Raw genomic sequence first — 144,179 nt, 5'->3', positions numbered from 1 at the left:
CATGCTTTTGAATGACTAATGTGTTGCTAAAGAAATGTAAAAGAAAATCAAGAAACTTCTTGAAGAAAATGATGCCACTATATGATCTATGAGTCATTGAAGGATTTAATGGGAAGAAAGTGTTTTGTAGATATGAAACTAACAACAACAACAAATCCAAATCCATGAGATATAATTTCCACTGATTTTTGTTGGTGAAATGAGTCTCCTGTAGGCAACAAATAGATGGGTTTTGTTTTTTAATCCAGTCTACTAATCTATGACATTTGATTGAGCTTAAGCCATTTACATTCAAGGTTAATATATATGAGTATTAACTTAGCAAAATTTACACAAGAATAGATAATTCAAATAGATCTACATCTTTTTGAAATTGAATCAATAATTAATAATATTCCAAAAGAGAACGCACTAAGCCAATGCAGTCAAATCAGGACTATAGTGGGTTATTCGGTAGATGTTGATGAATGGACACTGAAGTCCATATGAAGAGGCGTAAGACCCAGAAAAGCCCTCACAGTATTGACAAAGTAGAACAAAGGGATGGTACTGACAAGGATTGCTTCTGAGTTCTTTTTTGAACACATCAATGGAACAGACTAGAGAGCCCTGGAACAGATCCACACAAACAGCCAAGCGATATTTGATAAAGGAGCAAAAGCAACACAAGGCAGCAAAGCTGGTCCTGTCACAAACAGTGCCTGAACCAATGGACAGCCATATGTGAGAAATGACTCTAGATACATGTCTTTCTTCCTTCATAAACATCATCTACAAATGGGTCACTGACCCAAATACAAAACAAAAACTATAAAACAACTGGGGGATGACATACGTGAAAAAACACAGATGATTTGAAGGATAATTTAGGAGAAAAATGCAGATTGCAATGGTTTGGGTGATCACTTTAGATATATCTTAAGCATGATAAGTTGGACGTTATTAAAATTAAAAAATTTCAGGGGCTAGTGCAGCAGCTCAAAAGCTAATCTTCCAATAGTCTGTTCCCATAACGGTACCAGCATCCCACATGGGCACTAATTCATATCCTGGCTGCTCCCCTTCCAATTCAACTGCCTGCTTATCCACCTGGGAAAGCAGAGGCAGGTGGATCACTTGGGCCCCTGTTCAACATGGGAGACCCAGAAGAAGCTCCTGGTTACTGATTTCAGATCAGCACTAGCTCTAGCTGTTGTGGCCATTTGGGTAGTAAACCAGTGGATGGAAGATCTCTGTCTCTCTGTCTTTCCTTCTCTCTCTACACATACCTTTCAAATAAAAATACATACATACATATTTCTGATCTACAACATGCAAGCCACAATTTGCAAAAGATTGTCTGGTGAGACTATAATTCAGACTATACAAAACTTTTTCTATTCACCATTAAGGAAATAATCTGGTTTCAAAATGGCTAATGATCTTAACCAGAGAAGGTACACAGATAGAAAATAATCATGTGAGAATATATTCCACATCGTATGTCATCATGGAAAAGCAATTTTATAAAAAATGAAATACCAGCACAGGCATAACAGAAGCACTAAAACCTGAAGTGTTGGCAAAACTAAGTGTTGGTGAAAATGTAGACTAATATTAACTTCTGTTCATTGCTGGAGAGAACAAAATATGAGACATAGTTTTGGCAGATAATGTGGCTGTATCTTACAAAACCAAATCCCTTAGTGTATGACCCAGCTATTCAACTCCTTGGTATTTATTCAAATGAGCTGAAAATGTTTGTCCATTCTAGAGCCTGCACATGGGTATTCATAGCAGCTTTACTCCTAAGTGACAAAACTTGGAACTCATCCAGTTGGCCTTCAATGTTTTAAAAAGGAAATAATCTAGAGCCTATCCAGACAGTGGAATACTATTCAGTATTAAAAAGAAATGAGTTCTCAATCCATGAAAAGACACAAAGGAAATTTCAGTTCGCACTACTAGTGAAAGAAGCCAACGTGAAAAACTACATACTGTGTGATTCCAACTGTGTGTCATTCTGGGATTGCAGAAAGAGTAAAATGTCTGCTGATTTCCAGGTTTCCAGGATTAGGAAGCAAGAAAATGAAATAGGTGGAACAGAGAGGTTTTTGGTGACAGTGAAAACACTCTGAATGGCACTACAATGGTGCATGGATGCCTTCAGGCATTTGTCCAAACTCATGAGATGAACAACACAAGAAGTAAACCCACATGTGAACTATGGTCTGTGGGTGATAACGGTGTATCAGTTAGGACCATGGGATCAAATGACTCCCTGTGGAAGGTGAGGTTGACAGAGAGGAGTCTATCCTTACGTAAGGGGAGGGGATGTAGGCACATCCTCCGGAACTTCTTATTGCCGGTGACCTAAAACTGAAAACCAAAGTTTCAAAGAAAAACAAAAGCAACAAGAGAAAGTTTGTCATAAAACACTGCAGGCAAGAATGGAGAAAAGTATACTAACATGTTACAGCTTAGAGCCACTAGATGGTGGAATTTTAGGAGATTTCTATTTTATAATTGTTATCTTTGTCAAATTTTCTTTTTTACTTTCTATAGTATTGTTTGGCAGGCAGAGTGACAGAATGAGAGAGGCAGAGAGCTCATGTATCCATTGGTTCCTTTCCCAAACAGCTGCAATAGCCAGCTCTGAGCCAGATCAAAACCATGGGCCAGGGATTCCATCGAAGGCTTCCACATGGGTGGCAAGGACGCAAGCACCTGGTCCCTCTGCTGTTGCCTTCCCAGGCACACTAACCTGGAGGAGGATGGGCAGTGGAGCAACTAGGACTCAACCTTGCACTGATAGGGGATTTGCTAACTCCTCCAAATTCTATAAAGACTCTGTATTACTTAAGACATTCAGAACAACAACATTCATTTTTTTTTTTAAAGATTTATTTTTATTATTTTTTATTGGAAAGGTGGATATACAGAGAGGAGAGACAGAGAGGAAGATCTTCCATCCGATGATTCACTCCCCAAGTGAGCCGCAACGGGTCGATACTATGCCGATCCGAAGCCAGGAGCCTCTTCCGGGTCTCCCACGCGGGTGCAGGTTCCCAAAGCTTTGGGCCGTCCTCTGCTGCTTTCCCAGGCCACAGGCAGGGAGCTGGAAGGGAAGCGGGGCTGCCGGGATTAGAACCGGCGCCCATATGGGATCCCGGGCGTGCAAGGCGAGGACTTAACCACTTGCGCCACCGCGCCGGGCCCAACAACATTCATTTTTAAATAAGAGAGCACCACCGTTGGACAAGGCACCGTGATACTGCCTTGAGGCTCTCTGACCTGGAGGATATCACTGATTGCTAGCAGGTCCAGTCAAGCAGCTTCTCTTAATGTCGACTTCAGTGACAAAACTTTATTCTCTATTATTTCCAACTTCTGTTACTTATAACAGCAACTGAAAAAGAACACTAAGAAATGAGGCTGGCATCATGGCACAGCAGGTTAAACTCCAGACTGTGATGCCAGCATCCCTTACGATTGAGGCCTGGCTGGAGTGCCAACCACTCCACTTCTGATCCAGTCCCCTGCTAATGTGTCTGGGAAGGCAGCAGAGGAAAGCCTGAATACCTGTGCCCCTGTGCTCATGTGGGAGAACCAGATGGCGTTAGTGGCTCATGGCTGTTGCAACCATCTGGGATGAACCAGCAGATGGAAGATCTCTTTCTGTTTCTCCCTTCCTGTCACTCTGCGCTTCAACTTAAATAAGTAAGTATTTTTTAAAAAATAAAACTAAGACACTTTGCACTAAAACTACCAAAAACTCCCTTCAATGAGCTGATGGCCATTTCCCTGAAGTTGAGTGTGGTGAGAGCATAGCAATACATAACAGAATTCCCCAGGCACTTCACAGTGACTGATCTGCCTCCAACCCAACTGCTTTTGGACGCAAGCCTCTTCCTGGGGTGGAGATGAAGGATGTGGGCAATACCTATGCCTTCAGCATCACCTGTAGGCACTCATGACTCCCTCGAGGAAACGAGAAGTGGAGGTTCATTCCCTCTGTGCCATGACCTTGCACTGCACCTGCAGGAAATGTAAAGGTCTTTGGTGGTTGTGTGCATGGAACACCAGCTTGCAGAAGACAACAAAAACCAACTTATTTTGAAATGTCTGAGAGGCAAGGGGCTCATTTCTGAGCCTGGTGCATCATTCCATTGTGCATACACATCTGTCTCTCCCTCTCTCTCTGCCTTCCACTACCCCAGCTAGCAGCGAGCTTGCACCATCATCTGCTCTGCTCTAAATCCCTTCCTCTCGACCTCAGCATGGCTTACTCCCTTATCTTCACTACCTTCAGACCTTCCCTCAAATACCATCCTCACAGTGATGCCTTCTGCTGGGGAGTCCCACAAAGACATCTTGGATTTTCAATCCCCAATGCCTGTGAACGTGATCTGACCCAGAGAAGGGATCTCTACAGCTCACCATTTTAAAAAAATTGAGGTGATTCAGGGATCCACTTCCCAGCCCTCAGAAGGAGCAAAGCCTGTAAGCCAGTCCCTTCAGGCGACATTATACATTCCTGTGACTCAAGCCACCCAGCTTGTGAGGTTTGCTGCTGTCAGCTGCAGTGGACACTACCTTCCTTGGCCCATGCTGTTGACAACTTCCTGCTCTACTCTTTTCCTCCACAATGACCTATTGGACTATTTGATTAATGTTTCTCAAAGATCTATTTATAGTCTGGTACTGGCCACTGGAGCCCAAGCCTCAGGGTGGTGGAAATGAGTGTACGGTTTCTTCATGCATTCCCAGCACCTAGCATTGCCTCTGTGCCTAGTCAAGGTCCAAGGGGCCCTCTCTGGTCCCCCGCTCCTCCTGCCTCATCTCCCCAGGTGAGGCATCTCTGTGCCCAAGTGGGAGTGCAGAATGCTCCAGGAAGCCACACCTCGCATTTAGCTGCACAAATGCACCCACCCCACCCATTCCTGGTCCACTGCAGGTCTCCTAGGCTACTTCTCAGGCTCATTTTCCTTGGGATTTAGCTAAAGGGTGTAGACAGAGATAGGATGGTTGACTGGGTATTCATAGTCTGCACATGGTTCCTGTTGCTGCAGATTAAGTGGGGTCAGGGTTGAAAGAACTGGGGGTGGGGTGCAGATTTCTCTGGATCAGGGTCTCCTCCCCAACTTGTCTTCCTGCCCCATATTCCCCACCAATGCTAGGGACTTAACAGTGGACTGACCTGAACAATGCCTAAAGCATAGTAGGCCCTCAATGAAAAAGAGCAGATAAATGATTAAATGTGCCAGTGACTTTTGTAAGAATCACAGAGGGGCTGGCATGGTGGCTCAACAGGCTAATCCTCCCTCTACAAGTGCCAGCATCCCATATAGCTGCCAATGCATTTCCTGGCTGCTCTGCTTCTCATCCCAGCTCCCTGTTTGTAGCCTAAGAAAGCAGCAGAGAATCGGTCAAGTTTTGGGGCCCCTGTACCCAAGTGAGAGACCCTGGCTCCTGGTTTTGGATCAGCTCAGCTCTGGCATTGCAGATATTTAGGGAGTGAACCAGTAGATGGAAGATATTTTTATGTCTCTCCTTCTCTCTGTAAATCTCCCTTTCCAGTGGAGGCCCGAACATTAAAAAATCTTTAAAAAAATAATAAAATATGGCCCATGGGGGATAACACATTATATTTTCTGATCATTACATTACACTAAAGAGTGGAAAGTAGCACTCCACCTGTGCTGTATCTGCTATGGCTTGACATTGTATCCACAGGCCATGATCAGATATCTAATGCTTTGCAAAAAGTAACAAAGCCAGCTTTTAAAATGTTCACCAAAGTTTCATTTTAGTTGAGCATTATTCAAAACACAGACAAGAAAGAGAGCTTGGTTTTTCACATGCTGATACATCAAATGCCGTGCTTGAAAAACTTCACTTGCCCCTTATATTTCTCTAGGCAAATCCAATGGCATCATGCACGTGAACTCCTCCCAACAATCAAGTTTATTACGGGATTTCTTTCTTGTCCCATCAAAGCCAAATCCCAACCTGTCTGTATCTAGGTCTAAGGGACCTCCTGGTGGACCACCTAACTCTGCGTGAGCTCTAGACATGATAGGATGTGTTGTGGTTGTGTTTTCCTTGCATCAATGCTTCATAGTTCTACACCCATGCCATTCCTTTATTTCTCTGTTTTGACAACAAAGTCCATCTGACTCAACTGCAAAACCAGGCTCTCTTTCGCACGGGCTCTCCTGCCACTTGTTAAGAGCTGTAGAGCTGGTTTTGTTCTTCCTTTTCCTTTCTTTTTTTGGCCTTCCCGCCGGACTTTCAAAGTTTCATAAACTTCTGCTTCCTGTCTATGTCTGCCCTGAGTATGTCAGCTCCTCTTAAGATCTACAGAGCAGTGTCATCCTGGATAGCAACTGAGAGAAGCCAGTCTATTTCCTCCACAGCTTCTGCAATCTCAGGCCCAGCACCAATGTCGGAGGAGGCCACCATTTTTGCTCTTTCATGACTTCGCTTCCTCCCTCCCTGCTGGGGTCTGTGCAGTAGGTGTGGATGGCACGAAGGTGTGAAGAGAACAGCTCCCCTGTTTGGCAGGGCCCGGGGGCGCTTCCAGCTGTTTGGCAGGGCCCGGCGCATTTCTCTCTGACCACCCTGACGCTGTTTCACCCCCTGGCTGCATGGACACTCAAGCACCCCACTAAGAATTCTGTATTCTTTTGAGGCATTGTTGTTCACCTCTGTGAGACAGTTTTTGCAGGTTTTTGCAACCGATGTGAGCTTGAGAGTCAATGTCACTGATAATGTCTTGGTGAGTGGGCCTTTGACAACTTACACACAGGAGCACAATTAAGCCCATGCCAATTTTGGACACCTTATTGTGTGCTAATTATTGCTTCAGAATCTGGCCCAGACATACAGCACACCCTCTGGGAAGGGGCTTGATATATGTCTTAAATACCAATGCAAGCGATGGGAGTGAGAGCTGAAACTGCTATGGCAATAAATATAGTTATTGTTATCTCAAAGGCTAGCCTGTCTTTGCAATTTTTTTGGAACATAGAAAATGTAATTGTTTTAGCTGCTTTTATAATTTTTAGCTAGAGGAATTAAGGATGCTTTTATTAAAGAAAAATGCTTTTGATTATTGTCTTATTGTTTATGGGGTTGTAGGGGTCTATAGTTGTAGGGGGATTTAACATTTGAAGTTTCTATTTTAGATTTTAGGTTTTTTCCCTTATAACCTATTTTCCCATTAAATGATGGGTAAATTGTAGAAGTAAAAATGTGGTGGGAAAGTACTACTGATTAGTAGATAATCGCATGTGCCTTGGCCTTGGAGTCCTGGCTGTTGCTCCATGGCTACTGTTGTAGAATAAACAATAGCTTGCTTTGAAGAATATGAATACAGTATTTTACAAAATTATCTTTAGGAGCACCTGCTTAGCCTTGAAGTGCAGACGGAGTGACCAAATGTCTGTACATGCCCCCTTAATTTTGAAAAGAAAAAAATAGGATAGTTGCTTGTGCAGAAGCTTGAGAAGGGTTTTGAGTAAATAAAAAGGACAGTTTCTTTCTGAGCTGTTGTGAGAATGCACCAAATGCCTGTGTCTGTGTCTTTCTTTATCGCCGACTCCACGCACCCTTCCCGAGCTCCGAACTCGGCTGGAGCTGGACTCCGGCAAGTGGCGCCCAACGTGAGGGCTCGACGAAGGTAAGTCTTTTCTCTTTTTTTGCGGCGTGGATAGGACTTCACCCAGGGTGCTGCAGGCCCCCTGACAGAAGGTCAGGTTAGGAGGGGTGAATAGTCAGAACATTTCTTGAGAAGTTTTGTACCCTCTGTTTCTATAGAGTAAAAATGGGACAGAGTGCATCAAGTGACAGAAGCTTGTACGCTGATATTATTAAGCATACTTTACAAAAGAGAGGCATTAAGGTTAGTAAAAAAGAGCTCTCAGCATTTTTGCAGTTTATACGGACAATTAGTCCTTGGTTCCCAGAGGAAGGAACTTTAAATTTACAGACATGGGATCAGGTAGGGAATGATATAAAGAGGTGGTCTCACAGTCACAGGGGGGCTGACATGCCTTCCTCAGCCTATGCTATTTGGACAGTATTGAGACAAACACTGGATACGGGGACAGATGCTTATGCTCCGTCTTCCCCAACTACTCCACCTGGAGAACACACTCCCTTGATTAGTCATAAAAAGGGAGGCTCAGGCTCTACTTATGGCTCTATAAATAGTTTCCGTCCTGAAGATAAGGTAAACTATTCTAAAACTGAGCAGGAAGGCTTAGCAGGTGAAGAAGATCTTTCAAAACCAGAAAGACTTAGATTAGAAGTTAAGGATTGTGAAGAAGAGCGGACAGTTGAGTTATGTGATAGATGGTCGCTTGCTGTTGATGATAAGCCTCCAAGATATTCGGCTAAGCTTTGTGAGCCCTTTCCAGCTAGAACAGATCCAACAAAGATTGGCTTTAGAGGAGCAATGCAGCAGGCACATAAGGAAGGTGATTTTTTCTGCTTTCCTGTTGTTTATGAATGGGATGAACCTGAATGGGAGCCGTTGCCTTATAAGCTTATTAAAGAATTAAAGCATGCTGTCTCTGACTACGGGCCAAACTCCCCATTCACTATGACATTCGTGGAGGGACTAGCAGCAAAGTGGATGACTCCTTATGATTGGTTTCAGATTGCCAAGGCTTGCCTCACAGGAGGAAACTTCCTTTTGTGGAAGACGGAATATGAGGAGTTAGCTAAAGCAGAAGTAAAGTCTCATGGATCTGTGAGGCGTGGCAAGTCTCTTACCTTAGACATGCTTTTAGGACAGGGTACTCATCTTGGTGTTTCAGAACAACTTACTCTGCCTAAGGAGACATTACAGCTTATCTCCTCCCTGGCCCTAGGAGCATGGAAACGCCTGCCATCTGCAGATCAGAAGTCCTCGGGTTTTGTAAATGTTAAGCAGAAGCCTGAGGAGCCTTTTGAAGATTTTGTAGCTCGACTCACAGAAGCAGTGAGTCGGACAGTAATTAACAATACAGCTACAGATCTCATAGTTAAACAGCTAGCTTTTGAGAATGCTACTCCAACTTGCCAGACCTTAATTCAGCCAGTGAGAAGGACAGGAAACTTGTCAGACTATGTTCGAGCTTGTGCTGAAGTAACTCCATCTTACATGCAAGGGTTAACTATTGCTGCAGCTCTTCAAGGTCAAACTGCTACTCAAATTTTAAAGAACATTAGAGGCAATCAAAAAAATAAAAAAGGAAAGAATTGCTATTCTTGTGGTGGAGTAGGGCATTTCAGCCACAGCTGTCCTGCCAGAAACTCATCCCAAAATTTCAAACAGGAAAAAACTTATGTGGACACTCCTAAACCCAATTTAAATATTCCTCACACTGTCTGTCCACGGTGTGAGAAGGGATTTCATTGGCAAAAAGCTTGTAAGTCTAAATTCCACAAGAATGGAACACCTCTATTGCCTCTAAGTCGTCCTAAATTGAGTAATCAGCCTGTACAGGGTCAGATTCAGGGAAATGGGAGGCAGCCACAGTCCCAGGTCCACAAAACTATGAAGACATGTATGAATATCGGCGCTAAAGTGTACAAAACTAAATTGATGGCTGCTACTTTAAGCACTGATTTAAAGCAAAATAGACGTAAATGTTATAATTGTGGCAAATTGGGACATATGTGGAAAGACTGTAGGAAAGAAAATACCCAAAATTTTGGTAAACAAGCTATGGGTTATCTAAAGGCCTGCCGCAATATCAGGACTTTGAAACATCCTGCCCACCTAGCAGGACTTAAAACCCTTGCTGTCCAAAAGCAAGTGAATGCTAAATGTTTTAATTGTGATAAACTCAAATACCTTCAAAAGCAATGCCAAGCACCTCTTTTAGCTAAAAAATATGGCAGTAATACCACTAAGGATCACTGCCTTAAAATGTGTCCTAAATGTCATAGAGGTTTACACTGGGCAAAAGCATGTAAATGTAAATATAAATCTAAAATTGATTGTAATGGCCAACGCCTGTGGTCAGGAAACTCCAGGGGGGGCAGGTTCTGGGCTCTGAACAATCAGAGGTTTACAAAGCACCAATATCCAATCCAAGCTGTGCCTATAGAAGAGTAACAGACTTAAAACCTGATACTGATAATTGAAAGTTGGTATCTTCCTTGGCAATTAATTATACTACTTACTGTTCATGCCTCAATTGGATGCTTATGGCACCAAGGGCCTATAGAGTGGCTACAGCCTCCTTCCATGAATAAAAAGGCTATTACTCCCTATTGTGCTTTGGTCTCCACCTTAATTATCAAGAGATATCATAGGCATAAGAAGCCTTTTGATAAAGATGTAAATAAAATAATTATTTCTTATAGCTCTAAACAGCTTACTTATTTAATATATAAGGATGAGATAAGACAAATAACACTATTAACCCTTGTGGGTATAGGAGATGAGACTAAACTGGGCCCACAGAAAAATACTTAACCTCTTGTACTTCATAAACAATATTTGTACAAAATTAACATCTTTTTTAACTCTATTAAATTTTTATGTTGAATATTTGAACTTTATGAATATAACTTTTAAAGTATTATTTGAGGCATTGCTTTAAAGGTGTAACATTTACCCCAAATATGAACTGGTATAAAGGTAACATCTAATTCACTGTTAAATTTTTTCAAGGTATGAAACACACCCATGTACTTTTATTTACTAGTCTTTATATTTAGATAAAGAATAGATGCAAGTGCACAAATGTGTTCTTGATGAAAAAGGTTATAGAACAAAGTTCTTGGATAAAAGAAAAAAGGCATGCTTGTAAAATATTCCTTCCTATAGGAGAATGGCTATGTTAGACTGTAGCACTGAAGAGGACAAAATATTTACAGGATAAAGTTTGTTGAAGAAGGGATGGGAAAGTTATGGAAGATGTGAAAGGAACACATCCTTTATTATTTATATGCAATATAATTAATCATATTCTTTACACACTGTTTACAGTATTTTCTAAAATATTCATCCTTGATACATGGAATTAAAATTTGATCATCTGTTATAGCAACAAAGTTTTAAAATCACATGTTATAACATCTTCTCTTAAATTTCTCTACCTAATGATTAAATTTTTCTAGTTAGCGCCAACGAACTCCAGACCTGAATTTACTGAAGTGTCTCAGAATATGATAAGATTCTATATCGAGGTATCAAGGTGATATTTGTGTTTTCTGCCTTACAGTATGTTCACATTGCTTAAGTTTGATAAAAGTTATGTATTTATTTTATAGGTATTTAAGTGATCACTTAATGCCAATAATTAAATCTAATCCATATTGTGTTATATAAAGATATTCTATTTCAATTAAATATTATAAGTCTTGGCATCCTTGATAGGTATCTAAATAATTCAGAAATTTCATTTCATAGATACAATAACTGAATGGGCTTTTGGATTAAGGATACTGTCAGATGCCAAGTAGAGCAAAACTTTGTCATATCAAAATACTACTACAGATAAAAGCATTTTTTTTTTACAGAAGTTTAATTCAAATTTCTGTATTTCCAAAAGTCTAGGACAATAATGCTTGACAATAATGTAATACAGGCCAAAAAGCCAGAAAAATATAAATGTTTATAGTTCTATAAATATGTCCAGTCTGTTAACTGTGTATCTCTTTAGCCAATTTATATTGCTACTATAATTGAATCAGGGTCTTCAGTATGACCAATTTTTTCTTACAGGGTCTCTATTTGGATTGAATTATCATTGTTTACTTTCCACTTACTAAATTTTAATGGGTACTGCTATCACCAAGCTTGGTTTATAAAAATTCATTAATAAATCTTAAATTCATCTAATATGATCTTTCGTGCACGTTGTAACATTTTGGAGGCCTCAGTCAGAGGGTAGTAGCCATCCTGGGTTCTAGAGCCTGACTCAGTAGTCTGGGGAGGCCACCGTGATGTTTAACACGGCCCCAGCTGCCAGTCCTGGCTTCCTGGCTCGCAGGATTTGCACTGACCTCTGCCTGTATACAGGTATCTCATCATTCAAATTTGCTTGTTTTGAGTACTCATCTGGGACTCAAGAGGGCTGGGTGTAGCACAACTTCTTGAATCAGGGTCCATACAAAACATCATTATGGCCCGTTAGCTTTTAAAATTGAGTGAGTGTGGTGGCCACCTATGTCTGTGTTGATGTATGTCTTTTTGTTACAATTATTTGAAATTTTACTTTTACAGTCATCTAAAGTGTATTCTAAGAAAAAAAAAAAGAGGTTTGTGTGTGTGTACTTTATTGCTTAGTTTCAATGTTCCTTGAGTTCAAATGAGAAATGGACACATAATAGATCTTAGTTTTATGCCATTTTTTTCCAAGTAGAGTTATTATAGAAATTTTTATTTTAATTGTTATCATACTGTCTGTTTTTACTGATTAGGAAATGCTATACCTTTAATTGATTTTTGGAGTTTTTTGTTACAGAAATATTATTTGAAAGAACAGATGTATGTGACTGAAATATTCCCTAGTCATCTTGACAAAATCTTTATCATAATCCACCTTGTATTCTCCTCCATCTATATATGTGAACCATCTGAAAGACCATGGTAAACTTATGTTAATACAAACAACAGAAGAGAGTTTTGCTAACCTCAGTGCTACCCTTGCTGAGGCCAAACAGACACTTCCACCTGGAGATGTTTTAAGAGCCAAGTCTGTGCAGAGGATCAACACCTGCCATGAGGACACGTCACAAATACATCTACTGATCTACCCTCTACCACTGAAGACATTCCCGCACAGGATTCCAGCTACTTTCCAAAAGGACTTCTGATAAATAACTTACCTTTCCCTTACACAGGGACCCCAAGACTCCCTCTCCTTTTCCCAAAATGACTCTGTGAATATTGCAATTTGTATTGTGTATTGTTACTAATTGTCTTAATTTTTCCCTAATGCTTGATATTATTGTCAACTTAAAAAGACCCTCATATATATATTGTTACCTGTAAATTTGACTGAACTGTGGTATGATGATGCTGCTCTTTATGCTTTGGAATCAGTTTCTACAACTTTATCAGATCCTAAATGTTTTGTGATTTCCTTATTTTTAAGTCTCACTTCCTTTATTACCCTTATTGAATCTTTTGCAGCTTCAGTGACTGCCCTGACAGAGCAAGTTCATACAGACCATCATGTTAATACCCTTTCTCATAATGTTAGTCTTGCTTTGTTTACCCAGGAAGGTATTGATAAAAATTTAGAGACTAAGGTTAATGCATTAGAAGAGACAGTAATTTATATTAGCAATGAAATTCTATATTTAAAAATTAGATTAGGTGCCACTTGTCATAGTAATTATAAATGGATCTGTGTTACTTTGCTACCTTACACTTACTCAAATGTCTCCTGGATTGATGTTAAAGCTCATCTCCAGGGTGTATGGAATAACACATCTACTACATTAAGCATCCAGGAATTATATGCCCAAAATTCTACTACCTCTCACTCTCACCTTCAGGCCATTTCCATGGGAGGTGTTGCTAATCAATTTTTACAATCTTTTTCATCTTTTATTTCTAAGAAGAACTTTTCTTCTTTATTTATTAATTTGGGAATCACGCTAATTGTTCTCCTTTCTGTATTGTTTCTTGGCCCAGTCATCTTCCGACGTTTGAACTCCATGATTCAAGCCACTCGCAGAGAACTGCGCATCCTTCAACTTAATAATAGAAAAGGGGGAGATGCTGGGGTCCGTGCAGTAGGTGTGGATGGCACGAAGGTGTGAAGAGAACAGCTCCCCTGTTTGGCAGGGCCCGGGGGAGCTTCCAGCTGTTTGGCAGGGCCCGGCGCATTTCTCTCTGACCACCCTGACGCTGTTTCACCCCCTGGCTGCATGGACACTCAAGCACCCCACTAAGAATTCTGTATTCTTTTGAGGCATTGTTGTTTGCCCCTGTGGACAGTTTTGCAGTTTTTGCAACTGATGTGAGCTTGAGAGTAACGTCACTGATAATGTCTTGGTGAGTGGGCCTTTGACAACTTACACACAGGAGCACAATTAAGCCCATGCCAATTTTGGACACCTTATTGTGTGCTAATTATTGCTTCAGAATCTGGCCCAGACATACAGCACACCCTCTGGGAAGGGGCTTGATATATGTCTTAAATACCAATGCAAGTGATGGGAGTGAGAGCTGAAACTGCTATGGCAATAAATATAGTTATTGTTATCTCAAAGGCTAGCTTGCCTTTGCAATTTTTTTGGAACATAGAAAATGTAATTGTTTTAGCTGCTTTTATAATTTTTAGCTAGAGGAATTAAGGATGCTTTTATTAAAGAAAAATGCTTTTGATTATTGTCTTATTGTTTATGGGGTTGTAGGGGTCTATAGTTGTAGGGAGATTTAACATTTGAAGTTTCTATTTTAGATTTTAGGTTTTTTCCCTTATAACCTATTTTCCCATTAAATGATGGGTAAATTGTAGAAGTAAAAATGTGGTGGGAAAGTACTACTGATTAGTAGATAATCGCATGTGCCTTGGCCTTGGAGTCCTGGCTGTTGCTCCATGGCTACTGTTGAAGAATAAACAATAGCTTGCTTTGAAGAATATGAATACAGTATTTTGCAAAATTATCTTTAGGAGCACCTGCTTAGCCTTGAAGTGCAGACGGAGTGACCAAATGTCTGTACATGCCCCCTTAATTTTGAAAAGAAAAAAATAGAATAGTTGCTTGTGCAGAAGCTTGAGAAGGGTTTTGAGTAAATAAAAAGGACAGTTTCTTTCTGAGCTGTTGTGAGAATGCACCAAATGCCTGTGTCTGTGTCTTTCTTTATCGCCGACTCCACGCACCCTTCCCGAGCTCCGAACTCGGCTGGAGCTGGACTCCGGCACCTCCCTTTCCATCATGTTCTAAATTTTGTTTAGTTTTTAGTTGAAGGATTTGTATGATATTTTTCTAAATGTTTCTATGTCTTGGTCAGGTGTCTGTGAGAACAATAAATGATTCATTTGTGCTATCTTGACATACAGTGAGTTTTCTTAAAACAAGTGTTTTGAGATCTTTATCCGAGTATTTGAAGTTTCTCAGGTGGTTGGTGCCTTATCTCTTACTTTGTTCATTAGGTAATGTCAGGATGCTGTATTAATGTTTGTTTGGTATATGATGTTGTCACTACATTGAAGGACCAGCTGCAGTGAAATGACTTTGTTTATAGCTGTTCTTCCAGAACTCCTAGGCAGCCTGTTCACTTTCTCTGAGGACACACCTACCATGTTAGGACTGTCCTCTCAGTCAAGTGGGTCACAGGCCCACTGCTGATGTGCTTTACTGTCTCAGTCCTAAAACATGTCCCAAACTCAGATTTGTCACAGATCCAGATTTGTTTAAAATTAACTGGAGAAGCATCTAAAAAGTGACATTCTATCCCTATGAACCTGTTCTTGGGCACTTGACCACCAGGCCACAAGGTTAGGTGCTCCCTGGAGCCCACAGCCTATAGAAACCAGTGCAGCCTGGTGGGAAGACAGAAGCCCACTCTGCTGTAGTCTGTCACTGAGATGGACTCACACCTAACATCACTCCTACCAGTGTTGCTGGTTGGGAAGTAAGACTAACCCACGAGGCCACAGAACCCTAGCTGGCCTCAGAGCATGTCCATAGGCATGATCTACAGCCACTGGCCTAGGAAAAGGGCCACTGCTACCTGCTTGATGCATGCCTTCTTTCTTGTCAAGTGCTGCTCCTCCTCACCTTGGGAGTCTGACAAGAAAGACACTGTGATCACACACCTAACTAGTATGGCTGTCAGATCTTGAACTGTGAACCTCCAGAACATAGAGTCCAAATGAATCTTTTGTTTTGATACAGTCAGCTTCCCTCAGATATTTGACTGTAACCACAAATTCTGGTGAATGTGAACAGCATAGGCAAAGAAGGAATAATGTAAATAAACTGGAACTGTTATTGAAAGTATGACAGAATAAACACTGGTGAGTGGGATAGAATATGCATCTGTGACACAGCTTAATCTGCCTTGAGCACCAGGGCCAGGTCTGGATTTAATCTCTTATCAAGCACATAATCTCTAAAACCCAATGGCTTGTATGAGAATAGGGTCTGGGAGTCGATCAAGTGGAGGGACTTGGAAAACTCCCCTGGCGAGTCATAGCTCCTGCTTCTGAACATGTGGTCCAGACTTGGGGTCGGACAGGTGAGGGGCTGTGCCAAGCTGAGTCAGAGCAACCACTGGCATGCGCGTGATCTATGGCTGGGAACAGGCCTGGTTGGGGAGCTAAGAGGACACCCTAACTGGGTTGAGGTTCCCACCAAGGGGCGCATGGGCTGGAATGGGGGCTGTATTCTGGTCAGGAAACAGTTGTAGTCTCGCTTGGCACAAGTGTGAACTAGAAATCCCAAGCATTTGTTCATAGCTCATTGCTGCTAAAACTGTGACCTTGCAGGCTAAACAGCCTTTGTGACCTTTAGTGGCCTATGTGACCTTTAGCACTGATGGGCCCCAATTCTTATGAATCAAGGCCCACCTAAATCTGATTATCTCACAGGTGGCTCCAAGTAATTAAATGGGTGCTTCCCTTAGTTGGTGCAGGCATGGGCTGTCCAGCAGAGATAGGTAGGGAATGTGTGGTATTTCCCCTCACCTTGCAAGCTATTGTGAATTGCCCCTTTTCAAGCTACTGTGGACTGCCTCTATAAAAACCCTATGAATGTTTTGTTCAGGACCACACTCCTGTAAGAGGTGTTGGTCCCGACTGGCCAGCTGGCTGGTCGGTCAGCCACAAGAATCCAGGCTCAGACATGCCAAGCTTAAATAAACCATCCTTATGCACTTGGATCAACTTCAGACTCCTGGTGATTTCTGGGGATCTCAAGATCTAGGCACAACACTAGGTGCTGTTATTATCTAATGGCGGTAGCTTAAATAAACCTTTTTGGATTCCTGTAAATTCAGATCCAGTAACATGAATAAGTAGCTAAAATGTACTTCAGAAGATTAAAAAATTGAAAGGCCTTGAATAAATAGTACTGCCAAACTGCTTATTCATACATGTATGTAAAAAATGCTTACTGGAAATCTATGGACACACACACACACACACACACACACACACTCACACACGCACAGTCATCCCTTTCATCTGCAGCCCACAGCATCCATGCTATATGCTGTTGCTCCCTTTCTCATTAGCATTTAGTTCTTCCTGTGTTTTTCTGGAAGCTGATGATAACATTGGTGTGACCTGTTAAGATCAGGAGGGTACAAAGCATTCTTACATGCTTTGTGCCTGCCACCTTCCATACCTGTATCTTGCCTTGCATCAGTGCCGTCTGAACACATTCTGCCTGCAATGACGGAAAGGGTTTTCTAAATAACGAGAATAGAAAGCACTTTCGCTTAGACAATGGGAAGCTGACATGTCCAAAAGTTTACCAGGAGAGTCTGTGTGTAGCACAGTGGCAAAGGTGCCATTCGGGATGCCTGCATGTCATATTGGATTGCTTGGGTTCAAGTCCTGGCTCCTCTCCTTGGGATCCAGACTCCAAATATGCATTCTGGGAGGTAGCAGATGATAGCTCAAGTACTTGGGACCTTGCCTCTCACGTGGCAAGCCTGTGTAGAGTTCCTGGCTGTTGGCTGTGGCTTGACCCATCCCTGGCTTTTGTGAGCACTTAGGAAGTGAATGGAAGATCTCTGTCTCTGTATCTCTGCCTTTCAAATTAAAAAAAAAAATACAATTTAGCTTGGAGAAAGTTTACCTCCTTTTGTTTACTGACTTTTTTTCATAGCTAGTGGTACATATATATAATTTAATACAATAGTTTTAATATTTCAAAATATAGTTTCATAAAAACATTAAAGTCATTGAATACAATACTTTATTGCAAAAGCATAAATACAATATGCACGTGTAACTGATAGGCATGAATAAAAATAGTAGCTACATAGAATAAATGATTGTTTTTTTCATTTTAACATTTATTCATCTTAGGTTGGGTGCCTACTTTCTAGACAAGTAAAAACTCCCAGAGGCTATTCTTCAGTAGGGAAGCTGTGGCAGAGAAGGTCACGATTAATTTGACACAGCTGTTTATCAAATGAATGGGGCCGAAGGAGCAGGAGAGTTCTATATGAAAGGAAGTGTGAGCAGGGACAGCGCATATCTCCTCGCCTTTTCCCTGACCTTCCTGGCTGCAAGAAAAGCCGTAACTGTAATTACCTGAAGAGGCTGAGCTTTAATTCATTTAGGGACCCCAAAGTGTAATAGTCTACTAAATGCAGACAGAATTCAATTTCAAATTTAGACCTCCTTCTGAACTTGCTGACAAAGAGATTCTGTCTCCAGAATCTTGGGTCAATCAATAGACTGAATTTCCCCCACACCAAAGTGCTCGTGGAAGATGTTCTTCCCTGCTTTGATTTGCCAGTTCTCCCAGTTTTTTTTACCCAGAGTCTCCCTGTATGACCTGGTCTGGTCCTGGTTCCTTTTGCATTAGAAGCTCCGTCAAATTGGAGGTGCTCTGGAGTATAATTCCATCCCGTGTTCTCAAATAAGGGAGATGATGGCAGTGACCACAACCTCCGTTCTTGCAATTTACCTGCATTAGTTTTCACTGGCTACCCCATCAAGATTGGATGTTTTCTTTAGAGGCCAGAAGGCCAAATTTAAGGTGCTGGCAAGGGGTGGTTTCTGGGGAGGTCCCTCTTCCTGTCTTGGCACTGTCATCTCATTATGTCACCATACTGCTCTCTCACATATCATGTTATCACTGAGAATGCATTTCCTTTACTTACAAAGATGGAAGTTCCGTCAGATTGGGATTCTACCCTCCTGATCAAGCTCAGCTAATCTCTGTCAGTTCTTAAAAGGCCCTTTCTCCAAATACAGCCATGGTGAAGCATTTAGAGGTCCTTCAGAGGTATGTACTGACAAGTATGGAAAAGCAGGCTGTAATTCAGGACCATTGCCACAGGTACAGGGACCACTGCAATTGGATTTTGCTGGGGGTGGGTCTGGTGGGGGAAGAGGCTGGGCTCAGCTCAGAATATAGCATGTGTGGGTGGGAACTGACTCTTGAGCAGCCGGCTGAGGGTCAGTGCAGGGAAGATGACTGGAGGTAACACTAGGAGTCAGGTGGATGGATTCTGAACCCAGGCCAGAGGGCGTGGGGATGAAAAGCCTGAACAGACATGGAGGAGGATGGGGATCTTGGCTAGACTGATGTATCTGACTTCCTGTGCCAGCACTGAATTTTACAATGAAGTGCATAGATGGCAGAAGGTTCAGAAACTCCGTACTAAATTTTGGTCCGATAGACAGCCTTTGTCAGGGCTTAGGACTTCAAGATAGAAGGTTTTTTGTGGAGGGAGGGAGCGAGTACAGTTTAATTCATAACTCCTTGTAAGTCTAGTGTTCATGCTTTCTTGTACTGGATTCTTTGGTCTATCATTGCTCTGTAGTAACTACCCTGTTTTACACAGTGGCTCCAAACAGTGGTTACACATCAGCTCTCACATACCTGAGTCAGCTGGGGCCCGGCCGATCTTGGCTGGTTTGTTCCTCACTTGATGTCAAGTGCAGGTATCTGGGACCACTCTTCTGGGATTAGCAACCTGGCATGCTCTTCTGGTGAAGGCAGTTGGCAGTGCACAAGGCACAAGCCCCTGCCTGTGACTCATGTACCCCTTTGGTTCAAGTAAGACACATGGCAAAATCCCAAGCTGAGGGGTCAAGAAATGTGTTCTGTTTAGAGAGGATTGCAAGTCACCTAACAGAGGGGTCGAGAAATGTGTTCTGTTTAGAGAGGATTGCAAGTCACCTAACAAAGGGTATGTGTGTGTAAGGAGGGGCGAAGAACCAAGGCTGATCACAAACTCTGCCACAATCATTCCCACTCTTCCCATGCACAAATGTGCCCAACCCTCTCCCAGCTCCTCTCAAATAGGAAATGAGATGAGCAATCTACTCACTAAAAAGGGACATCCTAAGTTTTTACAGGAATGGTGGGAAAAGGAAGGACATTATGTGCGTGGAGGATGGTGGATAAGAAGGCACTCCAGGGAACAAGAACAAGTAGGGAACGTTCCCTGCCTTTGGAACAGGGACCAGAACATTTCAGTGTTTGTGGGCTAGTGACTGCACTGCGGCTACCATTCCTTGCTCTTTCTAAAGGAAGTGTGTATTGCAGTAGCTCTGCGGAGTACAGGGACTTGTAAGTCTCTGACTCAGGAGTCATCATATCCAAACCACATATGGAGCGTGTGATCTCAAACTTTCAGCCCCAAGCTTTGGAGTCATTATGGCAGGGGAAAGAAATTGGAGTGAAATGTCTTATTTAGTACAGCAGCAGGGAACTGGGGTTGGGTGTTTATTTTTTTGTATTATCTTAGCAGACAGAGTATCCTTCCCCTAGGAACCCATCCTTCTGTTATCTGCGTGAAGGAAATTATAAGCAATACTAACACTGCCCTCAATGTGTATTTGCTTGACATGTGAAGCAGTGTTTTAAAAACATTAAAGCATGTTTTATTTTTAAAATTTTTATTCACTTTATTTGAAAGGCAGAAAGAATGAGAGAAAGGGAGACAGAGATATAGAGAAACGAGCTTTCATCTGGTGGTTCACTTCTAATTTCCTCAACAGCCAGGGTTTTGCTGGCTGGAACCGGGAACCATATACTTCATTTAGATTTCCCATATGAGTGGCTCAAGTACAGAGGAAAATCTTGGTATTTTTATTTCAGGAATGGGGAACCTTTTTTTTTATGAGACCCATTTGGATATTTGCAATTCCATTTGTTGGCCATATATGATTATTAAAAATTATGATTAAAAAATTTAGCCTGCCTATGGTTGCCTTGGCAAGGGCTGAATGGCCTTGTCTTGGGCCTTATATGGCCTGTGGGATAGACATGCCTCACCCAAGATTGGGAGAAAGAAAGAGCACTTCCATCACTGGTTCATTCTGCAGTTGGCAGTGACAGCCAGGGCTGTGTCAGGCTGATGCCAGGGGCCAGGAACTCAATATGGGTTTCTCATATTGATGGCAGAAACTCAAGCACTTGAACAATCATTATGTTGCATTCTACTAACTCTAACAAGGAGTTGAATTGAAAGTGGAATAGCCAGGACTTAAACTGATACTTAAATTGCTGCACCACAACATTCACCCCTGTTAAAACTATTCTATTTTATTTTGGGTTACTTTTGCTAGTCTTTTGCCATGCCCAATCTATCGGTTAAACTTTCTCGATCTATTGGTTTAACAATTTATATGGTTGAACTTTCCATGCAAACATTCGTATGCATGGAAAAAGCATAAAGTATTTAGGAAGCAGTACCTCAGTAGTTTTAGGCTCTGGTACATTTGCAGTTTTCCGCTGCTACGCCACAGTGGCAGGCAGTCCTGAGTTTTAATTTTCTTATTGCAACTATTTGAATGGAGAGCGACAAGGGAAAAAAGCAAACAGGGATAGAATATGCAGTTTGGTGTTTGAAAAGATTGGCTGCTTAGGGTGGGAGAGCTGGTTAGCAGCAGGGGAACTTGAGATTGAAAGAGGACATGGTAAAGGGATGGGATCAAAAGACAGGCTGGAAATGCAGGCAAGGCTGAAATGGCCTTGCGGTCACATTCTCAGATGAGAATAGGTTTTAAGTTAAGAAGACATGTCTGAGTGACTCAATAGAGGAGTATCTCTCCTACCCCTGGTCTAGGAAGAAATGAGAACTAAGACACAAGAAAGAGAATTACCTGAAGTGGGTGTGTATTGAAGGAGCTTTTTGTGGATAGCATCAGTTTTCTTTTTATATTTTATTTTTGATGATGTTTACATACTTGAGAAAGATGCATGCCCATGTGGACCACTGATTAGGGAGAGAAGGATCGAGGAATAGGGGAGAATTGACCATTGTTTCCAATTATCTTTTTCTTCTTCCTTTATCTGGGGGAAGAGGGAAGAGAAGGGGAGAAGCCACACCCAGCATCTTAACCACATCAGTACCCAGGAATGGGGGACGGCCACCTGATGTTATCCAAGGGTTCCTGGTGTGGAGCATGTCCTGAGGATAGTGTTTAAGTGGTTTCAATAGTTCTGAGATGCTATTAATTTTATTGATCCAAGTGTGAGGAAATCCTTCAAAGGTCCATTGACTGACACAGACCACCTTAGAGTCTCTTTTCACCAAGATACTTGCTGTCAATACTTGGCTGGGAGAGTTGTCCAAATTGTTCTGCCATCTATCCTCTGGTTTGTACGTGATGTTCTCCGCAGGATGAAAAGAACTGCCATGTCCTCTATCTGTGCATGCCGTCTGCTGCACTGTGTTCAGCAACTGAGGAGATCCAACTCTGACATGAGCACTCTACGGTCAGACCACAGATCCTGTGATTCTCCCCATCGTTGGAGTTCTGAGTCCAGGGGTTCAGTTGTGTGGTGTCCCCAAAGAAACCTCATCTGAGGTGACCCCAGATCTGACTCTTGAGTGTTTTAGCCAGTGCAGGGTCTGGCTCAGTCTATCACCCACATCAGCCTACACAGACAGTGGTTGCTGCAGTTGCTGGGTCATTTCTGTCCTTAGCCCCAGCACCACCTCTTATGTAAACCAATGGATGCTGCAATAGTGGGGTTGGTTGGGCTGAGGTGGACTGCAGCACCCATTGGTGTGTACAAAAGCTGAATGGGATGTGAGACAGACTGGGCTAGTCTGTAGCACATACTGTCATGCACAGGAACAAGGCTGGGAGCGGGCCTGGTCGGGGCTATTGGAGCTTGCTCCAACTGGGCTGTAGTTCCCATTGGTGTACATGAGGGCCAAGTGGGGAAGAAGATGCTAGTTTATTTGTAACTTTGAACCAAGAACTCAGAACTTTGGCTCCTCTCCCTTGGTCTTTGTTTCTCATCCTGCCCCTGCCATTGCCCTAAAAATCACCATGTCCAAGGGGATGACCCAGCTGATGGTGTAGGTGCAAACTTCCTTGATCCCCTGACCTCAATGAGAGTTCCCCATTCTTACAGCTAAACCTTTGACCTTGTTAACATGAGAAAGTCAAGACCAAATGCCCAGTTTCAACCTGAGTAATTTTCTACTAGGCTGTCCAATCTACTCTTGTTATTACATCGCAGGAGTCCTGGAATGAGAGTACAGGCGGCCATCAAAGATGGTAGAACAGGGACACAGCAGTTTCAGTGGTTAGTATTAGGAGAAAAGTCTAACAGAGCCGTGAGGGGCAGGTGGAGGAAGGAAAAAGGCAGAATTGTGTGCCAAGCTGTGTGTGATGTAAAGAAAGAAGAGGCTGAGCTTATGTGGGTCTTGAAGTCAAGAATTCTCCAGCACTGGTCCAAAGTCTTGCTGGCAACCAGTGCAAGAATAAGGCTGTGTGAGCTCTGAGAAAAGCATCTGGGTGTGCAGATCATGGAGTGGCCGGCCAGCAAAGGGTATGCAAGACAGCACCAAGCTTCGGGTAGGCAGGGCAGTGCTTTATCCAGTTCCTCCAGAGCACCCTTTCTCATCTCTCCTCTATGTAAGTGATAGAGTGTATGTATATCAGTATGTGGGTGTGCAAATAGACATCATAAGTATGTGTGCAAATGTGTAAGGGTACATCCATTTGCACATACATGCCTATTCTCATTTGCGTTTCTAATTATCACATAACACATCTAAGTATGATATTCATTTTAGAGATATTAAAACCAGGCTTAATTAACCTAAATGTCTGGTGTGAAAATGAGGGGAATGGAAGGGCAGGATTTGAACTTAAGCCTTTTTTACTTAAAAGATTATTTATTTGAAAGGCAGAGTGATTGTATACACTCACACACACACACTCACACGCACACACAATCTCTTTTACCCATGTTGACTCACTCTTTAACTAGTTGCAACAGCTAGGTCTTGACCAGGCCAGTGCAAGCAGCTAGGAACTGCGTCTGTCTTTTGTGTGTTTGGCAGGGGCCCAGCAATTTAGGCCATCTTCTGCTGCTTTCCCAGACACTTTAACAGGAAGCTGGATTGGAAGCAGAGCCACTGGAACTCCAAATGAAACTTTTATATGAGGTGCTGGTATTATAAATGGCAGCCTAACCCGGTGCACCACAACACCAGTTTCAATCCTGGGCTTTCTGACTCATCCAATGTAAGGCATTAAAAATGTTGAGTGTATATATATATATATTACTTTAGTGGTCTGGTTTGTGTGTGTGTGTGTGTCTGTGTGTGGGCTGGGACTCTGATTTATTTTGGGCATGTACTATGGTATAAATTAGTCCTAAAATGGAAAACAGAAACAAATCAAAAGGAAATTGATCTGCTTGTATTTTTTCTGTTTCTGATATCTCTATATATTTGTGCTGAATCAGGAAGTGAGAGAAAACAGGTGATTTTTAAAAGCTTTATTCATTTATTTGAAAGTGAGAGTTATAGAGAGAAGGACACAGAGAGAGAGAGAGAGAGAGATAAACAGAGATATGTTTTACCTGCTGGTTCGTTCTCCAGATAGTCATGGCCAGGGCTGGGCCAGGCAGAAGCCAGGAACCAAGATCTTCATTCAGATTTTCCACATGGGTGCAAGGACCCAAGCTTTTGGACCATTTTCTGCTGCCTTTCTGTGGCCATTATCAGGGAACCAGATCAGAAGTGGAGCAGCTGGAACATGAACTGGCACTCATATGGGATGCTGGTGTCACAGGCAGCAACTCTACCCACCACAGCACAATGCAGGCCCGAAAAAAGTTTTTTTTTCCTTGCTCTTCCATAAATGTGCTGACCTGTGGAGGGGGAAAAAAATGGGGGGATCACCAAAGCCCTGTTGTGCATTATGACACATTAATGGGCTACTTTGCCCCCTGACATGCAAAAGTAGTGTGTTTGACTGAATCACAGTCACAGAGACCAAAGGGAAGGTGCTACCCGGGAGCCTCTTTTGAACACTTCTTTTGCAGATGGCTTCAGTTTCGAGGGAGATGGAATCTTGTACCCTGAGAGTGTGGCCATTTGCTTCTGAATATTTTGCGAGATGGTTTCCAAGCAGATGGAGCAGTGATGCCTACAGCCACAGCATAATCTCTTTCATTCTGATGCAACCCTGTCCTTGAATCTCCTGGAGATTTTATTACCACTTAGGAATACTGACATTCTGCACGTTTTGTAGTGTGCCCTTAATGATCTCTCAGACAAGAATGAGGTAATGGCACAGTAATTTCAGATATTTCTGGGGTCAAGGGAAACACTTATGGTTTCCTTTATCACAGACTGAATGGACTTTGTCAGTCAATCATTGAAGCCAAAAACGATGTGGGTCCTGCATATTATCACATAGGAGGCTGCATCGCTTGTTCCTTTTCCTAGGTGCTTTGGGTATTTGTCAGGAAGACTGGAAAGTCAGACGAGATGGCACAGACTATTGCAAGCAGATTGTTGATTCATGCCTGTCTTCTTTTTTCCTTCCTCTTCTCTGTCTTGAGTTCTGTCAGCACAAATGGCAATTGGCTATCTGGAATAAAAGAAGGGAAGTGGACCCTGTTGGGCTGGTTGAGTGCATGAAAAAGTGCACCTCCTCCTATCATTGACCAGATGTGCACTTTGTTAGAGGTTCATATTGAAAACATCAGCTCTGGTGGGTCATGTGGTGGGGTGCTGAGGACAAGCAGGGGGATGTGAAGCTAATTCAGGGGCTTGGAATTTACCCTTAAACCTCTGCAAGCGCAGGCTGACATGCGCTAGGATGGGATGGAGGAGGTAGATTTTTTTTTTGCCTTTCTCATAAACATTTTTGTGAACAGAAATGTGTTTATTAAGTAGGTCATTCAGGTCTCAGACGGCACCTTTTGTGAAGGTATGTGCTGGAGAGGCACGTTGTCTGGTTGCTTCTAAGTACTGGGTGCTTTTGGGCATCAGTACTAATGCTGTTAGAATAAACAGAGCTAAAGCCTTTTGGACGCTTGCATGGCTGCTGGAAGAACAGGATTTTTCAAGATTAACACTGAGATCAGGTAGTGAGTTTATGAGGCAGAGCAGTGCTGACCACCTGCACCAATTGGTGGCCGAAGTAGCAGCTTCGGGAGCTACTTTCAGAATCCCATTTTCAAATGCTTTTATGTATGAAATTGGTGTGTATTGGTCACAAGGGATGGGCGACAGAAAGTCCAACACAGCTCACAATTAGGGGCTCCAGCTTGCTTGTTGCTTTACAGAATCACTGTGGTGAGTAACTCTGTGCCAGGGCTTCTTGACTGGAGCCAGGAAAGAGGGCTGCCCTGCAAGTCCTGCGTTAACTGTGCTAAGCGTTTTCTAGGGATCCTTCTGCTTTCACCTCTCCCGGCAGGTGGAGTGGGAATTGTGAGAACACACATTCAGTTGATCCAGTCCCAAGTTCCTTGGGTAACTGAGGGAAAGGAGTTGAGGTGCGACTGAGTGTGGGCAGACACTAACCATAGGATGTCTCTGACATGACCCCACTTCCCTCCTCCATCTTGCTGTCTTCACAGAGAACGGACTTGTGAAGGCTGCCTGGGGGACCTGTCCCATTTGGATTCTCCTCTTCCACCCCCAGACTTGTGCGCTGTGAGCCATCTGTGCGTGTAGGAGCTACGGTGTCATCTCCAGTCGGTGGTGATAAACCACACTTCTCCCGCCTTTGATCAGAAGACATTTCGTATCTGAACAGCTCTGCAGGGCTTACGTGCTACTTTCCTGCCTGGCTGACACCATTTGCTATCCCGGGAGCACAAAGGCCGTGGCTGATCATGGCTGCTCTCAGTAGAAGCAGTGGTCTCTCCTACAGGAGACTAAGGTTGTGTCTCCCTAGGGAATCTGCTGCCGTGGGGCCAAGGCATGTGGGTGGTTTTGAACTGACAAGGCCTGAGCTACTCATTCAGATTTCTCTGATCTGGAAGCCAGCTTCTCTGAGTGGGTGGTGGCTGTAGGGGAGGAGGGAAATATTTGCATTTCTGACCTGCTGCATGCCTTTGCTGAATGAAATTCATATAATTACTACACACCATGACTTCCTCTAGATTTGTATCCATTCTGGTTTGCTTTTTCCCTTCCTCCACTTTATCAGCATCCAATTAATTAACTGTTGTCATAGTGACTGTTGCCATGACAGCATAAACTTCTCATTCATATTCTGATGCATCGCATGCACGGAGCTGTATTGGGTGGCTGGAAAAAGTGGTCAGGAAGAGTGAAGGAGCACGGAGAGGAAAGGGAAACGGGGCTGCCTTGTCCAGTGCCTCCCATTTCCGGCCATCCATAGCCTTGGTTGGCTGTGCCTGGAGAAGGCAGAGCCATGCTTCTAATAGAGAAGACCCACTGTTGCTGGGGCTTCTTCTAAGGTGGAATAAAGTGGGCCTTTTCTGCCTTGGGGCCATGCTCTCTGTCACTGTTTCTCTAGATCACAAGATGAGGGGCCACACTGATTTTCCTTTGTGTGGGAGGACAGGTCTGCTGGGGGAAGGGGGCAGTGGCAGGGGAGCGAGAGGGGCCTCTAACCAATTCTCTGTAGGTCAAATAAAGAAGTGGGGCTTTGTCATTTGTAGTCAGGGACAGCCTCCACCTCCGAAAAGAAGACTTCTTCTGTCACTCACTGACATGTAATATCCCAGAAAGCAATGGTTTGAATGGTTCTAATGAGATACATAACTACTGCTGCAAATCTGTGCGTGGATTACTTATCCTTTTCAGCATCTGATTGTCCTCATTCATGCTCTGTTCCTTCAGAAAGGACGAAAAATGCCCAGAACTCTGTTTTTACCTCCATTTCTGGTATTTGGGCTCCACTGTGGTGACCTGGATCTGTTACCTCCTTCTTATTGAAACGTGTGTGTCTGGGACCTTAACTTTCAGTCCAGGTTCTTAACTTACAGAAACCAGAATTCTTAGTGGAGGCATGTTATAATGTGCACTGTGGGAACAGGGACTTGTGCAAAGGCAAGAGACTGAATATACAGTCACGTGTGAGTGAGGGCTGCCCCACAGGGAGAAACACCTGTTACGAGTAAACTGGAGAGTTGCTGATAGAGAGGTAGGTGGAGGGAGGGAGAGAAAGAGAGAGAGGGAGAGAGAACCTCTCAATATCTTGAACTGTGATGAGAAGCCAAAAAGGGCTCTGCCACCTTCTCAGTCTCTTGTATTAAGGAGGGGACAATACTCTAACTGAATAAACAGGCCTGGTAGGGTCTCAGCATGTGTGAAGCCATCTGGGATTTTTATGGCACCTCCATGAGGACTTTACTGTCTGTGTGGTTATCATGATGTCTTGTCCTTCCTGGTCCCAGATGAGACATATACATCATGCCAACGTAGGCTTTTTAGTCTGACAGGTAAAGAGATAACTGCCAGTGCTGGCAAGAATTCACCTAGGCCTAACCAGCTGCCTGCCTATTTACATTATAACAAAATGCCTTCTGGCCCTGAGGCCTCTGCTGTAGTTCACCTGGTCCTCATTACCCTGTTCCCCATCCTGCTTCCATGCATCCTCAGGTCTTCCTATTTTTAAATTGCAGTTTTGATTAGAACCTTTCACTCCCTCAGTGGTTCAGAAGGTCCCTAGATTCTCTTAGCAATGATCTTCAAACTTCAGAATGTATATCACAGTCACTCCCCAGCTGGTGGAACAAATGGATGCCTGCGAGCAGTGCTTCTAGAAGTTGTTTCAGGGAGTTGGAGAGGAGCCAGGCACCTGCTGTTCTAACAGACACTCTAGTTTGTTCTGGTGTTGAGTAACTTGGACAAATCCTGTCCCAAGGGTGAAACCCGCATCAGTAGCATGGCAGGCAAATCTTGCTACAGTTTGATATCAATCTGTTTCTGCCTCTTTAGTGTCTCTTCTGGAAGTGAATCTTCCTCAGCATTTCCACTCCTGTGCCTTGGATTTTAATCGTATCACATTTTTTATTATTCATCTTGCATGCTGCATGCAACTTCTTTGCCCAAAGTCCTCCTTGGTCTGAATAACCTGTTTCTCTGACCCTGTCATATGCCTCAACCCAATGCCACCTCCTCCTTGAAGCCTCACAGTCTTTCACAGATAAAAACACTTCTTTGTATTTCATAGCACCTGATAAAGTGTATGCTTGTCACATTTTATTTTAATTCTCTTACTAAGGCTATCCAGTCCTCATTTCTTAAAGATTCGGTGCTAATGAGAAAAGAAGCATTATCTTGAATCTAGTGCCAAGTTAACTACACTTTTCCTCAGAAACTTCTTAACAAAACTTAATAAGAACAACAGACTCACTATCTTAATTCTTTTTTTCCAGTATGTATTCCAAGACAGACATGCACACGCACATTTATTTGCATTTCACAGTCACAGCAATCTCAGGAAACTGTCATTATGATACTTTATATTTTGTTGTTGTTGTTGTTTATGTGCAAGGCAGAGTTAGAGAGACATGAAGGTCTTCCATCCACTGGTTCGCTTGGTTGGCTCCAACCCCTGGGCCTGGGTCAGGATGAGTCATGCTGAAACCAGGAGCCCAGAACTCCTATGCGAGTGGCAGAATCCTGGGTGCTTGGGCCTTTCCCAGGCATCTTAGCAGGGACCTGGGTTAGAAGTGGAGCAGCCAGGACTTGAGCTAGCATTGTCATATAGGATGTCAGCATGTAGCCCCTGATACCATTTTTTTTTTTGAAACACATACGAGCAGGACAATAATATACTTGCAGTTGATAGCTAGTATGTGGCACAGCTAGGGTTTTTCCAGTGTTGTCAGCCTCTCAGTTCCTGGAGTGCCCAGTAAGGGAAGCATGAGGACGAGGGAATTCCAAAGCCTAGGGGAGAGATACCCTTTGAATTGAACCTGCACATCTGGGTGTATGGCCCTCTGGTTGACAGAGGCCTGTTGGGTATTTGCAGGATTTTTTTTTTTTAATATAGGAAAACATCTTCTTCAGCCAGGACTGTGGAAGTGGACAAACTCCAACTCAAGTGCAACTTCCACTTTGTCCCCAGAGCCTTGCTGATGGAACATTTTAGACGTGGGATCACAGTCGCCTTCTTCCGCAGTGATTTGAGGGAAAAGCATGCTTCCTGGGGCCGTGTTTAAGATCCATGGAGTGAGCGCCTGGACCTTGGGCCCCTTGGAGGCTCCTCCCCTCTCATAGCGTGATTCTATGGCCTCAGAATGAGACTGCTGCCAAATATTTGCTACTGAGTCTGAAAAAAAAAAAAAAAGGAAGTGAATTCAGGCCAACTGGGCGGCCTCTCATCTCATTTTCACCAAATAATTTCTGTCACCTCTCCTCCATACTTCTTGTTAGTCACAGCTCTGCCCGCACCCTCAGGAGAGCTGGAAAAAAAAATCACAGTTAACCCTGTAGCTTCTGTGCAGAAGGGCAGCTGGGTGTCAGCTCATAGCTGGAGCCTGTTGTACCAGGTGCTTGTTGGAGAGGCTCAGAGATTTTCTTTCCTCAGGAATTTAATAAGACAGCCATCCATCTGTCTGCCACGCACCTGAAGTCAGCAGGGCCCTCAGCGTTGGCACCCAATGCTGTTTTTCCCCCCTGAGCTCCACAGCAAAGCAACTTAAAACAACAGCCTGAGTTTCCCCCAGCATTTGCTCTGGCTGGGTTTCTGGGCAAGTGCAGGACCCAGGTCCCCAGGAGAGGGAAGCTCCCTGTGTGTAGGATGGAGCTTCATTGATTTCCACCTTGCCCAGCTGTGTGACTCAAGTGCACCTGCTCTTGGCTCCCACAGCCCCTGCTGAGGAGTGAGGGGAGGATGCTGTGAAAAATACATCTGAATGACTCATCAGGGCCAGGCTTCCTGCCCCCCTCCCCTGATCCCTCATCCTCCTTCCTATGGTCTCAGCAGGAATATCAAGGCTTCTGATTTTTGAGGTGGAAGTGAGAGGACTAATTTATTAACCCTCACATCAGTTCTAATTAATGCAGCGAGGCACCTGGCTATTTAGTGGCTGGAAATGAAATCAATTTGAGTTTTTAAGTTTAATCTACATACAGCTGGCACGATAAACCAACAACACATTGTAAGTAACTCGTTTTCTGTAGTTCAGGGCAAGAATTTCTGTGCCCTCTGCTACTTGGGTAGTTTTGCAGGTTCTTGGATGAACCTAGAGCCTTCCAAGAAAGGCTTGCAGGTGTTATGGCTTTGAAAGGTTTAACTCTCATCATAGCATGGATATGAAGAGGAAATGTCATGTCTATGTTTTGTTCATAGCTGTTTTAGTTTAATTCAAGATCTTATTCCTCTCCTTCATTCTAGTCCATTCTAGTTCACTCAGCCCCAGCTGGGGGCAGAGGGAGAGGGAGAAAAGGGGAGAGAGAGAGGGAGAGGGAGAGAGATAGGAGGGAGGGAGGGAGGGACAGAGAAATGGAAGACAGCAGGCTCGTGAGCCCAGTACTGTGGGGAAAAATATCAAAGATGTTGAACATCTTGGATTAAATTTACAGAGAGAACATTCGAGTTAAAACATTTAAGAGTATAAATAGGTTATATTGAGTCCTGGTGGTATCTTGTCTTTAACCACTATCCCTAACTCCCTTCTCCATCCTCCTTAACTCTTGTCAGTCACTAATCCAAGAGTGTGCTGAGCCCACCACCACTTGCAGGTGTGGCATCCCAGTGTGGAAGATTCCTGGTTCATTTCAATCTCTTCCAAAATGGTGCCTTCCTCCTGCAGATCTGGGTACTCCTTAGGGGAAATGGCAGGGGGAGGTGTGTGCTCCACCCCTGCTGTGACCCATGGAACCTCATGCCTCTATCTCAGCTCCCATCTGGACCTGAGGTCTTTGGTTCCTGTGGGTTTCCGGGTAAGCCACTATCTGCTGCTACTCCAGTCGTCATAGCCTGTCCCCAGCTTTGTGCTGGAGCATGTCAGTCACTGGCAGTAAACCTGCCGGCTCCCACGCAGCCACAGCATCTCCGGTACTCCATGATGCCTTCATCTCTTCCTCGGTGTAGTCACCACTGGATTCTCTGTAATGCTTCCGCAGGATGGCACCTCCTTTATCTCTTTCTCATTCTACCCTCTTCCTCTTCCACCCCCAGCCTAGATAAGCATGCCTGTGCCTTATTCAGCCATCATGGAAACACACTCATTGTGTAAAGGTGCAATCCTAGTGTCAGCACTGGGGCATAGAGTACAGCCACCACCACCTGTGAAACTCCAGCACCCCATAGAGACACCGACTGGTGTCCCAGCTAGTCCATTTTGGCTCCAACTCACTTCTAATGCTCTGGGAAAACGAGAAGATGGACCAAATGATTGGTCCCTGAGAACACATGTGGAAACCTGGCTGAAGCTCCAGCACTGCCCACTGTTTTTATTGTTTTCCACAACACATTTTGGTATGTTAGGGTCCCACCTAAGAAAGGGCCTGTAGCCCCAGACAACACATTCGCCCAAAAGATAAAGGTCAATTTCTTTTTTTAAAAATATTTAGGGCCCGGCAGTGTGGCCTAGCGGCTAAAGTCCTCACCTTAAATATGCCGGGATCCCATATGGGCGCTGGTTCTAATCCCAGCAGCTCCACTTCCCATCCAGCTCCCTGCTTGTGACCTGGGAAAGCATTCAAGGACAGCCCAAAGCTTTGGGATTCTGCACCCACGTGGGAGACCTAGAAGAGGTTCCTGGCTCCTGGCTTCAGATGAGCACAGCACCGGCCATTGCGCTCACTTGGGGACTGAATCATCAGACAGAAGATCTTCCTGTCTCTCCTCCTCTCTGTATATCTGACTTTGTAATTAAAATAAATAAATCTTTAAAAAATATATTTATTATTTTTTGACGATTTTTACATAGTTGATTAAGCAGATAAGGGTCAAGGGCCGCAGGCAGGTGGGTAACATCACCATTCCCACATTCTCTTTCTCCTTCCTGTATCTGGGGAAAGGACAGAGATAAGGGGAGAAGCCACACCCAGCCTTCCAAACGCCTCTGCATCCTAAGATGGAGGACAGCCATCTGACACCACCCAGGGTCCCCAACGTAGGGCATGCTCCAAGGGTCCTACTCAAAAGGATTTGGTAGTTCAACAGTTCTGAAATACTGCCAATCTCACCACTCCAGGCATGATAAAAATCTCTCCAGGATCCACCACTTGATATTGTCCACCTTAAAGTCTCCAATTTCCCAGAAACTCACTGCCAACATTTGGCTGGGGTAGTTGATCAGTTTGTTCTGTCCTCTGTCCTTTGCTATGTTACCAGATGTCCTCTGCAGGCTCCAATATACCCCCAAGCCCCACATGTGCACCTGGATATGCTGTCCACTGCTCTATCTAAGCCACTGAAGAGGCCCAGCTCTGACGCATTACTCCACGATTAGACCATGCAACTTGCGATTTTCTCCATGGTTGGGCTTTTGTGTCCAGCGATTCACTTGGGGGTATTCCCTAGAAGTTTCATCTGAGGTGATTTCAGACCTGATTCTTGTGTGTGCTTACCAATATGGGTCCAGAACAATCCATCACCCCAATCAGCTTATGCATATGCTGGTAGTTGCAACTGCAGGGTCAATTCTGACTCAAGTCCTGTCTTCTACACAAACCAATTGGTGTTGGAGCACAGTCTAATCCTGCCCATCACATTCAGGCCTCACGCAAACCAGTGGGAGCTGCAACCTAGTCAGAGTGACTCACCATAACAACACCAGTCCTGCCCCATCCACTCATTCCTGTGCCTGCCAGTATGTACAGCAGACTGGTCCAGGTCCAGGTTATGACACATCCCATTCAGGTCTCATGCATGTCAATGGACATTGAAGCCCAGTTAAACCCAACCAGCCCCACTAGCCAGCCCACACAAGTGCCGGTGGGTACCACTCTGTCTAGCCATGTCTGCCCCAGCCCTGGTTCTCATGATCACCATCGGAGCAGCATCCCAGAGAGGGAAACACCAACTACTTTCCTACTGGGCCCACTCCCACTCCCAGATCATGCACTCTCCAGGAGTTTTGCAGTCTGACTTGACACAATTAGCCCCTAGTGCCAGCCTCTGCCAGCTGATGCTGCAACAGAGCCCAACCAACACTCACCAACTCTGGTTTATGCTTGCACCAGTAGGAACAATCAGCCCAGCCTGGCTTTTCCCTCATCTAGCTCACATGAGGCCAGCAGATTTGGTAGCTCTGCCTGGATTGATCATGCTCTCCAGCAAGAGCAGTGGTCCAGCAGAGTAGCATTCCACATTCTCCCTACCAGCTTTGTCCCCTGTCCCCCATTTCTCATGTGTGCTAATTGAATGCTACAGCTCAGTATGGCATGGCCTGACTCACCTTGGCATTTGGCAGTAGCTGTTGTAGCCTGGCCCACCCCAATTCCAGTTCCCACTGGCAGGGTTTGCAGCCTAGCCCAGTCCAGCTGGTACCCAGTCCTAGCCCTTATGCATACTGGTATGTGTTGCAATTGAACCCAGTCCCACCCACACTCTATTCCAGTGCTCCAATTCACCCGTGGGTGATGTGAACTGGTTCAGTCTTGTCTGCCTCTAATGTATGCCGGTGGGTACCTTTCCCTGACTGCTCTGTGCTGCTCCCTGTAACAGTTCTTGCCCTCACTTGCAGGAACTCTGTTCTGACAGAGGAGTTTCCTAGGCTCCTCCATCAGAAGCTCTCCCACTGCCAGATCTCACACACACCAGTGGGTCCATGGGCCAGCCCTGCTTAGTCCACCTCCTGTCCTAGCATGAACAGTGGCCTTTCTTGACTGGTCTTCAATCCATTCTGGTTCTTACTGTTGAATGTTTTAGCCCAGCCAAGGCTCGTCCTCACTCAGACACGACTCACACATGGCTCAGTAGGGGCAGAGACCTAGCCTAGTCCATCCTACTCCTACTCTGGTCCTCCAGAGCATCAGTTGGTGCTCGAGTCTAGCCCAGCTCAGTGCAACAAGCCCCAGTCCACACTTGGGCCAAGGACACTGCAGCCATATCCAGACCAGAACATAGCCCCCACTCAGGCTCTGGCACACACCAATGGGAGCCTCAACCCAGCATGGGTGTCCTCTTAGCTTCCCAACAAGGCCTGTTCCCAGGCATAGATTGCGCTCATGTAAGCTGTTGCTCTGACCCAGCTTGGCATAGCCTCTCATCTGTCTTGGCCTTTGCCTTAGATGCTGTAGTCTGGCATCCCTGGATCATGCAAACCAGTCGATGTAAGAGTCTAGCTTGGCAGCTTGGCATGACCTGTGCTCCAACCTGACTTCTATTCTTGCTGGTGAGCAAAGGCTTGCTCGGCCCTGCCCAGACCATCCCTTTCCATAACCAATCCAAACACTAGCCAACAGTTGGAGCTACTTTGCCAGCTTGCCCGACCCCATGTCTGGACCATGTGATCATCAGTGGGAGTTACCACCCACTAGGAGAGTTTCCCAGGTTCTCCCACTCAGCCCACTTCAGAATTCATACAGCCTCCTCAATCAGATTAGAAGGATTTTCACAATTTCTTCTCCAACTCATCTCAAAGAAAATATATTACCGCTTAAAGTTTCAAACACTACACGAAGGGCCTCCCATTACCAGTTAACTCTTCTCCAACAGTCAATGAAGCCAAAACCCTTGGGGAGAATGGCTTATGGGCATTGATACCTGAGATTTGAGGTGTCTTGTTCTCTTCAGCCAATGATTCATCCTGGCACCTGCTTCTGGGGAAGTTTGGGTATCAGTGAGAGGAACGTCAGGTTCCACTTTTTCCTTAAGATCTCAATTAGGCATCTGCACACCATAAAAGACTAGAGCAAACAAACTTTCCTGAGAAAAATCAGGTTTGACAAACTTGGAGAACAACACATTCCCAATAAACCACTGAAAACTTCAGGAAACCATATGACAATTCCACTACTAATTCATCTACAGACAAAAGGCAATCCCTATCAAAATTTCAGAATTTTTTATTTGGTAGAAATTCAAACATCCTTCTAAACTTCACATGGAAACATAAATGGCTGGGAAATTTGGAAAAAAAAAAGAATTTCTAATACCAGATACCATAATTTCTTTAAAGCTACAGTGTTCGATAAAAAAAAAAAAAGAAAGAAAGCTACAGTCCTCAAAGTAGTGTGCTACTGAGATTTGCAAAGAAACATACAGTAGGACCACAATACAGACAGTAGGTATTCCAAGACCACCAATGAAGGTTTGAAGTAGAAGATAGTTGTTTTCTGCAAAAGTTTGATTTATACATTAGGTACAGTATGAGATTACAATGAAATGGAATAATCACAATAACATACTATGCTAAAAGTTAGGTGAATACAGCCAATTTCACTTTTCCTATGAGAGAAAACACTTTATGACTTCTCTTGAGCGTATTCAAATTGCCAACATCACTACTGTTGTATTTTGAGGGTCTGATGTGATGGTTCAGTGGCTAAATCCTCACTTTGCACGTGTCAGGAGCCCATGTGGGCACCAGTTTGTGTCCCATTTGCTTCACTTCTCATCCAGCTCCCTGTTTGCGACCTGACAAAGCCTTGGGACCTGCACTCATGTGGGAGACCCAGTGAGGCTCCTGCCTCTTGGCCTTGCATCACTTCAGCTGCAGCCATTGTGGCCACTTTGGAAGTGAACCCACAAACAAAAGATGTCCCTCTGTGTCTTCACTACTCTGCCTTTTCTATAAAAATAAAAACTAGAAAAAAAAAAAAGAGGAAAAGCATATCTAGTTATACCAGCATTGGAATGCCATGAGAGTCAGTCCGATAATTAAGATGGATATTAAACAGCTGCAAAAGCAAAAATCCCATTCCAGACAGGACGGAGGGCCACACAAGTAAGATTTTATCACACTATTCAGAATACCACACAACTAAAAACTTCCGAACCGCTTAATACTGGAATTTCCTATGCAATATTTTAATGCAATTGGCTGTAGGTAATCAAAACCACAGAACAATGTATGAAACCATGGGCTGATTTAGGATTGGGGATAGGAGAAGACCACTGCAATCAGTAATTGCAAAAACATGGAAGCAATCAAAATGCCCATCAGCAGAAGATTGGATAAGAAAGCTTTGGTTCATCTACTCCATGGAATACTACTCAGCTATTAAAAAAAACAAAATGCAGTTCTTTGTGGCTAAATGGGCCCAACTGGAAACTATAATGCTAAGGGAAATGAGCGAATCCCAAAAGGTTAGATACCACATGTTTGCCTTGATTTAACCTGTAATTTTTGTTGGTTGTTGGTTATTTTTTGAACCTGTCATTGATACTGTCTCAACACAGATGTTTTGAAGAATTGAGCTTGCATTATTTTTAACATATTGTTTACTCAATACTATGTCAATTAATTCCATAACATTGTATATTGATGCTGATGTTTTGTTGGGGCTTTGAACTGACCGGAACTTTACTCTGTTAGCTCTACCTTCAGACCAGAGAAGGTCTCCCCAAGAAGCCACTGAACTTATCTGGACAACAAGATGCTGGACTTTATGCTAGGTATATGCTTGCAATGAAGGAATCTCAACTGAGCTTGAACTCAGTTATGCAGCAAAGTGGAGGAATCCACTATGGGGGGAGGGTTGTGGAAGGGATGGGGGGAATCCCCAGTGCCTATAAAACTGTGTCACATAATACAATGTTAATAACAATAATAAAAAAAAAGCCAATAGTTACAACCCCACTTGTGAGACCCACATCCCACATGCCAGTGCCTGAGTTCAAGTCCCAGCACCATTCCTAACTCAGCTTCCCGCCTGGCAGACAACAGATGACTATGTAAGTACCTGAATCCCTCCCACCCACAAGAGAAATCTAGATTGAGTTCCTGGCTTTACCCTGGCTGGGAGTGAACCAGCACATGGAAGCTCTCTCGCCTTCTCTCTTTCAAATAAAATGAAAAGAAGGGAATAAGTGAACTCAAAAGGAAATGATCTGTAACAAAAGCCAAAATCACAGAACTTAACACATAGAAAAAAAAATGACTACAGCCACAGATAAGGAAAATACTTCCTAAATGATACTAAAACCGAAACTAAAATCCATTAAAGGAAAACAGGAATTAAACCATTCTTCAAGCAGATACTATCAGAAAAATGAAACCATCAATTACAGATGAGAATAAAGTTTTTGTAAATCGTGTGTCTGACTAAGGACTTGCATTTAGTATAACAAGCTCTTACGAGTATACAAAGCCATCCCAACAAACACTCCACTGAGGAAGATACACAAAGGGCTAACAGGAACAGAAAACAACGCAAATCATCAGTAGCCTTTAGGAAAATGCAAATGAGAACTACAAGGAAATACCAGTACATACCTAATAAAATGGCCAGAACCAAAACAAGAGACAACACGTGTTTGCCAGGACATGGAAAAACCGGAAGCTCTACATTAATGGGGGGAATGTAAAAAGGTTTAACCACTTTGAAAAACATTGACAGTTTTTTAAAATAAATATAAATGTAATACAACACCTAGCAATTTCACTCTTTATTAAGAGAAATGAACACATATGTCCATAGGAAGCGTTATACTTAAACAGGCATATTATTATTCCTAACGGCCAAAAGCTGCAACAATCCACTGTTCAACTAGTAAACAAGTCAAAAGGTACATAAACCCAATGGAGTATTTTCACCAATAAAAATAAATGAAGTGGGGCCCAGCACAGCAGTCTAGTGGTTACATCCTCAAGTGGCATGCTCCGGGATCCCATATGGGCACCATTCAGGCCCTAGCTGCTCCAGCTTCCCATCCAGCTCCCTGCTTGTGGCCTGGGAAAGCAGTCAAGGATGGCCCAAAGCCTTGGGACTCTGCACCCATGTGGGAGATCTTTAAGAAGCTGCTCCTAGCTTCAGAATGTCTCAATTCTGGCCATTTTAGCCACTTGGGGAGTGAACCAGCAGACAGAAGATTTTTCTGTCTCTCCTTCCCTCTCTATTCTGACTTTCCAAAAGAATAAATTAATTAAAAAATTGGGCCAAGTGGTCTGGCCTAGCGGCTAAAGTCCTCGCCTTGAACACGCTAGGATCCCATATGGGCACTGGTTCTAATCCCGGCAGCTCCACTTCCCATCCAGCTCCCTGCTTGTGGCCTGGGAAAGCAGTCGAGGACAGCCCAAAGCCTTGGCACCCTGCACCTGTTTGGGATACCTGGAGAAGTTCATGGATCCTGGCTTCGAATCGGCATAGCATCAGCCGTCGTGGTCACTTGGGGAATGAATCATCGGACAGAAGATCTTCCTCTCTGTCTCTCCTTACCACTGTATATCTGACTTTCCAAAACAATAAATTAAAAAATTATTTTTTTTGTTGGAAAGGCAGATCAGATTTACAGAGAAAGAGAGTCAATAAAGAGGCTCATCCACTGCTTCATTACCCAAATGGCCATAATGGCCACAGCTGAGGTGAGCCAGAAGTTTCTTCCAAGTCTCCCACAGCAGGATAAGGTCCCAAAGTTTTGAGCCACCCTCTTCCTCTTTGTCAGACCACAAGCAGGGAGCCATGTGGGAAGTGCCCTGGTACCAGGACACACACTCAACCACAAGGGATCCTGGCACTTCCAGGTGAGCATTTACTCATTGAGCCACCATGCTGGTCTCTCTCAAGGGGGTTTTGTTGTTGTTTCTTTGTTTGTTTGTTTGTTTAATGTTTATAGATTTTATGGCAAAGTCAGACATACAAAGAAAAGTGACAGAGAAGATCTTCCATCCATTGATTGACTGCCTGTCGCTGTCCTGCAGTGATGGACTTGGTGCACGGTGATAATAACACGCGTGAACGCTGACTGATGGTCAACAGCCAAAGCTTATTAACAGGACCAGACTTTTAAAGGAAGGTTGTCACACAGGCATCCAGGGAGGAGGGGCTTGAGCCATTTACATTTAACAACAAAGTGCCCTTCCCCAAATCTAGCAGGTTCTCTATCTAAACCTGTGAGCCAGGATGTATCCTGCTCATTCATCTCTATAGCAATTGTTCCTGGTGCCTTCAGGGGAGATTGACCTAGCTATTGTCTCCCACAACACCAAAGATTCTGAATGTCCTTCTACAACTCCCTAAGTGACCCCCAATGGCCAGTGCTGCACAGATCCAAAGCAAGGAGCCAAGAACTTCCTCCAGTTCTCCCACATGGGTGCAGGGTCACAAGCCTTTGGGCCGTCCTTGACTACTTTCCCAGGTCACAAGCAGGGAGCTGGATGGGAAGAGGGTCTGCCAGGACTGGAACTAGTGCCCATATGGCATCCCGGTGCATGCAAGATGAGGACTTTAGCCACTATGGTATGGTACTGTGACCTCTCCAGTAGTTTTCATACCACACTGAAGAACCATCTGAAAATGTGGCAGATTGGGGGAAAAACAGCAATACTTAACTAGACTTCAGTTGGGCCTGGCAGGATGGCTCAGTGCCTAAATCCTCGCCTCACAAGCACTGGGAAAAACATACTGGCATCAGCTAATATCCCTGCTGCTCCACTTCTCATCCAGCTCCCTGCTTGTGGCCTAGGAAATCAACCCTGGGCCCCTGCACCTGTGTGGGACACCTAGAAGAAGCTCCTGGTTCCTGACTTGGGTTTGACTCAGCTCCAGCAGTTGTGGCCATTTGGAGAGTGAACCAGCAGATGAAAGATACTTTCTCTTTCTGTGAATCTGCCTTTCCAGTAAAAATAAACAAATCTTTAAAAAACAAAAAACACTGACAAGTGAAATTTAAAAATTCTCTTTGTTATTGAATTTTTCAACCATGAAAAAAAGAGCTATATAGTTGTTAAAACATGCTAAGTACAAAAACCATAGCAACCACTTAAATAACTTGCAAAAACTCTGATACTTCCTCTGAACATGGAGCAACTAGTCCTACAACCTCAATTCACACAAATTCTAGGACCTGAGATACCAGCTGCTCAGGTTTTCAGCCTACAATCCTAACACCCAGAATAAATTTAGGCAAGAATGAGGAAGTAACACTCACCTCAAGTTCATTTAGGCTTGGACCTTTGGAGTGAAGTGAAAGCTTGTAACTTCATATGCAAACGGAGGCTGTCAATCCTAAATAAAAACAAATATTTTAAAACATAATGATGTTGTCATTCCCTTAGAATGAGTTCCCACAAGTCATGGTGCCAACAAAGTAACTTACAAATGTTTATTTTGGCAAGACAAAGAGTAGTATTTCAGAATTCCTTTACTTAAAAATATTAAAGAAACAATTCTGCATAAACCTCTCCAGTCCACTATCCGCACCCCACAATTATGCTTTTCCAAGTTCCTCAAGTGGGATGCCACGAGTCTATCTACCACAGAACGATCTCCAGTCACATGCTAAGTATATCAAATTTAAAAGGGAAAACGGGTGAGGAGTGGGAACAGACAATAGGGTAAAATTAAAGATCAAAAATTTAGGGAATTATAGGCAGCATGTTCATTTGTGTGTTGTACAGGGTACTTCACAGTCTATATTAACCAATGTTGTTCAAAATCCAGCTTCTAGGCATCCAAATCTTAAAAAACAAAATCCACAAAAGCATTTCCAGATTGTGGCATCAAAATGAAGTATATTTCAAACAGAGTTCTACAGAACAGATCCCAAGCCCAATCAAGGAAGTACACAGGGACCATGCTCGGGATTACCTGTCCTGGGTCAGCCGAGTCCAGGTGCCAGAGTGACGGGAGCACCTGACCAGAAAGAGAGTGAGCTCCATCTTCACGGGCCTTTTAAAGGGGCTTGTGAGGGGAGTGGTTACACAACCATGCAATACTATCCCTTCTCATTTGATACATGAGTCACAGGGGGGCAGGAGCGAATATCTACCTGTGGTGGGTTAAAGAGTTAACTGGCACTCATTGGGATGGAACACAAGCTGGGCTTGTAGCTAAAAAGACTAATCAGACTCATCTGCGTCCAACCTTCTGGCTGAATTAGGACGTGGGGGGAAGAGGATACAGGAGAGGAGAAGGAGCCATCACTGGCTGCACTCCACAACAGTTTGATGTGGCCTGGCAGTCAGAAACTGTTCCCATCTTGGATATTGAAGAAACAGCCAGACTAAAGTTCACTTATTTTGAGTACTGTCACAAAAAGTGTACCATTGGTCTTTTTAAAACAATAAAAACATGTAACTGAAGAACACTGAAGTGAACCTCTAACTGCATAAATGCAACACAGCAGATGAAACTACAGTTTAGGAAAAACCTCAGCGCTTCACACCTGGTCCACAGGAGCTGATTGGAGAGGAGGAGTGAAGGGATGGCTCCTAAGAGCATGCTAACCAGGTCCTCACAGACTTGCTCATCCTTTCCAACTCAAACTCAGCAAATAGGAAACAAAATCCCACAGAGGTGCTAAACCAGTTCCTCCTTGTCCTCTCTCTCTGCCTGTCTTGGACTCTGCTAATGCAGGGTACTGGCTAGAAAAGATTCCCAAATTCCTACAGCCAGAAGCTGACTGCACTCCTTTACAGAGGCCTAGGGGGTCTGAACGTGAATGAGCCTTCCCTGGCACAGCAGCATCATTTGCAAGCACTGGTATGGGGGCAAGAAAAACACTTCTGACCTTGAGCAAGTCACTCAACCTTGTTGACCATTAACAACCACCCCGACCCTACTCCCCAACAAAGAATAAAAGAATCTAATTCCCTAAGCTCAAGGATCTAGGGTTGTGTGTGTGTGTGTGTGTGTGTGTGTGTGTGTGTGTGTGTGTGTAAAAAGATTACAATTACAATTAACTTTGAAAACCCCAGTTACTCTGCAATCATTCCAATTCTGAACCCTGCCATCCTCTGTTTCTTATACAAGGAATTCAATGATGTGTTTTTTCATTTCATGTTTGAATAACACTTCCTAAACTATAATAAACTCATAGATAGATAAAACTTTAAAACTGGGGCTCCTTTTCTCGTCCCAGGGAAGAATTCTTCGGGTGGCAGCGGTGAGTGCAGACACCATCCTGAGGGGAAAAAGCTGCAGCTCAGCCTTCCACCGAAGCCTGGCCTGGGGGGATAGGCCAGCGCGTCCACCAGCTCGTGGTGCATACAAACACCACCCTGTACCCCACCAACACATACCAGCATTATGAGAGGAATGAAGGATGGAAGGACGGAAGGACGGAAGGAAGGAAGGAAGGAAGGAAGGAAGGAAGGAAGGAAGGAAGGAACGAAGGAACGAAGGCCACCAGCCCCGAGGACAGAAGTGGAACAGGCCTTGCAAGACAGCATGAACCCCAGGCACCTGTGCCCACTATACCCAGAGACCACACTGAGTGCCAGGCATCAGCCTTCCCTCTCGTCCCTGCACCAAGGACTCCAGCCCTCCCAGACAACACAAAGGACTAAGACACTGCCTGCCCTCGTGGCACCCACACCAAGGGCAAAGCCACCACCTGCACTTCCCTATCCCAAGCAGAGGACCAAGCCACAACCTGCACTCCTGGAACCCGTGCCTAGGGCCAAGCCACATCATGCCTTTCATGAACCGCGCCAATGACCAAGATGTCACCAGCCCTCCCAGACAACACACAAAGGGCCAAGGCACAGCATGCCCTCCAGGAACACTCACCAAGTACCAAGCCACCGCCTGCCTCCTGTACCCTGCACCTTGGGAAAAGCCCTAGGTGCAGGACAAGCCACTGCCTGCCCTCCTAGACCCCGTGCAGATGGCCAAGCCGCAACCTCCCCCCCTGCACCCCTACTGATTGCCAAGCTGCCGCTTCCCCAGCTGGACCCGCACCCAAGGACAAGGCACCACCTGCACTCCTGGACACATGCTAGGGCCAAGCCACCGCCTCCCCTTCCCGGAACCCTGTACCTTGGGGATCTTACCTTATAGATGTCCAGGGGGTCTGTGGACTCCTCCCAGCGAGGCCCAAAGACCAGACACTCTGGGGGTGGCACCAACTCCACCTCTTGCACAGCCAGCGCCACGTCCACCATGGCGCCCACCGCAAGGCCCTCCCCTGGCGGGGTGCAGGTGGACAGCACGGGCGACGTGGGCTAGCTGGAGTCCATGAGCCCTATCACGTCCACTCATGGGGCCCGCAGCACATCTTCCAGTAGAACTGTTCCCCACGGAGAGTCCAGCGATGTGTCCTCTTCCTCTGCTGCTTCTTTCCTGAGGGTGCAGGGCTGCAGCTCCTCACAGGAAGTGACCGTGTGGCCAATCCCTCCGTGTCAGCACCACGCAGGATTCCTCCACCATCGGGGACCCTTTTCTTCCTCCTCCTGGACTCCATGGCGGCTATGCTTGCTCTCCTTGTCCGGGTGAGTTCTCCTGGATGGGGACTGGGGCTCCTTGCAGCGCTGGGACCTGGGGGTGCAAGAGAGGAGAGAAGCACGTGCTTCTCCAGCAGGGAGGATGGTGGAGGGCTTCAGGGGGCAGAGGTGATGCTTCTGGAGAGGAGGGCTCCCCCTCACCACCACCAGCACCACCTCCCCTGCTCTCCTGATGCTGTAGGGTACTTGCATAGCTACGATGAAGACCCTAAGTGTTTCCCAGCATCCTTCCCATCCCCAGCAAAAATAAGCACAAAAATAAATACTGCAGAACCAGGAATTTACGGAATACTGCAGAGCTCTTGGGCATCTGGCAGTGATGCCGCCCCTGCCTGATAAAAAGCTACACTGCGGCAGACAGCGCAACAACACTGGTGCTCCCATTCTCTAGCTTTCTCCAGTTTCCAGTGCTGGGGCGTGGCCACCTGCCAAAGTCTCTAGAAAACACCAGATGTGCCCTCAGCCGCAGAGAGAACAGTATGGATGGAACCATTTGCATTGACTCTCAGACCCTTTCCTGGTGAACTGAGCCTTCTGCCCTTTTTATTTTTTAAAAAAGATTTATTTATCTTTATTGCAAAGTAAGACATATAGAGATGAGACAGAGAGGAAGATCTTCCGTCAGCCGATTCACTCCCCAAGTGATCACAATGGCCGGAGCTGAGCCAATCCGAAACCTGGAGCTTCTGCACCTCCCACATGGGTCCCAGGATCCCAAGGTTTTGAGCCGTCCTTGACTGCTTTCCCAGGCAACAAGCAGGGGGCTGGATGGGAAGTGGGGCTGCTGGGATTAGAGCCAGCATCCATATGGGATCCCGGCATGTTCAAGATGAGGACTTTACCTGATAGGCCACTGTTTTAGAGAGAGAGATGTTTTAGGAGGCAGTACATTCCCAATGTTCTGGGCCTTTGAGTCACTCCGTGGACACTGTGTTTGTGTGTACTCGATAGAGCTGCACCTCTCCATTGACCACATCAAAGACATCATCGGGATACTGCAGGACTTCACCCACTTGCTGGAGCACGGGATAATGGTGGCAACGATCTCAAAGCTCAAGATGGACCTCAACTTTGACAGCCTCTCCAGCAACCAGATTCACTGGGTCCTGTTTGGCTTCCAGAGTACAGTAAGTGCTGGCACCTGACCCTAGCACACATGTGATATCACAAGACGCAGGTCCTATCTTCTCCCAGGGTACCATCAGCTTCTTCTGTGTCCAAGCCTGAGCCCCAAGGCAGCAGTTCCTCCTACTCAGTAACTCACAAGGAAAGGCAGGTGTGCACTGGGCCCCGCAGAGCAGAAATGGGAATCAACATGGGACCTGAGCAGCTCAGCACTGCTCTCCCACTGGAGGTTTTGAGTCCCCAGCATGCCTTTGGGTTCATCTCAGAATAGATCAGGCAGAAATGCAGACGCAGGGGAAGCAGACTGGAGGCAGCCAGAGCCCATTAGCTCTGAGATACACTCTAAGACCAGAAATGCAGTTTTGTGATTTTTATTTGATTCTACTCTAGGTTGATAAAATGTTGAAGAAGCACTTAAAAGGGCCCCACTGGAAATTAGCAATGGACAAGATCATGTACCAGGTGGTGTGGGCTGCCATCACCACTCTCATGCCAGGTAGGGTCCTGCTGGTGTCAGAGTCAGCTCTGGGCTCGGGGAGAGCAGAAGGTGCCAGGTTTCGATGGTGCTGCTTTTTCTTTCTGACTGTGGCTCTATGCTCAGCGTGATTCAAGGGCTACTCAGAAAGCTCAGTGTCACGTGTCCTCGAGACTGGAGGCAGCTGAGTGCCCACAGACTAGGATCGTGACCTAGGAGAGAATGACTGTCTAGGCCAAGGGTCCTCCTTGGAATGGCTCCGTGCCCTCTGCCAGGTGCTAGGTGGAGAAGCTGTTGGATGCTACAGCCTAGAGGTCAGAGGAACCCGAGATGGCTCTGCTGACCTAGTAGGAGTGCTCCTGTTGGCACAGCTGGCTGTTCTGAGTATACACTGCCTCCCAGCCAGGGCTCAGCTGCTCCTTGCTTGGCTGACCCCAGGAGCCTGAGGCCTGTGCTCCCCAGAGGCACCTTTTGTAGGAATCTGTCCCAAACCTGATCTGAGGTCTGGCTGCATCTTGGTATACCTAGCTACCTAGCTTTCTTCACACCCATGTGTCATGCTGGCTGTCAGCTGGGAAGGTGACATTTGTACTGCACAGGGGCATGTGCTGGCTCCCCTGCCAGGCCCTGCAAGCTGTGGGCTGGGGGGTGGGGTCCAGTCCCCTCCCTGGCTTATTATGGTGTCATTCTAGTAACCCGTGGTTTCCTCAGTGACTTCATAGAATTCCAAAGCTGCTCTCGATCTGCCTCTGCGGGATCAGACCAGAACGTGAAGGAGATGGACAGGCTGCCAGGTGGTGGTCCTCAGGCTGATCTGATGAACGCTGCTGTTGGAGGCCATGGTGCCACATCTGCCCCAGTGGGCCAGCTGCATCCGAGTGTCCAGTTCAACCACGTCCCAGAGGAGACCACCAAGTGAGGCTTTTGTGGCTCTTTGGTCTGTGAGCGGGGTAGTAAACCTAAGGAACTGGGCAAGGGGGTATCCATGGCTTCAGCTGCCCCAGCCTAGAAGAGAAGGGCTCCAGAGTGCCCAGGGACCTGCCACAGGGTTAGGCTTATTTGGCACTCAGCCCTGTGCAAGGGCACAAGCACTCTGACTTGCTTCCCTGTCCCTTCATCCAGAAGTGGCTGGCAGCTGTTCACCCCTTAGTTAACAAGTTGGTTGACAGATGGGTCTCATACTACCCTCCCCCCCCAGGCAGAAATTAGTGGGGTATAGTCCCAGCCAGTGGGGAACCCTGGCACTGCCATGATTCTACACACTTACCTGATTCTTGCTCCCATCCATGGAACATAGCAGGTGTTCAGTAGATGTTCATGAACAAAGCAGACACAGCACCTGCAGCCCGCAGCCACAGCAAACAGGTGGGCCTCGCTCTCAGTCGCTGGTGGCTGTGTAACAGGGGAAGGGTGTCAGGATTACACAGGAGATGGAACTATGGACCTTGAAGTTTTGTCTAATGCAGAGTCATTCATTTCTGTTGAGGAGGGTCTGTAGCCTCTGGTGGTAAGCAGTTGAGCAGCAGCCAGTGTGTTTATGCACATAGCTGACAAACATGTTCCCATACAGCCTTATGGCGCCCAACACTGCAGCTGTGGCTCTGAGGCAGAGTGGCGTGCCTGAAGGTAACCCGTCTGGCCCTGTGGCAGAACCAAAAGCTTTTTCTTCCACGTGGGTACAGGTGCAAACTGGAACCAACTCCCCTGCCAGTGAGGAAAGAGGTAGCATGGGACAGGCTACAGGCTTGGTAAGGGAGGGTTTTTGCAGCCTCTCCCCACCCAGTGACCCCCGGGGTGCTCACCAGGGTAGTGACTACTTGGAGAACCTCAACCACTGAAAGCTTACTTCTGCGCACTCCTTTCTCCACCATGCATTAAAGAACCCGCCACTGGGAACAAAGGCCACGTGGCAGCCTGAGCTGACCTGAGGAGCATCAGCCTGTGCCACAGCCCTGCCTTTCCTGGCTCAGGGAGCCCAACTGTGTGGCTCTGAGGGATGGCATCACTACTCTGAGCCAGAGGTGCTGGAAGGCGTTCGGGCCGTGCATTGTCCTGCGGGAGGCCCCTTGGGCTAGCTCCACAGACTTGACAGTTCAGGGGGCCCACTGTGCACACTCCTCTCGGCTTACTGGGTTAGCTCTGAACACTCAACAGCTCCAAACTGTTGGAATCCACCGAGGCCGCTGTAAGTAGCAAAGGGCCTTTGCTGGGGCAGCCAGCCAAGGGCAGAACTGTCTCTGGCCCAGCTACAGAGCCTGGGAAATCCAGTTCTCTAGCGAGGATATTCTCTTTGGATCTTGCCAGCATCTCACCAGGTCCTTCCTGAAAAACATCTGGATCTTCTCCAAAGGAACATGACTCCCTGCCCCTCCCCCTTTTAATACCATCACCTTAGCAGTGCTCTGGGGAGGCACAAATTCAAGGCCATGATAAAAGCATGCTCTGCACCTCAGAAGGAAACCTGACGGGGCAGGTGTCCTGCAGTCAGGCCACGCTCTATCCTCTAACCTGGAGCCCACACTTAGGCATGCTAATACCACTCTAGGTTGCACCATTGGTGAGTTCAAGCTGTAGGCTGCTTGGAAAATGGCGTGTTTTCTCCCTCTTTTCCTTCCAACCAGACTTTTGGAACACCTAATTCAGAGAGAAAGAGACTACCAGAGCTTCCTCCAGCAAACTCTGGAGCAAAAAACTCAAGAGCTATATCAGCTGCAGCTCAGCACGCATGGTGAGTCCCATCCCATCGGAGACCATCATGTGAGCATAGTTAAGATCTGGCCAAAATCTTATTCTCAGATTAAGATTCTGGGCAGCCTTGAAGAAACAACTGGTCATGTCTATCCAGAACTTGTCATTGTAATGGGAAGCAGCCAGGGCTGCTCTGAGGCACTTGGAAGGGTTGGCTTACCCAAAGGAGGCTTAACAACAGTTTCGGGTGAAGGGAAGTGTGTGTGACCTCACTTCATAGCCCTGTGTACCTAAAGGCAGCACTTCACTGACTCAATTCTACCCGAGTCTGGTCTGAAGTTACAGCTACTTCTTTGCCATACAGAATTGAGTAGCTCTAATATAATCTTCTTCATGTGAAATCTATCTCGTTATTTGAGTTGCCTTCCAGAGCTATTCAAGCATTAGAGAAAAAGCATTTTCAACAAGGCAGAAGCACTCTGAATGGATAGTGAAGCTGCACATAGTAAGAGCACTTGTGTAGTCCCTAGTAGTGCAAGGCTGGGTCAGTTCATCATTTCCCATCATCTTTGACTTCTGGTCTTATTGTATCTACCTACTTACTTTGGAAGCATTGGATTTCACACACTAATGCACAAACATTTTCACTTTATCACAGCTCCTGCCAAGGATCCTGGGCTCTCTCAAGGTCAGAGGACACAAATGAGTCTGTTAGACTGGTTGAAGCTACAAGGAGCTGACGCAGGCATCATTGAAAAGGTACCTTCTAAGCGAGGGTACTGACACATGGTAGGGTAAAGACTGAAATATCTGTATGGGTCAGGTTGATACACCAGCCTACTTGTGAGTGCTGTGTATTTGTTATCACCAAACAATGCTGACCACCATAAGCCAGTCTATGTAAAAGCTAAGGCTGTGGGCCTGTCTAGCACGGCTATATCCTAGTATCTGTCAGAATGTTGGATCAGGGATGGGTCACATTAGGCAGGACCATGACACTAACCAGCACATGACATAACCAAGTCTGGGAGTAGATTCTGTGGGGGATGTGTGGGCCCAACCCTTTGGAAATACAAGTCCCACTGCTTAGCTCAATAGTTGGGGTGTTATGGGCTGAGTTAGGTGTGACCACGGAACCTGTCATCACTGATGGGTAAAGGGACCAAAAAAGGTCTGGACAGGTCAAGGCAGCAACACCGAATGTGCATCCTAAAACCGGGTGTGAGATGGAGCAGGCTGCAATGTTCACCAGCTCATACAAGGCCAAGATGGAAGGGCAGTCTATGCTGGGCACTGACTAATACCCGCAGGCATGTATGAGATCTGGGACTGGGAGTGGGTCAAGTGGAGGAACTTGGGGAAGCTCCTCTAATGGGTCATAACTCTCACTGATGATCACGTGGTCCAGGCCTGGGGGTTGGGCAAGCTGGGCAAAGTAGCTCCAATGACTGGCTAATGTGTGGCTTGGTTATGGAAGGGGGCGTTATGGACTGGGCAGGGCTGAGCAAACCTTTCCTCACCAGCAACAACAGAAGTCAGGCAGGAGCACAGGTCATGCTGAGCTAGATTTTGCAAGAGCCAGGGATGCTAGGCTACAGCATCAAAGGCAATGACCTAGACAAGTGAGGGGTTATGCCAAGCTGGGTCAGAGCAACCGCTGGCATGTACACAATCTATGGCTGGGAACAGGCCTGGTTGGGAAGCTAAGAGGACACCCAGGCTGGGTTGAGGCTCCCATTGATGTGTGCCAGAGCCAGAGTGGGGGCTAAGTTCTGGTCTGGATATGGCTGCAGTGTCCCTTGGCACAAGTGTGGACTGGGACTGGGCATGCTGAGACAGCCTAACCTCAAGCACTAAATAACTGGTGCTCTGGAGGACCAGGGTAGATATAGGATGGACTAGACTAGGTCTCTGCCCCTACTGAACCATGTATGAGCTGTGTCTGGGTATAAATGAGCTTTGGCTTGGCTGAAACATCCAACAGTAAGAACCAGAATGGGTTGAGAGCCAGTCGAAAAAGGCCATTGGAAGAGGTTCTGATGGAGGAGCTTGGGAAACTCCTCTGTCAGGACAGAGTCCCTGCAGCTAAGTGCAAGAACCACAATAGGGAGCAACGCAGACCAGGCCAAAGAAAGGTACTCACTGGCATACATTTGGAATAGGTCGGGGGCAGACAAGGCTGAACCAGTTCACATCACCCACTGGCGAATCCAAGCACCAGAACAGAGTGTGGGTCGGGCCAGGTTCGGTTGCAACATATACCAATACACTTTATGACTGGGACTGGGTGCCTGCTGGGCTGGGCTACACTGCAAGCCCCACCAACAGGAGCTAGAATTGGGGTGGGTCAGGCTGTGCCAGGCTACAGTACCCAATGCAAATGCTAAGGTGAGGCAGGCCATGTCAGACTAGGTCACAGCACCCAACTAGCACACGTGAGAAACAGTGAGGGAGGAGACAAAATGGTAGGAGGAATGTGGAGGGCTCCCTTGCTGGACCATCACTCCCACTGGAGAGCATGAGTTGGGATGTGGGCAGACCAGACCAGGCAGGGCTACAACACCTGTGGTTCTCATGTGGGCTAGATCAGGGAAAACCAGGCTGGGCTGACTGGTAAGCATAAATCTGAGAGGGTGAGGGTTGGTTGGGCTTTGCTGCAGCAGCAGCTGGCAGAGGCTGGCACAGGGACTGATTCTGTCAAGTCAAAATGCAGAGTCAAACTCCACTTGGAGAGTGTATGATCCTGGAGTGAGAGTGGCCCAGTTGGGAAATAGTGGGCACCTCCCTCTTGGTTATCACTCCCATTAGACAGCATGAAAAGCAGGACTGGGGCAGGAATGGCTAAGCAGAGAGTGGCACCCGCCAGCACATGTGTGTGGGCTGGATAGTGGGGCTGGTTGGAGTGAACTTGGCTTCAATGCCCACTGACATGTGTGAGGTCTGAATGGGATGTGGGTCAGCTTGGACAAGCCCGCTGCACATACTGGCAAGCACAGGAACCAGGGCAGGGGGAGAGCACGGTGCGGGTTATTGTGGGTTGCTCCGACTAGGCTGAAGCTCCCACTGATTTGTGTGAAGGTTGAGTGTATAATGGGCAGAATCAGGCTGGACTGCAATATCCATTACTTTGCATGGAATACAGAGCTGGAAACAGAACTTACCCAGTAATTGCAACCACCAGCAAATGTATAAGCTGATTGGGGTGACAGACTGTGCCAGACCCTGCAGTGCCATGAATACACAAGTCAGATATCATCTCAGAAAAAGTATCTCTGGGGATCACTCCAACTGAACTGCTGATCTCAGAATGCCAACCATGAAGAGAAGTGCAGGTCCCATGGTCTGATCATGCAGTGCAAGCGTCAAGGCTCAGCCTCCTCAGAGGCTCAGATGGAGCAGTGGACAGCATATCCAGGTGCACATGAAAGATATGGCAGTCCATCGGAACCTGCAGAGGACACCTGGTACTACAACAAAGCATGGAGGACAGAACAAATCAATCAAATACCCCAGCCATGTGTTGGCAGTGAAAATTGGGCAAATGGAGACACTAAGGTGGACTATTTCAGCCAGTGGATTCTGGAGTGATTTCATCGTGCTTGGAATGGCAAGATTTGCAGCAATTCAGAACTGTTGAACTATCAAGACTGCTTGAGCAGTGCCCTTGGAGCAGCGCCCACATTGGGCACCTTGGCATGGGGTGGGAGGCTGGATGGGGCTCCTGCCTTTATTTTTCTCCTTACTCTAGATGCAGGAAAAAAAAATGCAGAAACAGTGGTCTTACCCAATTTCCTGTAGCCCTCGGCCCTTTGTGCCCTAATCAACCATGTAAAGATTATCAAGATATAATAATAATTTTAAAAAGAAGGTACCTTCATTGCCAAAAGCTTGCTCCTGCTCTGCGGCTCACAAGTGCTCTTATGTGGCTGCTCTTTGTTTCAGATCGTTGAGGAAGGCTACTTGCTGTCTGCAATTCCTAGTGACATCACTAAGGAGGATCTGAGCCATCACCACCTCACACGGTAAGAGTCACAGGATGCCCCCCTTGCACAGGGACTGCGCCTTTGAGGCTTACAAAGCGCTGGCCAAGTTCCCTCCCTTTGTTGCCAGGGAGGCAAGGAAGGACGTGAAGGCAGACAGGCCACGGCCTGCATGTCATCTTTATGCAGTAACTCAAAGAAACAAAGGGCTAGGACCAGTCTGCTAAACCACTAGTTGTGACATCTTCTCTACTTGTAATTCAGTCTCAATGTGCCCAGGCCCCTGCTACCCACATGAGAAGGCTGCAGAGAGTTCTCTGGCCAGGGCCTGCTCTTGTGGAAACTTGGGGAGTGAAGCAATCCTTTGTGTCTGTATTTTATTTTTAAAGCTTTGAAGAGCTTTTTAAAAAATTCTGAAAGCAAGGGATAGATCTTGCACCCATTGGCTCATTCCCCAAATACCTAAAAAGGCCAGGGCAGGAATTCCATTGCAGTCTCCCCTGGGGTGGCAGCCTCCCTCATTGTGCAACACAGTATCCACCTTTAACATATTGGTGGTCTTCCACAAGCTTTTCTCAGGACTTTGCCAAAAGGCTTCTGCTGGTCTCTTTCTTTCCTAGGGGTGGCCTCCTCTGCCAGTTCTGGAATGCCCTCTCCTGGGATGGAAGCAGGCTTGGTGGGCCTCGCTAAACCAACCAGTAAGCCCATGGTGACATCGGATTTGTCTGTTATGTGCACACAATACATTAGCAAGATCTTACCATTGTAAAAAAGCAACAGAACCATCATGCCTTGGTTTTGGCAACCTTTATATACATAGATTCAGTGCCCTGGAAAAGGAGTCACCATGCATGCTATAGCACTGGGTGGTAAAGGATAGGTGTTTAAAAATAATAGCCTGGGAGTCGCTGTTTTTGCTCACACATAGGAGTCAGTCTAACACTTAACAATGTGCCTTGTAGCCGATGTGAATGGACAGACGAATTAAACTGTCAGATGGCTGTTAATTTCATTTGCATGTGGAGTTGTCTTCCTTCCCCTCTGCTGCTTACACTGTTCGCCTCAGGACCAGGACAACTGACAAACAGGCTGGGCTACTGTGAGTATACCTGCGAGGGCACAAGTCTCCCCTTCCCACGATGGCAGGGGAGCAGCATGCCCACAAGGCATTGTTCCTTTGACTGACTAGAGAGGATTTGCTGGAAGTGTAAAATAGCGGGGAATGGTTAATGTCTGCATTGCCCCATAGTCACGCTACACAACAATACACAAGCTGCATGCAACCACTCTCCCTTTAATCTACATACCATGTTGTGTCACTGAAAGCTCACAGGGATTTTCATTCCTCAAAGTTGAGAACATGCAGGGGGTCTCCACACCACTGCTGATGGCACAAGCCTCCCTTTGCTGTCTCTGGCCTCTTGTTAACCGACTTATTTAAACTTGATGCACTGACTGGCCCCGTGAACTTCAAAAGGGGGATTGCTGCTGTAGATGTGGTAGCCTAATTCCTCCAGAGGAGGCTCAGGGTCAGCTGTATCAAAGTGCGTGTTGTCCTCAATTTCCTTCCTCACCTTTACATCAATTACATCGTGCTGGAAAGGTCTGTGCTGGGGCCTGGCCCTGTTGACATGCTGTCCATGTCATTTTACCAAACTGCCCCTGGGTTCTGTTTTAGGGACCCATCCTAATGGAGCTGCAGACTTACTGTTATCACAGACACAGTATGAGTGATCCTGGAGTGAGGCATGCTCAGGGAAACGGAGAGGGTGTTCCAGCTTAGGTGGGCTTTGCATGCTACCGCAGTAGAGCAGTCCAACGTTGGCTTTTAAATCCACGCACCAGTTTGCTTCACTTGCCAAATTGGTGTGTTGACATTAAGTGTTAGTCTGAAAGCAATGCCACCTAAGAAATTGCTTCTAACACGGAAAGCATTGTGGAAATTCCTCCACTATAGAGTAATAAAAGCAAGCTTTAAGTCACTTGGTTCCATAAAGAAATGAGACGGGTGTAGCAGTATAGAGTAGTGGCTCTGGGGGCACTGAGCAAATGGCAGAAAGTCCTTCCGAAGGTGGTCAGGATTTGGGAACGCTCTAGGAGATACAAAGCAAAGTTAACTGGCACATGGGGACTTCTGAAATCCAAATAGGTCAATCCAAAAACCCAGGCTATACTGGGACAATGGGGGAAATGTCTGATCTGCCACCTCCAGTATGATAACAGTGGAAGTGAACAAGCCTCCTGTAGAGTGAACTCTATGGGAGAATGCACTGTGGACATTGTTGGGTACCATGGGGAAAGGCTCTAACAGTGTCACAGTGGAGAGCCTGGAATCCCCAGGTATGCTGGCACTGCTGCTTTGGAGTGGGAAGGGAGAAAAAGAGAGCAGGTGTGTCTTCCTGCTGATGCCTCAATCTATGAGGGCCATTGTTCACCACGCAGTTCCATGGCCCCTATGCATGTCTTACATCCACAGCAGATGCAGGCATGAACTTGACCCCTGCAGGAGTCATGGAAACTGCCAGCGTAGTTTGACATTGAAGCCTATAGCTCTACCGCTGCTTGGGTCTCTCAGAACAAAGTCTGCTATTGCCTTGAGGACCTAAGGAGAGACTTGAAAGCAACAGTTGGATATGCTGCAAAGCCAAAAAGTTTGAAATCTAGGCAGGTTTCTGTCTAATTTTCAGGCACCACAGTAAAATCCCAAGGCTCCTGTCATCTCGGATATATTTGTATTTTGCTAAGCTGTCTGCCTCTGTTTCCCTCTCACCATTTACCACACATGAAAATGGATTCCGGAAATCAGAAGTAAGAGTGACCCCATCATGCCTAAACTGGACTTTGTGCACACTGTAACTTGCAATTGCTGGGTCAGGTCTGTCTCAAGTCCGGTCTTCTATGCACACTAACGGGTATTGCAGTCCAGCCTGATCCTGCCCACCACACCCTCAGTCCCCACGCAAACCAGTGGGAGTTGCAGCCTAGTCTGAGCAACCCACAAAAGCCCCATCAGACCTGCCTCATTCCCTGGTTCCCCATGCTTACCAGTATGTACAACCAACTGGTCCTGTCAGTCCCACAGCCCAATCAGTTCTCATATGAGTCAATGGGTGTTGAAGCCCAGTTTAATCGAACCCACCCCACTCTCCAGCCCACAACTGTGCTGCTGGATGCTACTCTGTCTAGCCATGCCTGTCCCAGTCCTGGTTTTCATTCTTACCAGTCTGCATTACAAGCCAAGAGGAAGGTGCCCACTGTTTCCCTACTCCCAGATCTTGCATTCTCCAGGTGGTACTGCAGTTTAACTTCACAGACATGTCCTTCCATGCCAGGATCTGCTCACTGATACTGTGGCAAAGCCCAATAAACCCTCGTCCCATCCGGTTTGTGCTTGCACCAATAGGTATAGTCTACACAGCCTGGCTTGTCTCTGATCCAGTTTACATTCAGGCCAAAAGGTATTGTAACCCTGTCTGGCCTGGTCTGCTGTCAATCCCAGCTCTCATGCTCACCAGTGGGAATAGTGGTCCATCAGGGGATCTCCCTGCAGTCCCCCATCAGTTCACCTACTCTCCCCCAGGTCTCATGTGCTGGTTGAGTACTGTGGCCTAGTCTGTTATGTATTGCCTGCCTCACCTCGGCATTTGCCAGTGAGTGCTACAGCCTGGCCTGGCCTTGTCCACCCCCACTTCCAGCTCACACTGGTGGGGACTACAGCCTAGCCAGACCAGCCAGCCCCCAATCCCAGCCTTAGTGTGAACTGGCTGGTATTGCAGCCCAAACAGTGACACACAACTCATTCTGGCTCTCAGATTTGCCAGTGGCTGATATGAACTGGCCCAAAGGTAAGCCCATAGGTACTGTAACCTGGTCTGGGCTATTCTCTTTCTTGCTTCTTGCACTCCCCTGCAGGGACTGTGACCCAATAGGAGAGTTCCCCAATCTTCTCCATCAAAACCTCTCCTAATACCAGAACTTACAAACACCACTGGGTCCATGGGCCAGCCCTACTTATTGCACCTCCTGTCCTCATAGGAACAGTGGCCTTTCCTGAATGGCCCTCATTCATTCTGGTTCTTATTGTTGGGTGCTGCAGCCCAGCCTAGCCTAATCTGAACCCAGACATAGACCACACATAGCTCAGCAAGGATGGAGATCTGGCCCAACCCATCCTACACCCATCCTGTTTCTCACCAGCTCCGATAGGTGCTGGAATCCAGCCCAGTATTGCATACGCCAAAACCAGTCCACACCCATACAGAGGCATTATTTGTAGGGTTTATAGGGTGGTGAAAATTCTCTTCATTTCTGTTTGTTTTGGAAGTTCTTTCTTTGGACTTTCTCTATAAATGAGAGCTTTGCTGGTATAATGTTCTGGGTTGGCAATTTCTTTCTTTCAGTTCATGAATTATGCCTCTCCATTTCTCTTAGACTGTAAGGTTTCTGATGAGAATTCAACTGAAAGCTTGGTTGGAAATCCTCTGAAAGTAACATGTCTTCCTTTCTGCACATTTCAGTCTTTGTTTTACTGGAGAAAGATGACTATAATCTATCAGAGTTTTATATGATTACTCGACTTGAATACCCATTTCATTCTTCATAGTAGGGAAAGCGTTCATTATTATTTTGCTAAAGAGGTTTTCAAACTCATTCTTTCCACACCTTCAAGAACTCCTAATGCATGCATGTTAGGCCATTTGAAAGTACCCCATAGGTCTTGAGCACTATTTTTGATTTCTCTTATTTCTTCCCCCCCTGCAGTTGCAACTGCAGGGTCAATTCTGACTCAAGTCTTGTCTTCTACACAAACTAATTGGTGTTGGAGCACAGTCTAATCCTGCCCATCACATTCAGGCCTCACGCAAACCAGTGGGAGCTGCAACCTAGTCAGAGTGACTCACAATAACCCCACCAGTCCTGCCCCATCCACTCATTCCTGTGCCTGCCAGTATGTACAGCAGACTGGTCCAGGTCCAGGCTATGACACATCCCATTCAGGTCTCATGCATGTCAATGGACATTGAAGCCCAGTTAAACCCAACCAGCCCCACTATCCAGCCCACACAAGTGCCGGTGGGTACCACTCTGTCTAGCCATGTCTGCCCCAGCCCTGGTTCTCATGATCACCATCGGAGCAGCATCCCAGAGAGGGAAACACCAACTACTTTCCTACTGGGCCCACACCCACTCCCAGATCATGCACTCTCCAGGAGTTTTGCAGTCTGACTTGACACAATTAGCCCCTAGTGCCAGCCTCTGCCAGCTGATGCTGCAACAGAGCCCAACCAACACTCACCAACTCTGGTTTATGCTTGCACCAGTAGGAACAATCAGCCCAGCCTGGCTTTTCCCTCATCTAGCTCACATGAGGGCGGCAGATTTGGTAGCCCTGCCTGGTCTGATCATGCTCTCCAGCAAGAGCGGTGGTCCAGCAGAGTAGCATTCCACATTCTCCCTACCAGCTTTGTCCCCTGTCCCCCATTTCTCATGTGTGCTATTTGAATGCTACGGCTCAGTATGGCATGGCCTGCCTCACCTTGGCATTTGGCAGTAGCTGTTGTAGCCTGGCCCACCCCAATTCCAGTTCCCACTGGCAGGGTTTGCAGCCTAGCCCAGTCCAGCCGGTACCCAGTCCTAGCCCTTATGCATACTGGTATGTGTTGCAACTGAACCCAGTCCCACCCACACTCTATTCCAGTGCTCCAATTCACCAGTGGGTGATGTGAACTGGTTCAGTCTTGTCTGCCTCTAATGTATGCCGGTGGGTACCTTTCCCTGCCTGCTCTGTGCTGCTCCCTATCATGGTTCATGCCCTTACTTGCAGGAACTCTGTTCTGACAGAGGAGCTTCCTAGGCTCCTCCATCAGAAGCTCTCCCAGTGCCAGATCTCGCACACACCAGTGGGTCCATGGGCCAGCCCTGCTTAGTCCACCTCCTGTCCTAGCATGAACAGTGGCCTTTCTTGACTGGTCTTCACCTCATCCTGGTTCTTACTGTTGGATGTTTTAGCCCAGCCAAGGCTCGTCCTCACTCAGACACGACTCACACATGGCTCAGTAGGGGCAGAGACCTAGCCTAGTCCATCCTACTCCTACTCTGGTCTTCCAGAGCATCAGTTGGTGCTCGAGTCTAGCCCAGCTCAGTGCAACAAGCCCCAGTCCACACTTGGGCCAAGGACACTGCAGCCATATCCAGACCAGAACTTAGCCCCCACTCCGGCTCTGGCACACACCAATGGGAGCCTCAACCCAGCATGGGTGTCCTCTTAGCTTCCCAACAAGGCCTGTTCCCAGGCATAGATTGCGCTCATGTAAGCTGTTGCTCTGACCCATCTTGGCATAGCCTCTCATCTGTCTTGGCCTTTGCCTTAGATGCTGTAGCCTGGCATCCCTGGATCACGCAAATGAGTTGAGATAAGAGTCTAGCTTGGCAGCGTGGCATGACCTGTGCTCCTGCCTGACTTCTGTTCTTGCTGGTGAGCAAAGGCTTGCTCGGCTCTGCCCAGACCACCCCTTTCCATAACCAATCCACACACTAGCCAACAGTTGGAGCTACTTTGCCAGCTTGCCCGACCCCATGTCTGGACCATGTGATCATCAGTGAAGAGTTACCACCCACTAGGAGGGTTCCTCAGGTTCTCCCACTCAGCCCACTTCAGAATTGATACAGCCTCCTCAATCAGATTAGAAGGATTTTCACAATTTCTTCTCCAACTCATCTCAAAGAAAAGATATTATCGCTTAAAGCTTCAAACACTACACAAATGGCCTCCCATTACCAGTCAACTCTTCTCCAACAGTCAATGAAACCAAAACCCTTGGGGGGTCATCTACAGACAAAAGGCAATCCCTATCAAAATTTCAGAATTTGTTATTTGGTAGAAATTCAAACATCCTTCTAAACTTCACATGGAAACATAAATGGCTGGGAAATTCGAAAAAAAAAAAAAAGAACTTCTACTATCAGATACCATAGTTTCTTTAAAGCTACAGTACTCAATTAAAAAAAAATGTATTGTACCTAAGCTGATAACTGTATGGAAACAGGTTGAATACAAACCAAAATTGAAATGTCTATGAAGAAGTCACAGCATGTAGTTAAGAAACCACATCTTCCCCATCAACATACTATTAATCAATGTCATGTCGATTGATGCCATGAGGTTGTAAATGGCTATTGAGGGCATGTCAGGGCCTTTAATCATTTGGGATGAAGCTTAGTTGGACTTACCTTCAGACCAGAGATGGTCTCACCAAGAAATCGTTGAACCCACTAGGATAATAAGACACTGAACTTTATGCTTGGTAAATATTTCCAATGAAAGAACCACAACTGAATTTGAACTGTGGCAATGCAACAAGGTGGAGAAATCCACCATGGGGAAAGGGTTCAGGGAGGGGTTGGGGGAATCCCAGTGCAAATAACACTGTGTCACATAATGCAATACAATTAATAAAAAAAATAATAATAAACATTTTCTGTGCATTACAAAAAAATAAAAAAAAAGAAAGAAAGAAAGAAAGCTACAGTACTCAAAGCAGTGTGCTACTGAGATTTGCAAAGAAACATAGAGTAGAACCAGACACAGACAGAGTAGGTATTCCAAGACCACCAATGGAGGTTTGAAATAGAAGATACAGTTGTTTTCTGCAAAAGTTTGATTTATACATTAGGTACAGTATGAGATTACAATGAAATGGAATAATCACAATAACATACTATGCTAAGAGTTAGGTGAATATACCCATTGATCTTATTTTAATTTCACTTTTCCTATGAGAGAAAACACTTTATGACTTCTCTTGAGCATATTCAAATGGCTAACATTACTACTGTTGTATTTTGAGGGTCTGATGTGATGGTTCAGTAGCTAAATCCTCACTTTGCATGCGTCAGGAGCCCATGTGGGCACCAGTTTGTGTCCCATTTGCTTCACTTCCCATCCAGCTCCCTGTTTGCGACCTGACAAAGCCTTGGGACCTGCACTCATGTGGGAGACCCAGTGAGGCTCCTGCCTCTTGGCCTTGCATCACTTCAGCTGCAGCCATTGTGGCCACTTAGGAAGTGAACCCCCAAACAAAAGACGTCCCTCTGTGTCTCCACTACTCTGCCTTTCCTATAAAAATAAAAATCCTAAAAAAAAAGAGGAAAAGCATATCTAGTTATACCAGCATTGGAATGCAATGAGAGCCAGTCCGATAATTAAGATGGATATTAAACAGGGGCAAAAGCATAAATCCCATTCCAGACAGGACGAAGGGCCACACAAGTAAGATTTCATCACAGTATTCAGAATACCATACAACTAAAAACTTCCGAACCGCTTCATACTAAAATTTTCCATGCAATATTTTAATGCAATTGGCTGTAGGTAATCAAAACCACAGAGCAATGTATGAAACCATGGGCTGATTTAGGATTGGGGATAGGGGAAGACCATTGCAATCCAATATGACAAACCAGGTCAGAAATAACACTGTACATTAATGCTCAACTGATTCTCAATACAGGTAGCCTAGCTAAATCAGTTGAACAAAACCATTTCAAACAAACACTGCTCATCACAACTGAATATTCATAAGTCCTCCGTCCCAAATAACCTGCGTATGCACCTCATATGTTATACACACACAAAAATAAACAGTTCAAGATGCACCATGAACCTCAATGTAAAAGCCAATAGTTACAACCCCACTTGTGAGACCCACATCCCACACGCCAGTGCCTGAGTTCAAGTCCCAGCGCCATTCCTAACTCAGCTTCCTGCCTGGCAGACAACAGATGACTGTGTAAGTACCTGAATCCCTCCCACAGACAAGAGAAATCTGGATTGAGTTCCTGGTTTTACCCTGGCTGGGAGTGAACCAGCACATGGAAGCTTTCTCGCCTTCTCTCTTTCAATTAAAATGAAAAGAAGGGAAAAAGTGAACTCAAAAGGAAATGATCTGTAACAAAAGCCAAAACCACAGAACTTACACATGGAGAAAAAAAAATGACTACAGCCACAGATAAGGAAAATACTTCCTAAATGATACTAAAACCGAAACTAAAATCCATCAAAGGAAAACAGGAATCTGCAAACCATTCTTCAAGCAGATACTATCAGAAAAATGAAACCATCAATTACAGATGAGAATAAAGTTTTTGTAAATCGTGTGTCTAAGGACTTGCATTTAGTATAACAAACTCTTACGAGTATACAAAGCCATCCCAACAAACACTCCACTGAGGAAGATACACAAAGGGCTAAGGAACAGAAAACCATGCAAATCATCAGTAGCCTTTAGGAAAATGCAAATGAAAACTACAAGGAAATACCAGTACACACCTAATAAAATGGCCAGAACCAAAACAAGAGACAACACGTGTTTGCCAGGACATGGAAAAACTGCAAGCCTCTACATTACTGGGGGAATGTAAAAAGGTTTAACCACTTTGAAAAACATTGACAGTTTTTTAAAATAAATATAAATGTAATACAACACCTAGCAATTTCACTCTTTATTAAGAGAAATGAACACATATGTCCAACCGAAACGTTATACATAAACAGGCATATTATTTTTTTTGTTTTGTTTTGTTTTGTTTTTTTAAAGATTTATTTTTATTATTTTTTCATTGGAAAGGCGGATATACAGAGAGGAGAGACAGAGAGGAAGATCTTCCGTCCGATGATTCACTCCCCAAGTGAGCGCAACGGGCCGATGCTATGCCGATCCGAAGCCAGGAGCCTCTTCCGGGTCTCCCACGTGGGTGCAGGTTCCCAAAGCTTTGGGCCGTCCTCGACTGCTTTCCCAGGCCACAGGCAGGGAGCTGGAAGGGAAGCGGGGCTGCTGGGATTAGAACCGGCGCCCATATGGGATCCCGGGCGTGCTAGGCGAGGACCTTTAACCACTTGCGCCACCGCGCCGGGCCCGAAACAGGCATATTATTATTCCTAACGTCCAAAAGCTGCAACAATCCACTGTTCAACTAGTAAACAAGTCAAAAGGTACATAAACCCAATGGAGTATTTTCACCAATAAAAACAAATGAAGTGGGGCCCAGCACAGTAGTCTAGTGGTTAAATCCTCAATTGGCATGCTCCGGGATCCCATATGGGCACCATTCAGGCCCTAGCTGCTCCAGCTTCCCATCCAGCTCCCTGCTTGTGGCCCAAAGCCTTGGGACCCTACACTCACGTGCGAGTCCCAGAAGCTGCTCCTGGCTCCTGGCTTCAGGCTGCCTCAGCTCTGGCCATTGCAGCCACTTGGGGAGTGAACCAGTAGATGTAAGATCTTTTTCTGTCTCTCTAAACTTGCCTTTCCAATAAAAAAAAATTTTTTAAATATTCTCCCCCAAAAGTTTTATTTTTATTGGAAAGGCAGATTTACAGAGAGAAAGATTGTTTCATCCATTACTTCACCCCTCAAGTGGCCACAACAGCCGCAGCTGAGCTGCCAGAAAGCAGGAGTTCCTTCCTGGTCTCCCATGGGTTGTGGGTACCAAGGCTTTGAGTCGTCCTCCAATGCATTCCCAGGCCACAGGCACGGAGTTGGAAAGGAAGTGGAGCAGCCGGGATACAAACCACAGCCCAAATGGGATCCTGGCACATGCAAAGTGGGGATTTTGGCTAACAGGCTACCACACCAGGCCCAATTTATCCACTTCTAAGAAAAATGTTACAACTCACCATAATACTGACACCAGACTGGAACAGCTCATATGGGCAGAGAATTCTTTCATAGTGCGACTTCAAAAGAGACCCAGTTCCTTTCCTGGCAGATTTCCCAGTGCCTATCCACTTTAGACCACTTCTTTTCTTTTATGAACATTTTCAAATCTCCTTTGCTGCCAACAATCTGAGTTTTTAAAAAGTAAAAATTAGTATTTAAGTAGAGGCAAGCATTCTCTGTTGAATACATAAACTACTCTGTGGGCTGGGATTTTAGATTTCAACAAATAAATGACAACAGTGACATCTGTAATATTTACAGGCAAACAACAAAATCAAAAATTAAATTAAAAACAATTTAAAAATTAAAGCTTCTTTGTTGTTGTTAAGATTTATTTACTGGACCCAACATGGTGGCTTAGTGCCTAACGTCCTCACCTTGAACAAGCTGTGATGCCACAGGGGTGCATTTTCATGGCCTGGCAGCCTCGCTTCCCACCCAGCTCCCTGACTGTGGCCTGGGAAAGCAGTTGAGAATGGCCCAAAACCTTGGGATCTTGCACCCATGTGGGAGACCTGGAAGAGGCTCAAGGCTCCTGGCTCCTGGCTTCAGATCGCGCAGTACCACGCTTTCCAATTCACTTGGGGAGTGAATCATCAGACAGAAAATATTTCTCTCTTCTCCTCTGTGCATATTTGACTTTACAATAAAAATAAATACATCTAAAAAAAAAAAAGGATTTCTTTATTTTTGGAGCCAGTGCAATAGCATAGTCGCTAAAGTGCTAGACTTGCATACACCAGGATTCTATATGAGCACTGGGTTCATATCGCAGCTGCTCCACATCCCATCCAGCTCCCTGCCTGTGTCCTGGGAAAGCAGTCAAAGATGGCCCACACCCTTGGGACCCTGCACCCATGTGGGAGATCTTTAAGAATCTTCCTCCTGGCTTCAGAATGTCTCAATTCCAGCCGTTTTAGCCACTTGCGGAGTGAACCAGCAGACAGAAGATCTTTCTCTCTGTCTCTCCTTCCCGCTGTATATCTGACTTGAATAATACTTGAATAACACTTCCTAAACTATAATAAACACATAGATACATAGATAAAACTTCAAAACTGGGGCTCCTTTTCTCGTCCCAGGGAAGAATTGTTCAGGTAGCAGCGGTGGGGGGACAGGCCAGCACGTACACCAGCTCGCGCTGCATACAAACACCACCCTGTAGCCCACCAACACATACCAGCATTACGAGAGGAACGAAGGAAAGAAAGGAGAAAGGGAGGAAGGGAGGAAGGGAGGAAGGGAGGAAGGAAAAGAAAGGAAGGAAGACCAACAGCCCCGAGGACAGAAGTGGAGCAGGCCTTGCAAGACAGCATGAACCCGAGGCACCTGTGCCCACTATACCCAGAGACCACACTGAGTGCCAGGCATCAGCCTTCCCTCTCGTCCCTGCACCAAGGACTCCAGCCCTCCCAGACAACACAAAGGACTAAGACACTGCCTGCCCTCGTGGCACCCACACCAAGGGCAAAGCCACCACCTGCACTTCCCCATCCCAAACAGAGGACCAAGTCACAACCTGCGCTCCTGGAACCCGTGCCTAGGGCCAAGTCACATCATGCCTTTCATGGACCGCGTCCAACCAAGCTGCCACCAGCCCTCCCAAACAATGCACAAAGGGTCAAGACACGGCCTGCGCTCTGCTGGACCCTGCACCTTGGGACAAGACACCACCTGCCCACCTGGACCCTGCACCTTGGGACAAGACACCGCCTGCCCTCCTAAACCCTGCACGAAGGCAAGCGGTCACCTCCCCTCTTGCACTCACGCCATGGCCAAGCTACTGCTTACCTTTGGGACCTCAAGAACATGGCAAGCTGCCAGCTGCCCTTAACGACACCAATGGAGGCCCAAGGCGCGGCCTGCGCTCACAGACACTGCCGAGGATCTAGAGACCAACTGCCCTCAAGGACCCCACGCCAATGACCACGCCACTAGAGGCCTTCCCAGACCCCATGCCGAGGGCCAAGCCGAGGCCAGCCCTGCTGGACCATGCACAGAAAGCAAACCGCCACCTCCCCACCCGGACGGACCCCGTGCTGATGGCTAAGCCGATGCCTAACCTTCCAACACCTTGCTGAGGACCAAGCGCCCGCTTGGCTTCCAGGAACCCACACTCAGGGCTAAGCCGCGGCCCATCCTCGTAAACGCCGCACCAAGGCAAGCGGACACCTTCCCCACCGCCTCCCCACCCCCAGTGCAGGCCTGCTGAAGGCCAAGCCGCTGCTTCCCCAGCTGGACCCGCACCCAAGGACAAACCACCACCTCCCCAGCTGGACTCACATCCAAGGACAAGCCGCCGCCTCCCCTTCCCGGAACCCTGTACCTCGGGGGGTCTTACCTTGTAGATGTCCAGTGGGTCTGTGGACTCCTCCAGCGACGTCCAAAAACCAGGCACTATGGCGGCGGCACCAACTCCACCTAGTGCTTAGCCAGCCCCACGTCCACCATGGCGGCCACCGCAAGGCCCTCCCCCGGCAGGGTGCAGATGGACAGCACGTGGGACGTGGGCTAGCTGGAGTCCATGAGCCCCGTCACATCCACTCACGGGGCCCGCAGCGCGTCTTCCAGCAAGAGAACTGTTCCCCATGGAGAGTCCAGCGAAGTCCTCTTCCTCCTCTGCTTCTTCGCCAACTGAGGGTGCGGGGCCGCAGCTCCTCACAGGAAGTGACCGTGCGGCCAATCCCTCCGCGTCAGCACCATGCAGTATTCCTCCGCCAAAGGGGACCTTTTCTTCCTCCTCCTGGACCCTATGGCGGCTATGCCTGCTCTTCTTGCCCCGGTAAGTTCTGCAGGACTGGGCCTGGGGCTCCTTGCAGAGATGGGGCCTGGGGCTCCTTGCAGAGCTATGGCCTGGGGCTTCTTGCAGAGCTGGGGCCTGGGGCTCCTTGCAGAGATGGGGCCTGGGGCTTCTTGCAGAGCTGGGGCCTGGGGCTCCTTGCAGAGCTGGGGCCTGGGGCTCCTTGCAGAGCTGGGGCCTGGGGCTCCTTGCAGAGCTGGGGCCTGGGGCTCCTTGCAGAGATGGGGCCTGGGGCTCCTTGCAGAGATGGGGCCTGGGGCTCCTTGCAGAGCTGGGGCCTGGGGCTTCTTGCAGAGCTGGCCCCTCCTGTTTGTTCTTGATCTGGGATGATCCTGGCACTTGTGTTGGTCGCTTGGGGGCTTCAGCCTTGGTCTCTGTGGTCAGTGCCACCCTGGCTGCCTCTCTCAGCCCTGGACATTCCCAGGTCATATCCATGTCTGCCTAGTCTGTCACTCATGGTTTCAGCAGCACCTGAAGTCAGGGAGGTTACACATGCAACTTCAAGCTGGGTTGTTTCTCCTCCATTTTTTCTTCCTCTGCCCTAATTGGTAATTGGGTAACTGTTGGTTTTTTGGTCTGAATACAAAGAAGTCATGTCTGGTTTATCCCAATTCTTCAGATGAGTAGGGAGACTTCTTGGAAACAGAAGCAAGGAATTGTACTCCTTTTCCTTTCTTGGTGGAAGAGCAAGGAATTCCTTGCATTTCTGATCAGACTTCCCTTTAGTTTTTGTGGCAGAGCCTTCTGCTGTGCTTCTGTGGCTTCCACCAAGGTGCTTGTTACAGTGCGGGTCACTACCCTCCCGGTACTGTGAATACTGGAAGAGGGGCTGAAGCGTGTTCCCTGGTGGATGCAGAGCCACAGAACTGCCTCATCAAGCAGTGCTACACTTTCTTGCCCCACCCACAGTCCATGGGGTGATAAACCATGAAGCCACACAGGCCAGTCGCCTTGTTCCTTTTGCCTCTCCCAGGGCTGTGTATAACATCAACCCACCAGCACTGGCAGTTCTCTGATTTCTCTGTTGATGCCCCTGACTGCTCAAGTGCACCTCTGGACTGTTCCTGCTGCTGGCAGGCACCCTGCCTCCAGCAGGAACTCCTTGTCTTTGCCATGTAGCCTTCACTCCCTCTTCTACCTTGCTCCTTCTCTGGGTGTTGGAATCCATGTCGCAGGGTCCTAATGCCCACTGAGGCAAACACACTGGGCTTCCACTGTGGCTTACTCACCAGGATTGCTTTTTGCCACTTGCTGCTTCTTTGGGAGGCTCCCACAGGAATCTGCCTGCTCCAGTTCCCTTTGTGCTGGCTCTAAATCCACTTTGCTTTTGTCTGCAGGTTGGGTGTCTTCCTGTAGTGCTCGCCTTCCCCTTGGGCTACCGGCTGCAATCATGACGCTTTCAGCCCTGCTCATGTAGGATCGGCAGGTCACTCTTCCCAGCTGCAAGGAATGATATCTTGATACACACACACACACACACACACACACACACACACACACACACACACACACACACACACACACACACACACACATCACCACCACAGCACTCACGTTTTCCCCGTTGTGCCACAAATTCCTAGTTTTAATGGGGAAAACTCTCCAAGTGCTTAGGAAAACAGTCAAGGATGGCCCAAAGCCTTGGGAACCTGCACCTGCGTGGGAGACCTGGAAGAAGTTCCTGGCTCCTGGCTTTGGCTCAGCGCAGCACTGGCCATTGCAGTCACTTGGGGAGTGAATCATTGGAAAGAAGATCTTCCTCTCTGTCTCTCCTCTCTATATATCCACCATTCCAATACAAAAATAAAATAAATCTTTAAAACAAAGGCAACGGAAGGGGCCGGCGACGTGGCCTAGCGGCTAAAGTCCTCACCTTGAACACGCCCTGGGATCCCATATGGGCGCCGGTTCTAATCCCGGCAGCTGCACTTCCCATCCAGCTCCCTGCTTGTGGCCCGGGAAAGCAGTTGAGGATGGCCCAAAGCTTTGGGACCCTGCACCCACGTGGGAGACCTAGAAGAGGTTCCTGGTTCCTGGCTTCGGATCGGCACAGCACTGGCCATTGCACTCACTTGAGGAGTGACTCATCGGACAGAAGATCTTCCTCCCTGTCTCTCCTCCTCTCTGTATATCCACCTTGCCAATAAAAATAAATAAATCTTTTTTTTAAAAAAAAGCAATGGAATCTCACAAAAATGTCTCTGCGGAGCTGCCTGGGTGGGGTGCGTCAATATCCTCCCTCCAGTGGGAAAGTTCCATGCCTACGCGAGTGACACTTTCTTACATAGGCCAATTAGGGGAGGGATGGAGGAAGTGGTGTTTCAAACTCTCTCTCTAGTTTTATGGTACGATTCCATAGGATGTGAGATTTATTCCATAGGATCTGAGATTTCCCCACCCCTGTAACTTCCTTCTATTCTAGCACTGCTGGTATCTACACTGAAAGAAGATCTCTAGGCGGATTTTTGAAAGACGAGGCTCCACAGTCACTAGGACATCATCAGTGTTTCACCCAGTTCCAAGAACCCCGTCCCCGTAAAGTTCAAAACATTTCCATCACCTCACACCCCTCTTACCAACGGTCATTATGATTTCCAAAGGTACACTGGACGTCTTCCCAGGATACCTAAAGTGTGTAAATAAACAGATTTGAGTCAAGCATCCCCCTGAATATGTGGCACTGTAATTTGCCCACAACAACTCACAAACTTAGAGCATCTAGGTCACATATACAAAAGCACTTTAATATCTCCATTGCTTTGTGGAAACTTGGTTATGTTTGGGACAGATGTTCAGCCTATGTTGCTTTAAATGCCTGTGTCCCGTGTGGCAGTGCCTGGGTTTGAGTCCCAATTCCAGCTCCTAACTCCAGCTTCTTGCTAATAAACACACTGATGATGGCTCCAGGGACTGGGTCCCTAACACCAACATAAGGGCATTTTTTTTTTAAATTCTAAGTCAGAGTGACATGGAGAGACACAGACACTCCATCCACTACTTCAGCCTCCAAATGCCCATGACACCTGGGGCTGGACCACACCAAAGCCAGGAACCCAGCACTCTATCAAGTTCTCCCACAATGGTGGCAGGAACCCAAGCACTTGTGCCATCATACATTGGATCCCAGGATGCTGGGTCAGAAGCAGAGTTGCCAAGGTTTAAACCAGCACTCTACCATGGGGATGTGTGTATCAGTCTAAGAGGTGACTTAATCCAGTACGTCAAAATGCGAGCCCAAAGACATGGACTGAATTCCCAGCTCCCAGCATTGACTTGGAAACAGCCATGGCGGGCAGTCAAGATGTAAACAAGCAATTTGGAGCTCTCTCAATCTGACCCTCTCTTTCAAATAAGCAAAACACAGAAATACACTTGGTTATCCCTTTCCAAGAGTTCTTTTTAAAAAGATTTCATTTCTGTATTCAAAAGGAAAGATGGAGAGGAAGGAAAAGGAGTGGGAAAGAGAGAATGGGAGAGAGAGAGAGAAAGGAGAGAGAAACTTCATCTTCCATCTGCTGGCTTGTTCTCCAAGTGTTTACAGTAGCTGGGACTGGGTGAGGCTGGAGCCTGGAACTACAGGCTGCTCTTCCATGTAGATGGCAGGACTCAGGCCCATGAGCTGTGATCCACTCCTTTCTCAGAAGCATCAGCATAGAGCTGGACCAGAAGTGGGTAATCCAGGACTCTAACATGGGTTGGTGTGTCACAAGCCGTGGCTTGACCTGCTGTGCTTTGCCAGCCCTATTCCATGGTTCTGATGTACATATTTTTAACTATTCTTGCTTTACAGAGGTTTCAAGCATGAAGCCTCGGGACACTAAGCCTGTAGCACCATAAAATGTAGAAAACAAAGTAAGTGGACCATGCACAGAGCTGCCAAATAGGGCTTTCATGAGGAAAAGGTGCCAGAGAGCACAGCTAGTCTTGATCTGCAGGATTCTTGCCGTCCTGGGCTCAGAATTGGTTCCATAAGGCTAATCCAAGTAAAGAAGCAATTTAGACGATGTTTCTCACCCTGCAAACATTGGAGTCATTGAAGCAGAACCATTCTCCATCCACAGAGTTCTGAATATAGGCACAGTAATGACCAAAGTTTGCCATTCCCATGTGTGTGATCACGGCAAAGAGTTCATACTGTCCTCCAACCCGGAAGGGCAGAAGGCATGGGATGGTTAACCTGTCATCTTCCTTGTCATCACACATGTATTCACAGCCTGCTCTCTGCCAGGCATTGCTACTGCAGAGGCAATAAAGCACAGTCCTTGGCCTCAGGAATCTTCCTAGCTAACCGAGAAACAATGGCTAAACCAAAATTATAATGGTGTGTTTTGTACCAGATTCTGTAGAGGTTATCTGAGAAGTGTACATTTTTGCCCACAATAGGAAAAGAACAAGAAGGCAAGGAAGGGCTGAGGGGCTGGAGGGATCTCTCCAGAGAAGCAAAAGTTGGGCTGATCTGAAAAGACAGGTTATAGGAAGGGATATCATTTTTAATGTAGACTCAGAAACTGAAAGACTCAGTGGTGGAAAAGAACACAGCATACTGCAGACACAGAAGGCTGTGAGGGTGCTCAGAAGTCACAAGAAAGCAAAATACAAAGGCCAAGTTAAAAATTCAAACTTTATTCCTTGAGTAATGCAGGTGGGGGGACAGAGTGTTTAAAGAAGAGGAGTTAACATCATCATGATGTCTGTGTAAGAGAAACAAAGAACGCAGCTTGGAAACTGGGTGCTGGGAATGGTGTCAGCATTCCACATGGGTGCTGATTTGAGTACCTGCTGCTCTGTTTCTGATCCAGCCCCCTACTCATGCACTTGGGGGGAAAAGCACATGAGACCTTCCATCCATTGCAGCCATTTGGGGATCTGCGATTGGAAGATTTCTCTCTCTCATTCTCTCTCTCTCATTCTCTCTCTCTGTATAACTCTTTCAAATAAATAAATACCTCTCGGCTTTCTGCTTGTGGACACTACCAAAGGAAGCATCGCCCTCTCTTCTCTTCACACTGCTGTTAGGTCAGAGCTTCCCGAAGAGCCCAAACAGCCGCAGAATCTCTCCAGCAGAGGGCTGAGCTGTCAAATGAGCCACGAGAGTCCGTGGAGCCATTTTAAGCAGTGGGGAATGCTCACAGACTGCGTGGGATGAGCTCTGAACACCAAGCACTCCAGTGGCTGAAGGGGTGTCACCTACGCTATCGTGGAGGTGTGGACACAGACATGAATGCAAGGCCATGCTAGTGGATGGAAGAGTGCTGGAACCAAAGAGGGCTGTCTCAAGAGAAAACTCTCCAAGACCCAGTGCCAATCTACCTGTGAAAAAGACCTTTATTGAGGGCATTTCTTTAATTTTCCTAGACACTGAAGAGCATTACCTCCCATGTTATTTTAAGCAATATGGGAAAATCAAAATGCTCGACATCATGACTGATGAAGGCAGTGGCAAGAAGAGGGGCTTTGTGGTACTTTTGATGACCATGATTCCGTGGATAAGACTACCATTCAGAAATACCACGCTGTGAATGGTCACAATTGTGAAATAAGAAAGGCCCTGTTCAAGCAAGGAGATGGCTTGTTTCATCAACCCCAAGAGGTCAAAGTGGTTCTAGAAACATTGGTGGTGGGCGTGGTGGTAGATTTGGTGGCAATGATCATTTTGGTCCAGGAGGAAATTTGAGTGGTTGTGGTGGCTTTGATGGCAGCCAAGGTGGTGGTGGTTATGGTGGTAGTGGGGACAGTTGTGATGGATTGGTAATCCTGGTGGTTGTGGAGGAGGCAGCCCTGCTTGCTCTGGAGGGAGCAGACCGTGAAAGTGGTGGAGAGGGTTATGGAAAGCAGGGCAATAGCTATAGAGAGAATGGCAGCTGTAACGACAGCCAAGGTGGCTTGGGCGGTGACAGTGGGAGCAATTTCAGAGACCATGGAAGCAACAATGATTTTGGCAATGACAACAATCAATCTTCACAATTTAGATCCACGAAGGGAGTGAAACTTTGGAGGCAGAGGCTCCGCCCCTATGGTGGTGGCAGTCAATATTTTGCCTAACCATAAAAGTCAATGCGGCTGTCGCTTGCAAGCAGCAGTAGCTGTGGCAAGGAGAACAAGGTTTGAATGAGTGCCAGGAAACAAAGCTTAGCAGGAGAGGAGAGCCAGAGAAGTGACAGGGAAGCTCCAGGTTACAGCATACCTGTGAACCCAGCCAAGCACGGTGGAGGCGAGACCCAGCTGCTACAAGGGAGGCATTTTAGTCAACACTCATGAGTATGGGGGGAAAAAAAGCATCAAAGACCTTATTTGTGATTAATTGCATAAAAGGTTACTCTAATTTCTGCTCTGTGGAAAGTGTAAGGCATTCCAAGAAGGGGTTTTGGTGTAGTTTTGATGTAGTTTTTCTTTCTTTCCTTTTTTCATATCCATGCTATTGATTGCTAATCTGATCATGACCCTGAATAAATGTGTCTTTCTAAAAATGTGCTGTGTAAAGTTAGCCTACTCCAAGGCCATCTTGGTAACCTTTCCCAAAAGTGTAAAGGCAGAATTCATCAGGGTGATGCCAGGTCCCATTTGGAATTTCCTCACAAATGACTTGGATGGAGAAGCCACTGTCATCATCCTGACAATTTCTGTTGTGACCCGACACTCACCATTAAGAGCCACCCAAGGACAGTCCCAGGATTCTTTGGATATAAAAGTGACTGCTGATACATCCTTTGCAATGTATCAAAATTAAATAATGGTACCAGATAAATTATAGATTGGATGAAAGTGAGTATCATGCACTATCATGTGTAATCAATACATGATTTAATTATCCTGAAAGATAAGCTTACAGCACATCTTGTTTAAGAATCAAAAACAAAACTTATAAAGAGGCAAGATTTCAATCATGTCTAATTCTAAATTCATACTGAGGAGCAACTTCCGGCCCAGCAGTTACATAGTCCCATCCACATCCGAGCAGCTTGGTCCTCACTGTCACTTCCTGCTAGTGTAGATGCTGAGAACTGAGCTACAACTTGTGAGGACTGGGTTGTGTTCACAAAGCAAATCAGCAGATGAGAGTTCTCTAAATACTTCTCTCACATAATATTATCTAGGAAAATTTTTTAATCCCAAACAGAGGAAAGCGAGAGTAAAAGTTCATGGCAAATAAATAAATATTTTAAAAAATGAAATGAGGGGAAAGATTTGTATAAATTTTGGTTTAAAAATAACTAACTGAAAACTGATTTGAAAACTAGGAGGATGTTGACTGCTTAAACACAGGGCATGGCTCAGTAGCCTAGTGGCTGAGGCCTTGCATGTGCCAGGATCCCATATGGGCGCTGATTCATGTCTCAGCTGCTCCACTTCCCATCCAGCTCCCTGCCTGTGGTCTGGGAAAGCAGTCGAGGACGGCCCAAAGCCTTGGGACTCTGCACCTGCGTGGGAGACCCAGAAGAAGCTCCTGGCTCCAGATCGGCTCAGCTGTGGCCATTAGAGCCACTTGGGGAGTGAACCAGGAGATGGAAGATCTTTCTGTCTGTCCCTCTCTGTAAATCTGCCTTTCCCATAAAAGTAAATATTTAAAAAAAAATGCAAATACACAGGGTAGGAGTTGTGGCATAGGCACCTGTGATGCTAGCCTTCCCCACATGGGCACTGGTTCATGTCCTGATTGCTCTACTGCAAATCCAGGTTCTGCTTATGGTCTAAATGCATCAGATGTGTTGAGGCCCCTGCCACCCACACAGGACTCCTGATGAGTCTCCTGGCTCCTGGCTTCAGCATGATCCAGCCCCGGCAGATTGAGTCATCTAGGGAGTGAAGCAAAGCACAGAAGATCTCTCCTTCACTCTCTGTAACTCTGACTTTCAAATAAATAACTCCTTTTTAAAAAGCAAATATAAAATGGTGCCATGGGGAGGTAAAGATGATGAGTTTAAGACTTATGCTATTCACAAGAACATTCCGTTACGAGGTGCAAATACATGCGGGGAACGCAAGGACAAAAGGAACAGAAGGTGGAGACAGAAATCGTGAGCTTCCGATGATCCCTGAGAGCGTGAGAGTCACGGAGATGACATCCAACACTGAGAAGGAACATAATTTAAACTAAACACTAAGGAAACACTGGACAGAAGAAACGCTATTCGCAGATTTTTATAAAAGCACAAGGACAGAAACCCTGAGTAGACAGAATTTTAAGGAGAGTAATCATTAACATAGAAATCAGATCAAGGAGACAAACCATATATATTCCTTTGATTTAACAATCAGGCGTTACACTGCCTCAAAATCTTAGACAATGCAGATAAAAGATAATGCTTTGCTTAAAAGAACATAAGGACAGAAAAAAATGACAGTAAGTAGGATCGCAGATGAACCAAGAACTCTCCCCTCTCATTTAAAAAAAAAAAAAACAGTTGAGCTGAAAGAAGCCAACGGTGGCTGCCAGGGGCAGGGGTTGGGCAGGGGTGGGATGGGAAGATGTTGGTCGAAGAACAAAGAAACAAAGCTTTGGAGTAAGTTTTCAGAGATCTACTCCATGACACTGTAACTTTGTTAATGCCAATGAATTGCATACCTGAAAATTGTTTAAAAAAATAAGTATTTTACATCTTCTCACCGCAAAAGATATACGTGTTGTTACTCTGTACGCCATAAATATGTATAAGGATTGCATGCTAATTTTTAAATCATTTTTGAAAAGAATTAGTGTGTGAGGTGACAGATCACGTTGATTAACTTAAACTAGTCACCCCACAATATACACACACATTAAAATAGCACATCACACATGATAAATATATGCAAATTTGTGCATTACATTTTAGTTGGGAGGAATAACAAAGATAAAAAGAATATGAGTAAAAGAAAAATCAAGGAAGCTAGGTTTGGCTCATTGTTGCAGGAATCCCACCAGGCTGTGGTTGTTCTCCTGCCAGTGGCCAGCAGGGGACAGGATTTCCTAGCGGACAGGGTGGCAGAAACACACAGAACTGGGTAACTGAGCTGGTATTTTCAACTAGTGTTCACCCACTCATAGCTTAGTCTGGGATCCTGTGGCCTGGGGAAGACCTTCCAAGCTGAGCACTGACGCATCGAGGGATGCTTGGGGAAACAGGAAGTATGGCGTCTAATGAGACACAAGGCCAGAGCGGGGCCAGCTTCTCACCTGGTCCTTGACATCATCGCTGAGGTCTTGTTCACTCAGAAGCACCTGAGTGAAATCCAAGCTCTCTCGGGGAAAGAGACGGAGTGGCAGACCTTCTGTGTCTGTGAATTCCTGGCGGAGAAGCGCATGAGGTGGATGGTCAAAGCTGAGGGCAGATGGGTCAGCTTCAAGGCCTGGGAAGAACAAAGTTAAGCAGCAATGAAGCTCTCTGACATGACTCGGGGTCACTGACTCATGGACTCCTCCATGAGACGCACAACACGTGGCTTCCACTATCCATCTCCCACGGGCACCTGAACCCAGCAGAACTTTGATGTCTTCCCCAGGGAACTGGTCCAACCCTGACGGAGCTGCTCTTTCTCCTTAAACGGCTCAGTCCCTGTCAGGGGTGTGATCTGAGTAGCCCTATCTACAGCTCTGGAAATCAGAAGCCACAGGACCCATGGTGCTCGCCTGACCCTACTCTCTGTCATGCATCATAAGGTGCCCTCTGCTGGTGCAGCGTGCCCGGGAGCCCCCTGAGACCAGGGAGGCACTGTATTTTAGGGAAAGGAATACCTGTTTCCCATAGGTGTTCTTCCCACAGTTCTGAAGCCGGGAGCCTCTTCCAGGTCTCCCACGCGGGTGCAGGGTCCCAAAGCTTTGGGCCGCCCTCCACTGCCTTCCCGGGCCACAGGCTGGAATGGAAGCAGGGCCGCCAGGATTAGAACCGGTGCCCATATGGGATCCCGGGCGTGCAAGGCGAGGACCTTAACCACTGCATCATCACGCTGGACCCTTCCCACAGTTCTGACAGAAGCACTTGCTTTTGCTTGATAGCTCCTTGGGTTGCAAAAAGTACTGCAGGGCGTCTTCCTGTGACATGCAGGAAAGCACAGACAAAGCAGGTTGCTATTTCCTGTTCAGAGTCCAGCCTGCCACCCAGCTGGGGGAGGCACAAGCAAGTTCTCCCAATGCCCCCTGAGCCCGACAGCACCTTTTTTTTTCAATTAGTGTTATTTTATTTTTATAACCTTTACATAGTTGATTAGGGCACAAAGGGACAACAGTTATAGGAAAGTGGGTAAGACCAGCGTTCCCACATTCTTTTTTTTTTTTTTTCTGTATCTGGTCTAAGAGGGGAGGATAAAGGGAGAAGCACCACCCAGCCTCCCACCCATCCCAGGGTCCCCAACAACATGGGGGGCATGCTCCAAGGGCACTGCTCAAGTGCTTTGGTAGTTCAACAGTTCTGAATTGCTCATGCAGCGCCTTTAATGTCTGACCCACTGCGGGACACCTGGCAGGTCGCAGAAAGTGCTCCCTGCTTGGGGGAACTAAACAGGAGTGGCATCTATTAAGGAAGCAGCAAAGGAAAGTAGAAGTAAGGGTTAAAAATACTTTTTGCCAAATCCAGGTAGCCCTTGGCCACATCCTGGCAAATGAAATAGAAAGTGACACTGAACAGCCCAGGGCAGGTGAAAGAAGCAAGGGGACCAGAACACTGAGTCCTGTGGGAACAGTGATCCACCATGACAAATCTCTCACCAGTGTTCCCAGCGGCTTTAAGTTCAGGTCGAAAAGGCTGAGAGGGAGCGTCAGCGAGCTACTGTCTCTGCTACTCTCCGTGGTGCAGTCGAGGCAGACCAAGCACTCCTTTATCCGGATCTTATACAAGTCCTGGAGCCGCTGCACCTGCGTGAGAGACGAGGCGAGACATGAAAAGGCAAGAAGCAGGTGCCAGCCTGGGCCAACTCACAGAAACGGGAGCCACCAGCTAGGGGCTGCACAGTGACAGCCATTCAGAGGGCCTATTCACAAAAGCGACAATGAGTCACAGTGACTATGTGAGGGAATGGCAACAGGCATTTTCTGTGGATTAACTTTCGTTCCTCTCTGTGCAACATACAAACCACAGTTGATGAGTTCAGTCAGTAACCCTGGTGTGCCCCAATTCCAGGGCCTTACCAAGTCCACATCGGTGATCTGAGCCTTAATGAAGTTCCAAATCGTGAGGTAGAGCTGAGCAGCATCATGCTGAACAAACACTGACCAGAGAGAAAAACAATCGCCCGGTTAGTAAGGTCCTTGGAGAGCTTCTCATGCCATTGGGCCCTGGCACCTAGATGCCCATGGGTCCCTTGTCCTTTGGTGGCCCTCCTCTCTCCCAAAAAGCCCAAGTTGGCACTACCTACGGGATGTTCAATGAATGAAAACTCAGCACTATTTATATTTTTGAGAGCTCATCTTGAACTGAAGAGCCAGGAGCCAGCACTGGGAAGCAGAAGGTAGATCAGCTCAGACTATATGAGCACCAGTTCCAGTCGGGGATGCTCTGCTTCTGAGCCTGCTCCCTGCTAGCGTGCTTGGGCACCAGTTCCAGTCAGGGATGCTCTGCTTCTGAGCCTGCTCCCTGCTAGCGTGCTTGGGCACCAGTTCCAGTCGGGGATGCTCTGCTTCTGAGCCTGCTCCCTGCTAGCGTGCTTGGGCACCAGTTCCAGTCGGGGATGCTCTGCTTCTGAGCCTGCTCCCTGCTAGCGTGCTTGGGCACCAGTTCCAGTCAGGGATGCTCTGCTTCTGAGCCTGCTCCCTGCTACTGTGCTTGGGGAAGCGGCAGAAAATGGCCCAAATGATTAGAATCAGGCACCCATGTGGAAGACCTGGAAGGAGCTCCTGGCTGCTGGCTCCTGGCTTCCAAGCAGCCCAGGTACCAGTACTGTGGTCATTTTGGGTGTAAACCATAAGATTGAATACCTCTCTCTCTCTCTCTCTTTCTCTATCTCTCCCCTCTCACCCACCGTATAGCTTTGCCTTTCAAATAAATAAATAATCTTTTTTGAAAAGAGAAACAAGTGAGCCCGGCACTGTAGCCTAGCAGCTAAAGTCTTCGCCTTGCACACACCAGGATCCCATATGGGTGCTGGTTCTAATCCCACCAGCCTCGCTTCCCATCCAGCTCCCTGCTTGTGAAAGCCGTGGAGGACGGCCCAAAGCCTTGGGACCCTACACCTGCATGGGAGATCCAGAAGAGATTCAGATCACCTCAGCTCCGGCCGTTGAGGCCGCTCGGGGAGTGAATCAACAGACGGAAGATGTTCCTCTCTATTTCTCCTCCTCTTTGTATATCCACCTTTCCAATAATAAACAGATACATTAAATAAATAAATAAATAGAAGCAAGTACCACTTGGGACACGAGCATCACATGACAGGGTGATGGCTCAGGGAACTGAGTCCCGGCCATCCACATGACAGGTTATATTCCAAACTCCAGACTGCAGCCTTGCCCATCGACAGCGGATGTTCTCATCTGGGCAGTGATGCCTATTTCTCTATCTAGACAGATCTTCCCAACTGTTAAGGAGGGCTAAAGGAAAGTGGAAATACAACTGGAATGGGGCCTCCATAATGCCCAAGAGCAGTGTGAACACTGGCAAAACACAGAAAAGGTCACATATGACAAGCCGAGAGCTAACATCATATACGGCATGTGGAAAGTTGAACTCTTGGGCCCGGTGCAACAGTGTTATGGTTAAGGTCCTCACCTTGAATGCGCCGGGATTCCCATGGACACTGGTTCTAATTCCAGCTGCTCCATTTCCCATCCAGCTCCCTGCTTGTAATCTGGGAAAGCAGTCAAGGATGGCCCAAAGCCTTGGGACCCTGCACCGGCATGGAGGCCTGGAAATTCCTGGCTCCTAGCTTCAGATCAGCTCAGCTCCAACAATTGCAGCTACTTGGCAAGCAAACTAGCACATGGATAATCTTTCTGTCTTTCCTTCTCTCTGTATGTCTGCCTTTCCAATAAAAAATAAATAAATCTTAAAAAGAAAAAGGAAAATATAAGTGAAAATCACAATCAGTGATTGGTTTCAATTTTTCAATTCAGAGTGTCATCATCGAAAGACACAAAAAAAATACTAAATGCTGGAAAGGACATAAAGAAAGACAGGGAGACCTCACACACACTGTTAGTAAAGATGTAAAATAGTACAGATCGCCTCAGGAAACCTAGACACAGAATGACTATAGGATCTGCAGGTTCCTCTACTGGGTATAGAGTCAAAGGAAAAGGAAGAAGCACATCTAAGGGGTGCCCCACCATGCTTGTGGCAGTGCTATTCATACCAGCTAAGACACAGATGCACTCTATGTGTCCAGTAGTGGACAAATCAATAAAACAATGAGTTATGGGGGGCCAGGGGGAGGCCTGATGGTGTGGCACAGCGAGTATGCCCACTGCCTGTGACACCAGAATCCCATTGTGGATACCAGTTCACATTCCGGCAGCTCTACTTCAATCCTGCTCTCTGCTAATGACATGGGAAAACAAGCGGTAAAAGATCTAAGTACCTCAGTGTTTAGCCCCACCAGCCCCATGGGAGACCTAGAAGAAGCGCTTGGCTCAGCTCAGCCCAGCCCTGACAACTGTGGAAGAGCGCTCTCTCTCTACCTCTGCCTCTCTCTCCCCACCCTTTCCTCTCTCTGTCCCTCCTCCCCACCCATCTCAAGCTTCTGTCCCCTTCAGATCAGTAGCCAGGTGCCAGGAAGGAATGCCTTACTTGGTACATTGTACTTCTGGAGGCAGGAGACGAACTCCACGGGTCTCGCTGCCTTCTGCCGGCTGTCCTGCATCTTCTCTAGCAATAAAAGTAATTGAAAAGGGACATTTCTCTTCTGTTCTTCCACTTCTCTTGGAACTTTTATCCTGCCTAATAAAAGCAGCCAGGAACCTTCTTACCCACACAGTTCTCAATGGGGGTGTACATTGGAATCACTTGGGAAACATTTTTTTTTAATATCCAGATCACTACCACAGGAACTAAACACTTGCAGTGGGACTCATTTAACAAAAATTTTTAAGTTTCCCAGAAACTTTGCATGGGAAACCAATATTGAGAATCACCATGTCACTGAACTTGGTCGTACAGAGTCCCTCTCCAAAGAGGCATCAACAGCACAATGGCTCAGTGGCTAAATCCTCGCCCTGCATGTGCCAGCATCCCATATGGGCACCAGTTTGCATCCTGGCTGCTCCATTTCCCATCCAGCTCCCTGCTTGTGGCCTGGGAAAGCAATGGAGGATCGCCCAAAGCCTTGGGATCTTGCATTCAATTGGGAGACCCGAAAAAAACTCCTGGCTCCTGGCTTCACATTGGCTCAACTCTGACTGTTGCAGCCACTTGGGGAGTGAACCAGCAGACAGATGATCTTCCTCTCTCTCTGTAGACCTGCCTTTCCAATACAAATATATAGATATAGATATAGATATAGATACACACACACATATGTATGTATTTTAAAGAAGAGAGAGAGAGCAGCATCAACATGTCTGATGACTCAGCTCAAAAGCACAATAGAGAGAAGGACAGATACACTGAGTTCTAAGTCCATATCCAAGGCAGGCAGTGACAGGTCCAACCTGATACACTCCAAATAAAAACCAAACACTGGGCCTGGCGCGGTGGCGCAGTGGTTAAGGTCCTTGCCTTGCACGCCCGGGATTCCATATGGGCGCCGTTTCTATCCCAGCAGCCCCGCTTCCCTTCCAGCTCCCTGCATGTGGCCCGGGAAAGCAGTCGAGGACGGCCCAAAGCTTTGGGACCCTGCACCCGCGTGGGAGACCTGGAAGAGGCTCCTGGCTTTGGATCGGCATAGTGTCGGCCATTGCACTCACTTGGGGAGTGAATCATCGGATGGAAGATCTTCCTCTCTGTCTCTCCTCTCTGTATATCCGCCTTTCCAATAAAAAAATAAAATAAATCTTAAAAAAAAAACAAAACCCAAACACTGAGTCATGCCCAGTGCGGGCAACACGACAGCTGTCAGTGTCCTTCAGCACAGACTCAGTGGACTATAGACGTCTCTCAAAGGCCTGTGTCAATGGTGAGAAAAAGAAGAAAACTCAGGGCAAGAGAGAGTGTTTATGTGTGAGGATGCCCACTGACATTTTCTCTAAGACTGACCTAGTTCCCTTTTAACCAAATCAGTAACTGTCAATTCTGGATACGTTGCTAAAATCACCAAAAGAGCCTTTTTAGAAGTATCATAGCTGTGGGCCTTTAACCTGGGAACTGCAGTGCTTACATCTCATAACACAATGCCTGGCAACGAAATTCTCAGCTCCAGCTCCGGACTCTTGTTTCCTGTTAATGCAGACCCTGAAGGAATGTGATGATGACCCAAGTGATTAGGGTTCCTGTCACCCACAGGAGAGACCTGAATTAGGTTTCTGGCTCCTGGTTATGGCCCAAACTGTGGGACTGGAGCATGTAGGGAGTGAACCAGTGGATGGGAGCTCATTCTCTCTCTCTCTCTCTCTCTCTCTCTCTCTTTCTCTCTCTCTTGCTGCTCTCTGATTCCTTCCCCTTCCTTCTTGTCCCCTCCCCTTACCTCTTTCACAAATAAATTTAAGAAATATAAAAGTTCAAATACCTGGGCCCCACCCCAGGTCAACTGAAACCATAGATCTGAGGTTAGGACTAGGCACTTACATATTTTTAGACTTTCTTATGTGATTCTATAGGCAGAAAAGGATCTTTTTGCTAGTATCTTTTAAAGAAGACTTCTAAAAGTCCAATGCATTGTGAATAAGCGAATGCTCCATAATTAAAATACTATACATGTTTATCAGACTGAATAACAGACTTACCTCTTCATTATCTTGGTGAATTCCACATTCATTATGAATACCTGAATCAGGGAGTTAAGGCAGCAGGTCTGTCCAATGTTGTGTAAGCCAACTAGGCCTTTAAAGGGATGAGAAAAAAAAATACTGAAGGCAGGGTACAGCTTAAGAATTTTTTTTTTTTTTTTTTTTATTGTTGCTTACATTGTATTATGTAGTACAGTTTTATAGGCGCTGGGGATTCCCCCCACCCCTCCCATAACCCTCCCCCCATGGTGGATTCCTCCACCTTGTTGCATAACCATAGTTCAAGTTCAGTTGAGATTCATTGCTTGCAAACACATGCCTAGCATAAAGTTCAGCGTCTTATTGTCCAGATAAGTTCAGTGGCCTCTTGGGGAGACCTTCTATGGTCTGAAGATAGGTCTAACAGAGTAGAGATCCGGTCAGTTAAAAGCCCCAACAAGGCCTCAGTATCAATATACAACATTATGGAATTAATTGACATAGTAATGGGTAGACAATATGTTAAAAATAATGCAAGTTCCATTCTTCGAAACATCTGGGTTGAGACAGTATCAATGACAGGTTCAAAAAATAACCAACAACCAAACAAAAAATTACAGGTTAAATCAAGGCAAACATGTGGTATCTAATCTTTTGGGATTCACTCATTTCCCTTAGCATTATAGTTTCCAGTTGTGCCCATTTAGCCACAAAGAACTGCATTTTGTTTTTTTTAATAGCTGAGTAGTATTCCATGGAGTAGATGAACCAAAGCTTTCTTATCCAATCTTCTGCTGATGGGCATTTCGGTTGCTTCCATGTTTTTGCAATTACTGATTGTGCTGCAATGAACATAGGGATGCATGTTGGTTTGTCGTAAAACAGGTGTTTTGGATATATTCCTAGGAGTGCTATTGCTGGGTCATATGGTATGCAGATTTTGAGTTGTTTGAGTGTTCTCCAGACTGATTTCCATAAAGGCTGTACCAATTTGCAGCTCCACCAGCAGTGGAGTAGGGTTCCCTTTTCCCCGCATCCTCGCCAGCAAGCGTCGTTGGTGTTCTTGTTTATGTGGGCCAATCTTACTGGTGTTAGGTGGTACCTCATCGATGTTTTAATTTGGATTTCCCTTATTGCTAGGGAGCTGGAACATTTTTTCATATGTTTGTTTGCCATTTGGACTTGTTCCTTTGTGAAATGTTTGCCCATTTCCCGTGCCCATTTCTTGAGTGGTTTGTTTGTTTTGGTTTTTTGGTTGTTTTGAAGTTCTTTGTATATCCTGGAAATTAGCCCCCTATCGCCTATATCGTGTGCAAAGATCTTCTCCCAATCTGTGGGTTGCTTTTTTACTTTGTTGATTGTTTCCCTTGCTGTACAGAAGCTTCTTAGTTTGATGAGGTCCCATTTGTTTATTCTGTTCTCAACTGCTATTGCTTTTGGTGTCCTTCTTAGAAAGTCGGAACCTACTCCTAGGTCTTGCAGGGTATTTCCTACATTTTCCTGCAAGAGTTTGAAGGTTTCTGGATGTAGGTTTAGGTCTTTTATCCATGTAGATTGGATCTTAGTGTATGGTGATAGATGTGGGTCTATCTTTTTGTTTCTACAGGCTATCAGCCAGTTGTCCCAACAACATTTACTAAAGAGGCCTTCCCACTTGCTTGAGTTGTCATTGGTCTTTTTGTCAAAGATTAATTGGCTGTATTTGTGTGGGTTCCCTTTTGGTGCTTCTATTCTATTCCATTGATCTTCCTTTCTGTCTTTGTGCCAGTACCAGGCTGTTTTGATAACCACTGCTCTATAGTATGTCCAGAGGTCCGGGATTGTGATTCCCCCTGCTAACTTCTTATTTTTCAGGATGGTTCTAGCTATTCGTGGTTTTTTGTGTTTCCAGATGAACTCTTGAATCATTGTATCCAGTTCCGTGAAGAATGTTTTGGGCAATTTGATTGGAATTGCGTTGAAAATGTATATTGCTTGTGGTAGTATAGACATTTTAATGATATTGATTTTGCCTATCCAGGAGCACGGGATGTTATTCCATCTTTTGAGGTTTTGTTCAATTTCCTTTTTAAATAGTTTGTAGTTTTCTTCGAATAGGTCTCCTACGCTTTTGGTTAAATTTATTCCCAAATACTTCATACTTCTCTCTGCTATTTTGAATGGTATCCTGTTGGTTAGATCTTCTTCCATCTTGGTGTTATTTGCGTACACTATGGCTGTTGATTTTCGTTCGTTAATTTTGTACCCCGCCACTCTGCCAAACTCTCGTATAAGTTCTAGCAGTTTCTGTATTGAGTCTCCTGGTTTTTCTATGTACAGGATTATGTCATCTGCATATAGTGAAAGCTTGACTTCTTCGTTTCCTATACGTATGCCTTTGATTTCTTTTTCTTGTCTTATGGCCTCTGCAAGTACCTCTAGGACTATGTTGAATAGCAGTGGTGATAGCGGGCACCCTTGTCTTGTTCCAGATCGCAGTGGGAAGGGTTCTAGCTTTTCTCCATTCAGTATGATACTGGCATTGGGTTTTTCATAAATTGCTTTGATTATGTTGTGGATTTTCCCATCTATGCCTACTTTGGCTAGAGTTTTTAGCATGAAGAGGTGTTGGATTTTGTCGAAAGCTTTTTCTGCATCTATTGAAACTATTATGTGGTTCTTGTTTTGCAGTTTTTGGATGTGGTTTATAACATTTATGGATTTCCGAATGTTGAACCATCCCTGCATTCCAGGGATGAATCCTACTTGATCCGGATGAATGATCTGTCTGATGATTTTTTGAATTCTATTGGCTAGGATTTTGTTGAGAATTTTAGCATCAATGTTCATCAGAGAAATAGGTCTGTAGTTTTCCTTCTCTGATGGTTCTCTGTCCGGTTTTGGGATTAAGGTGATGTTAGCTTCATAGAATGAGTTTGGGAGGGTTGCTTCCTCCTCTATTGTTTTGAAGAGCTTGTAGAGGATTGGGGTTAGTTCTGTTCGGAATGTTTTGTAGAATTCTGTAGTGAAGCCGTCTGGGCCTGGGCTTTTTTTCGTTGGGAGATCTTTGATGACTGTTTCAATCTCTGCCTCGGTTATGGGTTTATTTAATTCTGCAGTTGCCTCCGGACTGAGTTTTGGTAAGTGGTGGGAGTCCAAGAACTTTTCTATTTCTTGGTGGTCCTCAAATTTGTGGGAGTACAGTTCTTTGTAGTAATTTCTAATTATTTTCTTAATGATTGCAGTGTCTGTTGTTATGTTGCCTTTTTCATCTTTAATGCTATTGATTCTCACTTTCTCTTGTTTTTTTTTGGTCAATCGGGCCAGTGGAGTGTCTATTTTGTTTATTTTCTCAAAAAACCAACTTTTTGATTTGTTGATTTTATGTATAGTTTTTTTGATTTCTATTTGGTTTATCTCCTCCCTTGTTTTGATGATTTCTTGTTTCCTATTGTGTGTGGGACTCTTCTGCTGCTGTTTTTCCAGATCCTGGAGGTGTGAGGTTAGTTCCTGTATTTGGCGTCTTTCTTGGGCCTTGACATGGGCTCCGATTGCGATGAATCTACCTCGTAGCACTGCTTTGGCGGTGTCCCACAAGTTTTGGAATGTTGTATCAGAGTTTTCATTGGTTTCCATAAATTTTTTGATCTCATCTTTAATTTCTTCTCTGACCCATTGTTCGTTTAATAGCATATTGTTCAATTTCCAAGAGTGCCTATACTTCCTGGGGAGTTTTGAGTTGTTGATTTCCAGTTTCATCCCATGGTGGTCTGAGAGGGTACATGGTATGATACTAATGTTTTGGAAGTTGTTTAGATTCGCTTTATGTCCTATCATGTGGTCGATTCTGGAGAAGGTGCCATGCACCGCTGAGAAGAAGGTATAGTCTGTGGCCTTAGGATAAAAAGTTCTATATATGTCTACTAAGTCCAGTTGTTCTATTGTTTGTGTGAGCTCTGTTGTTTCTTTGTTGAGTTTTTGTTTCGTAGACCGGTCCATTGTTGTTAGAGGTGTGTTGAGATCGCCTACAAGAATTGTGCGGGTGTCTATGTCTTCCCTTAAGTCTGTAAGTAATTGCTTTACGTAAGTAGGTGCATTAAGATTCGGTGCATAAACATTAATGATGGTGATTGCTTCTTGATGGATCATTCCTTTCACCAGTATAAAATGGCCTTCCCTGTCTCTTTTGATGTTGGTTAGAATGAAATCTATCTCGTCTGAAATTAGGATAGCTACCCCAGCTTTTTTTTCTCGTCTATTGGCGTGAAATATCTTTTTCCATCCCTTCACTTTCAGTTTCTTTGCATCCTTTCTGGTTAGATGCGTTTCTTGTAGGCAACAGATGGTTGGGTCTTGTTTGATGATCCATTCTATTAATCTCTGTCTTTTGATTGGTGAATTTAGACCATTTGTGTTGAGAGTTAAAATTGAGAGGTTGCAATTTTGCCCTGCCATGTGATTGTGTTGTGTGTGTGTTGTTGCCTATGTAATTGTCTTGTTGGTGCGGCCTTTAGTTTGGAGACCTTCTTATTTGCCAACTTTGTTTGTGATTTGCCTCCTTTTTGTCCGGGACTAGCGCATTTCTAAGGAGACTTTGCAGAGCTGGTTTTGTGTAGACATATTCTTCTAGTTTTTCTTTGCTATTGAAGTATCTGATTTCGTTCTCATATACAAATGAGATCTTTGCTGGGTAGATTATTTTTGGTTGACAGTTGTTTTGTTTCAGGACTTGGAAGATCTTTGTCCATTCTCTCCTTGCTTGTAGTGTCTCTTCGGAGAAGTCAGCAGTGATTCTGATGGGTTTTCCCCTGTATGTGATCTTTTCTCTACTTCGTACTTGTCTCAGGATTCCTTCTTTGTCTTCATTGGAGTAGAACTTGAGCACCGTGTGTCTGGGTGAAGATCTCTTTGGATCATGTCTGTTGGGAGTTCTCTGTCCATCCTGTATGCGGGGTGGATTCGTGTTCCAAGTGTTTTGGAAGTTTTCCTGTATAATTTCATCGAGCACTGCTTGCATCCCAGATTCTCTTTCTACTCCCTCGGGGAGGCCGATGATCCGAATATTCAATTTTCTAAGGTAATCCTTCATCTCTTGCATCATTTTATTAGTTTTGCTGAGGTTTGTCTCCAGCTGTTTAATTCGCTGGGCACTTTCATTTTGTGTGTCTTCTGTTTCAGAGATCCTTTCCTCTGCCGCATTTATTCTGTTGATGAGGCTTTCAATCTTATTATCTTGGGCATCCAGTTTGGTTTTGATTTGTTGTATTTCGGTGATTATGCGGTTCTGGAAGTCTTCCAGCTTTGTGTCCACGTCTCTGAGAGATTTTAGCATTATTTTCATCAATTCCTTTGTTGGTAACACTTCCATGTCTTCATCTCGTATCGTCGATATTGATAATGGCTTTTGGCCCTTGTTTGGTGGGGTGCTGGCTCTTTCATCTGGAGCACAACTCTTTCTGGTGGTTTTTCCCATTGCGTTGGTGTATTCTGGTGAGGCAAATGGACCCGTGTGTTGAGGGGCTGTCAGGTGCTTTCCTGTAGAGATTGGAGCCTGTAGGCGTGGTGTTGCCGGGCGTGGTAATTTTCAAGGCACCGTTGGTGCGTTCTCAGGGCCCGGGGCTGTAGAGCACCACCTTGGGGGCCCAGTGGATTCCAGGCACACTCTGGGCACCTCTTCTACAGGTGTGACACCCCAGGGCGTGGCGGGATGGAGGCACTCTCTGGGTGTGCTCCCTTCACGGGAATCCGCAGTGCGTAGAAGGTTTTATGTGCTTTCTCCCTGCGTTCTCCGTGTCAGGGGCTGCAGGGTTTTTCAGAGCCCACCTGGTGCGTCTCCCACACACGGGACTGTGGGTGAGGCACTTTGCAGGCGTGGCTCTTGTGCAGTGAATCCACCACTCGTGGTGTGTGGGTGTTCAGAGCCCCTGCTCCCGTGTGGCTCCCCCACTCAGGCCCTTAGCGGAGGAGTGGCCCGGGCGCCCTGTTATAATGACTTCACGGCGGCAGGTTCGCACCGTGTCAGTTTGTTGTAGGAGTTCCCCTGACACCTGACACCTGCGCTACGGAGGTGCTGCTGCTGCAGGCGGGGCGCCCAGCCCGCTCGGTGCGGCGATCAGAGTCCTGGTGGTTTCAAGCACTCACCAGGCAGGATGTGGGGGACTCCAGACCCTCGCCAGCTACCTCTGCGCACCGAGCCGCACTGGTCCCCTCAGCGCAGGGACATCCGATGCGCCTTCCCGGGGCCCCCTCAGCCACCAACACAACACCACTGTGCGTAGTTCCACACAGACCCAACAGTTTCGACCGTCTGCTCCGCGTTCTGAGGCTGGAGCCTCAGGGGGGCAAGAAATGCGGAGGCTGCCACGTCAACCCCCAGCTCACCAAAAGTCCGGCCGCTGCAGTCTGCCTCCACCGCTGCCGAAGGCCTCCCGCCGGTGACGATCCCCCTGATCTCCCCGCCTCCGAGCTGGCCGCGTCTCCCGTCAGGCCGTTTTCAAAAGTGACTCAGCAGGTCTGGAGTGGGATGTCGGTTTCTCTGCCTTTGCCCTGCTCCGTTCTCGTTGTTCTTCCGAGTTGTGTGGATCTTTTTGGCTCCACACTGTCCCAGGGAGCTTCACGGACCTCTCCCTGCGGTTCCCTGCTGTTCCTCTTTGCTGCTTCTGTAGCTTTCTATCCCTTTCTCACTAGACTCTCCCTCACAGCCCTCCTCCTACGTCGGCCATCTTCGCTCCTCCCAGCTTAAGAATTTAACAAAAAATACTTTTTCTGGAATTGACATGACACTCTGTGAAGTAATCTCAGAGGTGCAAAGAACTCACTAGGCGGCTGGCCAATAAACTGGAGAGCACGTCTCAAGGATGAACCTTGGCAAAGCATCAGGAAATGTTTTCATGATCTGTTGCAAGCGACCAATGTCTCCACAAGAAAGCATATTATTCACTGGCCAAGTGAGCCATGTCAGAAGTTGTTAGGGAGGCAAAGAATCAGAAATACCAGAGCAGGCATTTGGCACAGCAGCTAAGACGCCACTAGGAACACCCATACTGGAGCTCCGCTATCAAGTCCCAATTCTACTCCCAACTGCAGCTTCCTGCGCATGCGCACCCTTGGTGGTATCACTGGTCATTCTAGTAGCTGACTCACTTCCACACACTGGCAGACCTGAATTGGATTCCTAGCTACTGGCTTAAACTGGTCCAACTGCAATCAACTGGAAAACGAACAAGAGGACAGAAAATTCTTTCTCTCCCTCTGTCTCTCTTCTCTAAAGCTTTCAAATCAATTTTTAAAATGCTTAAAGAAATAAACATTTTAAAAGGAGTTGTGAGCTTCCTCCATTCAAGCTGTCCTCTACGGAGATTAACCAAAAGGCCATGGGGGCAGAGGCAGGAGCGACTCCCCAGCGAGTTTATATTAGATTCCAGGGAAGGAAGAAGCCCCGATGAGTCCCCACCGCAGCTTTGGGGAACATCCACCCCATCTAAAGAAACACCGAAAGCAAAAGGACATAGGAAGATATTTCTCTGACACTCTAGCAATGCACTTCTGCTTTCCCAACCCAAGCTTAGGCTCAGCTGACCCCTCAGGTGATCACTTTAGAAGGAAAGGAGAATGACAAAACTCAAAATTCCTTAGGGAAGAGCTTGACCCTTCCATCACCTGATCCCTCCCCCAAAATGTGCATGGGCAGGAAGCTGAAATCCGGAGCAGAGCCAGGACTCCCACCCAGGCACTCCAGTGTGGGACATGGGCATCTCACCTACTAGACCAACCACGTGCCCCAGATTTCGTTCCCATTTAGCTTTTCTAACAACTGTGTGTGCCCAGCATTGTCACCTTCCCCATTCTACAGATGCATAAAGGGAGGCACAATCAGTAAATTCTTCAGCTGTAGAGTACCATGAGTGAACAAAGCATTTCTATAAAATCAAAATAGAAAACAAAAATGGCAAGAATGTAATCACCATGATGGTAGTCCCAGGCGCCAAGAAGTACTCTTAGCCCATCTTTCTTCCTCTTCTCCACACACTCTGTTGTCCTACTTCTCCACACACTCTGCTTGGAACTGTAGAGACTCACTCAGGACAAACTGGCAAATTGTCCTCAGGAGCACAAACACTGTGCCCATCAGGGATCACTCCAGCACTGCCGGGCTGAGGCTGTCCATCTGGTGTTCAGGGCTGATGGCTCCACACTCGGGAGCGCTCCCATGAGCTGAGCACAAGGGAATCTGTGGGAACACACAGCAGGTGAGCAAAGATGAGAGGAGAGAGAAAAAATGAGAGCTACATCTTAAAGCAGACAGCGTAAACGAGGCACTGACCTGGCAAGAGATTCGGAAAGAGTTGAATCACCAGGGAATGGTCCAGGAAAGCTTATTGCAGCCCTGTACTCACAAAAGGCCAGGACACTGGTCAACACAGGCAAAGCTCCAGAAACAAATGTGCATCTGGATTCTAAGTCAGCAGTGTAGCAAGGTACCTGCTGCTTGGGCAGTGAGGGCTCTCCTACCCCTCCCTGTAGATCCTGGATGGTCCCTGCATATCACATTCCCCCCCACTGCTCCTGTTCTGCCCCTAAGTCCTGGATGACCCCAAGCCTTGCCCTGACAAACTGCTTCTTAGGGAGTCAGATTCTCTGGGGACCACATTTCTCTCTACCTCTGTTTTTGTCATGAGTAAATGAGGCCTTCTTTAGAGAAACTCCTTCTTGAAGCTGATTATTCTGCATTGGCAGATACTTGGGGCCGCCAATGACATCCAGATGGGGAAATGCATTCTAAAGCTCGAGGACCTGGTGACAACAGCACGCCCAGACATCACCTACTCTTGGCTGCGCACATTTCACTGTTCCTCAGAGACAACTGCCTGCTCATAAATTCTCTTTCTTCCAAGAGTGTCTACACCGATAGGAGGCATAGCATTCACCAAGGAACCCGGCCTGAAAGCTGAGTGTTTCCTGGCTCCCTTCTCTCATCCCAGGGCAGTTGCCTCTGGCCACCAATTCCACCGTTGAATGGCAGCTCAAACGCAAACTCCCTGATGCCCACACCTTTGAAGTCCCTTGACACTCCTAACAGACATTCAAGTCCCAATAAGAAGTCTCCTCATTTGGAAAATATTCCCCTGAGTCCTCAGGAAAGCCTGTACATACTGTAGAACACTGCTCACATCACTGACTCACTCTGATCCAAGCAGTTGTTTCTCCATTTGCAGGTGTGTGGTTTGCATGCAGCTGCCCCTCTCTGCACAGAAGCCCACTCCCCAGGCTGAGAGGGGGTATTGCTGATTGACAGCACCGCAGTCTCTGTATGCAAACCAAAGAAGTATAGCCATGACAACATCGCAGCTACAAAGGAGGCCATGCTACCTGCAGCACTCAAGTTCTTCTGTTCCTTTACTTCTTCCTGACCACTCAGACCTACACATCCTGCTAATTCTCCCCCAGACATGTTGTGGAATCCCAGGAGATATCTCCTCTCTGTCTGGAACAAACGTCATGTGTTAACGCTCCCACTCACCACTCTAAAATGTCCTCTGGGTAGCTAAAGGGCGCAGTCACACACAGCACTCAGTGTGCGAAGGTGTCGCCATCTCTCTAAGTGGGAACTCAGTTTGACACTAGGAGATGCATCTGAGACAGAAATGGGATCCACAAAATCAAGTCTCTTTCAATCTGACGTGTAGCTGTCTCCAACTCCAAAGCAATCAAGAGAAAAGATCACCCAGACTAACTACAAAAGACCCCTTCTATCCCATCAGGGACTGCCCCCACCTGTAACGCATCAACCAAGATATGATATTATTTCAGAGGCAACAGCGAGCAACACAACAATGCTGAGCTTGTTATGTGCAAAAGACACACCTGAATGTACAAACAGCTCTGGGCCAGGTGCAAACTCAAGTACTGAGGAGAAAGCACAGAGAGGCATGGTCACACCTCTTCCAGCCAATAAAACCCCCGGGCTGCTCCCACAGAGAGCCACTCGGTGGAACCTCTTCTTTCCATGCTGTCTGCTTTGTGTTCAGGCACAGGACCCCCAATAAACCATGTCTGAGTTGAACATTGGCCTCTTGTCAATTTCTATGTGTGAGCCAAAGAGGCCTGGGCCAGTGTCACATCATGTCTTCCCACCTCCCTGTCCCGATTCCACTGGTATGCCTCTTTGAAAGGATTTCAGCTTCTTCCTGAAGCTTCTTCCTTAACAGTTTCTTCAATCCTGTTCGCAATTCTAACTGGAAAACATAATCCATGCTCTGCTCTCTTTGCCTCCCTTCACTTGGCCCAGAGGCATGTATGTAACATTTCTTGTTGGGTTTCCTTTTCCCCATGCAAACTGCCCAGTGGCCCTACAGCTTACCTGGCTATTAGACACTAAATCACTTTTGATTTAGCTAGGATTCTAATGAGCCTAGGAGAGATTCTTAGAAAACACACTGCCAGCCAAAGTGATCAAAGATTTAAGTTCTTGCTACACGTCGAGAAATGCCTTGCACAGTTTATGTTTTGGCTGTAGGGCATGGGGAGACCATCAGCGTCCGTCCAAAGCACCCTAAGCCCACTGATACTAACAAGAGACAATTGCACAGAAATGGTGAATCTGGAATTCAGCTTGTTAAAAAGGGTCTTGTTTAAGATACGGGGTGTGTCCTGAAACACAGCAGCTATTTCCTGAGCAGGCTGTGGGAAATGAGTACAGAGGATGTAAGATTCAGGTACATAGATTCAATCCCAAAATAAAATAAAACATACATGCTTCAGAATTACAAATTTTTAAAAAGAGTAACTGGTCACCAATAGTCATAGAAACTTAGACCAAGATGATAATGAAGTACAATTTTACATTACTCAATTTGGAACAAGCAAGAATTCCGGTCAAAAGCTGCATCTGATATAATTTGATCATTATACATGATATACAGATATTAAAATATCATGCTGTGCCATATATGTGTACACTTTATGACAACAAAGAATCTGCTTAAATTTGAAAAAAAAATCTGATTAAACCAACTTTTAGAAGAGATACAGATCAGCAGAACATGCTAGTAGGGAAGGCAGATAAAAACAATAGAATCTCGGATATAAGACAACCATCATGTAAAACACAGGATCAATAACCCTTTCAATACTCTTTTTGCTACAACTCGTTGTTTTTGAGTGGTTTTCATTTTCATTTCTTCAAAACAGTTTGTTTTCTCTTACTAAATGCTTCACTGACTCAGAGGTCATACAGTAGTATCATTTTCTCCAAGAAGGCTTTTTGTTTTCTTTTTCATTTCTTAATTGACACATTGGTCATTCAGTAGCATGTTATTTAACTTCATGGTACTGTAAAATTTTTAACTTTATTCTTGTTGTTGATTTTGCTTTATGGCTGTTCATTTAAGGGGATATATAGCAATGATGTAATAGAGACTATCATATCCAGATGTGAAGATTCAATGCAGTATGCATCTCTGCTTCCAAACCAAAGATCGACTCTCAATGAAACTATTAAATATATCTTGACAATAGGATGCTGGACTATCTGTCATTGTCCATATCTGCTATGTCAGGATACACTTAGATAGCAGAATGATGGACTTATGACAGTTTATGAAGAAGCATACTATCATAAAAATATGGGAGAAATCAGTGGGGAGAAGGCAATCCAGGGAGGGGAAGGGAAATTCCAGGGCCTTTAAAATTGCATCATAAGATAAAAAATTGAATTAAAAAAATAAAACGTTAAAAAGAAAGTAAATTTGCATCATAAAATTAAACATTCACTCAACTTCAATACAAAAATTCCAAAAGAAATTCATATAAGTGTGTCCCTGCCAACCTACACAACAATGTTTCTAATTGCAAAGTCATAAATAGCCACCATTTCATTCAGCAATGAACATGAGTATCTATGTCACAGGAGAGCATATGTCACAACATGCTGAACTGTAGACATAATGTAGGCAGGAAGATAGCTGGCAAGGAGAAGGTGAGGTCTTGCCAGCTCCTTGCAGCCTCGCCCACACTGCAGCATTGCCACCACCACCAAATGCCTGCCCTGCCCTGAAGTGCCACTTAAAATAGATGCCAGCTAAAATAACCAACATGGCTCCCAGCTGCGTACCCATGACCATCTACGGCTCATAATGTCATTACAACAAAATTACATGCCTAACACTCCCACTTCCATTGTGCACCGGACACTATGACACTTCCAACATTTCTACAAAAGGACAAGGAAATGGCCAATACCCAAGCCCTTCCCCACTCCATTTCTTTGATTATTTCCTTAAGAGTTGTCTCAGATACCATCTCCCTTTTGCTTCCGGGTTATATAAAGCAACAATCCAAATCTCCGTGAGTGCAGCTCTCCTGAGCAAGTCCACACTTTGCATGTCAATAAATCGTGCGTTTTGCTAACCTTTGCCTCTATCTCATATTGAATCCTTTTCTTGCGTTGGAGACAGGAACACGGACTCAACCCCTCCACAAAACCTACACTATCTTGATCCCATACATTTCATAGAATATGTATCACTGTACCTTTTCATAGATTCAAACTTAAACAATGGAACATTATATTTCTTTTGCATTAATATGTGTGTATATGATAAAACTTTTGAGATAGATCCTGGAAATCTCAAGTTTCAGGCAATAAATACTTCGACAGGAAGGTAGAGAGATAAGAGAGAAATTATTATTGCTAATAATGCTCCATTTGGAAGAGAAGGGTTTGTGGTTATTTTATTGTTAATATCAGAGATGTTCTAACACAGGTATAGGCCACAATGCACCAGTCCTCTCACTGCACAGAACACACTGTTTAATCAATGACTGCAAAACGAACACCTCATATGAATGAAACATCTGAACTTCAATCACTTCAAGATCTGCCCCAACACTGAGTTTCGATTGACTATGGTGAGAAGCCCTTAAAAGTCACAAGAGCTTTAATCCCAGTTTCTCTTTCTGCACCTTCTGGGAATCCCATAACTCATACATTTGGCCTTTAAACAGTGCCTTTCAATTCTTGAATCATTTTTTTAGCTTGACCCTGTTCTGCTTCCAGCTTTTTCTTTGTTTTCCTCTAGTGACAGGAAATATCTTCCAGTTCTGAGACTCTTTCTTCTGCTTCCTTCATTCTATTTTGGAGACTCTCCACTTGTGCTTTTAATTTGCTCCACTGTATTCTTCATTTCTGATATATCAGAAATAAAGGATAAATAAAACTTTTTTCTGACAAACCAAAATCATGGAAGTTCACCAACACCAGATCAGCCTTAGAAGAAATGCATAAGAGAGACTTGTACCAAAACAATGTAACGATCCTAACAGCTGTCATGAACACATCCGGAAGAATTACATTCACTGTGAGGGTACATGCACAAACAAGAAGGGAAGAGGAACCCAACCTTCTCACTGCAAAATTAGGGAGTGATGAAGTTATTTACAAAGTTACATGAAGTTCTTTAATTCCATGTTGCTTCATCACAGGATGGAAAGTAAAACAGGTGGAACAATTCTCCTGACCGAACTCTCCAGCACGTTCCTAAGTCTATGGATGTACTAAGGTGGGCTTTGTTAACCAGTAAATCTTAGAAAGATTTTTTTTTTCTCAGCCCTGAAACGTGAAACCAACAACTTCTCAGAACTATCAAAACCACAAGTAACATCTTCTGAATAGTCTTCCCCCCATCAAGGTCCACCCCCAGTCCCTGGGTGCCCATGTGGTTTGACAGCAACAAGAGGCCTTCAGGGCCTCTCAGGGGAGAAGAAAACAATGAATGTATCATTTGTCTCACCCACCTTCCTCCACACCTGACCCTCCCCACCTTAACTATGGGCCCAGGTGAGGTGGATTCCTCTCAACTATGTAAACTATATTAAAAAGAAAATCTTAAAAAACAACAACAACAAAAAACTTTTTCTAAAATTATTCCAGAAAATTGAAAGGGAAACAATTTTACCAATCTCATTCTATGAGGTCAAGACAAACACAACAAAACAAAAATTACAGACCGATATCTAGGACAAATCTAGATACAAAATTTTTCATGATTAAAAGAGCAGTTCAGCACAGACAAGTCAATACACATAATAAATATCAATAGAATAAAAGACAAAAGCCATATGATTACCTCAATGGACAGGGGGAAAGCATTCAATGCAAAGAAAAGCAGCATTTTTCCACCGGGATGCATTGAACACAAAGAACAAAGCCCTTTCCCACCCCAAAGCTGAAGCAAAAGCAAAAGTTTGAAAGCCAAGACCGCCCCCCTTACCTCTGCAGAAAGGTTCACCCAATCACAAAACAATGCTCTATACTCACTCGCCCCCACCTTCTGGCAGCACCAGCAACTAAAGCTCCTGTGGCCGCTCAAAGATGCTCCAGGAGAAACAAGCTTAATCACTAGGCCATCACTTAGTGCCCTGGACCCCTGAGAAAGGAGACCACACATCGTATTCATTGCGCACGTCAAAGCTAACAAACACCAGCTCAAATAGAATGATGGAAAGAAGCAGTCCATTTGATGGGCTCCTGCCTGAGATCACCCACGCTGTGCCCAACAGGCTAATTCTAAATAATATATGCTCTTTCCACAACTGAATGACTCTACAGATTAGGTATCTTAATAGTAGACTAACTGAAATGAATTAAAACGGAAACGCCATGTGCCAAATACTCGTGACTCATTAAAACCAAGGAGGTGAAAGAACTCTACACTGAAAACTGGGAGACATCCAAACACCAAAAATGGAAAAGACACCTCACGTTCATGGATTGGAAGAATGAATATGAAAATGTCATGATTGTCCAAAGAGATTTTTTTTTATGTTAATGCAATGCCTATCAAAATACATATGGTCTTTTTCAGAGAAAGAGACAAAATACTCTTAGAATCATAAAACAGTTGGAAAAGCCAAACCAATCCTGAGAAAGAGCTGAAGATGTCCTTGGCTTCCATGCAGACCACAAACTGCAACAAAACAGCAGGGACTGCATGAAGAATCATAAATAGCAGTGCAACCGAGTAACACAGAAATGAACCTACAAGTTGACAACCAAGGAATCTGGGACAAAATCACACAGACTACACATTGGAAAAAGCACAGACTTTTATGAGCAATTCTGGGAAAAATACATTTGCGTATACAAGATAAAAAGCAGATTCTCATTCCCTTATCTCCTACCATGTACAAAGTCAATTCAAAAGGGATTAAATATATGACAAAAACTGGAAAGCTAGCCAGAAAAAAATGGGAAACTCTTGAGCACAGAGATCCAAGCGAAGATCTTTTTGAATACAATCTCAAAAGTGCCATGTCCCACGTGTATCTGTGATATCCTCAGCTTACAAATGAGCCTTAAATTTTTTAAAGAATGGATATTAGCAAAAATACAAAACATATTTAAACATCAAAAGACTTAAATATTATTGAAAATTTGCAGAATACAGTTTTTAGAGGGAAGGGAAATTTTTAACCGTATGTGTCAAAGCAAACGCTAGATCTAGCAAGCACAATGTTAGTCCTAGATTACTTATTGACTTAAAACAAAGCACAAAAAGTAAAAACGTAAAAACAAATCACTGTTTTATAGACACTGGAAAACATTTTCAGCAAAGTACAAAATTTAAAACATTCCTTGAATCATTTCCTGTAATTATTCACTGGGAGATTGCTGAGAATGTCAGCTCTGTTTATGGGGCAGAACTGATAACAGCAAGTAAACACAATTTGGATTATAAAATTCATGCCTTAATTTAAAAAAATAGTTTAAAAAAGACAAAACTAAGAATGGTGGGGAGGATGCAGAGGAAAGGAAATTCTTGGTGCAAATGTAAATCAGAATGACCATTAAGAAAAACTGTATGGAGAGTCTTCAAAATCACACGGCTGGGAAGGTTTCCAAAGGAACTCAGTACGCAGAAGAGACAGTCGTACTCCAATATTTATGGTGGCCAATAACCAACACACAGAATCAACAGCAAAATGGATCAATCAAATGCACCACATCATCACAAGAGGATCCTATTCAGCCTTGAATACTAACATTTGTCAACTACAGCCACATGCATGAGCTTAGAGGACATTTGTTAAGTGAACTAAGTCACAGAAAACTACTGCAGGTTTGCATTTATAAGTGGAAACTGAAAGAGAAAAAGAGAGAGAAGCTAATTTTAAGAAGTAGACGTCATAATGGCGGTTACCAGAGCCAAGAAGGATGAGAGAGGCAGGGGAAAGAACAGAACCAGGTTCAGAGGTACAGGGGCGGCTGACCAGAAAGATCAATTTCTAATGATCTATGGCATGCGGGATCTCTGCAGAAACCAATAATTGTACACTCCAAAAGAAGTTGAGAGGATTTGAATGTTCCCAGCAGGAGGAAACAATGACTGAGATGATATGCCAATTAGCTTGATCTGATCACCACATTTGACACACAGACACTGCATATCACACTGTATCCTATAAAAATGTACAAATTTTGTGTCGACGTTTTATTATTTAAGAAAACAGTTATAAATAGCTGGTTCTCTTATGAGGCTAAGCCAGGAGACAGGAAGCTGGAAGTTAAGTGATAACAGATTTCTGTCAGCTAAAAGTCAGTATTGGAGACCATCATTGAGGGAAAATGAATGAACCAGCCAGAGACGAGCCAGCCACATTTGCCAGACATGATCCTGCCAAGACCAAAGACGGCCTAAAACCCAGTGGGTATATCCTTGACATGGGCCTGCGGGACTGGTCCTAAAGAGGCAACGGGGGGGAAAAAAATGCAGCAAGCTTTGAGGGCTGATCACACAGGGAGACAAGTAGGTGGAGCAACCAGGGGGAAGGCAAGTGAAACTTAAAGGTCCGAGGAAGAAAAGAGAAAAGCAGAGGCAGTGGAGAGGATGCTAAAGGATGGCACAGATGAAACAGACATCCACCAGAGAAAGGGGCATAGAGGGTGAATGGCCAAACTCAGCCCATTAAAAAAAAAAAAAAAAGACATGTGTGCAAAGTACTACACTAACTTAAATCCTTACCTTCTTCAAAGTTTTATGATTAAAAGGAGAGAACAGGACTTGCCAGAGTCTAAGAAGCAGGATGAAGAGAATCCGATTAGTAGGTACGGGGGCACCTGAGTAAGAATAACTTGTAATGTTCTATGGCATACTGGGGTATCTATAGTTGAAATCAATTCATTCTATGGTTCAGTTAGTTGGCTCAATGGGTTAAGCTTCTACCTGCAGTGATGGTTGGAGACCCAGCTGCTCCACTTCTGATCCAGCTCCTGTTACTAGGCCTGGAAAAAAGAAGCAGACAAAAAAAAAAAAATGAAACATGTGCATGCGGCCCTGCTTCCCATGTGGGAGACCAGGATGGATTTCCTGGTTCCTGGTCCAGCCCAAGCACTTGGGCAATTTGGGAAATAAGCCAGTGGATGAAAGCTTCTCTGTTTCTTTCTCCTTTTCGCCTCCTGTCTCCACTCTCTCTCTGTAACTCTGCCTTTCAAATAAACTTTTTTTAATGAAAGTCAGATGTACATGGCAACAACAGTTAGTATAGGCCCACCACAACAACAGCCAGAGAATCATGCAGATGATTCAGAAAGACAGTGAAAAAGCCAGGACAGGACATAGAACATCCGTAGTAGTCTCTCACAGAACATCCGTAGTCGTCTCTACCTCTTTAACTCACAGCTAGACTGGTGGAAGAAAAACTGATTTCAACTTCAAATGCCCTGAGCGCAAAAAAATTTACATGTAGGCGATCATAAGAATAATTTAAGAAGGGCCCGGCATGATAGCATAATGGTTAAAGTCCTCGCCTTGAACGCACTGGGATCCCATATGAATGCCGGTTCTAATTCTGGCTGCCCCACTTCCCATCCAGCTCCCTGCTTGTGGCCTGGGAAAGTAGTTGAGGATGGCCCAACGCCTTGGGATCCTGCACCCGCATGGGAGACCCAGAAAGAAGTTCCTGGCTCCTGGCTTCGGATCAGCACAGCGCCAGCCGTTGCGGCCACTTGGGGAGTGAATCATCACTCTCTTCCATATTCACTTTACCATGGCAGTAACAAATTTAGATCTCGTTCTTAATAATTTCTCTACACACTGGTACTCTTTGAGTAATAATGGTAATATGTTGGACACAACAGCTGAAATTCAAAATAGTAGGAGTCCTTGGTCCTGCCATCCACAAACAGCCTCCTGGAAGGAGTGGAATTCACCTCCGTGCAGGCTATGCTTACATAGAAACACCTCCTCCATAAGCCCATCATCGTGCACAAGTGCAGAGACTGCTAAACACTTTTAGCCACGAATAAGAGAAGCCAGAAAAAAAGCCTTCTGTTTCATTCTCTGATTGAGTGCTTCCTAAATCAAGATGGAGCTAGGCAGTCAGTGCCATGGCTCAACCGGCTAATCCTCTGCCTGCAAACGCCAGGAGACCTTATGGATGCCAGTTCGTGTCCCAGCTGCTCCACTTCCCTTCCAGCTCCCTGCCTTGTGGCCTGGGAAAGTAGTCGAGGATGGCCCAGAGCCTTGGGACTCTGCACCCACACAGCAGGCCCAGAGGAAACTCCTGGCTCCTGAGGCTTGGGATAAGTTGAGCTCTGACCATTGCAGCCACTTGGGGAGTAAACCAGCAGACGGAAAATCTTTCGCTCTGTGTCTCCTTCTCTCTGTAAATCTGCTTTAAATAAAAATAAGTAAATCTTTAAGATGGAGCTGCACACTGATGCTACGCTCCTTTGTAGCTCCATCGTGCTAACACAGGACACCCAGACACTCAACTCAACACTCCACCTCACTGCACAATGTAACACCAACAAGCTTCTTAAGAATTTTTTTGAAAGAAAAAGATTTATTTTTATTGGAATGTAGATATGCACAGAGGAGGAGGGACAGAGAGGAAGATCTTTCATCTGCTGATTCATTCTCCAAGTGTCCGCAATGGCTGGAGCTGAGCTCTGAGTCAAAGCCAGGAGCCAGGCACTTGTTTCCAGGTGTCTCACACAGGTGCAGGGTCCCAAGGCTTTGGTGGCATCCTCCACTGCTTTCCCAGGCCACAAGCAGGGAGCTGGATGGGATGTGGGGCAGCTGGGATTAGAACTGGCACCCATATAGGATCCCAGCACATGTAAGGTGAGCACGTTAGCCACTAGGCTACTGCACCAGGACAGAAACATTTTTAAATGTTTTAAAATAAGGGGAGGGAACTGGGGTAGGGTAAGGGAGAGCCCAATGCCAACTAAATTGTATCAAAAAAAATAATTTTAAAAGTGAAAAGCAATTTTTAAAAATTTAAAAAGCAATTTTTAAAAATTTAAAAAGTTGCTTAACTTTCTAGAACAATTTCAAAGTATTCCACCCCAGCGTTGTGAAGTATAAAATTAAAGTCCCTGCATTAATTTTCAAATACACTGAACATGGAATTTCATAGGTCGGAGAATGATATTTTACATTTAAACTCCATCTGGCTCTCTTCCTAGGAAAAGTGGAAGGATGTGTAATAGAGGGATTAAAACTAAACTAAAATACTCTTGCTTCCAATAAAATAGTTCCTTAAAAAAAAAAGCAATCCTGAAAACCTCCTAGCACGAGGTCATGGGCACAGAGCACGGGGACAGGAGGAGGCTTGTATTCCAACCATGGAGATTTCCGGATCCTCACCAAGGACTATCAGTACGGGCACCAAGGACTACATCCCATCTGCCAAAGAGACCAGGGGGAAATGGAGTGCCTTCGGAGGCCAAGAACTCTGAGGTCATCCACCCCAGTCTGGATCTACCACATGGGATGGACAAAGCCCAAATCCTTCCTTGTAGGATCCAAGGACATCAGAACAACAGCCAGGAACCCTGAGCGGTCCACAGAAACAGAAGAACAGTTAACTTGCTTCAGGACTAGGGAGAGAAGCTTTCTCTGGTCCTTACTTAGTTCCAGCTTTGGATCCTCACCCTCTCTTGCAATGAACATCAGGGTAGCTCTGGAACCCACCCCCCCTAAACACACACACAGTAGAATAGACAGAAAACAACAAGGAAAGGTTAGAACGAGACAGGAAATGGTCAGCGTGGACTCACACATACCTTACTAGGTAGGACACAAAGATTAGTTACTCCTCACTAAGGCATGGAAGATTTCTCTGCACACCTCTCCTAAAACTGTTCTGCACTTCAACTGTTCTGCATATGTTGACATATGCCTTGTTAGACTCATAAGCCAGTCTAGACTATCCTGAAGTCTGCCAAGTTCAGCAAAATTATGCTTCAACACTATAATCTGCTAAGGAAAAAAATGAAAATAGACACGAGACAGCTGAATGTCTACCAAATAGCCATTTTAAGGTGTATAGAACCTGGTAGTATATAAACTAAAATTGAAATGTCAATGAAGTAATCACAGGATCTGGTTAAGAACTTGAATTTTTTTTTTTAACATACTGAGGACTCAATACCATGTCAATTAAATTCCATAATGTTGTAAATTGTTGTTGATGTTATGTTGTGGCTTTAACTTGATCTGGATGATAAACTGCTAGCTCTACCTTCAGACCGGAGATGGTCTGAACAAGAAACAACTGAATTTATCTGGACAATACGATTCTGGACTCTGTGCTTGTTATACACTTGCAATGAAAGAATCTCAACTGAATTTGAACTGTATTAATGCAACAAAGTGGAGGAACCCACCATGTGGGGAGGGCATAAACTCATAGATGAAAGAAATGTGGGTTTTACAAACACTTCACTTTTTTAATTATTATTAATTGCATTGCATTATGTGACACAGTGTTATGGGCACTGGGATTCAACCCACTCCTCCCCAAACCCTCTCCCCATGGTGGATTTCTCCACCTTGTTGCATTACCACAGTTCAAATTCAGTTGAAGTTCTTTCATTGGAAGTATTTAAAAGTCCAAAGTCCAGCGTTTTATTGTCCTAGTGGGTTTAACGGTTTCATGGTGAGACCATCTCTGGTCTGAAGGTAAAACCACCAAAGTATCATCCAAATAAATTAAAAGCCCCGACATAACATCCAGAAACCTCTCAAAACAAATGAACAAACATACAAACAAACAAAAAATCTACAATGGACAGAAAACAACAAGGAAACCTTAGAATCAGACAGGAAATGGCCAACGTGGATTCAATCATGCCTCACTAGGTGGGACACAAAGATTATTTACGCCTAACTGGGTATTTTTTTAGGATTTCTCTGCACATCAATCCTAAAAAAATATTCTGTACCTAAACTGAGGACACATGTCTTGCTAGAGTTATAAGCCAGTTCAGACCATCTGAAAAACAACTAAGTTCAGCAAAATCATGCTTCAACACTATAAACTGCTAAACACTAAAATGAAAATAGACGAGACTGCTGAAATGTAATCTAGAGCCATTTTGAGGTGTATGGAATCCGGTTGAATATAAACCAAAAATTGAAACGACTATGAAGAAGTCACAGAATGTAGTTAAGAACCTGCATTTTCCTATTAACATATTGTTAATCAATCCCATGTCAGTTAATGCCATAAGGTTGTAAATGGGTGTTGATGTTATGTCAGGGCTTTTAACTGATTGGGATGATACTTTGCTGGCTTTACCTTCAGACCAGAGATGGTCTCACCAAGAAATCACTGAATCCACTAGGATAATAAAACTTTACACTTGGTAAACACTTCCAATGAAAGAACCTCAACTGAATTTGAACTGTGGTAATGCAACAAGGTGGAGAGGTCCCATGGACAGAGGGTTTGGAAAGGGGTTGGGGGAATCCCAATGCCCATAACACTGTGTCACATAATGCAACGTAATTAATTATAACAATAATAAAGAAAAATTCGGTTGAGGCTCTTTCATTGGAAGTATTTACCAAGCATAAACTCCAGCATCTTATTATCCTAGTCAGCTCAACGATTTCTTCAACCACTTCACTTGTATGACATACACCATTCTTGTCTGGGGAGACAGTTAGACCTCAAAAGAAATCCCTAAAGGTTTCCCACAAAACACACCACCAATTCTAAAGGTGATTTCAACTACTTAGAAACTCTTCCTTGCCACACTTGCAACACCTAGCAGCCACAGATTCAACCTGCCAACTGTGCCCAACAACAACTCTGAACAAACCTATACTAACTAACCACGACCTCTGAACAAATGAATGCTGTTGGAGGATAACCCAGGGCACTGACTGCCTAACTTGGCAACCATCCCTGACAAACCTCCTAAATCCCCCTGGCTATTTTTTTTCTCTCTCCCTTATACAGCCAAGCCTACCTGCAGTGTGACAACAACTGCAGACCAGGCAGGTGCCAACAGCACAGCACGACCCACAGACCCTAGCACCTCACTGAGCCACTTCCCACAGCTTGCTCAGGCGCTGCTGCAGCCCACCCACCCACAAGCCCACACCCTGACCCGCAACGCCCTGGAGCCAGGCCCAGCAGAACCACCGTCCTCACAGCCGCTTCCAGAAGCTCACCTCCCTCCACCGTGGACGCCCGGGGGCTCCCTGAGCACCAGCCCGGCACTCCCGCCCCAGGGCTCCACCACCAGAAACACTCACCAAGGCCGCTCCTCCAGTGCTGCCGGGACTGCTCAGGTCGGACCGCGTCACGGGCTCCCGTCTGCCTGTCTGTCCTGTCTCAGCCGCCTGCAGGAGCACACGCCAGCACGTCCAGCCAGCTGGGCTCCACACACCTGACTGTGCTCGGGGCCACACCCCGCCGAGCACGCCCCGCCCTCCTGCCGCTCCTATTGGTCCTGGGCCATCCTGGCCCGCCCTCTCTGCTCCTTTAGTGGTGCTCTTCAAGCTAGGCCCGCCCTTTCCTTGCTCCTGTTGGGCCGTCACCGAAAACGTCCCACTCCGAACCATTCCTACTGGTCCGGGTCAGCAATGCCCGCCCCCACAAAGCTCCTATTGGTCCCGGACTAGCCAACCACGCCCCATCCCAGACACTGCCTGCAGCTGACTTTTTTTTTTTTTTTTTTTTTGGCCTGTGGGCAAGAAACTCTTTGACTTTTTCTTTTTTTTTTTTTAATAGAAAGAAAAATAAAAATGTAAATGAACAGTCACAATAGAAAATCAAGAGTAGAGGTCCCGGTGCTATGGTCCTTTCCTTGCACGCCCAGGATCCCATATGGGCGCAGGTTCTAATCCTGGCAGCCTTGCCTCCCATCCAGCTCCCTGCCTGTGGCCTGGGAAAGCAGTCCAGGATGGCCCAAAGCTTTGGGACCCCGCGATCGCAAAGGCTGGAGCTGAGCCCATCCCAAGCCAGGAACCAGGAGCTTCTTCTGGGTCTCCCACGTGGGTGCTGGGTCCTAAGGCTTTGGGCCGTCCTCAACTGCTTTCCCAGGCCACAAGCAGGGAGCTGGATGAGAAGCGATGCTGCCAGGATTAGAACCAGTACACATATGGGATCCTGGTGCATGAAAGGCGAGGCCTTTGCCACTAGGCTACTGTGCCAGGCCCCTTTTTTCTGGATTAGTTTAGCTAGTGAGTTTTCTTTTCTTTTCTTTTCTTTTCTTTTCTTTTCTTTTCTTTTCTTTTCTTTCTTTTCTTTTTTTTTTAACCAGGATTTATTTATTTATTTATATTTAATGATACAGTGTCATAGGCTCCTGGTATCATGAGCTTTGCTATTGCATTGTGAGCTGGGTTGGAAGTGGCACAGCCAGGACTGAACCACTGCTCATATGGGATAGTGGTGTTGTCACTTGTACACTACAGCGCTGGCCCCATCCTCTCCTCACTTTCAACTTAACTGTCCTGTAAGATCTAATGCAATCTTGTTTTCTCTGCCTTCCTCCAGAAACATGTCACTTACTCTGAGTTTCCTCTGTTGGGAAAGCCTCTGGCAAGTATTGTTTTTATAATTTACTGGACAATTAACCATTGGCTACTTTATATCTTTACTAAATGTCAACAATATTTATATAAGTCTTCAATGATACTTTTACATTTTGTTTCAGTTTTATTTATTTAGAAGGTGGAGTTAGAGATACAAAGAAGTGTAGACACAGAGAGATCTTCCACCATTTGGTAAACTTTCTGAAGAGCCACAATGAACTTGAACTTCATTGGGGTCTCCTAGGTGGGCAATGGTGCTTTGCGGCATCGTTTGCAGCTTTTCCTGGTACATTAACAGGTAACTGAATTATAAATAGAGGAGCTAGGACTTGAAATCGGACTCATATGGGATGCCAGTATAGCAGTTGGTGGATTTGCTTGCAGTGCTAACCACTGCCCTCCTCGTTGGTATTTCTGTTTGTGTGTGCCATCTCCTCAAGCACAAGCTGTTTTATTTTCCTTTTTTTCCTCAGATTTATTTTTAGTTGAAAGAGTTAGAGAAGGTAGAATTAGAAGAAGACAGAGAGCTTTTCCATTAACGCTATTTAACTCTCCAGATGGTCTCAATGGCTGTAGTTGGGGCAGTCTGAAGCCAGGAGGCAGGAGCTTCTTCCAGATCTCCCACTTGGGGGTAAGGTTCCAAGGCTTTGGGCTACCCTATGCCACTTTCCCAAGTCATTAACAAGGTGTCAGATTGAAGTGCAACAGCCAGGACTAGAACTTGCACCCATATGGAATGCAGGTGCTACAGGCAGAGGTTTCCTGTGCTATACCACGACACCGGTCCTTAGAGTAGTCTAAAAAATATTGACAGGCAGAGAGAGAGACAGAGAAAAATAGTGAGAGATCTTTCATCTGTTGGCTTTCTCCCCAAATGGCAGCAGCAGCCAGGCTGAAGCCAGGAACCTAAAAACTCATCCAGGTTTTCCATGTGAGTGACAGAGGGCAAACATTTTGGTCATTTTCTTCTGCCTTTCCAGATACATTAGCATAGAGCCGGATGAGAAGCAGAGCAGCCAGGCCTCTAACTGGCACCCCAACATAACATGCCAGTGTTACAGAATGCACATGAACCCAGGGCTCACTGTGCCAAGGTTCACAGAACTGGAATGTAATGCTCACCTGATCTGTGACCAGCCATCTCCAAATGGTTAAGGAGCATTATAAAATTCCAGCTAAAAAATAGCATGCAAATGAGTAGAAAATATCTTAAGATATTCTTATTTCAGAGGTAATCCCAACTATTACTCCTATCAAATAAAAACAACAGTGTTGTAGAAGAGAATGTAAAATGGGCCGATGTTGCACTCATGTACAGCACAATGTTAGAAACTTGGACAATGTTGCATGCTCTTTGGGGCCACAGAGCGGTCTGAGCTGGAAGGCCTTGTTAGAAGCAAGAGTGTCCTGCAGGTGGTCATTCTGGTGGGTCTTTGACTTTTTAATCCCGCTGTTTCTCACCCTATGCTTATGAGATCTCTGCAGTCATTCCTGGCAAATATTCATTCCAGAGCTTAAAAATCTTGCACAATTTGCCAGATCTCCTAGTACCATTGGGCACAGCATTTGTTGGCCCTGGAAGCAGAGGTGACAGTGATTGAAGCTCCTAGAAGCATATTGGGCTGTGGTTGACCCCACACGACTGAACACTGCAAGCACTTGAATGGCCCACTCTGTGACAGAAGTCACAACATAGGTGGCAGCTGAGGGGCTCCAGGGCCGATCAGCTCCTGGCAAGGCAGCCCTGTGCTGTAACAGAAACTGGAAACATCTGGGAGCAAGGATCCAAAGCCAAGTGAACAGAGGGAAGGTGGAGGTGGAGATGCTGCCTGCAGTTGAAAAGGCAAGCCATGTCTGGGTCTCTCCAGCGAGTCCTGGGCTCAGAACCAACCACATTCTGGATGCAGTGGTTTCCTGACTGACATCATGATTACCAAGCTTTTGGGCTGAAACCTGATTTCCATTACACATTTCAGAATTAAATATTTACCTCAAGTTGGGAAGAGCAAACATTGGCAGAGGTGATTGCTGGGAGGCAAGTTGATGAGATTTTCTTGTTTATTGTATTGATCAATGAATGTGCACTACTTTTATAACATTTTTAAGGCACTAAGTTGTTATTTTTTAAGGCTTGTAATTACTCCAAGATTAATTTAAACTTGTGGTTGAGACTCCAGAAAGATGATGCATACCTTGCGAAGCATGGAATTAGTGGACTAAAGTAAAAAGGAAGATAGTTCTGTCTGTTCAGACTGGAAAGATAGTGGTTGGAATGAACAGGTGGCCCAGTGATGTTAGCAGCAGGCTGATTTCTTTCTATCATTCTCCTGCTTCAATTTCGCCTTCACTTTTAACAAACTATTTTATTTTATTGGAACGGCAGATTTACAAAGAGAAGAGGCAACGATTTTCTGTCTGCTGATTCACTTCCCATGTGGCCACAATGGAACTGAGCTGATTCAAAGCTAGGAACCAGGAACATCTTCCAGGTAGCTCACACAGGTGCAGGGTCCCAAGGCTTAGGGCCGTCCTCTGCTGTTTCCCCAGGACACAAGAAGGGAGCTGTATGGGAAGAGAAGCAGTTGGGACATGAATCTGTGCCTATATGGGATCCGGCACATGTAAGGCATGCAAGGTGAGGACTTAGCCAATGAGCCTTCATGCTGGGCCCTTAAGCTTCATTCCAAACTTACTTTTCACACACCTGCCAAGGAAGGGGATGGAGGGAGAAATCGCCACGGTGGTTCCAGACCTCACATCCTCTCACTGTGTCATCTGGAACAGCGTGATCCCTTAGATAATTCCTGCAAGATGCTGTGGCCTGTTATATACTGCTCAAAGAAGATGCCACAGTGTAGGATGTTGGTAAACAAAGGTATTCTACTTTCTCTCATGGTCCCAAGACTGAGAAGCTAAGGTCCAGTTGCTAGCAGGTTCAGTTGTCTGATTAGAGTTGTATCCTTTGGAGGGAAAGAACACTGCATCCTCACAGTGCAGAAGGCAAAGGGAGTATGCTGGCAAGCCAGCAGTGCTGGAAGCCCGTGTGGGCATAGGTTTGAAACCAAGCTGCTCTATTTCCAGTCCAGTTCCCTGTTAATGTAACTGGGAAAGCAGCAGAGGATGACTGGAGTTCTTAGGCCCTTGAACCTACCTTAGGCCCTTTGAAGAAGCTCCCAGCTCCTGACTTCAGATTGGATCAGCTCTCTCCCTCCTTCCTTTCCTATAAAATTCAGATATTAAGCAATCTTTCTTGGAAAAATGAATCCTTAATTATGCCAAGAGTTCTTGTATTCTCTCAACATTTAAGGGCCCACCTCCTGTCACCATTCCACTGACAGCACATGGGTTTGGAAGTCAAGCTGGAGCAAAAGCCCTGTGTGATCTGAAAGTTCCTAGTAATACCATTTGTTAAGCAAGGGAGACGTTGGGTGTTCAGCATAGCAGGTTAAGCTGACACTTGAATTGCCTATATCCTACATCAGAGTAGCTGGCTCAGAATCCTACTTCCACTTGAATTTCAACTTCCTGCTAATGTGCACATTTGGAGACAGCAGATGGTAAGCATTTTATTAAAAAAAAAAATCAGATGGAAAATGGAGCACCCTGGAAGAGCATGCAAATACTGCAAAACTCTGAATCAACTCTGAAGGGTAAGGAGTTCTGGAAATTTGTGAAAAGGCCAAGGTGAGTCCTGAAATGATTGAAAGTGTATTGGTTTGAGAAGTCTGTCTCTTTGTGTCAGAGACAAAATTCCAGAAAAGTAAAGATGCCTTCATGGTGCATATGAATGCCATCATCTACAAAAATCTGCGTCTCTGAAGTTTGTAATACATGAATATTGGACACAACTGAAATCTCCATCCGTGCACACAGGAGGAGGACTGCTGTGACTTGCTGAGTGGACACTAATATTTCAAAGAGCACTCTTTTCTTCACCTCTGATAGTACTTTTGCTGATGACATGTAAGTCACTCCAACTTTGTTTTGATGGATGTTAGCATTTAGCATCCTTTTGTGTGAGATAGTAACAACAATATCAGTGTAACAATTTCCTTTGTAGACATTGTCTCAAACTTGCAGAGAAGTTGCAAGACGCATAAGAGGATCTCTCCTACACCTGCAACCAAGCCTCCCATGTGTACACCAGTTAGCATTCAGGAGAAAGCTAAAGGGAAACATCTACACATTTTGTTTCTCCTTTTGTGGCCTTTGCTCTGCAATTCTCTGCCCTGCAGATTCTGGCTGCCTTGGCTGCCCCCAAATCCTCAATTCTTGTCCCTACAACTAGGGAGTCTACCAGGTTGTATGTGGGCTCCTCTCTGTGCCCTATGGCTTAGACACCCCATGCAATTCTCTGTGCAGTACCAAAGCCTGCCCCACTGTTTCTGTTCTCTGACACCCCCGCTATGCTTTGCCTATGGTTCTATGCCTGACAATGGTTTGCTTTTCCTTTACATTTTTCTCTGTCTTTAATTATTTAATGTGGGGCAGCCACTATGACTTCTAGATTACACTTCCTCATCTAAAATGCTGTGCCCACGAAGTCACATGAATTTATCAAAGTAGGAAAATAATGAGAATAAAATAAAATAAAAATCACAATCTCCAGAGAAAATGATTGTATGTATCTAGATGTACCATATTATTCACATCTTTTCTCCAAGGACATCTATTTTTAAACTAAGGCAATTTTTCCATGTAACTTTCTATTTGCGGCCTTTTATTGTAGTAAAATATTTGACATAAATTTTACCATTTTAATATTTTCAGCATACTTTTAAAGGCATTTAGGATGTGGTCCATGCAAGGTTATGCAAACATCTCCTTATTGCCAGCACCTTTTCCTCATGCTGGAATGAAAGTCCTCTTCCACCAGGCAACTCCCATTCCACCCTCCCAAGACTCCAATAACCTCCACTCTACGCTATGCCTCTGTATATGGAGTCATATTCTATCTGTGCTCAGGCTTTGCCCACTTAGTTGAGGTTCTTAAGGTTTCCCCATCCTGTATCTCATGTCACAGCTTCATAACTTATGAAGACTGAAAGCTCCTTCCTCTTACATGAATAGACTGCGTCTTACTCATCCATGTGTCTGCTCTGAGCACTTGGGTTGCTCTCACATTTTGGTCAGCAGTTGTGAATGACACTGTTCAGAATATTAGCGTGCATCCATCTTTACATCTGGCATTTAGTTGTTCTGAGTATATACTCATGAACGGCACTGGCAACTCATATGTTTAGCTTTCTGAGGAACTCCCAACTTATTTCTACAGAAACTATATCATTTGACATTCCCTCCAGCCAGGAGCAAGCTCTCAATACTCTACGTCTTAACCATATGCCTGAGGCTGGGTAATGCTGTCAGGAAAAATAAAAATTGAAAGGTAACATAAATCTTCACCTGTACTTCAAATCAGAGATGACAATGAAATTGAAAGTGACTCTAAGTCTACACAGGAAAGCAAAACTACAATCTAACATAAAATCTCCTAGAGGAATCAGTAGCAAGAAAACTTCAGTTCCAGAATGTGCCACACTTTTAAACAGAAAACAAAATACAGAAATTATTGAAGAAATGATAATTACATGACATTTCATTAGAAAGTAACAACTCTGACACTATGAAACACATTAGGGGAGTTCAAAGGCAAGGTGCTGATCTAGCAGAGAGTTGCAAATAGACACAACTGGCAGAAGCCAGCACTACTGATCTTAACAATTCCAAACTTGACAGCACCACATTCTCTTTAGTCTTAAAAATGCAACAAGGCCCGGCGCCAAGACCTAACAGCTCAAATCCTCGCCCTGAACATGCCAAGATCCTATATGGGTGCTGGTTCTAATCCTGGCAACCCATCCTCCAATCCAGCTCCCAGCTTTTGACCTGGGAAAGCAGTCGAGGACAGCCCAAAGCCTTGGGACCCTGTACCTGTGTGGCAGAACTGGAAGAAATTCCTGGCTCCTGGCTTTGGGTTGGCGCAGCACCAGTTTGCCATCACTTGGGGAGTGATTCATAGGACAGAAAATTTTCTTCTCTGTCTCTCTTCCTGTCTGTATATCTGACATCCCCACCCCCCCGAAATAAATTTTTTTTAAATTATAAAAAGAATAAAACGAATAAATAAAACAGAACAAAAGTCAGGGTCGGCCAAGAGGCATAGTGAGTAAAGCCACCGCCTTCAGTGCCAACATCCCATTCGGGCCCTAAAGTCCCATTTGCTCTATTTTCAATGGAAATCAGTGGAGCATGGTCCAAGTGCTTGTGCCCCTAAACCCTTTTAGGAGACCTGCATAGTTCTAGCTATTGTAGCCATGTGGGGAGAAAGACAGCAAAGGGGATAAATCTTTCTCTGCTTTTCTCTCCCTCTCCTTTTCCTTTCTTTGTGACTCTGCCTTTCAAACTAATAAATCATCACAAAAGAAATAAAAGAAAGCATTCATCCCAATGTGCTTCAAACAGCATCTCATGATGTCAATTTGGATTCTGTGATGATGAACAATGCCGAACATCTTTTCACATGTTAATAACTACTTGTGCATCTTTGGAGAATTGTCTATTCAAATCCTTTGCCCTAGCTGTTTCAGCCATTTGGGGGTGAAGCAGCAGAAGGAAGATTGATCTCTGTGCCTCTCCCTCTCCCGCCTTCTGTCTGTAACTCTGCCTTTCAAATACATAAATACTACAAAAGAATGACAAGATGTGCAAAACAGCTCTTTCTGCTATAGGCTCCACTTAGAGATACCATTCTTCTTTTCTCACTGCACCACAGATCAGAATTTTCCACTTTCCTGCTCCTATTACATTAAGTTCTTTTTCGGCCCATTCATGTTGGGCATTTCTCTGCATGTGGATTTTCACATGTGCTGGTGAATGTGTGTTAGTTCTCTCACTGTTAAATATGTGCATGTAGTACTAGAGTCTGCTTTAGTATTTCTATCTTTTCAAGAGGTAAGAACCTGGATTAAAATTTTATGTATACAATGCCCATATCAGTGGCACCACAGCAATTATTCCAATTTTATAGAAAGTTGTGAAATCAGGAAATAAGAATCAGATATTATTGTACTTTTTCACAATTGTTTCTAACTAGTTGAGATTTTATATGAATCCCAAGTGCCTTGTGGTTCCATGTCCATTTAGAATAGATTTTTCTGTTTCAGGACAAAAAGAAAAGCAGGGGTGAAGGCTTTGGGATACTGATAGGAATTGCACTTAATGGGTAGATTGCTGTGGATAGCATTGTTATCCTAACAGCATTGTCTCGTGATCCATGAAGACGGATGTTATTTACATCTTACTTAGTTTCTTTCAGCAATGTTCTGAACTATTCAGTATTCAAGCCTTTAATTTTCTTGCCAATGTTTATTCCTAAATATTTCATTCTTTTTTGATTCTGGTGTAAGTGAAAATGTCAAGGAGTAACTTTCTTTTGGGATTATTTATTGCTAGCCTATAAAAATGCAATTGATTGAGTGTGTGTGTGTGTGTGTGTGTGTGTGTGTGTGTGTGTAGAATTTTATCTGGCCACTTTCCTGAATTTTTTATCCATTCTAACTGGTGTGTGTGTAATTTATAGCATTTTCTACATATAAGATCAAGTCATCTGAGATCATAGATCATTTTATTTCTTCCTTTCCAACCTCAATGCCTTGGTTTTCTTTTCTTGCCAAGCTGCTGTGCTTAGAACGTGCAGCACTGTACTGAATGAAAGTGGTGAAAACAAGCATTTTTGTTTTGCTGCTAATGTTAGGATAAACACTTCGAGGCTTTTGCCATTGAGTATGATGTGAGTTGTGGGTTTTCCATAAGTGGCATTTACCATATTCAGAAAGCTCTGCTGTCTTCCTATTTTATTCAATGCTTTTATCATGAAAGGATGTTGAATTTTGTCAAAAGCTTTTTCTGGATGGTTTGTGATGATTATGTGGGTGTTTTATCTTTATCCTGCTATTACGGTGTGTTACACTGACGGTTTTTCATGTGTTGAACCGTACTTTTTCACCCTGTTAAAATCTTACGTAGAGGCTGGTGCAAAGGCTCAGTTGGCTAAACCTTCAGCTGTAAGCACTGGCATCTGGAACATCTTCTAGGTCTTCCAGTGGGTGCAAGGTCTCAAGGCTTTGTGCCATCCTCTTTGTACTTCCCAGGCAAAAGTAGGTAGTTAGATTGCAAGTGCAGCAGCTTGGACTTGCACTGGCCCCCATGGGATGTCAGCAATGTAGGAGGTACCACAGTACCAGTCCCTAAAATGTTTTTCTTTAAATTTTTCAGATATTAAAGAAGTTGGCTCTTAACCTCATATTGCCCAGAAACAATATGCTAATTTCATCCTCCAGCTAACATGTTCACTCATTATTTTCAAAACTGTAGTTTTTGAGAGAAAGATTGACTGAGATCTCCCCTCTGCTGATTTAACAACAGCCAGTGCTGAGCCAAGTCGAGGTGGGAGGTTGGAATTCTACCCAGGTTTCCTACCTGGGTGGCAGGCTATCATATGCCTTTCCACGCACATTAGCAGAGAGCTGCTTACTCTAGTAAGAGATGTCAGTATCATAGGCAGCAGCTTAACCCACTACTCTGTAAAACTGGCCCCAGTATGCACCATTGAACTACAAAACAATACTGCTGAAGAATCACCTGATCACGTGAGTCACAGGACTTAATGATGTTCTACGGTGTCTGATTAATACACAGAGCAGGAGCTGTGGCAAATAGGCCTTGGAATAACTGCTTCTTCATCTATCCTCTCAACAAAGGCATTTTAAAACCTGGCTCAAGTGACAGAGCACGTTGTAGTTGCTAGATTACTATGCAAATTCTGAGTATGTGAAATATTGTCTGTGGAGAGGATCTATTGTTTTGTAAAATTTTCAAGGAGTGCAATCCCCCAGAATCCTATTTTTAAAAACAGATTAAACTAGGAACCACCAAAAGCAAAGAAACAAAAGAAATGTGTCTTGGGAAGCCAGAAAGGTTTATCTCCCTGCCTTCTCTACCTAGGACTTTTATAATAACTGGGATTATGGTTACAAAACACACTGCAGCCTCTGTGACATCCCCTGCCTTCCCAGATCCAGGAAGTCTCTAGGAATGTGTTGCATCAAAACACAGGATATGACTACGACAAGATGGCCATTAAGACACCTGCATGTCAGATTGCCTGGGTTATTAACAAGTCCAGTCTGTCTCCCAACGCTAGCTGCCTGATGATGTCCACACAGGGAGGCAGCCAGTGATGTTTTGAATAATTGGGTTCCTACCACACATATGTGAGACCTGGTTTCTAGGTTCATCCATCCCTAGTTCTGGATGAGGAGGGTGTTTCAGGAGTAAAGCAGTGGATGGGAGCTCTGCATGTGTCTGTCTGCTTCTCATTAAAAAAAAAAGAAAAATTGAACATACAAAATGAGAAGGCCTGAAGCAAACTGGGGACATTATTCTACCCAAACCTGTATATTTATATGGGAAGGTGATGACACCTAGGAGTGCAGCAGCAGTTCAAGGTGACAGGTGGAGCAGGTGACCTGGGACATGGGAATCCAGTCACTTATCAGGGATGGAAGTTTTTCTTTCTGTAACATCGGTGGTGGTGATTTTTAAATACCACTTATGTAAGTGAAAAAAAGAGATGACCAAGGGAGTTCTCCTTACTTTCCAGATGCCTACAATAGCTGGGGCTCAGCCAAGGTCAATGGCAGGAGCCCTGCACTCAATCCAAGTCTTCCACACGGGTGGCAGGAACCAAATTACTTGAGCCATCACTCACTCCCTCTTAGGTGCCCACTGGCAGGAAATTGGAATTGGAATTGGAGCCAAAACTCAATCCCAGGCACTGAAGCATGAATTCAGGTGTTTCCAAGCCAGCATCTTAACTGCCTTCCTCAAAAATGGGGCTGGATTGCCTGACTGACTAAACTCTCAGATTCTTTCTTAATGAAATTCTCCTAGTGTATTTCACATTTCCTGCCTAAATCCTACAAAACAGAAAATTTATTTTTTAAAACCTTTATTTATTTTGATTTGAAAGAGCAATTTACAGAGAGACAGAGATCTTCCATTCACTGGTTCACTCTCCAAATGATTGTAGTGTCTGAAGCTGAGCCAATTCATAGCCAGGAGATAGGAGCTTCTTCCAGATCTTCAACATGTGGGCAGGTTCCCAAGGCTTTGGGCTGTCCTTGACTGCTTTCCCAGGCCACAATAGGGACCTGGATGAGAACTGGGGTCGTCAGGACATGATCCAAGGCTCATATAAAATGCTGGTACTTGCAAAGTGATGATTTTAGCTGCTGAATCATGATACCAGACCTGGATGCCTTATTCTGATGGAGGACCTTGCTTGCACATGTGGCCACCATCCTTAACCTTCATTCTCCTTTCCTGGGCATTCTTTTTTCCAGGAAGATGAGCGGCCTCTCCCACAAATCTTGGGTCTCTGACACATCGGCAGCACAGCCAGCCTGCCAGCCATTTATACTCTCCAGACCTTGGGCCACATGGTCTCTGGTCAGCTGGCATGGGATTCTTGCAGGTCTCTTGGTTTCCAAGTCAGAGCCTCATGGGAGTCTGCCTTTTCTCCTCTGTGCTCACTATGGGTTTTTTTTTCCCCCTCTTAGTTTCTCACAGAGGAGAAATGATAGGTGTGCTCTGCTGTACCCCGAACAGCAACGGAACTGCCAGCCCCTTGGGCTACTAATGGATTCTCAGGATTCATTATGAAAGTAAGTTTGGGGGTGGAATTTATGAATACATGTATCTATGTAAATGTGTGTATACATTCAGAAAGAGAGTGTAGAGTAAAATGTACTAGTCTTTGATGAAACTTTAAAAATGCATATGTTTATATATATCATAGTCAAGGTCAAGCACATAGAAGAGTGTCAGCTTCCCCAACTACTTCCTCATGCCTCCCCCCACCACTCCCAACCCCCCAGTCAATGGCAAGACACTATCACCACCAATGTGTTTTTGCCTCTTTTGGAACCTGTACAAATGAACTCGTATGAATGAATACTACTGGATGTCAGGCTTCCTGATCTACAAGATTCATGCTTGCTATTGGGTTTTAGTCCACAATTTACCACTTCCCACTGGGACACAGAAAAGTACAAAAACAATGAAGTAATTAGAGCTGTAGATTTTAGACTGGACAACTAATATTTATGTTTACCATATTTGGTTCTAAATAAGCACCATGAAAGTATATGAAACAGAAAAATCACATAGAAATATAACCAGTGGCCAAAGAAGAAAATATTCAACCTCACTAGCAACCTAGGCAGCATCAGCTAAAAGAAAATGTCATGTATACTATTAAAATCATCAGCATTGTTTTTATCTTTGTGTTTATTACTATTATTATTATTTTATGATAAATTCCATAGACCCTGGGATTTCCCTTACCCTCTCCCCAAGTCACCTCCCTAGTCACTGAGTTCTCCTATATTATTACTATTGTATAGTTCTTCATAACTGTCTTAAGCCCATCACTGCAAGCATGGACAATGGCAGAGTCCAGCATCCTATTGTCAAGATATCGTTAACAGTCTCATTGGGGGTCCACCTTTGTCTGGAAGTAGAGATGTATGCTGCATTGTATCCTCACATCTGGATACAATAGTCTCCATTACACAGTTCCTATATCTCCCCTTAAGTGAAAAGCCACAGTACAAAATCAATCACAGGAAGAAAAATGGAAATTTACAAAACTGTGAAGTTAAATAACATGCTATCAGATATGATCGTCTCCATTACACAGTTACTATATATCCCCTTAAATGAAAACCCACAATACAACATCAACAACGGGAAGAAAAAAAGCAATTAACAACACCATGAAGTGAATAATATGCTACTGAATGACTAATATGTCACTGAGGAAATGAAAAATAAAATCAAGAACCTTCTTGAAGCAAATGATGCTACTGTATGATCTATGTGTCATTGAAGAATATAACGAGAAAAAAAAGTGTATTGAAGAAATGAAACTAAACACAAAACATCGAAATCCATGAGATACAGTTTTCAGTAATCTTCGTTGGTGAGATGTGTCTCCTATAGGCCACAAATAGATGTTTTTAAATCCAGTTTTTAAATCTGCAACACCTAATTAATAGGTTTAAGCCATTTACTTAAATTCAGAGATAATATACGTAGCTGGTAATTTGGTCCTGTCATTTAGCAATGGGTTGTTAATTGATTTAGTCTGCCATTGCTATTTTACTAGGATGTTCTTCAAATTTCCCTTTGGTTTTGTTGGGTGCTATTCCATTTTTCTGTTAGGAGAACATCTTTTTTTTTTTTTAAGATAAATGTCTATTTTTCCGTTGGAAAGTCAGATATACACAGAGGAGGAGAGACAGAGAGGAAGATCTTCCATCTGATGATTCACTCCCTAACTGGCCACAATGGACAGTACTGTGCTGATCCGAAGCCAGGACCAGGCACTTGTTTCCAGGTCTCCCACACAGGTGCAGGGTCCCAGTGCTCTGGGCCATCCTTGACTGCTTTCCCAGGCCACAAGCAGGTAGCTAGATGGGAAGTGGAGCTGCTGGGATTAGAACCAGCGCCTATATGGGATCCTGGCGCGTTCAAGGCAAGGACTTTTAGCCACTAGGCCATGGCACTAGGCCCTAAGAGAACATCTTGAAGTATCATTTGTAGGGCAGGTTTGGAAGATGACATATTCTTTAAGCTTTTCTTTACTGTGGAAGAATTTTATTTCATCTTCAAAGACAAAGCAAAGCTTTTCTGGGTGCATTATTCCAGGCTGACAATATTTTGCTGTTAGAATCTGAAATATGTTATTCCATTCTCTTCTGGCCTGTAGAGTTTCCTGTGAGAGGTTAGCTGCAAATTTAATTGGCATTCCTCTATACACCAATTTTGTTTTTCATGTGCACACTTATGGGTCTTTTCTTTATATTCAGTTGAAGAGAGCTTGACTATCATGTGTCATGATGAAGATAGCTTTTAGTCAACCCTGTTGGGAGTTCCCTGCCCCTCCTGGATGTTGTTTCCCAATTCTTCCTCCACCCTAGGGAATTTTTCCTCTATTATTTCATTAAATATATCTTTAAAACTGGCTTCTCTCTCTGCACTTCTGGAACTCCCATAAGTCTTATATTTTGGCCTTTTAATAATGTCCCTTAATTCTTGAATGCTTTTTTTTTAACTTGACTCAACTTTACTCCAAGCTTTTTGATTGTTTTCCCATACTGACTACAAATATTAATTCTGAGATCCTTTCCTCTGCCTCATTCATTCTATTGAGACTTTTCTCAGAATTTTAAAATTTGCTCTATTGCATCCTTCATTTCCCATAATTCAGCTTGATTTTGTTTCAGCGTTGCTATTTCCAGTGTGCCATACTTCGTAAATTCCTTGAACTCCTGTATGTGCTTCTTGTTGTTGATAAGAAGCTTTACAACAAGTTTTCTGAATTCTGTATCTTCCATTCCCTTGATGTATTTCTCAGTTAACTCTGAGGTTGCCAAGGGCTTTTGCTCCCTTGCAGGAAATTCTTCTGTATTCACTGAGCCTTTGTCTCCTCTTTTGCTTTTGGTCATTGTACTACTGATTAGCAGATTCTTCTTAGGACAGGTTCCTAAGCTGTGTCACACACAGGTCTACATTTCAGTTTTACTTTTTGCAGTTAGCATACTGTTCTTTCTTTGCAGTCACTTGTGCCACTCCCTCCAGGGTATTCTAGGTCTGGTTTTTACATTAGACTTCCACCACAGTCTCCAGTCTCCATTGCCCCAGCTCCTGACTTACCACTCTCCACCTCCTGTGATCCCATGCTGAGGCTGCATCATTGTCTGTGCAGCCTTTCTCCCACATCCAGTAGGAGCAGTCCCCAGGATTAGGGAGACACCACATATCCTAAATATCTAAGTTGTTATTGGTGTTTATGTTGCTGGAACCTGCTGGCCATTAGGTCTGAGGACCACGCAGACCTATTTTGAGTTGTAAAATGCCAAAGTCGGTATTATTTTTCCTGTGGGACCAGTGCAATGCACTGAGCTCAGTGAGTTCACTGACAGCTCAGTGCATGCACAGCTCACTGTTGTCCCTGTCTTAAAGTCTTTGCCACACCATACAGAATGGTGCTTGATGTGTCCCCTTGTGGAGTTCTGGATCTGCTGAGTGTCAGGTCTGGGGGCTACCCGGACCTATATTAGGTGGAACCTGTAGGATATCCTGTTGTTGCAATTCACTGAGCCAGAAATGAGTTTGCTGCCAGCTCAGTGCCTGTGCCATCCTGTCCCATAGCCTTTGCTGCTTCACTTCTGATTGAATTCTGTGCTAATGAGACTGGGGAGAACACTAGAAAAATGACTCCAGTACTTGCCCCCTGACATGCATCTGGATGAGGCTCCTGGCTTTTGCTAGGGCCAAACCCTGGCTGTTGCAACCAGCCCAGTTTCAGGGATTGGCTTAGTCAATATGATAGGATCCAGTTGCGGTATGCAGAGGTGGGATCTATTCCAACACTTCCACCCAATTTTTTGTGTATTTCTTGTAGCCTGTAGTCTGAGCACTAGAAGACATGTGCACAAAACTGTAGTGATGGAAGACAGGTGTCGGTTGCAAAGCACAGAGCAAGGACCTAAGCAAGTACTGTTTAATGCCAATGTTCTCTGAGGGCCTGGGATGAATGTTATCACAGGCTGAAATTGGGGTTTGAGAGGTTCGTATTGACTGGCTGTGCTCATAACTTTCCTCTGGTTGGTTGACCTTTAGGGGTAGTGTTCATGCTTCCGCAAAGTGGCCCTATGGGGTTTGCATGCAGGTGGAATTCCTGGACAAGAAACCCCTGGAGACAGAGCTTAACATCAAGATGTTATGTATCAAAAAAACAAATGACCTCATGAGTCAAGTGATTAGAACCCTGTGGGACCTATGATTAGGGACCTGGTCTGGCCAACAGCTGCACGGTGGGTTAATTTTAGCAACTTATTGATTTGCAATCATAAAGAGCAGTTTGAAGAAACTTTAAGCCAAGGGAGGGAAGCTAGGTGACTAGGACCTGATGGTCTCTAGAACTTAGCCATGCCCTCTGTTATGGGCTTGTTTTCATACCTATGACTCCCCCAGCCCCATACATTTCCTCCCATTCAGAATTTTGATTAAATTAACATTCAGCATTTCCCTAAATGAAGACCTTTGATTTCATTCACAGATGAACCCAGAGAACACTTCTGTGTTGTCGTCTGTTCATTTTTTTTTCCATGTCCGTTGCTTTGTTTCACCTTCCCAGCTTGTGGGTAGTCATCAGTTTCCTGTTTTCCCCAGAAGTCAGCCTCATCCTTCCACAGTCAGCTTCTCTCCTCCAGTGCCTTGACTTTCTCCCATTATCTGAGCCTTTGCACTTGGCTGCATTCCCTTCCCAAGAATACTTGTGTAATTGTGTTATCCAACAGTGGGTCATCAGAAACACCCAGGACCCATGCAAGAAGTTTGAGTACAATTTCAAGCTCTGGAAGGAGAAGTTTGGGGACAAGGACACACAGCCCCTCTTTTCTATTTGCCTTTTTGGGGAACCCTGAAGCCACAAAAGAGTTAAATGTCAGCTGGTGGGAAGGAAATGGAGGGTGGCAGCAATGAATTAAGACAAGAAATTCAGGGACTCTGAAGAGAGGCTAGCTGACTGGGAAGGGCCAGTCCCTCCCAGGCCTTGCAAACATTGAGTCAATCATGGCCCCAAGTCATTCTAATAGAAGAAACTGTGTGGGGAAATGAGTGCTGGGTTGCAGTTCCAGTTCAAAGGCATCTCAGAGAAAATATCCACAGACACCTACCACTACTACCACCCTTTCCCGTGCCTTCAGAGTCATTGCCATTTCCATGGTTCCCAGAAAGCTACATGTGAGTGCTCTGGTGCCCCACCATGATCCAGGTCCACCATGTCTGGGTATTTGGGTCAGGTGCCCACATTCCACCCAGCGTGGTATTGTGCCTACATTCCTGACTGAGGAGATAGTCCTGGGACAGGATCCCATCTTGGGCTAATGGGCACCTCCTGGGCTTTCTTGTAGGAGCAGATTCTGAGAACAAATTGCTTTGCAGAGTGGCTGGGGTAGAGCTGTTCCTTCTGTGTTGCCTGCCTCTTTCTCAGGGTGCAGTCACAGGCCTGGATCACAGCATCCTCTCACTGCTGTGCTTTAGCTTGAGTAACACGCAGTGAGGGAGCCAACACAGACTCTGTCAGCTGGAAAAGTGTGTTCCTTGTTGAAAAATCTTTCCACGGGGGAAGGGCAGGAGACATGAACAGCTGGATGTCAGCAGCTTATCTGCACATCACACCCAGAGACATATGAAGCCTTTACCTACTTTTGGAAATGGCACACCTGCCTGCCTTCATCTGTCTGCGTCCTCTCTGTTTAAAGATGGAGGGCTTTTGTTCCTCAAATGCATTTTCTTTTGCATTTTATTTTATTTATTTGAAAGGTAGCGTGACAATGAGGGAGAAACAGAGAATCACCACCCAAGTGAATATAATGGCAAATGCTGTGCCAGACCAAAGGCAGAGCCTGAAACTGCCCCTGTGTCTGCCATGTGATTGACAAGGGCCACTCCTGCTGCTTTTCCAGGTACATTAGCAGAGAACTGGATCAGAAGTAGGGCAACCACATCTCAAACCAATGAGCAAATGGGATGCCAGTGCTCGCAGGTGGCAGCCTAACCACTGTGCCACAAAACTAGCCCCATCAGATGATTCTTTAATAAAATTTTAATCACTTTTGTGCTGTCACAGTGATTCTGATGCAGTACAACTGGTTAGAGGGCAAATGAGCTGTAACTCTCGGATCCTTGCAAACTGCTGTCTCTGTAACTGTTGGCTTGATATGCACAAGTTCCCAGGTTGCACCTGCAGCAACCAGGACCAGGGAGCATGCTCAGATCCTACCCCACTTTTATATCCTGTTGGGGAACCACCACCTTCCTTTATACAAAGAGATAGAAGGCAAGAAGGAGGTCTTTTCCCATCAGTGAATGTACTTGGAAGCACCACACTAATTTTCTCTTTTTGCTCTTGACCAGTTTTGGACCGACCCCTCTCACTCTCACATGGAGGACCCATTTTCATTTTCTCCCTCATTTATCAGCTACTCATTTTCCTATTCATGTTGGGTATTTCTCTGAGAAAGGCAATCCACACTGTGTGCACGAATGTCTGTCTTTTCCCTCAGTGCTAAGAAAGTTTTGTTCCTGTTTGTATACACTAACCACTCCATTTTCTCAGAGAAATAAGAGCATCTACTGGAAATTACTACATTTAGTTTTGTTTGGGGAAGAGCTGATCTTTCTTGCGCCCATGCATGTTATTGGGAGATGTGCTCAATTACACACACACACCATGTACACACACACACCATGTACACAGGCAGTCATGGGTATGATGCACATTTAACCTGCCTGGGGAAACTGTAGGCTCTGACAGTCATGGTTTTCCCTGAAGTGTCACAGCTGCTGGTTCAGCATCTGCCTGCCTGTTTGTTTATAGTAATGGCCTCACCAGACAGGAACCAAGGAAATGCAGGGGGCGGTTAGCCTTGCACCTCCCTACCAGTCACTCCCCACCAGCATCGTAAGGGTGTGGGGTCCTTTCCTTTATCCACACCTCATACCTGCTATAACATTGTGCTGAGGCTGCCAAAGCTGCTTCTCAGCATGTCTTCTTAGCCTCCAGTGTACACACGGCTCACCTAGGCAGCTTCATATCTAAGCAGGTCCCCATTCAGAAGGCCAGAGAGGAGCTTTGGAGTCAGCCTCTCTAGCCTAAGCACATCAGCACTCAGCTGCAGACAACACTTGCAGTATCAAAGTCCTGGAGGAGTCCATCATAGAGATTCAGAACAAGTGCTCAAGTCAGACAGACACATCTCACAAAGTCAACTTCTCTCCCTCTGCTTAGGAATGTTCTAGTTTATATTGCTGGAGTTTGAATGTCTTTGTCCCCTCCAAAATCCATGTTGAAACATAACTCCTGATGCATCAGTAATGGAAGGCGTGGCATTTGAGAGGCACTGGAGTCATAGTAGGACTAAATGTCCTTAGAAAAGGGCTTGATGGAGAAGTTCAGTGCTTTTGCTTTTTGCCGTGTGAGAATACAGCCTCCTTCTCTTCCCAGCATTGAAGCCCTGACCTCCAGCCCCACTCCTCAGATGCAGAGAGCTGCAAGCTTGTCAGCACCTTGTCCTTGCATTTTTCAGCACTGGAATTTTGAGAAAATATACAGCTGTTCTTGATATGTCTCCCAGCCTATAACATCTTGTTACAGCAATGGATTGGACTGAGACATAGGAGGCTCTGTGGGAAAAAGAAGGCAGACAAGAAAGGGAAAGGGCAGGGAGAGAAGACAGAAATTGATGTTCTGGTTCTCACTGCTCATGTTCTTCCCTGTCTTCCCATGCAATGTTCAGTGGATAACCCATTGTGTCAGATTGTCTGTTTGGAGAAGCAAACAATGAATATAATAGGTAAGAGAGCGACCAGGGGAGGCCAGTCACCACTGCCATACTGATTTCTTTCCCTGCTTGGCTGCTGTATCTACTCAAATTTGCAACTCTTCTTCTTCTTCTTCTTCTTCTCTTTTTAAAGATTGATTTTATTTTATTGGAAAGACAGGTGTGCAAATAGGAGAGACAGAAAACTCCTCTGTGGAGAATTATTAATTGTGGAGGTTTGCCTCCTGAACCAGACCACCAAATGTCCAAGGGACCCCAAATCTCAAACTTTCTCAGCAGACTGAGAATGTAGCAGAAGGCAGGGATTGCAGATCACCTTGTTGACACACAGAATGCCTGGGGAGGTAGGAGATGTCTTCATTATCATCTTCCTCTTCTTCTTGTGTTCTAAAAGCGTCTGAGTAAAAATTTCTGTTAGATTCTTTTCTAGTTAGATCTGTTTGTTTATTGTGTCCATTCCTGCAACTCATGATTGCTCCTATGGTGGCTCAGAACCTGGGGATTGTTCCCCTAATCCCTTTTGAGTTATCATTAAAAGCAGCTTGTGTGCTACTATTTAGCTAAATTGGAACTTTTACAGCCTGTTTGTTTTGCAAAAAAATTGGTATGCATTGCCCCTGAAAAATCTGTCCCAAATTTCTTCTCAGTAAGGCCAGCATATCTTGCGTTGAGGTCCCCATAGAGGGGTCCCCAAGAATTCCATCTGCTGATTTATTTCCCTAATGGCCACAATGGCCAGAGCTGAGCCAATCCAAAGCTAGGAGTGAGGAGCTTCTTCTGGGTTTCCCATGTGGGTACAGATTTTCAGAGTTTTGGGCCATCCTCTACTGACTTTTCAAGCCACAAGCAGGGAGCTGGATGGGAAGTGGAGCAGCCAGGACTTGACCCGGTATCCACACGGGATCCAGGCAGATGCAAGATAAGGATTTAACTACTAGGTAATTCAGGTGGGCGCTCAAGCTTGTAACTCTTAATGAGGATGACAACCTAACATCTCAAAGATTCTGAGCAAGTCTCCCACATGAGTGCAGGTTTCCTGGCATTTTGTTGATCTTCCACTATTTTCCTAGGTACATTCTCAGGGAGCTTGCTCCAAGTAGAACATTCAGGACTTGAACCAGCACTCATATGGGATGGCAGCATCACAGGTGGAGGCTTAATGTGCTGCACCACAACATGAGCCAAGAAGATTTTCAGACTATTTTCAGACTAAGGGATGAAGAAGGATTCTTATAAGACATTATCTTATAAGACTTTGGATTTAGGCTGCTGGCATTCTCTCCGTATTGCTCTATCTTACATGCTAATTCTAAGGAATATTGCCTATCATGCTGTTTCTCTGAAATTTGCTGTACACAGAGTGAGGCTTCCCAGCACACAACACAGAAATAGTGCACAAATCTAGTAAAGAAGGAAGCACCCTGAGGCCACACAGGGAGAGTTTCCTGCAGGGAAAAGCCTCCCACTCATGTCTCTTGGGTTGAATGTGTTATAAATGTGTGTGTGCCTTCTCTCAGACTAAACCTCTGGGTTCCTGGGATTGGGGGGATTATTTCCACCTCACCCAGCACAGAACATAAACAATAAGAGGTTGCATGGCAGATAGAGATTAAATCTAGGCCTGGCCCTGCCGCTCAAGGCAGAGTAAGCTGTGTCACAGATGCGTATTCTATCCAGCTCACAAGTGTTTATTCTGTCAAACTTTCAATAACAGTTCCAGTTTATTTACATTATTCCTTCTTTGCATATGCTGTTCTCATTCACCAGAATTTGTGGTTCCAAAGAAATACTTGAGGGAATCTGACTTTATCAAGTCAAAAGATTCATTAGGACTCATGGTTCTAGAGGTTCACAGTTCAAGATCTGACAGCCACACTAGTCAGGCATGTGATCACAATATCTTTATTGTCAGACTCCCAAGGTGAGGAGGAGCAGCATTTGACAAGAAAGGAGGCATGCATCAAGCATGTAGCAGTGGCCCTTTTTCTAGGCCAGTGGCTATAGACCATGCCTGTGGACATGCTCTGATGCCAGCTAGGGTTCTGTGGTCCCATGGATCAGTCTTACTTCCCAACCAGCAACACTGGTAGCTGGTAGGAGTAGTGTTGGGTATGAGTCCATCTCAGTGACAGACTACAGCAGGGTGTGCTTCCGTGTTCCCTCCAGGCTGCACTGGTTTCTGTAGGCTGAGAGTTCCAGGGAAGACCAAGCCTTGTGGCCTGGTGAACAAGTGTCCTGGGGGATAGAATATCACTTCTTAGGTGCTCCTCCAGTTAATCTTGAACAAATCTGGATCTGTGACACATCTGAGTTTGGGCCATATTTTAGGACTGAGACAGTAAAGCACATCAGCAGTGGACCTGTGACCCACTTGACTGAGAGGACAGTCCTAACATGGTAGATGTGTCCTCAGAGAAAGTGAACAGGCTGCCTAGGAGTTCTGGAAGAACAGCTGTAAACAAAGTCATTTCACTGCAGCTGGTCCTTCAATGTAGTGACATCATTAACACCAAACAAACATTAATACAGCATCCTGACATTACCTGATGAACAAAGTAAGGTCAAAGACACCAGCTACCGGAGAAACTTTTCAAATGCTCGGATAAAGATCTCAAAACAGTTGTTTTAAGAAAAGCCAATGAATTTCATCATAACACAAATGAATCATTTAGTGTTCTCACAGACACCTGACTAAGGCATAGAAAAATATCACACAAATCCTTCAATTGAAAACTAAACAAAATTGAGAACATGATGGGAAGGGATGGAGGGAGCGAAGTCATGAAAGTGCAAAAATGGTAGCCTCCTCTGACATTAGTGCTGGGTCTGAGACTGCAGAAGCTGTGGAGGAAATAGACTGGCTTCTCTCAGTTAATATCCAGGATGACACTGCTCTGTAGATCCTAAGAAGAGGTAACGTATTCAGGGCTGCAGAAACAGGAAGCAGAAGTTCATAAAACTTTAAAAGACAGTCAGGAAGGGAAAAAAAGGGAAAAAGCAAGAACAAAACCAGCTCTACAGTTCTTAACAAATGGCAGGTGAGCCTTTGTAAAAAAAATGGCCTGGTTTTGCAATTAGGTCAGTCGGGCTTTATTGTCAAATCAGAGAAGTATAGGAATGGCATGGGTGTAAAGCAACTGAAGCATTGATGCAAGGCAAACACAACCACAACACATCCTGTCATGTCTAGAGCTCATGCAGAGTTGAATGGTCCACCATGAGGTCCCTTAGACCTAGATACAGACAGGTTGGGTGTGGCTTTGATGGAAGAGGAAAGAAATCCTGTAATAAACTTGATTGTTGGGAGGAGTTTACTGTGCATGATGCTATTGGATTTGCCTAGATAAACATAAGGGGCATGTGAAGGTTTCCAAGCATGGCATGTGATGCACCAGCACCTGAAAAGCCAAGCTCTCCTTCCTGTCTGTGTTTTTGAATAAGCTGAACTAAAATCAAACTTTGGAGAAAATTTTAAAACTGATTTTAAACTAGCATTAGCTACTTACACTGTCTGATCACAGCCTATGAATTCAAGGTCAAATGACAGCAGATACTACACAGGTGGAGTGCTACCTTCCATTCTTTAGGTGTAATGAAATGATCAGAAAATATAATGTGTTATTAAACAATGGTTCATTTGAAAAGAGAAAACCCTTCTAGACACTGTGCACTGTGTTGTTATCACAATGAATCCAAAAACAGACTTTGAGAAAGACTTGGCAGAAATCACATTAGAACTGATGAAATAAATGCAAAAGATCACACAAGACCTGGTGCTAAGTTTCCAGAGAGATAATCTGGAGGGAGAATATGCTGTCCAGGAAACCAAGGCGCACTAGATAGATAGATAAACCGACATTGGTGATGTCAGCTTGGAGCAATGCTTTATTCAAGGAAGGACCTGTTTTTAAAAGAACAACACTGGTTCCCTGTGTTTGTCTTCATGTGGCAGAAAACCTTATTAGAATAAGCAATGCTTGCAAATAAAAATATAAGATTCTTAATGTGTAGGGCTGGTACTATGGCTCAACAGTCTGATCCTCTGCCTGCAAGTGCCTGGATCCCATATGGGTGCCAGTTCATGTTCCAGCTGCTTTGCTTGTGGTCCAGTCTACTGCTTATGGCCTGGGAAAGCAGCAGAGGAGGGCCCAAAACCTTGGGACCATGTGCCTACATGGCAGACCTGAAGTGAGCTCCTGGCTCCCAGCTTTAGATCAGCTCAGTTCTGGCTATTGCAGCCATTTTGGAAGTGAACCAGCACATGGAGGATCTTTCTGTCGTTCTTTCTCTCTGCCTTTCCAATAAAAATAAATAATTTTTAAAAATTCTTAATTTTCACAGATGCAGCTATTAGACCAATTAATAGTTATGATGTACCTTATTTTGTACTTGCCACCCTGCCTCATGAAAAGCAAAACTATGTTCACTGAATTGGCAAAATATGAAGAGCTGAAAGATAGATCTGGCCATTTCCATGGGAGCAAGAGAACAAGAGAACAAGAAAACATTTTGTATCATATTTGTAGCAATCATAGAAAAGGGTGCTGTAACACAAGATTGAAGAAATATAATGTTTTTACCATATTGGAAATAGAAATACAAGAATACTTGGACTGTGCCATTTCTCAGGTAGAGCCAGTGGATAAATTTGGTTGTAAAGTTACCTATGGTCAAAAGGACGGTTGGTGGTGGGAACAACAAAGGTCATGTGAACATTTGACACTTGCACTTGAAAAGGAGGCACAAACATCATTTCTGCATCTTGGCAACTTTTCCTAAACAGTTGTTCAAAACCTTCTGATTTTCACATACACAGAATTAAAGATTTGAGTAATGGAAGTCTATAGTCTTAAACTCATAAACACTTGCATTAATTTAAGCAGTAGTATTCTTAGCAACTTGAGCTGCCAATGTTAACTGTTCTATGTCAGGGAATAGTAGTCTTGGGAATTTTTCATAAGTAAAATTGATTTGATGGCTGTGTAAACCAATGCACGAAATATATCATCAATAGCGTAATAGATGAAAAAAAAATCAGTGAGGTCAAAGAGAGACAGTTTTAAAATCTGCAGCTGGAGGAGGACAGAAACAAATGGGATGAAGACAAAGAGAGTAAACTTTAGGAGGGCATAAAAAAATCAAATATCTGAATTGTGGTTCAATTGGAGTTCATATTAGCAAAGGGATAGAAAGCATATCCAAGGAGATAAAAGCAGAAAATGTCTGAACTTAGAGGCAGACACAACCACACAGGAAGGCCAAAAGTTGGCAGTCAGATGTAACTAGCAAGTCTCTCTATGATAAGATGTAATTAAGATTAAAGAGAGACTGCTCAAATGTGCAAGAAAAACCCAACAAATAGTACATGTGGGATGCATAGGATGAGATGTGTGTCATATTGATGAGGAAAAAAAAATAATGCTGGTCAAGAGGTCTGGAACAATAAAGATATTCCTAAACAAAAATGAGAGGATTTATCACTACCAGGCTGGTCTTACAAGCAGTGTTGATGGAAGTTATTCAAATTAAAGGGAAAGATGATAATAAGGAAGAAGAAAATACCAGAAACCAGACATCTCTGTAACAATAAAATCTATGTAGACATATTCAGGATGCTCAAATGTTGTAAATATAGTACAGCATGCATTTGTATGCTCACTGAAGAATAACAAGCAAAATAATTTTCAAATAAGCACACACAGGGTGCTGAGTCAGGCAATACAGAAAATGGGGGCCTAGCACAGTAGCCTAGTGGGTAAGGTCATAGCCTCACATGTGCCAGGATCTCTTTTGGGCACCAGTTTGTATTCCAGCTGTTCCACTTCCTTTCCAACTCCCTGCTTTTGGCTTGGGAAAAGCAGTTAAGGAAGGCCCAAAGCTTGGGAACCTGCACCTACATGAAAGACCCAAAAGAATGTCCTGGCTCCTGCCTTCAGAGCATGTCAGCTCTGGCTGTTGCAGCCACTTGGGGAGTGAGCCAGTGTATGGAAGATGCTTCTCCTATTTCTCCTTCTCTCTGCAGATCCGACTTTCCAATAAAAATAAATATCTTATAAAAAAAAGAAAGAAAGAAAGAAAGAAAGAAAGAAAGGAAGAAAGAAAGGAAGAAAGAAAAAAGAGAAAAGGAAAGAAAAGAGCCAAAGCAGAGAATCAAAAAAATTCAAAATTAGGGAAAAAAAATTAGCGTTTAACATCTTTGTTCCTTTTGTTCACTGCATAATCAATGTCAAGTTGCTATTGTTTCAAAATTGCTAATTATTAGCCAAAGATATTTTATAAACTGCTTTAAAACAATAAAGCAAACATCTGCAGTAGGGTTAACAAAAATAATAAGGTATCAGAAGACACTACTAGGGAAAATCACTTAAACACAAAGGAACATTGTTAGACACAAGGAAACTACAACATAAGTACAAACCAAGAATCAAAGTGACAGTTATTACACTTTTCCTGTCAACCTGAAATATAGATTAAATTTAGTTAAAACACAGTGAGTGGCTAAAACAAATGAGCACAGCGATCTATGCAATCTATGCAATGCCGAACCAAAGCCAGAAGCCTGTTCTGGGTCTCCCGTGAGGGTGCAGGGTCCCAAGGCTTTGGGATGTCCTTGACTGCTTTCCCGGGCCACAGGCAGGGAGCTGGATGGGAAGTGGAGCAGCCAGGATTAGAACCTGCGCCCATATGGGATCCTGGGCGTGCAAGGCGAGGACCTTAACCAGTGCGCCATCCCGCCAGGCCCTCTACTCTTGATTTTCTATTTTGACTGTTCATTTACAATTTAATTTTTCTATTATTAAAAAAAATAATAAATAAAAAAGTTTCTTGCCCACAGGCAAAAAAAAAAAAAAAAGGCAGCTGCAGGCAGTACCTGGGATGGGGTGTGGTTGGCTAGTCCGGGACCAATAGGAGCTCTGTGGGGGCGGGCATTGCTGACCCGGACCAGTCAGAATGGCGCAAGGGTGGGACGTTTTGGGGGAGGGCCAATAGGAGCAAGGAAAGGGCGGGCCTAGCTTGAAGAGCACCACTAAAGGAGCAGAGAGGGCGGGCCAGGATGGCCCAGGACCAATAGGAGCGGCAGGAGGGCGGGGCGTGCCCAGCGGGGTGTGGCCCCGAGCACAGTCAGGTATGTGGAGCCCAGCTGGCCGGACGTGCTGGCGTGTGCTCCTGCAGGCGGCTGAGACAGGACAGACAGGCAGACGGGAGCCCGTGACGCGGTCCGACCTCAGGAGTCCCGGCAGCGCTGGAGGAGCGGCCTTGGTGAGTGTTTCTGGTGGTGGAGCCCTGGGGCGGGAGTGCCGGGCTGGTGCTCAGGGAGCCCCCTGGGCGCCCGCGGTGCGGGGAGGTGAGCTTCTGGAAGCGGCTGTGAGGACTGTGGTTCTGCTGGGCCTGGCTCCAGGACGTTGCGGGTCAGGGTGTGGGCTTGTGGGTGGGTGGGCTGCAGCAGCGCCTGAGCAAGCTGTGGGAAGTGGCTCAGTGAGGTGCTAGGGTCTGTGGGTCGTGCTGTGCTGTTGACACCTGCCTGGTCTGCAGTTGTTGTCACACTGCAGGTAGGCTGGCTGCACAAGGGAGAGAAAACAAAAATAGCCAGGGGGATTTAGGAGGTTTGTCAGGGATGGTTGCCAAGTTAGGCAGTCAGTTCCCTGGGTTATCCTCCAACAGCATTCATTTGTTCAGAGGTCGTGGTTAGTTAGTATTGGTTTGTTCAGAGTTGTTGGGCACAGTTGGCAGGTTGAATCTGTGGCTGCTAGGTGTTGCAAGTGTGGCAAGGAAGAGTTTCTAAGTAGTTGAAATCAGCTTGAGAATTGGTGGTGTGTTTTGTGGGAAATCTTTAGGGATTTCTTTTTGAGGTCTAACTGTTCTTGTCCTCCCCAGACAAGAATGGTGTATGTCATACAAGTGAAGTGGTTGAAGAAATCGTTGAGCTGACTAGGATAATAAGATGCTGGAGTTTATGCTTGGTAAATACTTCCAATGAAAGAGCCTCAACCAAATTTGTGTTTGTGTGTGTGTGTGTGTGTGTGTGTGTGTGTGTTTTATTATTAATTACATTACATTATGTGACACAGTGTTATGGCACTGCGATTCCCCCCACCCCTCTCCGAACCCTCTCCCCATGTGGACCTCTCCACCTTGTTGCATTACCACAGTTCAAATTCCGTTGAGTTCTTTCATTGGAAGTATTTACCAAGCATAAAGTCCACCGTTTTATTGTCCTAGTGGATTCAATGATTTCATGGTGAGACCATCTCTGGTCTGAAGGTAAAGCCGGCAAAGTATCATCCCAATCAATTGAAAGCCCCGACAACCCATTTACAACCTTATGGCAGTAACTGACATGGGATTGATTAACAATATGTTAATAGGAAAATGCAGGTTCTTAACTACATTCTGTGACTTCTTCATAGTCGTTTCAATTTTTGCTTTACATTCAACTGGATTCCTTACACCTCAAAATGGCTCTAGATTACTATTCAGCTGTCTCGTCTATTTTTATTTTAGTATTTAGCAGTTTATAGTGTTGAAGCATGATTTTTGCTGAACTTAGTTGTTTTTTGGATGGTCTGAACTGGCTTATAACTCTAGCAAGACATGTGTCCTCATTTTAGGTTCAGAACATTTTTTAGGAAGGGTGTGCAGAGAAATCCCCAAATACCCAGTTAGGCGTAAGTAATGTTTGTGTCCCACCTAGTGAGGCATGATTGAATCTATGCTGTCCATTTCTTGTCTGATTGTAAGGTTTCCTTGTTGTGTGTCCATTGTACATTTTTTGTTTGTTTGTTTGTTCGTCTGTTTTGAGGCATGTCGGCATATTGTCTTCTAATTTCCCAGCAACCACAGAGAAGTCCTCAGACCTCCAGAAATGCAGAAAGGGCACAGGCTAGCCAATAAGTCATCCTGCTCTGCCATCCTCAAGTTCCCTTACTTGACTGCAGAGCTGACCGCGCACAACACCCACAGCTCAGGCCCAGGCTCCCCAGTCTCTCTCTCAGAGTACCCTTTGTCTTCATCTCCACAAGACAAGAAATGGTAACTGACCCTCCAACTGTTCCCCCCAATAACCCACCCTCACAGTCCATCCAGGAATCACCAGGAAAAGAAAAAGTGTTGCTTGGGCCCAGCCAGCATGATAGGCTAGTGACTAAATCCTTGCTTTGCATCCACCAGGATCACATATGGGTGCCTGTTCCTAACCTGGCTGCTCTGTTTCCTGTCTAGCTTTTTGCTTGGGGCCTGGGAAAGCAGTAGAGGACAGTTCAAGGCCTTGGACCCAGAAGATGTTCCTGGTTTCTGATGAGCTCAGCTCTGGTAGTTGGGGCCACTTGGGGAGTGAACCAGCAGGCCAAAGTTCCTTCTCTCTGTATCTCCTCTCTGTGTATCTTCCTTTCCAATAAAATTAAACGTAAGATAAATCATAAAAGGGGTATTTCCAAACTAGATCCGCCCAGCTGCCTGGTCATCTCCTCTCTACCCATCCCATGAGATATCTCAGACACGCACGGATGACACCGGTAGGAGACAGCAGGGTAATCCAATCTCTGATGCTCAACCTTCTTGCCTGGAGAGCTGGATGGCCTGCAAGGACTTATCCACATCCTGGAATTGATGGCCGCTTGTAGGATGCCGACCAACCATCGCAGCCTGGGGCTCGGGCAGCACGGATGTGGATGTGTGGGGCAGAGGCATGCTTGGAAATGGAGACAGAGCCTTTGGGAGGCTCCATGTCATGCCAGAGTGGCCAGGGCACAGGGCTTGGAGGTGGGGTGTGTGAATGGGATAGATAGCGAGAGGGTGGGAGCTGTGTGTCAAGGAGAATAGGTTTGGGGTTGCGGGCATAGAAGGGTTCTCAGAGTGTGTTCAGGGACTCAGCAGTCAAGGCCAGGTCACAGCCTCGTTAGGAAGAGAAGACCTACACGTCAGCTTGGAGGGGGTCTTAATCCAGCTGAATCTCTCTCCCTGAAGTCAGTGAAGCCCTCATGGCAGAGAGCAAGCAAGGGCTGCTCTCTTGGGCTGATGGGAGATGGACAGGAGTCGGGGTCTCACTTTTATTTATTATTATGATTTAATTAATTTGGTTTGTTTATTTGTGGGTCTTACTTTTACATGATGGGGACTCAATCTGCTTCAATCCGGCTGGAGACTGTTCCATTCAGAGCAAACACTTTTCCACCCAGGCTGAGGGAGCTTTCCCGAATGGAGGGAGACACAGCCAGGGTTCTTTCTCCAGAGATTTATTTGAGTGGCAGAGAATCCAACAGGGAGATCTCCCTTCCGCTGATGACTGTCCACACGTCTGCAGTTCCTAGCGCGGGGCCCAGCCACATCCAGGAGTCAGGAACTCAGTCTGGGTTTGCGTGTGAGTGGAACCCGGCAGCTGAGCCTCATCTGCTGCCTTTTATTTTGTATAGTATGAATAATTTAGTTAGAGACAGAAATTCGGCTGGTCTTCAAACCAGACAAGAGGTACACATAGAGTAAATCTGTTAAATGTCTAGTTTCAGTGTAGGCACTCTAATATGAATTAAACTTTAGAGTTTAAAACTTTTGCGAGAGGGTTCAGTATAGTAGCCTAGTGGCTAAAGTCTTTGCCTTGAATGTGCCAGGATCCCATATGGGCGTCGGTTCTAATCCTGTTAGCCCTGCTTCCCATCCTCTCTGCTTATGGCCTAGGAAAGCAGTTAAAGATGGTCCAAAGTTTTGGGAACCTGCACCCACATGGGAGACCTGGAGGAGGCTTCTGGCTGCCAGCTTTGGATAATTGGCTCAGTTCTAGCCGTGGCAGTCTCTTGGGGAGTGAATCAATGGACGGAAGATCTTCTCTGTCTCTTCTCCTCTCTCTAAATCTGACTTTGCAATAAAAATAAATAAGCCTTAACATACAAACAAACTAACAAACAAACAAGAAGAACTCCGTGAGAGGGACTGGCATGAGGGCTCAATGACTAAATGCTCACCAGGAAGTGCCAGGATCCCTTGTGGTTGAGTGTGTGTCCTGGTGGCTCCACTTCCCATACAGCTCCTCGCTTGCGGTCTGAGAAAGAGGAAGAGGGTGGTTCAAAACTGTGGGACCTTATCCCCCTGTGGGAGAGTCAGAAGAAACTTCTGGCTCACCTCAGCTGTGGCCATTATGGCCATGTGGGTAGTGATTCAGTGGATGAACATCTTTTTTTGCCTCTCTTTCTCTGTAAATCTGATCTGCCTTTCCAAAAAATAAAGTTTTTTTTTAATTAAATTATTCTTTTGGAAAGTCAGATATACAGAGGGAAGGAGAGACAGAGCGAAAGATCTTCTGTAAGCTGGATCACTGCACAAGTGGCCAGAACTGAGCTAGTCTGACGATAGGAAATTCTGACAGGTCTCCCACATGGGTGCAGGGTCCCAAGGGTGTGGGCCGTCTTTGACTGCTTTCTCAGGCCACAAGCAGGGAGCTGGATGGGATGTGGCGCAGCCAGGGCATGAACCAGTGCTCATATAGAATCCTGGTGTATGGAAGTCGAGCACTTTACCCACTAGGCTGTTGCTCTGGGCCCAAAAATAAATCAATCTTTTTAAAAAGATTATTTTTTTTATTACAAAGTCAGATATGCACAGAGGATGAGAAACAGAGAAATTCTTCTGCCTGATGAGTCACTCTCCAAGTGACCACAAAGCCTGGTGCTACATGATCCAAAGCCCGGAGCCTTGAGCCTCTTCCAGGTTTCCCATGTGGGTGCAGGATCCCAAGTCTTTGGGCCATCCTCGACCTCTTTTCCAGGCCACAATCAGGGAGTTGGATGGGAAGCAGAGCTGGTGGGATAAGAACATATACCCATATGTTATAGCAGCTTCTACAAGTCGAGGATTTTAACCACTGGGCTACCGTGCTGGGCCCAATAAATAAGTCTTAACAAGAAAAGCAACAAAGACGCCTTAATAATCATTATATATTTTTGTTTGCCTGTAAATATTACAGATGTCACTATTGTCATTTATTTGTTGCAATCTAAAATTGAAGCCCAGAGTAATTTATGTGTTTAGCAGAGAATGCTTGACTCTACTTAAATACTAATTTTTACTTTTTTTTTTTTTTAATTCAGATTGTTGGCAGCAAAGGAGGTGTTGAAATGGTCACCAAAGAAAAGTAGCGGTCTAAAGTTAATATCTGCTTGGAATATCTGCCAACTGGGTGTCGCATGAATTCTCACTATGAAAGAATTGTCTACCCATAGAGCCGTTCCAGTCTGGTGTCAGCATTATGGTGAGTTGCAGCATTTTTCTTAGAAGTGGATAAATTGGGCCAAAATCCCTACCTTGTATGTGCTAGGATCCCATTTGGGCTCTTGTTTGTATCCTAACTGTTTCACTTTCCATCTAGCTCCCTGCCTGTGGCCTGGGAAAGCACTTGAGGGCAGCTCAGAGCCTTGGGACCCTGCACCCACGGGAGACCAGGAAGGAACTCCTGCTTTCTGGCAGCTCAGCTGCGGCTGTTGTGGCCACTTGAGGGGTGAAGTAGTGGATGAAAAAAATCTTTCTCTCTGTAAATCTGCCTTTCCAATAAAAATAAAACTTTTTTGGGGGAGAATGTTTCAAAATTATTTTATGTTGGAAAGGCAAGTTGAGAGAGAGAGAAAGAGAAAGAGAGAGCTCTTACATCCACTGATTCACACCCCAAGTGGCTGCAGTGTCCAGAGCTGAGGCAGTCTGAAGCCAGGAGCCAGGAGCTTCTTCTGGGACTCTCACGTGAGTGTAGGGTCCCAAGGCTTTGGGCCATCCTTGACTGCTTTCCCAGGCTACAAGCAGGGAGCTGGGGCGGGGGAGGATAGGGGGAGAAGCTGGAGCAGCTAGGGCCTGAATGGTGCCCATGTGGGATCCCAGAGCATGCCAGTTGAGGATTAACTGCTAGACTACTGTGTTGGGCCCCACTTCATTTGTTTTTATTGGTGAATAGTATTTTCCTTGTATTTACGTACCTTTCTACTTGTTTACTAGTTGAAGATCGATGGATTGTTCCAGTGTTTGGCTGTTAGGAATAATAGTAATGCCTGTTTAGGTATAACACTTTGTGTGGACATATGTGACTGAACCATTTTACATTCCCCCCAGTAATGTAGAGGCTTCCGGTTTTTCCATGTTCTGGCAAACATGTGTTGTCTCTTGTTTTGGTTCTGGCCATTTTATTAAGTATGTACTGGTATTTCCTTGTAGTTTAATTTGCATTTTCCTAAAGGCTACTGATGATTTGCATTGTTTCTGTTCATGTTAGCTGTTTGTGCATCTTCCTCAGTGGAGTGTTTGTTGGGTTGGCTTTGAACACTCGTAAGAAAAGTATACTTTGTTATACTAAATGCAAGTCCTTAGTCAGACACATGATTTACAAAAACTTTATTCTTGTGTGTCATTTGTGTTTTCATTTTTCTGATAGTATCTGCTTGAAAGAGTGGTTTGCAGAACCTGTTTTCCTTTGATGGATTTTAGTTTTCGTATCATTCAGGAAGCATTTTCCTTATCTGTGGCTCTAGTCATTGTTTTTTTCTCCATGTGGAAGTTCTGTGGTTTTAGCTTTTGTTATAGAGCATTTCCTTTTGAGTTCAGTTTTTCCCTCATTTTCATTTTATTTGAAAGAGAGAAGGGAGAAAGCTTCCATCTGCTGGTTCACTCCCAGCCAGGGTAAAGCCAGGAACTCAATCCAGATTTCTCTTGTGGGTGACAGGGATTCAAGTACTTACGCAGTCATCTGTTGCCTGCCAGGCAGGAAGCTGAGTTAGGAATGGCGCTGGGACTTGAACTCAGGCACTGGCGTGTGAGATGTGGGTCTCACAAGTGGGGTTGTAACTATTGGCTTTTACATTTAGGTTCATCCTGAACTGTTTATTTTTTTGTGTGTGTGTATAACATCAGGTACATACGCAGGTTAGTTATTTGGGATGGAGGGCATATGAATATTCAGTTTTGATGAGCACTATTTGTTTAAAACAATATTGTTCGATTGATTTAGCTAGGCTACCTGTATTGAGAATCATTTGAGTATAATTGTACAGTGTTATTTCTGAACTGTTTTGTTGCAATAGTCTTCCCCTATGGCCAATCCTAAGTCAGTCCGTGGTTTTATACATTGTTCTGTGGTTTTGATTACGTACAGCCAATTGCATTAAAATAGTGCATGGAAAATTCTAGTAGTAAGCAGTTTGTAAGTGTTTAGTTGTGTGGTATTCTGATTAGTGTGGTGAAATCTCACTTGTGTGGCCCTCCATCCTGTCTGGAATGGGATTTATTCTTTTGCCCCTGTTTAATATCCATCTTAATTATCTTACTGGCTTTCACGGCACCCCAATGCTGGTAACCAGATATGCTTTTCTTCCTTTTTTTTTTAAAGATTTTATTTATTTATTTATTGGAAAGACAGAGTAGTAGAGACACAGAGAAATGTCTTTTGTCCTGGGTTCACTTCCTAAGTGGCCACAGTGGCTGCAACTGAACTGATCCAAAGCCCAGAAGCAGGAGCCCATTCTATGTCTCCCCAACGGGTGCAGGTCCCAAAGGCTTTCTAAAGTGGCAAACAGGGAGCTGGAATGGAAGTGAAGCAGCCAAGACACAAACCGGTGCCCACATGGGCTCCTGAAACATGCAAAGGGAGAAAATTTGCCACTGAGCAATAGCATCAGGCCCATTCCTCAGATATTCTCTTATTTTATGAAAATGATCTCAAAATACAACAGCAATGATGTTGGCAATTTGGATATGCTGAAGAGAAGTCATAATGTGTTTTCTCTCATAGGAAAAATGAAATTAAAATAAGATTTGTTTAGATCAATGACTACATTCACCTAACTCTTAGCATAGTATGTTACTGTGATTATTTGATTTCAGTATTTTTGTTCTCATGCTCTACCTAATATATAAATCAAACTTTTGTAGAAAAAAACTGTAGTTTTCCTCTATTTCAAACCTCCATTGGTGGTCTTGGAATACCTATGAACACATCAATGAACAACCTATTGTTAAAATGATAGGAACAAATTTCTACCTATCTGTATTAACCCTGAATGTAAATGGCTTAAACTCATCAATCAAGCATTGTAGCTTATTGAATTGGATTAAAACCAAATATCTATCTATCTGTTGCCTAGAGGAGGCACATCTCACCAGCAAAGATCAGCGGAAACTTAAAGTCAAAGGATGGAGAAAGATATTCCAGGCTAATGGAAAAGGAAACACGAGCTGGTATAACCATTCTTATATCAGATGATATAGGCTTTAATGTGTAAAGCATTAAAAGAGGAAGAAGGACACCACATAATGATCAAAAGATTTATTCAGCAAGGAGAGATCACCTTACTAGTTTTCTAGAATGTTTTCCTTTTCTTCTCTAATTTTACTTGCTTTTTCTTTCTTGCATTTCTTTACTCGTCTGGCTGAAAGTTTGTTTGGCTCATCTTCTTTAAAAACTGGCTCTTGTTACAATTTGTAGTTTTTCAGGTTCGATTGCATTTGTTATTGCTGTGATTTTTATCATTTTTTGCTTCTTGCATTTTTAAAGTAAGTCCTTGGTATATCTTATTGGATCATTTGTTTGTGATATTTCTATTTGTAAACACCTGATGCTGTTATGACCAGATTTTGAGATCCCCAGGAATCTGAAGTTGATGTAAGCACACAAGGGTGGTTTATTCAAGCTCGTACTAGGGCTTCCAACCATCACCCACACGGAGGTTCTTGGTTGAGAGCAGGCAACCAACTGACCCACCGGCCAGCCGCACCAGCAGCTCTTACTGGAATGCGACCCTGAACATCACATTCACAGGGTTTTTATAGGGGCCCAATAACCCACAATAGCTTGAAAAGGGGTAATTCACAGTAGCTTGCAAGGTGAGGTGGGAAATACCACAAATTCCCTACCTATCTGGGCTGGACAGCCCATGCCTGGCTCTTCTTTGGTTCAGTGCATAAGTTAACCACCCACTGAATTACTTGGAGCCACCTGTGAGATACCCAGACTTGGGTGGGCCTTGGTTCATGAGAATTGGAGCTCCTCAGTGCAAAAGGTCACATGGCCCTTTGGCCTTCAAGCTCACATGGTTTCTTAGTAGCAATGAGCCATGATCAAATGGTTGGGATTTTGATTTTGAGATTCTTCAATGTTCTGAATGTCCCTGTCAGTTCTGGTTTTGCTACATCTCTGCCTTTCTGTCTATCTCTCTATCTCTTCATCTCTGATTCTGCCTCTTTTGCTGTAGCTTTGACTTCCAAGTAAAGAAAATACAAGGGGAAAACATTTCCAACAATTTTGGCTTCTCAGGAACATCACACTAACACCCCACTAAGTTTGCAAGAAAGTTTCTCTGTCTATTCCTACATAACTGCTGATAACTTAAAAATAGTTCCAGATAACAAATAATTTATGCACTCCTTTTCTGATTTTTGGTTATTTTGAGTTCAACAGGAGACAGGCGTTATTTCACAAATTGAAAAGTGTTGTGGGCTGAGGAGTTAATTAACGCTCATTAAGATGAGCAGTTCAGGAAATGGGATTGCAGCTAAAGGCACCTAGACTAATTGGACTCATTGGCATCCTATTGTTTAGCTAAAGGACTGGAGGGGGAAGAGTGTAAAAGGAGTAATAAAGGAAGGCTTCGGAGAGACTTCTACCATTACTGGTTTCCTGTCAGGACTTCATCCCCAGACCCTCTGCCTGTCCAGGTTACTGGCTGTGCTAGCCGGAGCAGAAAAGAGCTGACTATCGGGGTGTCAGTGTTTCTTGGAGAGGCTTGAAGGAAAGGCTCAGTGTAAGATTTCTGTGTGCAGTCCTTGGATTTATAATATATGTCAAGCTTTCATGCTGTGAGAGTTTGATTCAAACACAGAAAACTAGTGTTCTCTTTAGCAGCCTTCAACTATACATAATTCATTTTAGTTAAAAACATAGGTCCAGAGAGAGCAAGTATCAGATGCAGGTAGTCAGAACCCTTTGGGATGCACAGGCCACAGCAGCGTACCCATTTCCGGTGCTGGTGCAACTTTCAATTCCAGCATCTTACTGAGGTGCACTCTGAAAAGTGGCATGTGGAAGACCAAAACCTTGGATCCCTGACACCCACCACGGGAAGCCCAAATGGAATTCATATCTTCTGGCTTGGTGAGCCTGGCCTATTTCCCAGAGAGGCCAGATGTTGCCCAGGTTCCGTGGCAAGCCTGAGGCTCCATGTGTATAGAGGCTGGGTCTGCAGGGGGACAGTGCAGGAAGGCCCAGATGTCAGAGGAGGGGGTGAGTCCTGCCCTAGAAGAGATGAGGCCAGATGTGGGTTTAAAGGAGAACCCTGGAAGTCTACACATGGGGCTTCTTGGCAAAAAAGCTAATCCACACAGGAAAACAGAGACAGAAAGACAACCACCGCCCTGTTCCTGGCCTGCTTCTTAACTTCCCCAGTCTGACTGCAGGATGAAGGACAGCCTCACCTGAATTGGAGACCCCTGGGCCATCCTTGGCCATAATCACTTTCCATCACTGTATAGGAAAGGCTTTCCCAGAGGAAGCCCCTGACACTTCCCAATCCCTAGACTCGCTGCATTCCATGGAAATGCTAGAGCATTGGGCTCTGCAGTTTGTCTAACAAAAGGCTGCTGTTTGCCAGGCTACCAGCCCCGCTCAGGCTGCTGTCTGTCATCATCAGTTTCCCTTCTGACCACCAGGATTCAGGCAAGCTGAAGGCCTGGACCTGGACAACTTTCCCAGAAGAACTGCTCCATGCCACAGCTTCCAGAAGAGAGACATCAGCCTGGAAATGCCCAAGTCATTGGCGTGATACTGTCACTCATGTAATATGAGGCTCCTGGAGACCCCATCTAGGCCACCTCTGTGACTCCACATTCTGACCTTGTTCTGTGAACCTGGGACAGGTGCACAACACCAGCAGGTCTGCGTTCCATTGCACCTTTTGACAATGGCATCCATGGGACTGGTGTGTTAGAAGGACATGCACATTGTGCGCCCTGCACCTGGCTTGGAGCATCATCCCTTCATGGTCATTGTGAGCCATTTGTCACTCCTGGGGTTGACCTTGATTACTCTCTAAAGTTATGTTTCCATGTAACTTCCCAAAGGCACTCCAAGGATGACATGGCTGCCTGGTTAAGCTGAAGCATGCATGACTCCAGTTGTGTGCCAGGAGGTTGCAAGACAAAAGAACAGTGCTCCTTCTGGTGGAGCATCCACTTTACTATCAGAATTGGAAGAAAAGGTCATTCACTAAGTGGCATGTGTCTTCCCCCAGAAACATGGAAGAGAAGAACAAGGATGTGTGTGTGTGTGTGTGTGTGTGTGTGTGTGTGTGTGTGTGTGTGTGTGTATAGGAAGGCCCCATCCCTACAGCTTCCCCAGCTGAGGCCAAAGAGGTCCTCTCCTCTGCAGTTGGCCTCCACCTTTCCTCTCCTTTCTGCTCACTCAAATTTTGCACAGGTGGCTTTGAAAGATTAAGGCATGGCCAGGGTCCCTGTGGACCTGAACACTGCACGAATCCCCAGGTATCTGGCCCACCTCTCTTCTCTGCAGTGTTTAGGCCACAGCTGAGCTTGCTGCCCTGCTCCCACCTGTAGCTATTTGAGTCCACACCATCATGCCAGAGCCTGTGGTCCTTGAGGGGGGTTCTTGTCCACAGTAACAAGTCAGGAGGACATTGGATATGGAAATCTGCATCTCTGCTGCAGTGCACATCACTGTGGACTTGGATCTCCTGCTGTACCAGAGCTCTCAGACTGTCCTTCCTGTGTGTGGGCAACTCAGCATGCTCTGAGTCTTTCTCTGTCTCTCTGCCCCTCTGCCCCTCTCTTCCCAACTTCCTTCCCTCCTTCTCTGCCCCATTTCCTCCTTCCCACTGCACTCTCTTCCCTCCCCTTCTTACTTTCTGCCTCCTTATTTCCCCCTCTCATCCATCCTGCTCTCCCTCTTCCTGTCTCTCTTCCCCCTTTCCGTTCTTCCCCTTTTTGTGCTCCCTTTCTTGCTTAGCTCCTCCCCTTTCTTTCCTCTCTCTGTCCTGTGTCCAGCTTTCCTCCTTACACCCTTCTCCAACATCTAGGAACCCTTCCTCTGTGATCTGTTACTGTGAGGTCATACTTTGAGAGATTCCCATAGCAGTGAGAGTGACTGTCTTTTCAAGACAGTTTGCTCAACGGTTACCAAAGCGTACAAAGGGACCTGAAATCATGCAGGCCCAATTCCATGCACACAGTGATGATTTTATTCATGAGAGACCCACACACACAAGGCTCAAGGAAAACAAAATCCTCAAGCAGCTCTGGTTGGAGGATCCCTGCTCTTGAGTTACCCGAGTCAGTCTAGTAGGGGCAACCTTTCCAAGCAAAGGGCTCTCAACCAGAATCTGATGCTCCTGCTGCAAATCCTACCCAGCCTCTGCCAGCCTTGGCTCTGGATGAACGTCTTCATGGTCATCAGATGTTTTGCTGTTCTAGAAAGTATAAATTGTCAAAATATTTCAGAAATTTATGGTATTAAATGTACTTTTGTGAGAAAAGATTCATTAAATTATTTGAAAGTGTTAGAGGGAGAGATGGAGAGCTGGATGGGAAGCGGGGCTGCCGGGATTAGAACCGGTGCCAATATGATGGATGATTTGTATTTCATTACCATGTCAGGAGATTCTTGACACTTCCTGAGACTTCCATTTTAGCTACCATCTTGTCTAGTTTAATGTACAGGTTCTAGTCTACTTTGATGGTGTTTAACCTTTGCTGTTATTCTACTCTGTTTTGTTTTTCTCATGCTGGTAAAGTCTTCTGGGAGCACAATCCACTTACTTGACTTGCCTGCTGTCCCTGGGTGACTTTCTGGATCTCCAGGCCTGGTTATCATCTCAGTGGGAAATTGTGGAGACGTGTGCTTGGTTGATGCTGCTTCAGTATGTGGGTGTAGAGTGGAGTTTAGGGCATCTCTGAACATTCCCGTTTCTCCTTTTGCAAGTTAATGGGACAGTCCACCAATAGCCTCATTCTAGATTAGGGTATGGAAAGTCCTATGACTTTCCTGCTGGTTCCCAGTAAGTGTCACAGACATAACGATAGCCCAGGGTGTCTATTGGAGAATGGGGCTGCCTGCAGGTGGCTCTAGTTGTGGTGCAATGCTTGGAGCTGCCTACTGGTTCTTTGTTCAACTTTTTCTACCCCTAGTCTTTTAGAGATATGAGG

The 144,179-nt window shown here is 45.2% G+C and overlaps 1 protein-coding gene, 2 long non-coding RNA genes and 1 pseudogene across 3 annotated transcripts; 2 read left to right on the top strand and 2 right to left on the bottom strand.

Moving 5' to 3' along the window:
- The first annotated feature begins 49,123 nt into the window (after positions 1 to 49,123).
- Positions 49,124 to 53,191, top strand: LOC121160167. Its single transcript, XR_005884508.1, has 3 exons — positions 49,124 to 49,210; positions 52,394 to 52,473; positions 53,052 to 53,191. It is a non-coding gene; the product is annotated as an uncharacterized LOC121160167 (long non-coding RNA).
- On the bottom strand, positions 52,221 to 60,479 carry LOC121160168. Its single transcript, XR_005884509.1, has 3 exons — positions 60,018 to 60,479; positions 52,436 to 52,439; positions 52,221 to 52,230 (listed from the first exon to the last, which is right to left on the bottom strand). It is a non-coding gene; the product is annotated as an uncharacterized LOC121160168 (long non-coding RNA).
- Positions 60,480 to 68,496: 8,017 nt separating this feature from the next.
- LOC121160164 (ubl carboxyl-terminal hydrolase 18-like) lies at positions 68,497 to 91,944 on the bottom strand. The gene is given in 12 exon segments (XM_040985819.1): positions 68,497 to 68,572; positions 69,961 to 70,160; positions 75,136 to 75,166; positions 75,169 to 75,273; positions 75,659 to 75,702; positions 75,895 to 75,955; positions 76,628 to 76,774; positions 77,048 to 77,127; positions 79,641 to 79,786; positions 81,731 to 81,827; positions 89,656 to 89,756; positions 91,826 to 91,944. Coding segments are annotated over 12 exon segments (1,185 nt in total). The 3' UTR covers positions 68,497 to 68,518.
- On the top strand, positions 70,634 to 71,988 carry LOC121160169 (annotated as a pseudogene).
- Positions 91,945 to 144,179: the final 52,235 nt, after the last annotated feature.

Source organism: Ochotona curzoniae, unplaced genomic scaffold (genome assembly GCF_017591425.1).
Source record: "Ochotona curzoniae isolate NIBS_2020 unplaced genomic scaffold, NIBS_Ocur_1.0 contig_437, whole genome shotgun sequence".
NCBI classification, from domain to species: domain Eukaryota; kingdom Metazoa; phylum Chordata; class Mammalia; order Lagomorpha; family Ochotonidae; genus Ochotona; species Ochotona curzoniae.
The sequence above is the reverse complement of the archived record's forward strand: the minus strand, read 5'-3'. Positions and strand labels throughout refer to the sequence as shown.